Here is a 139160-nt window from a genome sequence, read left to right as displayed (position 1 = left end):
CAAGCTCTGCAATGCAGCATGCCCCTGGGGCTTCCTCAGTATTGTGAAATCTTGGTCGCCCGTTCTCTTAGCTCACATCTATTGCCATTAAGTGCCATGTTGAACACTTCACATGGAAACTCTCACCCTTCCCTCATGACAGCAGATACGGGAAGTGCCTTATTAGAGATTGACAGGTACAGCCAGAGAGTTAGTCTGTTCACATATGGGGAGGTTTGTAGGCTTCAAGGGTGGTGAGAGCAAGGCTCCCCTGTCACCAATTTCCTTTGCATCCCATGTAAGGACCATCTACCTATTAAGGTAGGACTCTGGGGGGAGACCGCAGGCACCAAGGTTTTTAAAAAGCATCCAAGGTATGTCTAGCACATAAGGAAAGCTTTGGGGTTAGAATTTGGGCACCACTTCCAAAAGGGGTCATAGCCCTGGGTTGAGGACCCTGGCCAGAATAAATGGAGACATTGATCAGAAAACATCATACCCATGGCCTGTTGCTAGACCCCACTGCCCAGGGTGTACCAGTAATTAATAATTTTTTAAATCCTGTAATTTTCTTGTGAATAGCATAATTATATTGCTTGGCAATTTGCGTGTGTGCTAAGAGCATTAATTTGCTAAATGTAAACATCTAAATCTATGCCGCAATTATTGTAAACCATGTTAGCATGCCTTGATTTTTAATATCCTGGATGCTTCTCCTATTATAAGGTGTCTAGGAGCTGGGGATGTGGCTCGGCCAACAAAGCAGTTGTCTTGCAATCATGAGGACCTGATTTTCACCCCTAGAACTCACATTAAAAAAAAAAAAAGTACAGGCATGGTGGCACAAACTTGTACTCTTAGTGCTGGGGATGGGGGAGAGGGCATTGAGATAGATGGATCATGGGAGCTTGCTGGCCAGCCAGCCTAGCCTACTCAGTGAGTTCTGAGACACTGCCAAAAACCAAGGTGGATGACATCTGAGGCTCTCCTCTGGCTTGCACGTGCACACAAGCACCACCACCCACCCCCCCACACAGACAGATCCAAGACCTCCTCAGCTTCTTTCACACCTGATGTTCAGCCATAGGCTGAGCTGCACAGCCCTAACCATATCCTTTCTGTGGAAGTTTGCAGAATTGATCCCAATTCTCCATTGCCCTAGAGTGCCATCACCCCTAGTTCCTTTTCCATGGCTTTGTGGTGGGCTGGGTAGTCCCTCAACCCCTTGACCGTAACCTTACTATGCAGTTTGTACTGAGCATCGAGCTAAGAGGTGGACAAAGGCTAAACAGGCCCCATATGGCTGCTGCCCCATCAGCCTGAGCCTGGGATGGTTCATTGTATGGGTGCATTGGACTGGACTAAGGAATGCCCAGATAACTGATTGACACATTGGTGGCTGTGTCTATAAGGGTGTCTCTGGAAGAGATTGGCACTGGACTCTCTAGGTGACCACCCATAGTGCTTACTTTAAAAAAAATTATTTATTTATTGTGTGTACAGTATTCTGTTTACATGTGTGCCTGCATGACAGAAGCGGGCACCAGACCTCATTATAGATGGTTGTGAGCCACCATGTGGTTGACTGGGAAGTGAACTCAGGATCTTTGGAAGAGCAGACAGTGTTCTTAACCCCTAAGCTGTCTCTCCAGCCCCCATAGTGCTTACTTTTGTTGTGGCTTTGAGAAAAGCACCCGAGGAAGGGAAGGGCTTACTCTGGCTCACAGTCTGAGGTGGGGAAATCATGGTGGAAAGAGTGTGAAGTAGGTGACCATCAGGCCACCCTCACCAGCAGGGTGGAAAGCAGCCAGTCCTCCAAGGGCCTGAACTGAAGCCTGGAGGAGAAAGGGTGTGCTCTCTCTTCTTCAGCCAAGCTGACACTCTCCTGCTCTTGGATAGCCATACTTCTAGTCTTGTTCCTTTCCTCTCAGGCTAAAGGACACCCGCCACCCCCTACCCCGCTTCTCTGGCTCAGAAGCTTGCAGGTGGCACACTTGTGGGACCCTTTGGCCTCCAGAGTCATGTGACCTGATTTCCACAATAAGCTCTCAAATGCACGCCTGCACATTATTGGCTGATACAGGGCCACAGGAAGAGACAGAGCTCTGTGCTGTGCCTGCAGCCATGCGGGCCTAGAAGCCCTGGGGAAAGTAGCCCTGTAGCCATGCGGGCCTGGAATAGCCAAGCTCACTTCTGGATGTGTCTGGAAGGACATTTCAGAGTGGATTAACTAAGGGGGATGTGAGTGGTACCCCATGAAAGGCTGGGAAGAAAGAAGGAAGAGGGAAGTTCCCGCCTCAGGCATTTTCTTTTGTCTCCTAGAGGTGAACAGCCATTTTTTTCCTCACTCCCCTGCAGTCATGCTGTTGTCTGTCCCTGTGTCCCCAAAGCAGAAAATCTGGCCAGCAATCTCTGAGACCATGAGCCAAAGAAGCTCTCATCCTCGAACTTATCTCTCAGGTATTTTTTTTTTTTTCCACAGAAAAATCAACTGACGCATCTGCTTCCTGAAGCAGAGCCACACAGCCAAGCAAGACTGCGCTGTAGAGGGCGAAAATACTGGATTGTTGTTTTAAACCACCCAGCTGTGGGATGTCAGTTACGCAGCAACATTACAGCATTAGCTGCCTAATACACGTTTTTAGACTAGGCTGGAGATATTCAGCCTTAGTGAGTTTTTTTCCTCAGAGAGGATTTTCCTGTTGGTACCCCATGATCACTTTTAGCATTTTGAGGGTTGCGGTCAAGTCTCACTCTAAATGGTAGACATTTCCCACCTCGATACTTCAAAATCAAACAACTTAACTCCATAGCATCTTGTATATGGCCTTAGCTAGGCCTCTAAACTTCTCTGGGCCTCAGTTTCCTCATCTGTAGAAGGGGACAATAATAACACAGAATCTTATCGTTCTCAAGAGCTGAAGTAAAGAGAGAGCCACTGGCTAATTTTCTGTCTCCACTACTGTGTTGGATTGAATGAGAAAGGTCTCTCATAGTCTTGAGCATTTGGACACTTGATCCCCAGTTGGTGGTGCTGTTTAGGGAGGTATAGGAGGTGCAGCCTTGCTGGAGGGACCACAATATCTCCAGGGGTGGGTCTTGAGAGTTAAAATCCTACATATGTATAGGGGGTCTAGGTCCAGCCTATGCATGCTCTTTGGTTGGTGGTTCAGTCTCTGTGAGCCTCCATGGGCCCAGGTTTAGTTGACTCTGTAGGTTTTCTTGTGGTGTCCTTGACCCCTCCAGCTCCCTCAATCCTTCCTCCCACTCTTCCACAAAAGTCCCCGAGATCTGCCTACTGTTTGGCTGTGGGTCTCTGCATCTGTTTCCATCAGCTGTTGGATGAAGCCTCTCAGAAGACAGTTATGCCAGGCTCCTGTCTGCAAGCACAGCAGAGTATCATCAATAGTGTCAGGGGTTGGCACCCATTCCCACCCCTGATCTCTCTACATGGGATCCTCACTCCTGTTACCCTCCCTGCCCCCCTCTCCCATCCAGTTCCCATCCTCCATCTACTTCAGATGTCTATTTTATTTCCCCTTCTGAGTGAGATTCAAGCATCCTCCTTTGGGCCCTCCTTGGCTTCTTTGGGTCTATGGATTGGAGCATGGTTATTCTGTATGTTTTGGCTAATATCCACTTATAAGTAAATACATAGCATATGTGTCTTTCTGGGTCTGGGTTATCTCACTCAGAATGATCTTTTCTAGTTCTATCCATTTGCCTGCAAATTGCATGATGTCTTTGTTTGTAATAGCTGAGTAGTATTCTATTGTGCAAATGTACCACAGTTTCTTTATCCGGTCTTCAGTTGAAAGACATCTATCTAGGTTGTTTCCAGATTCTGGCTATTATGAACAAAGCTGCTATGAACATAGTTGAGCAAATGTCCTTGTTGTATGGTGGAGGCATCATTTGGGTATATGCCCAGGAGTGATATAGCTGGGTCTTGAAGTAGAACTATTCCCAATTTTCTGAGAAACCTCCAGATAGATTTCCAAATTTGCATTCCCACCAGCCATGGAGGAGTGTTCCACTTGCTCCACGTCCTCGTCAGCATGTGGTGTCATTTGAATTTTTGATCTTAGCCATTCTGATGGGTATAAGTTGGAATCTTAGTCATTTAGATTTTCATTTCCCTGATGACTAAGGACATTGAACATTTCTTTTTTTATTTTATTTTATTTTTTTATTTTTATTTTATTTTTGAACATTTCTTTAAGTGCTTCTCTGCCATTTAAGATTCCTATGTTGAGAATTCTCTGTTTAGCATCTTGGTCATCATGTGGGTCTCCTAACAATGGGAGTAGAGGCCATCTCTATTGTCTGCCTTTGGATCCCTTTCCCCTAGCTGGGCTGCCTTGTCTGGCCTCAGTGGGCGAGGTTATGCTTAGTCCTGCTGTGACTTGAGGTGCCAGGGTGGATTGGTACCCCTTGGTGGCCTCCTCTTCTCTGAGAAGGAGAGATGAGGAGGGGGCGTGAGGGTGGAACTAGGAGGAGAGGAAGGAGGGGGCTGGGATCAGGAAAGAAAGAAAGAAAGAAAGAAAGAAAGAAAGAAAGAAAGAAAGAAAGAAGTGTCAGAGGACATCATCAGGTGTTGTTCCTTAGGTTCCATGCACCATTTTTTTTCCTGAGTCTCTCAATGGCCTGGACCTCACCCAGTAGGTGAGCCCTAGAGACTTTTCTGTCTCTACCCCTTGCCCCCAATGTTGGGATTACAAGTAAACACTATCATGCCTGGCCTTTTTTATGTAGGTTCTGGGATTTGAACTCAGGTCTTTGTGCTTACACTTTTCCAATTGAACCATGTCTCCAGCGCCTACTAGTGAGTCCTTGGCTCACACCAGGCAACCATGAAGTAGGTGAGTACATGGCAGGGAGGAAGCAGACTAAATTGTGAGCAGAGCTCTCTAGCCAGTTCCCCCTTTGTGTCATGTGGCTTTTAACTGGGTTGAGGATTGGTTGGTCCGCCCTTCCTTAGGTTGGTTGGACAGGGGAGGGGGGCAAGTTCCCTGGTGTGTGTGTGTGTGTGTGTGTGTGTGTGTGTGTGTGTGTGTGTGTGTCTGTCTGTCTAGAAATTGCCTTCCAATCTCTGAGACTCAGTTTACTACAAAGTGAAAAAGGGAGGCTGTTCAGGAGTAGGGTCAGAACCTTCTGTCCAATGTCCTCTGCTGTCCGTAGCAAGGCCCCTCCTTCTCAGGAAGAACCTGAGCCTTGCTGAGCTGGCAGATCCTGGGGCCCTGACAGGTGTGTCCACAACCCCATGCCAATACAAAGCTGGTCTCTCTAAAAAAAAGGGTAGGTGCAGGGCTTTCTGTGGATAAAGTGTGCCTGTGCTTGGGGGCCCTGACTACAGGCTGGGCCCAGAAGTCTCCAGAGCCAGGTGCTCAGGGCTTTCTGCTGATGGAGAAGGTTGGTAGAACCCTGAGTGGGGCAAACAGGATGTCCCAACTCTGGTCACTTTGTTCAGGGAGTCTCAGTTTCCTTGAGATGACACTCATATTCTCGTGTATCTTGACCCTGTACAGATGTTCCAAACAGGTTCCGGGTGGGGGTTGGGGTGGGGAAAAAAAGACCCTTGCTAAACTTCAAGGATTCAAGGGTCTAGAAGCTGCTCCTGAACCCTCAGTTCCTGTGCTGTAAAACCCAAACAAGACTCTTAAAGAGCCCCACAGCTGGGACACGCCTCCACCCAGCCCTGCTGCCTGACACTGTCTCTCCAGCTCTGCCTCACCCAGGAGGGTGACATTTGAGTGGGGGATGCCACCCGCCCTACTGTTATGTATACATGTGTTTGGTGTGTGGGCCTTGTGTCCCCTCCCACCCCGTGTGCCCAGTACTGGGGATGGAAGCTAGGCCTTTGCACTGCTGCCCCAGCCCTTACAAGGTTCTTCACAGACTTTGTTTTTCCATTTTATTTAGAGACAGGGTCTCATTAAGTTGCTCAGGCCAGTCTCGAACCATGAGAAGTCATGTTTAGCCCCGCCAGGTAGCCATAATAACAGGCCTATGTCTGTATTTGAATCGAAAATGCTGCCTTATAGTCTCACGTTTTGAATGGCCAGGCCCTGGCTTGTGGCTCTATTTGAAGGCTGTGAAGTTACTGGCTGACGGAAGTGGGCCATTTGGGGTGGGCTGTTGAAGATTACATGCCCCCCTTCCTCCTCTAGAGGTCTCTGTTTCCTGATCTGTCCCCATCACGTGCTCTGGGTGTCATGAACTTGCCTTGCCTCATGATACACTGGGCCCTCCAAAACCATGAGCCCAAATCAACTTTTCTTCCCTAATTTGTCAGATATGTTGTCACAGTGACCACTGAATGGCTCAGGCCTGTAAATGTAGCAGACAAGGAGTGCAGTGAACAAAATGACACAGTGCCACCAAGATAAGTCAGCCCCAAAGCAAGACTGTCTTGGTTTCATTTCCTGTCACTGATTAAAATACTCTAACAAAAGCAACTTACATGCGAAAGGCTTTACCTTGGCTTACAGTTCCAAGTACAGATCTCAGCGGTGGAGAAATCAAGGCAGGAAGAGCTTGAAACAACCGGTCATGTCACATCCACAATAAGAGACAGAGATGAGTGCTGTTGCTCAGTCCCCTTACTCGTACAGTCTAGGACCCCAGCCTGGGAATCCACAGCAAATTAACAGAATCACAATAATCCTTCACAGGCAAGCCTAGACAGGTGCCTCTAGAGTCTATGACACAGCTGCCTCTGTCCTTCCAGATCTTTATAACACAGGGACAGGTGAAGTCTCAATTTGAGGGCCTTGTGGTGTCAGAAGGACCTACCTGCACTCCTGGCAATCTGCAGGAGGGATAATTGGGGACAATGAAGTAACTTGAGTATGAACTGAGGAGTGGAAAGATGCAGAGGAGGGTTAGAGAAGAGCCTTGCTTGCTTGGCAAGCCCAAAGCCTGAGTTTCCAGCATCCTCAAGTGTCTCACAACTGTCTGCAGCTCCAGACTCAGGGGGTTTTGTAACTTCCAGGGGCTCTGTGAGGCCTCCAGGGGATCTGCCTGGCCTCCGGGGCATCTGCCTGGCCAGCAGAGAATCTGTGTAGCCTCCAGGGGATCTGCCTGGCCTCCAGGAGATCTGTCTGGCCTCCAGGGCATCTGCCTGGCCAGCAGAGAATCTGTGTAGCCTCTAGGAGATCTGTCTGGTCTGTATGAGCACCAGTGGCTTCACATATATGGAGACATGAACCCACAAACACATAAAAAATTAATCAAATAAATAGTTTTTAAGGAAGAGAGATATAGACGGCTTGGCAGGAAGAGGCTGACGCTGTGACTGACAGCAGGACGGTAGGATCTCATGTTGATTAGAACATTCACATTCATAAAAAGGGGCCAAACAATAAGATGTTCACAGCGAGACTCACCAGGAGCACAGAATGACAGCTTTGTTTCCCTTTTTGGTTTTTTTTTTTTTTTTTTTTTTTTTTTTTTTTTTTTTTTTCTCATCTGCATGTTTAACTTCCAGGATGACAAAAGTTTGTTCATTTTATTTTGAAACAAGATCTCAAATGCCTTGGCCTGCTGGATGACTGAGAGCACAGGGCCTGAGAGCCAGATCCTTTTATTTCTTTTTTGTTACAAGAGATGGAATCTATGGCCTTTTATATTTGATGAAAGAGCTCTTCCTCTGAGCTACAGCCTTGGCACATAAAAGGTTATTTTATTTGTGTGTGTGTGTGTGTGTGTGTGTGTGTGTGTGTGTGTGTCTTGATTGGTAGAGTGCTCATCTAGTATGCCCAAAGGCCTGGGTTTGATCCCCAACACTTTCAGTATAAACTGCCTGGCCTTGGGCAAGGAATTGCTTCCCCAGGCTTCAGTTAACCCCACCTCAACAACCAATGCTGTTGCTTTTTTGCTGTGCTGGTGGGAATCAAGCACTGGGCTTTGGACTTGTTAAGCAAGAGCTACAGCCCCAGTCTGTTAATGTCCCCATTATAAATGATGTTGAGTGCAGGCCCTGACTCCCAGGCCTTGTTGAAGGCTATATGAGTTGAAAGTGGGTCCCAGTGCCTGGTGACTAAGAGATATGAGCGTCATTTTTATTGGTCATTCACTATGTGTATAGTTGACTTGTGGATAGTGTGAAGACTGAGAGGGGGGATTATAGCCCAGCTTCCACAACCCTCACAGAACGTGCACTTTGTTCTGTTCAACATTTTTTTTTTGTTGGTCACATCTCAGGGAAGGTCTCAGCAGCCAGATACCTCTAGTTAGCGCTGGTGTGATTCCACTTCCCGGGACCCACTCACAAAGTCTTCCCACTCCCTTTCCAGCCACTAGACATTGGCCTCTACACTCTGCTCTTTGTGGGTGTCACCACACATGTGGCTCAAAGAACAATAGTGCTGAATGAGTCCCGGCCAGCTCCTCAGAGGACTCTGGGAGATCTGCAAGGACATCTTCTTGGTCACAATAGCTGTGCGCATCTGTGTGTGTACATGAGTGTGACCTGTTTATATATAAACACAAAGTAATCTTTCATGTTTCTTATATACACAGAATTTTCTGGGAACGAGTCTATTGTGTATTCGGAGAGAAGATTGTCCTTTGTTTTGTTTGGCATCTTGCCAGGACTCGGTGCCTAATTCATGTCACTGACAACAGGGCGGCTTGTGGTGGCTGAGTCAGCCTTGCAGCCACCTGTGTCCACTGTCTTCATGGCTGCTGTAGCCCTCACGGTCACATCTCTAGGAACAAACATGGGGCCATGAAATCCCATCTACCTATTATAGTCAGTTTGCACCCTGCATCCTGAAATTTGTATTGTGAATTCCTTTTCGTTTTTCCTTCATAATATAGTTAGTATATTACATTGATTTTTCCCCATTTGTTTAAAAGCATATGTGCACACAGGTTAGGTTATTTATGAATTTCATTTCCACTCAGTAAAAGGGGCAGTAGGAAATATTTGTCATCCACATAGGAGCCAGGCACCAGCTTGCAAACCACCACTCCAGAGCCTGCGTCTGTATAATTCAGGAGACCCATTTTCTGAACGCTGGCCTCAGCATCAGCTGTCAGCCAGGAGAAATTTGTTGCTGAGGTGGAGTGCTCAGCTGCTTGCTCGCCATGGGGGTATGGAGCCTACCTCCATTGCTGTTCTGTTAAATGGAGCCTTTCCCTGTTTTCTGAGGAATGCTCTGGATTTGCAATGCCATGACTGGTCTCCTTGCCCACTCCTGTCAGTCAATGTCTTTTCCAAGCTCCTCCAGGTCTGGAAAAAGAAAGCCTATGCTTGACTTGGCCAGCCTGTCACCTCATATGCTGCCACGCAGCCTCCTTGCCTTGGTCTGGAGGCTTCCTCTCTCAGGAATGTTCAGTTGCCACCTCCCCCTCCAGCTCCCACCACCCTCACCTCCACTTGTCTGTACCCATGATTCCCCATTCTATTCTGGCCTCTTGTTAGACACTTCTAGAAAATTGTTCCCACCTAAGCCTACTGGCCAGAGGAAAGGGGCTGTTGGGGAGGGGGCAAGATGTTGGATTTGAGAGGTCCCAGGGGAAAGGGTCTTCCCACCCAGGGCTGAACTGTCATGAAGCAGAGGGTAAGGTGACTCCCTACATCTGGGACTTCATACCCAGGCCAAGTGGGCTTTGGATGTTCCCATCCTTGAACCTGACATCCGTCTAGGAAACTGCTCAGTTTGGCTCAGTGGGAACACCTGAGGCCACTGTCAGACAGATCAGGAGATGCTTTGCCCAAAGGTAGGGCCAGGTGTGCCCAGAAGCTCCTCCCATGACAGCTATCAGCTAAGTCACTTCTCTGCAGAGGAGGAGTGAGGACAGACATGAAGATGAGCATCCCTGGGACTCAGTGGATCCTCAGTGGAGGGAGGACATCGAGGTGGGCCTGGCACTGATGTCCAGGCTAGTGCTGATGGTGGCTGAGATGGCAAGGGAGGCAGAGGCTGAAGGAAACTCAGTTTCCTGTTAGGATCTGTGCAGAGAACTTGCTTGATTCAATATGGCGTTATAGCCTTGTGTGAGAACATATACTTGTAATCCCAGCACTCGGGAGGTAGAGGCAGGAGAGTTGGCAGCTCAAGGCCAGCTTTGACTACACAGTGAACTTAAAATTAGCCCAAACTACATGAAGCCCAGTTTTAAAATAAACAATCATCAATCACATAGCTACCTTCCCCCTTTACTTTTTTTTTTTTTAATAGAGTCTCATGTGGCCCAGGATGGCCTTGAACCTGCTATGTGATTAGGATGACTTGAACTTTGGATCTTCCTCCTAAGAGCTGGTATCACAGGTGCATACCACACTTCTTGATTTATGCTACACTGGGTGGAACATCCTGGAGAGAAATGGGAGAGAAATTTACTTACGTGGCACAGCACCCATATGGAGGTCAGCCTGCAAGAATTGATTCTCTCCTTCTACCATGTAGGTCCCAGAATTGAACTTGGGTCAACAGCCTTGGTGGCAAGTGCTCTTACCCACTGAGCCATCACACCAGACCAGTAGCTGAATTTTGATATATTTGCTGGCTCAGAAAACACAGCACAAAAGATGACTGCGGATTTTGGAATGCTTTTCAGGGAATGGAGGATATTAATCACCAGGGCATACACATACATTTGAGAGCCTTTGTGTGCTGTAGAAGCCAAATGCTTTCCAGTGAGGTTGCCTACAAGGTGCAGATGGGAGGCAGGAAAGGTACAGGGGCGGCAGTTGATGCTTCAGCCCCGCAAATCCTCATTGTGTTAAGAGAACCCTGTCCAAAGGTGGGAGGAGATTAGAGTAAGATAAGGTCATTAGGTGATGACCTCACAGTTGAATCCTACTGGCTTTACAAGGAGAGAGAAGAAAACTCCTCTCTCTCTCTCTCTCTCACCCTCTCTCTCATTCATATCCACACACTCCCATCTCACTATGTGAGGTACAATGTTGCTTAAGGATGCTGCCAGCAAGAAGTTGCAGACCTTTGATCTTGGATGGGCTTTCAGAACTATGAGTCAAAATAAGTCTGCCTGCCTGCCTTCCTTTTTTCCTTACTTAGAATTCCATGTGTCTTTGTGTTTTGCCTGCATGTAGGTATAAACATCATGGCGTGTGGTGCCCAAGAAGACCAGAAGAGAGTATTGGATCTCCTGAACTGGAATTACAGACTGTTGCGAGCTGCCATGTGGATGTTGGGAACTGAACCTGGATCCTCTATAAGAGCAGCAAGTGCTCCGAATTTGCTAATTTCTCTAGCCCTTCAGCCACCTTTATAATTGCCCCCAGTCTATGGCCCTGTGTGACTCAGGCTAATATGGGAGGACTTGACGCCACTCATCAGCTAGCCACTTCACAGGCTTTATGGGCAGGGGTTGATCACCCTCGGAAGAGGTGGACTGTTCAACCCATAGCAAAATGCTTTCAGGTTGGAATCAGGTCAAGACTATCAGCTGTGACCAGTGGAACCATTTCAGCACATGGAAAAAATAAGCAGGTTGGGACCATGTCCCCCAAAGGGTACCTGGAAATTTGACTTAAGACTGAAAAGATTTCTGTCAGGGATATGAAGTGACCAGAATTGTCCTATGTAATTGGTGGGAGTAAGATGAGAAAGCCACCTTGAAAAGTCAGGAAACGTGGATTACAACACACCCCAAACATCCACCCCTAGGAATATACTTGACAAAAATGAATCTGTATCTGAAGAAAAAGAAGAAGGAGGGAGAGGAGGAGGTGGAGAGAAGGGAGGAGGAGGAGGAGACAGAAAAGGGTGAAGGGAAGGAGGAAGAGGAGAAAGATGAAGAGAAAGGGGGGGAAAGGGGGAGGATGGGAGAGAAAGGTGGAGGAAGAGGAGGAGAAAAAGGAAGAAATAGAAGAGGAGGGAAGGAGGAAGCCATAGGAAGGGGGAGAGAGGAGGGTGGGGAGGAGGGAGAGGAGAAGAGAGAGAGAGAAAGAGACCATTTTGAGATAGGAGCCAGTTTCCTGTAAAGGCAGTGCTGTGGTGGGCCATGAACTAGAACATGGTGTACAGGTGCCTCTTTCTCCAGTGGAAAATAAGTCTTGGGTTGGGGGTTTGGGCCAAGGGCATATACATACCAGCTCAGCCTGAAATTTGCTAAAAGAGAAAAACAAAGAAAAAAAGACAAATCCCAATAAAGATGATCTCAGCCTCACCCACTTTCTACCATAAGACCTATAAAAATCTGCCAGGCAGTACAACAAGATGGCTCCTCTCTCAGAGCTCCTCCCTCTCGGAAGCCCTGGCTGGGGTGGCCCTGGTACCATCAGCCCTAGCTTCCTGATGAAGCAGCCATTCAGTGTCAGACATTTGAGCATTGGTGGGCTCTATTGCCTTTTGTGGTCTTGGAACTCATCCTCAAGACACTGAGGGGCTCCCCCCCCCCCCCCCCCCCCGAGGGACAGGTGTCTGAGATCTGAGGCTGGCCCCAAGATCTCCTGGAGCTGTGGACTATTCTGAGAGACCCCGCTGGACACCTGCCTCTTGTGCTGTGGGAGTCAAAGGCATGCTTGTTTCCCTCCTTAACTCTGATATCAAAAGGCAGGAAAGCCGTGTGAAAGACTCCAGGTTGGGATCCATTCCAAAGTCCCATTCTCGTGTTACCTGAAAAGCCACCTCTGGCTGCCATGTCAGTAGAGGATGGATGACAGCTCAGGAGGTCAGGTCTTCATGTGCAGTTGAGAGAGCTCCTAAACCCAGGGCCAGGCCTATCACGGAGCAGCTGCCACGCACCAAGGACCGTGCCTAGACACCATACTGGCACTTGAGGCTGACATTGGTAAACCCATTTTCCTGATTGGGATATGAGGTTCTAAAAGGGTCCCACAACAGTAAAGCAGCAAAGACTTTGAAGCTGCATTCATTTGGCCCTGAGTTGTGGTTGGAGGCCTTCCTGCCTGGAGGAACCCTTTTCTTAGATAGATAAAGAGGCAGGAAAGAGAGACAATGATTATTGGTATGCCCATTTGCTCTCACCCCACACATGGCGGGGGTTCATTAACCAGAGTCAGCTTGGTAGAAGAGGCTCATAGCTGCTTGAGTGACTTCCTGCATTCCCCCTTGACCCCTTCTTTATGAGCCAACCCTTTTCCAGAAAGGAAACTCTGAAATGAGAAACAGGAGGTAGAGGCAGGTGGATTGCTGTGAGTTCAAGGCCAGCCTGGTCTACAAAGTGAGTCCAGGACAGCCAAGGCTAATACAGAGAAACCCTGTCTAAAAAAAAAAAAAAAAAACAGAGAGAGAGGGGGGGGGGGTGGGAGAGAGAGAGAGAGAGAAAGAGAGAGAGACAGAGAGAGGAGAAGAGGAGAGGAGAGGAGAAGAGAAGAAAGGGCTCCTGGTAGAGGGAGTTCATCTTGAATGTGTCGGAGCAGTGCACTGTGGGAAGGGGCAAAGCACCTAGCCGACTAAGTGAATGCTGTAGTGGAAAATCAGCCTTCAGCCTTGGTCCTAGTCCAGCCTCCACCATGCTGTGTAACCTGAGGTGCCTTTCTCTCTTTGGGACTGGACTCAGGGTTACTAAGGGTTCATCCACAGATTACATAAGTACTAACTGATCCCCAACTTCAGTCACTAACCAAGCACCTGGGACAGAGCAATGAACAACTCAGGCCTGGACCTTGCTCCCAGAGTGGAAGCCAGCACCATGAAGACTGCTATGCGGGAGAAGTCTAGGAAACTATAGACCTGCTCCTCAGCTCACAAGTCCAAGCCAGCCTGAGAGTGGCTCAAGGCACAAGCTTGCTCTCGTCTGGACATTACCCTGGAGCCCTCATGTGCTCCTGTTCCCCCGTGTTCCAGGCCCTGCCTTAGATCAGGGCATCAGGAAGCTTCAGCTTTTGGGGAAGCTGCCACCACCATTTCCTGATGTTCTCGAGGAGAGACATAAAGTGTTCTTCTCAAAATCTGGCCAGAAGGGCAGATGACACTGTGGATAAACTCTCAAACAGGTGACCTTGCCAGAGGCTGGGATCTGTGCAGAGGCCAAACAGGTGAGAGGTAGCTTGCTCTGTCCAGGGACAAGCAGACTGCCTTATGGACAGTGTAGGGCCCTGGAGAGGTGTCAGAGCAGAGGTCAACCCCAGCCTTCATGTCAGACCTCTCCATCAACCCTCAGATGAAGTAAAGATGCCTGGTTAAATGGGAACTTCATCTGGATCACAAATAATATTTTAGTATAAATATACCTTGGCAATCTTTGGGCTATACTGAAACAGTTGGTTGCTGTTTATCTGAAATTCAAATTGAATTTTTTTTTCAAGACAGGGTTTCTCTGTGAAGCCTTGGCTGTCCTGGACTTGTTTTGTAGACCAGACTAGCCTCAAACTCACAAGATCTGCCTGTCTCTGCCTCCCAAGTGCTGGGATTAAAGACATGCACCACCATGCCCAATCAAATTGAATATTTTTTAAGAGACAATTTTTTTAATGTAAGGATGATCTTGCGCTACTGGTTTCCTGCCTCAGCTTTCTAATAATGGAATTACAGACTTGAATGACCACGCTGTTGTTGCTGCCACTTTGACCACCTGAATACACACTGAGGTCAGAGACAGGAGTAGCAGGTTTGAGTCCCAGCTCTGACTCCAGCAAGACGGCCTTACCAACTCACTACCCTGGTCTCCTACTTAAAATGTCCTCCCCCCACAGGGGTGGTGTCACACAACTTTAGTCCCAGCACTCAAGAGGCAGAGGCCGGTGGATCTTTATGAGTTCGAGGGCAGCCTGGTCTACAAAGTGAGTCTAAGTCAGCCAAGGCTACACAGAGGAACCCTGTCTTGAAAAACAGCAGCAGCAGCAACAGACCCTCCTCCCTAAGTGTCAAGTGACTGGTTCCAAAGCTAGTGGACAAAAGTCATAGATCCCTGGGATGTGCTAAGCCATCTAGATGGGAACACTAGCATAGCTTATGAAAAGATCATTTCCTCCTGAGTCGAACCAAGGCGCACTCTCTCTCTCTCCCTCCCTCTCTCTCTCCCTCTCTCTCTCTCTCTCTCTCTCTCTTTCTCTCTCTCTCTCTCTGTGTATGTGGATGTCAGAGGACAATTTTCTTTTTTTTCTCTCTCTCTTTTTTTTATTATTAATTTATTCATATTACCTCTCAATTGTTAGCCCTTCCCTTGTTTCCTCCTATTCCTCCCTCCCTCCCACTTCCCCCTTTCTCCCCTTCCCTATGTCTGTGATTGAGGGAGACCTCCTCCCCCTATATATGCTCTTAGAATATAGAGTCTCTTATTGGTAACTTGCTATCATTCCTCTGGGTGCCGCCAGGCGTCCCCATCCAGGGGACATGGTCAGAAAAGGGGCACCAGAGTTCGTGTGAGAGTCAGATCAGAGGACAACTTTCAAGAATCAATTCTTGAGTCAGGTGGTGGTGGCACACGCCTTTAATCCCAGCACTCAGGAGGCAGAGGCAGGTGGATCTCTGTGAGTTTGAGGCCAGCCTGATCTACAAAGCAAGTCCAAGACAGCCAAGACTACACAGAGAAACCCTGTCTCAAAAAAAATTAGTTCTTGGGCTGGAGAGATGACTCATGGTTAAGAGCACTGGCTACTCTTCCAGAGGACCTGGGTTCAATTTCAAGCACCCATATGGCAGCTCACAAATCTGCAACTTCATTTCCAAAGGATCTTGGAAAAAATGGAATAAAAGGAGTTGTGCTTTATGTCAAGACTCCAATCAGCTAAGCCTGACACATGTAAAAGGAAAAGGCCTCCTCTGTCTTAAAAAGCAATTGCAAAGGAAATCTTATGCAAATATAAATCAAGAACGGCAGCAGGCTCCAGCCCAAGCCAGCAGCAGAGTGTGGCGTTTTGGGCCATGTGGTTCTGGCTTTAGGGTTATAAAGAATACAGGAGGAAAGAAGTTGTAGAATCTTCTTCTGAATTTAAGAAAAGCCGCTGAGTCAGAGGTGGTGGTGCACACCTTTAATCCCAGCACTTGGGAGGCAGAGGCAGGTGGATCACTATGAGTTTGAGGCCAATCTGGATTACAAAGTGAGTCCAGGACAGCCAAGGATACACAGAGGAACCTTGTCTTGAAAACAAAACAAAACAAAACAAAACAAAAAAAAGAAGAAGAAAAAGAAAAAGAAGAAGAAGAAGAAAGAAAGAAAAGAAAAGAGAAGAAATAAATAAATAAAGAAAGAAAGCCTTCTGAGGCTAGGTATGTGTCAGAGGAGTCCCTGCACAGAAGCCTTGTGAGGCTAGTGTGTGAAGCTGTGATGGTGAAGCCTGGGCTGTATCGGAGACCCTGGAATGTTGGAGATGCCAGAGACATGGAAAACCTGCCAAGGAGAGCTGCACATAGGGAGTGGAACCAGCCCAAGGGAGAAAAGTGAGCTGCAGTGGGCAAAGCTGGGAAGACAGAGCCATCTAAGTCCTTGGACTTCAGAGATAGAGCTACAGGATTAGGTGTCTGCTCTGCTGGATTTTGGTCTTGCTTTGGTCCAGTATTTCCTTACTACGCACCTATGCCTCCCTTTTGTATCGTCTGTGCCATTGTATGTTGGAAGCACGTAATTAATTTTTTTCTTTTACAGGTTATCATAATTAAGAGATTGCCTTGAGTCACAGAAGAGACTTCGAAGCTTTATCCTGTGTTGAGACTGTGAAAAAACTATGGGGACTTTTGAAGTTGGACTAAGTGTATTTTCCTTATGGTTTGGCTATAAGCCTAAGCGAACTCGAGAGTAAAATGTGGTTTGAATGAGAATGGTTCCCATAGACGCATGTACTTGACTACTTGATCCCAAGTTGATGGAATTGTTTGGGAAGCACTGGGAGGTGTGGCCTTTGAAGGAGATGTTTCATGGGGTGGGGGTGAGGTGGGTAGGTGGAGGAGGTGTTCTTTGTAGTTTCGAAATCCCACACCATTCCTACTTAACTCCCTCAGTCTCTCTCTACCTTATAGTTGCTGTCTCAACATTTAAGCTTTCAGCTACTGTTTCAGTGCTCTGCCTGCCTGCCTGCCTGCTGCTATGTTGCTGCCCACTATATTGGTCATGGAATCTATGGCTCTCTGCAACTATGAACTCCAAATTAAATGCTTTATTTTATAAGTTGCCTTGGCCAAGGTGTTTTGTCATGGCAATATAAAAGTAACTAAACTGGGCGTGATGGCGCACGCCTTTAATCCCAGCATATCCAAGAGGGAAATGGAGTCTATATTTTAAGAGCAATGGGAAACCACTGAAGAGGCTTGACATAATTTGATGCTCATTTATGAAAGGTCACTCAGCTGGGTGGAAATGGATGAGAGGTCAGAGCCACTGCAATTCCCCTCAGTACAGCCGAAGGCACCCACTTGGGAGATGCTGATAAAAATGGGAGAAATGGATTTTTTCAAGGATATTTAGAAGAGGGCTGGAGAGATAGGTTGGGGTGTATGGGTGGTTGCCAACAAACCTGATGACTTGAGTTCAAGTTTTGGAACTCACATGGTAGAAGTTATAACCAGTGAGCACAAGCTGTTCTCCGATCCTCACATATGCATTGTGGGATGTACGCATGGACATGTACACACACACACACACACACACACACACACACACACACACACACATAAAAAAGAAAAAAATTGGGAGGAAAAATTAAAAAGAGATGATTTAAGAAGTAGGAAGATAGATAGGTGAGAGGTGAGAGGGTGAGTAGATGGGAGGGAGAACAGATGGAAAGATGGAGGTATGGGTGGATAGAAGGAAAGATAGATTAAGAGATGGCTGAGTGGATAGATAGTTGCATAGGTTTGTGGAAGGGAAGAGGGAAGAAGGGATGAGTGTATGCGTGGGTTGGCGAATGCAAAGAAGGATGGATGGGCTTGTGGACAGGCAAATGCGTGGGTGGGGGAGGTGGGAAGTGACACACTGGGTGGGCGGCAGATGAATAGGTGTGAGGGTGAGTGGGATCACGAGTGAGTGAACAGGTAGATGGAAGGGCACCCTCAGGTAGCCAGGCTCTCTACTCTGGCTTTTGGTGTCCAGAGAGTACAGATGAATCATAGCAGTCAGTGACTACGCTGACTTTCTCCTGAGACATCTGTGTTTACACTTCCATCATTCCCCAGTGCCCCAAAGGAGAAAAACTAGTTACTATGATGCCCACCAAGGAGCAGAAACTTACAAATAGGCTGTCTTAATGAGATGAAAGGATCTCCCAGTCCTCTGGGCATTTGGGGGAAAGTTCTGGTGATGCCCAAGTGAGCAGGGGTGGGGCTAGAGTGGAGAAACTTTCTAAACCTTCCCCAGGGCGGGCATGCTTGGTCCACTCTATCATTCTCAGCAGCAAAACACCATCAGGGTGGTCCAGTATGTTAACCATTGCCACCCTTGCTAAGACACTCACACAGCTGTTGAGGGACTGTTGGTAAGCTAAGTTAGTTTAGGTGAAAAATATGGGCTTTCGGCTTCTTCCTGGTGGGAGGGAAGAAGCCTCACTCCTTAAGACTGCAAGTCCTTTGGATGCCAGCTAAGTCATGTGGCCCAGGCCCCCACTTTCAGCTAGTTAGCCCACTACCCCATGATCTGTTCCTGTTATTTCATAGCAGCAGGCCAAGGGAAGATGGGAAGGACAAAGGCTTTTGGCACTGCAGAGACAGCAACTGCTTGCAGAGGCAGGAGGGTCTGAAATCCTAACTGGAGATGCTTAAGATGACCAAGACAGATGCTGGCTCCAGGTGCCCCAAACTCCAATTTACACGCATTTCCTAGACTTTGCAAGTGGCTAATCTCTCTCCCTGTGGGAGTCTGACAGCTCAGCCTCCAGAGTTTTGCTCCCCACACTGGCTGAGTTTGTGCTATTTGGATAAACAACATTGCCCTCTTGGGATGCCAGCAGCAGACTTATTTACCTGGTGGTAACCGAGCAATTCCTTCCCACCTACCTCCATCTGGGTGCCTGGATATAGGGGGAGCTGGCACTTTGTAATACTCAGGGGTGGAAGACCTGGGCCTTGGGAGTGGTGAAAGCTCTCATACCAGCTACAGGGATCAAGGACAAAGTCGCCATGCCCTAGACATGTGATTTTGTCCAGTAATTCAATATCTTACACACCAGTGAAGGAGTTGTGGTGGTTCCCCCTTCCCCTAGCCACAAGCAGACACTTTCTACTTTTAAATTCTGTGTGTTTTGAATTCTCCCAACTCTTTGCAGAAGCCAGGAGTCTCTTAGTGGCACTTTCTCCCTTAGGTTGTGTGTGTGTGTGTGTGTGGTATGTGTGTGTGTGGTGTGTGTGTGTGTGTGTGTGTGTGTGTGTGTGTGTGTGTGTGTGCTAGGTGAGGTCATCTAATCCAAGCCTCCAAGAGGCAATACAGTTTAAAAAAAACCACAGGGGTGGTGTCCAGCTCAGGAATTTTGCAGTCACTGGCTGAACCATCCCTGTCTACAGCTGCTGTGAGAGTCTGGGACAGGGAACAGTTGTGCCAGCTGTTGGAGACAAATTATACTATGAAACTCAGGCATGAGTCACATTCCAGCACAGGGGAAATGTGCAAAAGTTATACGCCGTCTTTGGGGGGTGCCAAAAAAAATCATCTTGGTTTTGTCTTGCAAGATGTTCAGCTTGCAGAATGTGGGGCAGACGGAGGAAGGAGGTGGGGGTGGGGGACACAAAGGGGAGCAGATCTGTCTCTAGCCTGTCACACACCCTCCATCGCTTCTAATAACAACACCCAGCATTTAATCAGCCCCTTTGTGGAAACAAGCAATGTCACACTCCTTAATTAGTTAATCCACACAGCCCCCTGGGAGGAGGAGCCTTGTTATTATCCCCACTGGGACCTGGAGGGAAACTGAGGCCAGAATGTGGATTTGGCAAAGAGCTCATGGAACACAGCAGGCAGCTGGACCAGGACTGGTGCCCTCAGTTTGTTTCCCCCAGCTCGTCATCCATGCCCTGCTGACTATCTCCAGTGACACCTGCCTGAATCAGGCCAGAAGGTGCTTTGAGGAAAAGCCAAGCATGGTATAGGAGCCATACCAGAACAGACCCCAGAGTGTGTGTGTTCACAGCCAGCTGCCCTTAGTGGCTGTTCTTTGCCAAGGATCTCAGAAGGAGGGGTAAAAGGCTGGGGAGATGGCTCCTTTGGCAAAGTGCTTGCTGAGTAAGCATGCGGACCTGGTGCTTAGATCCCTAGCACTCACTTAAAAAAGAGGACACAAGTCAGGAGTGGTGGCACATGTCTCCTTCCCCATGTGCTTGGGAAGCAGAGACAGGAAGATTCTTGTGACTTTGATGCCAACTTGGTCTACATAGTTAGTTCCAGGAAAGACAGGACTAAATAGACCCTGACTGGAAAGGGGAAAAATGTGGACATGGCCTGTAACCCAGTGTCAGGGAGACAGAGACAAGAGGATCCCTAATGCTCCAGTCTAGCCAATCAGAGAGTTAGAGAGTTCCTGGTCCAGTGAGAGACAAGAATAAGATAGATAAAATGGACAGTAATAAAGGAGGACATTCAGAATCAACCTCTGGTGTACACAACACACACACACACACACAACACACACACACAAATACACACATACATACACACACACCACACACACATACACATACACAGACACATACACCAGACACATACACATACACACACACAAATACACACATACATACACACACAGCAGACACATACACACATACACACACATACACACATACACACATACATACACACATACCACACACATACATACACATACACACACATATACACACATACCACACACACATACACACTCCACACACACATACACACATACACACATACACACACCACACACATACACACACCACACATATACATACACACATACACACACATATACACACATGCACACACATACATACATACACACACAACACACACATATACACATGCGCATGCTCACACACACACACACACACACACACACACACACACACACGGACAGACAGACAAAGGGGAACTCTAGAGACCCTGTGAATGATCACTGAAGGCCTTGAAGGATAAAGACTTAGGTCAAGCTGCCAGCCAAATGAGACTTCGACAGGAGGCAAGGAAAGATATGGAGTCAGAGGAAGGAAGCCATCAATTCCTTCCAGGAGTTCAAAACCAGTTGCAAAAATATAATGCCTACAGCCTCTACCTGTGTTTCCTTGTTTCTCACTCACGTTGTTAAATCCTAAATAATTAACCAACACCTTTTGTGTGTTTTGGGGCTTGGCGGCTGCAGCCAGGATTTCACGTATGCTAAGTACGGAACATTTTCTGGACCCTGTCCTCTTAAATGGGAGTGATCACACAATTAAAAATGTTTTTCCCCTTCCCTTCCCCTTCCCTCTTTCCCCCAGTTTCACAATGACAGTTTCCCCGAACGGTCACATGCACTCAGATCTCCTGAGAGTTCTGTAATCAGATCTTGGGTTTGAGGTTAGGAATTAGTAGTAAGCATCCTATGGGGTGCCCATGTCACCTACACAGCTGAAAGAGTTCAAAGGCTATGTTAGCAGCAGCGAGCGTACCCTCTAATTCTGTTGTGGAATGCCCTACATGGGAATCCCTGAAGCAGCTGGCCAAGAATAGGACATCACCTTGGGGATCCCCAGTAACATTAGCCTCCCACATGATAGACTGTCAGAACCAGTTTGGTGAGGGCTTCAGGAATGGATAGGACGGAGTGTTTGTGTGTGTGTGTGTGTGTGTGTGTGTGTGTGTGTGTGTGTGTGAGTGTGTGAACATGCGCGCACGCTGGGCAGCTAAGGGGTGGGCTGTAATAGACTATCTTGGGGGAGTGGTCCACACAGCCATGTTTTCTCCTTTGGATATATCTGTGAGTAAGGAAGAAGGCTGATATACTGTATTTTCTGCCTGACAATAGCACAGGGCCAATATAATTCTTCCTTCCAGGGGTCTGGAACTTTGAAGGAAGAGATATTATCTCTGGCTGTGTGATTTGAATGAATCATGACAGTCTAGAGATAAGACCTATGCACTGTCACCAAGGCCTCACCTGATCCCTGTACTTCCTGAGACATGAGGAGGTCCTCTTGAATTCCTTGAGGTGCCCTGTATTTGTTCCCACTTGCTATTTTCTTTACCTAAGCCAGTTTGTCTTTGAAACAACCATAGATGATACTGAACTGCCTGGGGACAGGCCGAACTACTGCAGCAAAGAGAAGTCTGTCCTGGATTCAGGGTTTCACTTTCAGCCAGGTGTCCACCTGTGGCCTCCATGCCTAAGGAACAAGGGTCAACCGTCCTGATCTCTCAGGATGATTTCTGGGCCCAGGAAACATTTTAGAGGCTTTTCTCTGTTACTCTCCTTTTTGACCTCTCATGTCTTTCTGCTGGACTATTGAGACCTGGCTGGTTATATAATCATGACCTTTAAATCCACTCCTAGCCATGACCCTCTGGGCAGCTGTAGCTCCCAGCTAAGCCCCCATGTGAACGTGGATTCTCGCACCCGCCTCCGGCAGCGACCTAAGATCCTTAAGGGCAGGCCTGCACCCACCCACTCCCCAGACTCAACCCAGCACATTAGTATAGCAGTGCCCCTGCTAAAAAGCAGCTTTCAGGAAGGCGTGTTGAGCGACTTGCGCGTGAATGAATGGGCGTGTGTGAAGGAGAACAGGAGGGGCGATTTTCTTCATTTATCAGAAAATCAAGATTGATCATACTCCCCTTTGGCTGTCAGGCAAGATGTTGGGCGTCGAAGAGGGTGGGAGTGGGGGAAAAGGGGAGGACATAGACAACCATGTGTCCCAACTCCTCAAGACACGGCTAAGTCCCCTGCAGGAGGTGGGACCCATCTCTCTCCTTTCCTTCCCCCAGACGAACCAGTTCTCCGGTGATCCCCTCCCACGCTAAACCCTGTCACACGGGGCCTGAAGGAGGGGGAATTCAAGCAGCGCCCGTGCCCCTGTGCTGTGCCTGCCGTCCAACCCTTCTCGTCTGCCCACGGAGCCCCCGCGGAGGCCTCAGCCTCGCGCCCACCGCCCCCACGCGCGGGGAGCCGGGCTCCTGCAAAGGCTCCGCCAGCTCGGGCCTGAGCACCTATTCCCTCCCTAGCGCTAGGGGGCGCTGCCGCCCCACGGCCGTCGCCATGGTCACCGCTGGCGGCGGAGTGGGGTTTACGTAAAGGACGCAGCGTCCCCCGGGGGGCGGAGGCGGCCTTCGCGCCGGCGCCGGCGCCCTGCGGAAGCAACGTTAGTGAATAGGGGCCTTGGGGAGCCCAGGATGGAGGTGGCGGTTGCAGCGGCCGCGGCGGGCCGAGCCCTGCGGCGGGCGGGAGGTAAGGGGGCCCGGGCCGAGCCCTGGGCGCGGGCGCCCTGCGGGCGGCGCGGAGGGCTGGGCAATGTCCACTGCGCGCGGTGGCCGGTCCGACAGGTCCGCGGGCGGAGGTGCGGCTGCCACGCGCGCCCGTGGCAGGTGTGAGGTCCTTGGAGCCTCGGGCCACCGGCGTGGGGATGGTGACACTCGTGGCACGGGCGTGGGCAATGTGGATACAGCACGGGCAGCATGATTTTTCCCAGCGAGGGTGTCAGAAGACTCACCCCCGCCTTGGTGTGGCGGTGGCCGCCCAGGTGTGAGGAGGGTGCACCCTCTGTACAGGAGGGTGGTGCACGCAGCTGGTCAGCTGGTGCGGGTGGGTGGCCAGCTGGTGCTGGGCCATGGTGGTGCGGTGGGCATGGGTGTGAGAAAGTGCTGCCATTGCATGGATGTTGGGATGGTTCCTGGCCTTGGGCTTGACATGGTTTGGAGTGATGGTCCTGAAGGATTGAAGAATCAGTGTCCTGGGCATGACTAGTGGCTCTGGCCCAGCTGTGAAAAATGGCCTTGGATCAGCGCAGTGCCCTGGAGTGACTAGCACTGTGAGGGGAGACTTGGTGGCCCTCAGACCCTGGCAAATACCCACCCTTACAGGGAGATCAGGATGGGCAATGCCTCTGTTATGGGGCCCAGTTTTAATGCCTATTGGGTATGCTGGCCTGGGGGCAGAAGGCCGGAAGAAGGTTGGTGTTCTTTATGATGGATGAGAATGAGAGACACCTTGAGATTTGTCTGCCATGAGGTTCTTGATTGCTGTCCCAGGTAGAGCTCTGCTTGGTTATGAATCTCTACCTGGCTCGTGAATCCTTTCCACTTTGGGGAAGAATAGCAGGAATAGGTCATTCTCGCTGGTGGTCCTTGTTTCTGATGGCATGAGACTCAGAAAGGTGCAGACACTTAAGTGGCCCATGTTTGTAGGTCAAGGGGTCATGTGGCTCACCATCTATCTGTTGCCCCTGGGCTATTCCTTTTCACTTGGGTTGCTAGAGATGCTACTGGGTTTCTGGGAGTTATCTCTTTTGGGTCCAGAGGACCTTTTGAGGACTGAGTGGAAGATGATTCTGTGGCTACTTGGAGTGTTTTGGCTTGCATCTTGTCCTCACCAGTCTTCTGAGAAGCTTTGGGGAAGCGCTCTCTCTCTCTCTCTCTCTTTCTCTCTCTCTCTCCCTCCCTCCCTCCCTCCCTCTCTCCTTCCCTCTTCTCAGTGCTACACGATGTCCTACTTCGCAGAGCATCAGTTTGCAGACCCCTAGAGAAAGTCTTGGAATGTTGGGGAAGACTTCAGGATACTATGGGTTTCTTTGGGGGACGCATAGATAGAAGTAGAATCAAAGAGTTGAGCTCTTCATGACGAGGGTGTTTTCTTTGCAAACATGGGTGCTTAGAGAAGCCTCCCTCACTTGAGGGAACTGAGCTTGAGTCCCCTAAAGCTGGCATATTGTCCCTTGTATTTAGAGCCAGATGACACAAATGCCAGTCTTGGCTCTGTGACCTTGAGCAGGTGGTATTACCTTTAAGAGCCACAGTGGTCCCAGAGAATGGCAGGAGATGTTGCACATGGAGGCTTCTATAAGCAGTGAAAGGCTGTACAAAGGTCAGGGCTTCTCACCAGGTAAAGAGACCGGGCAAGAGACAGGGGGTGTCAGAAATGGAGGCATGGGATGTGATTGGGGAGGAAAGGAGCCATGGGTCCGAGGGCTTGTCATACAGTATTAGAGGCCCAGTGTACATGCTCCTGGTGAGGGGGGTGTGGGCTCTGTTGACACTGTGAGTCAGCTACAGAGCAGGAACCAGGCCCTGGGTCTCCCGAGGACGGTTCTGGTTCTGGACATGGTCATCGCAAGTGTGGACTTCTGTAGGAGTGGCCCACACAGGAGGGAGCCCTTTGCTTGGGCTGCAGCCACACCTCATTAGCTGGGAAGGTCTGGGAGGTGTCTGTGGCTGACAGAACTAGGGTACCTGTGTGGGAGGGAGACTTGGAAAGTGTGTTTTCTCTTGAGAGTTTCCCTCTCAAGAGGGAGTGGCGAGCAGTCATGTCAGCATTCTGGAGGCCATGGCCTAAAGAAAATTAACTGGGTCAGGGCGCCTACCAAGTGGGCTCAGGGCAGGTGGTCCTGTGGGGGAGAGTGAAGCTCTGTGGCAGGAGGATGGGGGAGACAGTGAAGGATGCCCCAGACACATGGAGGAGGAAAAGAGTCAATGAGCATCCCGAAGGGACACTCCAGGGTTGGATAAATATGGTGAGAAGTCCCAAGACATCTGCCCGGATATGATTCCACTTCTGGCGGAACACTCTTTCCAGGTGGGGAAGGTGGGGAAGGTGAGGAAGGTGAGGGGGACTGTAAATTGCTTCATTTTGGGTCTTTTTCTCTAGCATCCCCATGAGTGTCTGCCATGGTTAACAACTCATTGCAAAAGCTTGCTCCTTGAGGCAAAAAGTTTTCCACCTTGTGTCCAGGCTGCAGTGTTTAACCATAGGTAAAAGGTGTGGTGAGATGACTTTTCCATGCAGGGGGATTCACTCTGTCCCAATAGCTGCTACTTAGGCATGGTTAGTGTTTTCTTGGCTGTTCCATGGTTGGCATGAGGGGCCTCTCTGGCTATCTCCATGCTCCCTGCAGCACCTTTCTACCTCCCAGGAGGAAGTGCTTGGCACGGTCACCTCCTGCCTGGAAAGTGCTCTGTAGAACAGATCCATTCAGTGTCTGCTTACATCCCCTCAGCTCACCCTCCACACCTCCGCCTATGTGTTCTGATTTGTGGCTCAGCCTTATGGTTTGGGGCTCCAGGGCCCTTTTCCAGCCACCCTTTGCCATCTGCTTGGTATGCGGGGACTCTGGTGGGGGGAGATGGGAAGATGCTAAGTCAGCCTCTGTTCCCCAAAGCAGAGCTGAGCTTTCTGAGCTGTCCTCAGGGTTTGAGGATAGTAGGGATCCTAGCCAGGGGACCAGCTTGGTCACTGTGCACAGATGCTGGTTTTGACAGGTTCAGCAGAGGCATGGATCTAGTAACAGAAGTGGACGTTGAGGGCAAGCCACTCGTTGGAGTGGAGATTTTCAACTCTAGCCTTCAGTTTTCACTCCCATTTTCTCTGTCCGTGTTTCTCTAAAAAGTTGCTGTACTCAGCTCCTGGCGTTCTTTCCTTCCTTGGCTGCTCCATAAGTCGCAATGCCCAGCCGCTCTGCCTGAAGGGTGCCACGGAATCTGGCATTGCTTACCAGAGGTTATCGATCAGAGGAGGGGACATCTGGTGAGCCTGCTGCAGCTAACGGTGTGGTCGCTCTTCCTCTTGCCTTCTCCCTCTTGGCAGGCCAGAGTGGGGACCTCTGCATCCATCACCTGTTGGGCCAGCACTCCATCTGAGTTCAATTTCTCCCCAGAATAGCATAACATTACACTCTAGCAGACTGAGCAACTAGCGCTTGGGGAAGTATCAATGAGTGTGTGGTCAGGGGAAGATAAATCTTTGAGAACCGCCGAGTCCGGGACATCTGAGGATGTGGTTACCAGCAGGCAGGCCTGGAAATGTTTATCTCGAGTCTCTCTTTCCTTCCTGATACCTCTTTGAGTTGGGGCGAATGGGGACGTGTCTGCATGCATATGGCTTTCCAAGACTCAGGGAGCTGACTTTGCTGCTTAGGGGCCCAGGAGAAGTGATGTGTTGGGGACCAGGGTAGCCAGGGGTGAAGGTGCGGTTTTCATGAGGTTGTGGTTGAGGAAAGCAGGGCGGGGCTGTTTCCACCACAGAGCTGCTCAGAGAGGTACACATGTGTGGAGCCACGTGTGCCTGCAAGTGTGTCTGTGGGAAGTGAGGGCTGAGGGGGTGTGAGCGGCTGGTGGTGTGGGAATTTGTGGGCTCTGGTGTCTGGCTGGTCTGGTGTCAGTGGGTGTGCAGAGAGGGGATTTGCAGCAGGAGGAAGCAGTGGAGCCCGATGGGGGAAGCCTCCTAGGTTGGGCAGGATAGGAGGGTGGGCTTCATGCTTCCTGTGATGGTGTTTGCTGAGGAGCGCTCGTGTTTTCTCGGTGTTCGTTAGAAAGAACCTGGCCCTCAAAGGCCTATATGCACAGGGCCCAGGAATTTGGGGGGTGATTCATGCCTGCCTCCCACCTCTTCCTCCAACACCTGCAAGTCCAATGGGGACAGGCCAGATAGTATCATAGCCTGTGGATATTGTGACTCTAGATGCTGAGGGAGGACAGATCTAGATTTCAGTGCTGGTACTTTTCCACACCTCAGTTTCCTTATCTGTAAGGTAGAGATAGCAATCTTCTTACAAAGCAGAACTGTAAGAATTTCACCCTGTAATAATACCCATGGAGCAGAGATCATGCTAGAAGCCACGGTTTCACCCAGTCAGGGTTTTTGCTCTCTAGTCAGAATCCATTGCACCAAAAAGTGTGGCATCCTGATACAAGTAGATTAAAACCAGGGAGGGATAACAGGTTCCAATACCTGATATGGAGATGGTAGGGCCGTGCTGCCCTGGAGGAGTCTATCTGTCAGTAGCATCACCTCTGCGGATGCCTCTGTTGGATGCTGTGGTAGATGCTTCTTGAGTGCAGGCTGTGGGTTGGAGTCAAAGAGGGTCATGGGTACACTAGAGCAGAAGGTGTAGATTCTTCGCTCAAGAGGCTTGAGTTTCTAAAAGTGGTGCTTCAGGGGGTTAAGTGAGGGTAAGTAATTTGGATGCTGTGATTAAAGAGAACTTGGCTTTTAACCCGGGCCCATTAGGACTGGTGGGAGGATAGATCACAATAGTGGACGTAGCTGGGAAGGCCAGCAGAATGCACAAGCCAGGAGCAATGAAAGCCATGTTTGGAAAGGTAGGGGAACACTAGGTCCCCAGGACCACGAGGGTGGGAACCAGAGGTTGGATTTCTACCTGTGTAAGAATCTGGGTCCTGGGGCCACCACCCTAGAAAAAGGCATTTCTAGAACAGGTACCAGGCCTACTGATGGACACGAACAAAGACGGCCCAGAGCATAGAGCTGGTAGTGTCAACCCTAAGAAGCTAAGGAGAGATGCAAAGCCTGATGGAATATGGAGGGGAGGCAGAAGCCACAACATCTATGGGTTTGGTCTCTAGGAGCTGGGCATGGGAGGGTTAGGAGACAGGAGGACAGCCTGCACAGGGCCTGCCGTCTCTTTCCCTTGTCACTTTCAGATGGTGGTTCCCAGCAGAGAGGCACCAGGCCAGAGTGTAATCTAGAGGCTCTCAAGGCTCTCCATGAGGTTGTTGACAATGTCTTCAAGGCTGTCCTTGCCTCCGAGGCCACTGAGGGCTTCTGCTATTCCTAGCACTTACTTCTAGACATTTAAAAAAAATAATTTTCTCACCAAATTACCCCTTGAAATTTCGCCTGCCTGAGTTCAGCCCAGGAGGTTACTATTCTGGGAAGTTTCATCAAAACCTTTCAGCGTTGTAGAGTTCTCCAGGCTGGGGGCTGGGTGGGGGGAGAACAGGGCCTGTCTGCACTTGTGTTTGAGGCGAGGGGATGTCTCCAAGGGGCATCCAGTCACCTGGAGGCCTTCCTGGCCAAGGAGCTGCTATGTCTCTCTGGGGCCTGAGGAAGATGGCCTTGGCTATAGAAGCTGAGAAAGGACTCCTGTACTAATCCATCCCCAGTAGGCTTTTGTCATGGTTTCTTATGGAGCCATTTAATTAATTTATGATTGATGTTCCTGGACTCACTTGAGCTTAATTCATTATTGATGTTCCTTCATTATGTACCATACACCCTGCACCTCCCACTTCTTGTTGCCCTGGTGGACAGGCCATGTGAGGAGTGGGCACCACGGACTGTACTTTTGTCCCTTTAGGGACAGGGCTCTCCACTTGACTTTTGTCCATCCTTTCGTATTTAGGATTGGAGAGGATATGAATGTGTATGCGCAGGGGGTTTGGCTCTGCCACAGAATAACAGTAAGGAGTGGAATGTGTTGGTACACAGCTGGAATCTCAGCATTCAGGAGGCAGAGGCAGGAGGATCACTGCAAGTTTGAGATCAGCCTGGTCTACACAGCAAGATTTAGGGTAGCTGGAGTTACCTAGATAGACACTACCTCAAAGCAACTGTACCAACAGTAACAATAGCAGCAGCTTTCATCTTGTGAATGACAACTTGAGAGGTAGAAGGTCTTGTTTATGCCTTGTGGCAGGCACCATGTTCAATCCTCTATCCCCGTAAGCTCCATTTCACTGGAGGCTTGAAGAGGTTGAGACACCTGCTCAGGGATACACAGGTAGCCAGGTGGGGAGCCAGGGTTTGAACAGACTAAGTTCACTGTCATGTCCCAGCCCAACCCTGATTTTATTCCAGGCCCCACACAAGCCCCTTCCTACAGGAAGCCTTTCTCCATGCGCCACTGAACTGCACTCTATCTAGACAGCCCTAGAGTGTGTTTGCCTTCTTTTGCTCACCCTTGCTTCCTAAAGCGTGAGGTACTAGTGATGTAACATTTTGCTGAGCAGAGATGCAAGCACCAGGCATCTCTCTGTTCCTTAGTTCATTTCGTCCTCACCAGAGATGCCAGCACCAAGCATCTCTCTGTTCCTTAGTTTATCTCGTCCTCACCACCCCAGGGGCAGGTGGCATGAACCCTTCTGATAGATGATGTTTCAAAACTTGCTAAAGGTCATTCATTTGCCAGAGTTAAGTGTTTAAGTCTCCTTGGGAACAACTACCCCTCCCCCTCATCAGTCAAGAATGCTGTGCTTATCAAATAGCACACCTGTATGTCCTCTCTGTCCTGTGTCAGCACCCCTAACCCCCTTTGCTGTGAGGGCCAGGAGTGCCCACTTCCAAAGGGTGGGTACTTTTGGAGACATGAAATGTGCTGAATTGTTCCTCTCTGCTGGGCATTTATGCATACATTACTTGTGAGTTCTGAGCTTCTGTTTTCCTGTTTGCTGGCTAACAGAGAAGATATCCATTCTGGCCGGCCCACGTTTAAAGATGATGCTGGGAGGGAAAGGGCCCAGGGAAGACAATGTGCTAAGTAAAAGTTAGGATTGCCAGTGAGGTCTCTGGCAGGAGGCCCAAGGGTGCTTAAGGCTGGATACACAAACTCAGGATGAAGCACGTACACCCGCCCTCCAGGTCATCCAGACAGGCTTTGAGGGAGTCCTGTACCTTTCCAGCTGCCAGGAACTTCAGACCCCTGTGGTGCCAGGAAAGGGGCAGGAGGTCCTAAGAAAGGTCATCAGTCCTGGCCTACGTTTAGTAGTTTACTCGTTGGCTGAGAAGCACCTGGGCCTTGGTTATATGAAGTGCAGAGAGGGCTCTCCTGGATTCTGGGCCCTACTTCCCCTGTGTTTCCATGTGCATCCTAACGAGGTCGATTCAGGCTCTGTTTAGTGAGGAAGAGAGAGTTTGCCAAGCAGCCACCTAGATCTCTTCTACCCTACCCCTAAAAACTCACAGAAGCCTGGGAAAGAGGTGAGCCTTGCATCCCGGAAGCAGGACACAGGACACCGCCAGACTCTGCGTGGCTGGGTTCCCCCAGGGCGTCAGCTAGGAATCCTCTGCTTTCTCATCGGCTCTCCCCAGCATCCTTAGCTCAGTGCCTGGCAGGGCCTCTCTCTGGAAGGCCACAGTGCTCTGCATGGTTCTGCACCAATCCTCCCAGGACCCCAGAGTAGAGGGCTTGTGGGTGGGAGCAAGGCAGGCCTGGCACTGCCTGTTGGAAATCTGCGGCCAGGCTGCCGTTAGGTGACGATTCGTTTCACTTCCCAAGTTTCCGCCTTCTGCAGGCTGGGATTACATCAGGCTCCCCTGGCACGCCCTGTAGCCTACTCCCACTTCTCACAGCTCTTTCACTGTCCTGGGACAGCTGCCTTGCTGCAGTTTTTCTGCAGGCTGCAGAATGGCTGGGCAGTCCTAGGTTGGTAGCTGAGGGGACAGTCCCAGCCTTTGCAGCCTCAGCTGCAGGGGCCTGGAACTCCCAGTACCCTGCCTGCTTCACGCTCTTCAGAGACTGCGTGTCTCCAAGAGTATGCCACTCTGCCTACTTCTGACTGTCTGCTTCCGGTTCATCGACTCTGCTTTTAAATAACACAGGCTTTCCAGACACGGGGGCAGAGCTTCACTATAGTACACCGCTGCTTGGGTTTGCTGTTGTTGTTTGTTCCCCCACACCTCCCCTCTCCCAAACCGGGGAAGGGGGCACTGCTGGAATGTGGCACATTGGTATCAAATGACACCCATATAGAAATTCTTGCGCAGAGCCTGGAATGGCAGGTGCTCAGTACTGACTAAGTGCTGTCAGTGACTCTCCATTATGCTGGCAGCCAAGGCCAGTGCTAAGGCTGACGAGACCCTTTTTTCCCCAGTGCTATGCCTCCTCTAGAGCTAGATGGTCCCGAACCCTTCCTCAGTGAAGGCCATGCCCCTTGGGCATCCCTCCCTGCCAGCATCTGGACCTTTTCTCCGAGCTGGCACCGTTTTGCTGGTCCCCCTCCGGCATCTGCTCCGTTCACCTCCCAGCCTGTTCTGGAGCTGGCCTTCCCAACCCCCAGCTCCTTTTGGTTACTCTCCTGTTTTGGTTCACTTCCCTCTGGCACCCCTTCCATCCGGCTCTTGCCTTTGTCTAGTTCCTCTCCTGAGGCCTCTGGGGGAAGCCAGTTTCTCCCAGAACTCCTGTAAGTAAGCAAAGCAATGTGGTCCCTCCAGCCACCCTCGGGCTGTAGGATGATGGATGATGGGCCTGCAAACCAGATCGGGCTTCACAGCGTGACCTGGACATGGCACCCTCTTCAGTGGCTGGAGAATGAAGTGAGGTCACTCTGTGGGTACCACAGCATGCTTCTTGAAGCTTGCAGTCCCTGGCAGGAGTCCCCCCTCAGTTATAAAGATGTGAAGGAGAAGGCCAGGAGAGCAAGTGCACCCAGGAACAGCAGCATGGAGATGCTTCTCTCTTGCTGAGTCAAGGAATTCTTCCCAAGGGTGCATTCAGTTTTGGCCAGGCTGCTGATAATAAGGTCATCATCAAGCCGAGCTCCTACTGTATGCTGGACTTCTGTGTGGAGCTGGGAGGCATAGGAGGAAAGTCACCAGATTCTTCCTGGTTCTGTTAGTGACTGACACATGATACATACTCCCTGGGGTGTCCTTCCAGACCCAGTTCAAAGTACTCCCAGCGCAGGGTCACATTTGCTGCAGAGTATTGGCAGTTTCTGTGTTGTGGACACTTAGCCCCTTTGCACTCAAGACTGTCCCATGACACCTAGAAGGAGCACTGAGTGTTTCATAGCTGAGGAGAATGTGGGACCTCAGCTTCCTTAGAATGTCCAGGAAATCTGTTAGAAGCCACATCTCCGTGGCCACTCTCTGTGTGGCCCTGACTTTCAGGGCCCTAATCTCCCACTGGGGACATTGTGAACCCTGGGATGACTATCTTCCTTTTGGATACCCCCATTGATGAAGACTGATCTCCTGCACTCCCAGGAAGCTCCAGGTCTGGTCCCCAGGAGTCGTCTGAGTTTTCATCTGTGTTGTTTTGCTTCCTGGCCCTGTCCTCCTCAGACCCCACACCTCCCTGGCCTTGGCAACGCCTTTCAGGCTCACACAGGATGGTTCCTCTCACCCCGCATGCCCCCTGCCAGTGCTGTTGAGCTGTTCCAGATTGTTCTCCTTGTTGCCCGCCTGCCATACTATACAGTTTAATAAACAGGCTAATGGAGGCTCTGGGCACCTCAGGAGCCGCCTTCTCTGTTTCTTGGTCCCTTTAGAGAGCCTGCCCCCTCCCTTCCCCAGGTGAACCCCATTCAGCAGGCTTCTGGAAGCGGTAACTAAGCTGGGCGCCCAGCCCACCACCTGCTTGCTACTTTATAAAAGTTTAACCTTAATGGTGTAATGAACTCCCATCATAAAGCAGCTGGAGCGGTGCATCCTGGGATGTATAAATTATAGGAGCCCTCTGAAGTTGTAATTGGAAATGGCAGCAACTGGAATGTTGAAAGAGGCTGGCCTCACTGGGCTGAGCACAGCTATTCTCTACTTCCTTTCAAAAGGCACACAGAACTGGGTCTGGCTGTGAAGAAAGAATGTCCTCAGACCAAACTGAGCTCCTGGTCCCTCCGCCCCAGATCCTACTTCCTGTCCCCAGCTGTGTCTGCAGAGACTGAAAGCTTTGGAGGCTGGAAGTCCACCCTGGCTCTGAGCTGCAGACTGCAGGCACAGTAGGCCAGCAGGGAACAGGGCTCCAGACAGACAGCGGGGTGGGGGTGGGGGGTGTCAGCCACAACGCTGCTGTCCAGGGAAGGCTACAGAGCCCATCGATTTGACTTCCCTTCTGCTGCTCTGATCATGGCTCGTAACTGGGCCTGATCTGTGAAGTGGGACTGGGGCTCTCTAGGGGTAATGAGTGCTCTGCTGTGGGGTTCCTGCTGCAGCCAGGGACCCTTAACCAAGTCATTTAGCCTCGGCTGCAGTTCCTGCCTATAGAATGGGCGTGACTGGGCCTCTGAGAACACCTGGAAAGAGACATGGGGTGCACTGTCTAGTTGCTTGTCCAAGACTAGGTATGGCACTGTGTGACACTCACATATGGGGAGCTTGCTGATGTAGGCTTAGCTCACGCCAGATGGGCCCATCCGTTATTTCTAATAAGCTGAGATTCTAACTATCAGCGGGCTGTGGCTGGTCCATGGACCGTGGTTTGAGTGGCAAAGGCACAGTATGTAAACCTTAATGAGTGTGATGATCTATCTCAACACTGCCAAGTACTTACACAGGTACTTGTGTTGGTACCAGTCAGCATTCCTGTGTGTGGCCTCACCCTGGAACAGGCAGGAGAGTAAACTGTTACTTGGTATCCTCTGCCACCACCATCTGACTTCTCTGAGATGGAACCCAGAATCTAGGAGTGCCAGCGCTGGATGTATAGTCACTGCATGCTTAAATGGCAGGCCTGTTGGGGCCTACTCTCTAAGTCAGGCCTCCTCTTAACACGTTCTTATGCCCCACCTTTGGCTCACTGATTCGGAATTGCTGGGTGGGAAAATGGGAGGTGGCCTGGGAATCTGCATCTATCAGTCAGCACTGCTATCCCCCTTTGCACATCTCTTGGAACCACTACCTGAGAGCTGTGTGAAGAGCAGAATGCCTCAAACTCAAGAGAGCAGAGAAGGCAGGATCTGGCAGGGTCCTAGCCTCAAAGCCTGGAGCCCAGAGGTATGTTCCCTAGGCTTGCTTCAGAGGTTTCCTTTCAGCACGAAGAGGGAAACTGAGGGACTGGGTGGATAAGCTACCACAATTCAGCTGCATTGAGGAGAGGTGGTGAAAAGCCATTTGATGAGCAGAGTTCACTTTCTCAGGTCCCTGAAAAGAAGTGGCAGATACAGAGAAGCCCCATGCAGTAGTTGCTTTTCTCGTTGCCACTTTAAAATCTGGACAAAAACATTTCGGGAGAAGAAGAGTACATTCTGGCTCACAGTTCAAGTCCATCGCGTCGGGTGTCATGACGGCAAGAGCCTGAGGTTACAGTGTATTCAGAGTCCGGAAGCAGGGAGAGACATGCCGGTGTTCCACATACTATCTCTTTTTTATTTAGTCCGTGATTCCAGTCCATGGAATGGCGCCACCCACAGTGACAGTGGGCCTTCCCACGTCAATTAACCCAATCCCCAAACTCTCTCACAGGCAGCCCAGAGGTTTGTCTCCTAGGTGACCCTAGATTCTGTCAACAATAACCATCACACACTATATTTGGACAGAGAAAACAAAGGGCTAGATGGTTGTTCATAGTTAATTTTCCAAGTGGGATCAGGGGCAGCTTCTGGTTCTTTTATTGTCAGTGGTGGTGGTTTCTGTTTTCCATAGAGAACGTAATTTCATAGGAAGGAGGAAAATGTGACATAAACATGTCTGGTCTTGAGTCCCAGGGACACAGAAGACTCATCCAGCAGGAGGCGAGAGGCCTCCTTGGCTAGTGGCAGATTCACCTGCCCTGGACTGTGGCACTCTGGCTGAAGTAACTTTGTCCAGACCCCGGTGCTCCTTGTCCATCATTTTAACTATTGCTTTTTTGCTTCTTTCTCTGTTTCTGTTTCCTCTAGCGATGGTAAGGACACCTGTCTGCCTCACAGAAGGAAAATGTGAGAAGAGACAGCCAAAAGTCCCTTCGCCTCTGGTTTGCAAGGCTCCAGGGCTACAGTTCATTTTCCATCAGGATGTGTCTCCTAGGTGCTCAAAAATAAGCTACAGAGTCGAGCTCATAGAGCATGCTAAGGAAGTGATGAGTGAATAAATGAGGCTTGAGTGGCGTTTCTGACAGAGCAAAACCCAAAGCTGTGTGACCTTGGCCATGGCAATATATTTCCCTGGTCCTTGACTATAGGTTGTGAGGATGGAGCAGCCTGATCTTGAACTCTGATGCCTCTAGCTCTGCTCTGGCCTTCTGGTGACTTGCTTCCTACTATATTACATGGCTTTCTGAGCAGCCTCAGGTGCTGGAGGAGCCCTCTGCCAGGTTTGTATCTCTAAGTGGCTGCTAGCATATGGTTCCCTAGACAAGTCTTGATCATGGCTGTCTGTCTCTGATAGCTAGGCCTCCATGCCTGTGGCCATAGGTATATGGTAGATGGTGGGAGACTTTGTAGACCTACTGACTGCAGAGATCCAGGGAGCCTGAGTGATCTTGGTCCTAAATTGGTCTCTTGGATCATGTGGGTGGGGTCTGCCCTGCCTTCTCTTCTTTGCTGGTCTGAGCTGCCTCAGGAGTGTCCCAGTGCCTGGCTTTGTATCTGCGACCTCCCTTCCAGCAGCCCTAAGACTCAGTGCTTCTAGCTACTCTTTTCCATTGAGCGGCTCAATTCCAGCAGGGGTGCGGATAGGAGAAAGTCATTCAAGAGATTTGTTTGAAAGACATCTAAATAAACCCAGGAGATTTATGTGGCCACATGTTTCCAGGCTTCTTTCAAAGTAGTGGATAGGCTTCTGAATCTCTCCCACCACCCACTTCCCCGTTCCGGAAGTGCAAGAGGCCAGGCTTTAGGAAGAACCAAGAAAGGGGAAGCCCAGCAGGAGCTGAAGATCAAAGCTAGCAGGGGCTGGAGAAGGCCAACCGGAAGCTTTCCCAGCAACCCATCATGCCCATGGGTAGGGTCCCTGATCCCTGCCCAGGCAGCAGCCAGTAGCACGCATGTGATCCCAAGAAGCTGGGAAGCTGCTCCCGAGCCTGTGTCTTCTCCAGTGAGCACCCCCTGGTCCAGGAATCTAGAGGGGCTGCTTTTGCATGTGACCCAGTGAAGGTTGTAGGGAACGTTCTGCTCGGGGGGCCTCTGGGTGGCAGTGCAAGGTGTGTCTCCCTCTTGGTCCTGGGGTGGGAAGAAGGGGGACAACATGATGCAGATAGACACCTTCCCTCCTGGATGCCTCCTCTGTCTCCTGACTGAGCACTGACCCCATTGTAAGGCCCCTTGCGTTGTAGCCTTGTACCCACTGGCCCACCTAGGGTTTCTTTCTCAGTCTGACAAGAGAACTCCTCAAGGTTGGACTGGGGCATCTCCTGAGGTCTTGCAGAGTGTAGCCGTTGCCTCCTGGTCTGGGAGCTCCCAGGCCATAGATCTCTCCTGCCCTGAGCTTTGACACACCCAAGGCTGTGGATGGAGCATGCTCAGAACATCATCCCTACCTTACTTCTCTCACCTAGGCAAGAGGCAGAGGGCCCTCCCTATGTGAATGCCTGACTAGAAAAGGATGGAAGGGTGTGTGTGTGTGTGTGTGTGTCTGTGTCTGTGTCTGTGCCTGTGTGAATGAGGGAAGGGGTCATCCTGAGGCTGGATGTTATAGCTGCAAAGGGTAGCAATCTCTCCTGCATTGTCAGGCAAGCCACAGGAGGTAGCCAGTGACCTCCAGCACCAACCAGTCTGGTGGGTTTACAGGCCTGGCCATTTCTCCTGTTTGATCTAGAACAAGACATCTTGCTGGCTCTGCCTGGTTCCTTCCTAGCTGGCATTGTTTTCTACTTGGCCTTGGTCTGACCTCCTGGAAAAGGGATAGGGTGAACCATTGGCCTCAGCCTCCTCTCCACCTTGGCCTGACAAGTAGGAGGCCCCTCAAGAATGAGGCAGAGTGTCCATGCCTACATCTGGAGTCATGTAGATGGCCGAACCCTGGAAAGCAGGGCACTTGGAGGCTAGGGTGCCTGGCACTGAACAGGAGCCACCAGGGACTCCTCTCCATTAATGTGCTAAGCCTGAGAGGTTGGGGGCTATAGGAGAGTAGCCATATGCCCATGGCCTACCTTTCAGGGCTGTCTGCAGTGTGACTTCTCCCTGTTCCACTTGCCTGGCTCCTATCTCAGGGAGCAGGAAATGGGGGTGAGGGAGCCCGGGTGTTCCTCTCACCCTCTGTGGGAGGGGCTGGATACCCCACTCATAGGTGTCAGCAGAGCCTCTCCAGTGGTGGGTGCTGGTGCTGGGACTTCCCTGGCTGACTCACCCTGGGCCTGGCTGTGCCTCCGCTGAGGCAGGAGTTGTGAAGGTGTCTGGGTGGTGACAGCAACTCACACTCAGTCCCAGGATGGGGTGAGGGGGATAGAGTAAGTTCAACATCCTAGCGCTGCCAAAGAGCCTGCCACCCCTACCTCCCAGCATGAGACGAGTGAGGCTCAGGTCTTGAACATGGCTGCTCCTGAAGAGTCCTGGGCTAAACGCCTTGCTTGCCCTGCCCCTTCCAAGAGACCAGAGAATAGGGAAGCCATTGATTCAGAGGCATTTCCCAGACATAGACAGGGCAGCCAGGCTGAGGACTCTGGAGGCAGGAAGTGGGGTCAGCCCAGTGACCTAGCTAGGGCCAAGGACCCCTGGGAGAAAGGAGAACACTGTTGGCTCCCCACCACCCAGGGGAAAAAAAACCTCACAGGTCCTGTGTACTTGGTTCTCAGACACCCAGAGCCTCCCCCAACAGGCAGTAGGACAGAGGTGTTGCAATCACAGTGTGGGGAGGGGTGGGGGAGAACTGAGCAGACAGCACTGCAGTGCATGGCTTGCTAGCAGGCCTGTGGGGGCGGTGGCAGCAGTGCTGCGTGGGGTGAGCTGAGGGGTGGGTTGGGGGGATGTGCAGTTCTGGGTGACTAGCCCCAGAATCCCTGCCTTCCTGTTACCAGTGGGAGGTGGGTTGCCCTGACTCCCTGGGCTGGAGTAGCAGGAGATGGCTGCTAGGAGTAAGAGCTGGGACCCTGGCATGATTTGGCTATGACACCCGTCTATCTGCCTTGTGAGAAATGTAGCAGTGTTGTCTCTCAGGTGCCACAGCCAGCACCTCTGACAAGCAGGGTATCTGAATTTCTGGGCCAAAGGGTGCTGATTCTTTGTGGACAGGCACATTGGTAAGATGTCTCCGGCGGGAATAAGGCTGGCAAGCCCAGGCTTGAACAGCCGTAAGCCTAACCTGGTACTCAGCTTGGCCCACAACTGGAGAAAGGAGCACCGAGGCAAAACCAGCTGTCACCTGAGCAGGGAATATGCATGGGTGGCATGAAGGAACATCAGGTCCCAGCTGGGATGGTTCTTCCCAATGGGCTAGCACAGTCTTGTCCCTCTAAGCGGGGGCTCTCTCTTAAAAAGAATTGTCAAGCTGCTTGTATGGGGGCAGGGTAGCCCTGTGTGTTAGAGAGGCAGAGCTTCGGACAGGAAGGTGGGGCCAGTCCTGCACCAGGTGGGGCAAGGTTGTAGGAATCTGGGGGAGTAGGGAGGGTTCTGAGGTTTGCTTCCTACCTGCTGCTGAGCTTGCATGGCCTATGACAGATATTTGTATCCTTGGTCCTCAGTAGCCCTGAGGCTCCTCTCCATCAGGGGGCTCTGTTTGTTGTTTCCTGGATTCTAAAGAATAGTCAAGGCTGTGGTGGCACACGCCTTTAACCCCAGCAATCAGGAGGCAGAAGCAGAGGCAGGCAGATCTCTATGAGTTCAAAGCCAGCCTGGTCTACAGAGCGAGTTCCAAGACAGCCAGTGCTACATAGAGAAACCCTGTCTCAACAAACAAACAAACAAACAAACAAACAAACAATAGAAGATCCAAGGGCTCTAGAATGTTGTTGGGTGGGTCCTCGTTAGCCAGCTCCCTCTATAGAGAGGGGCAGGGCCTGGCCATCCCTTCCTGGACCCTCTTTGCCCTTGGCCTGTGGGAATAATGGGGTGAAATGAGGTGATGGCTGGAAGTTGCTTTGATGAGACTCAGGCACCTGGGCTTTCAGTTAACAGTGGCTGATACTGTTTAAGTTATCATTATCATTCAGTTGACAGTGGCTGATACTGTTTAAGTTGTCATTATCATATTGTGGAACCAACTCCCCGAAGCCTGGAGCATCCTGGCCCCCATATGCTCCAGAACCAGAATGTGAGGCAAGCACAGCCACAGGGTTTGGGTGGATAGGACTGGCCCCAGCACTGCCCCCCCCCCCCGTGGCCTCTCAGGTCTTGGCTGAGATGCCTGCTCCCATCTGCAGAGGGGCCACCCCGCCCTCCCAAGTTGGCTGGGAGACCTCAGAGCTGGGAGCGCATGTTCTCCAAGCATCTTGCTCACAGCAGATGGCAACCACAACTGCCTTTCTCCCTGCAGTTCCGGTGCACCTCCCTTGCTCACCCCCTGTTAACTTTGGTTTCTGCTTTTGGAGATGGGGAGGCAGCCTTCATGCCCCCAGAGCTGCCTCTGATTGTGGGTGAGGCCTGGTGCATGCAAGGTGGGCACTTTCTGAAGGGGCGGAAGCCTCCTCGTACTCCCCAGCTCAGGGACGGTCTTGCCCTGGTTCCTGCTATCTTCTTGGCCAAATGTGTTGGCAGTGCGATCTGAGAGGAGCAAGGAGCCGGGCTGGGGCCTTGTTTGACATCTTGAGCAGCTGCTAGGCACCAGGCTCTGTGCTGGATGCCAAGGACATGGAGATGCAGGGTGTGCAGCCCTGCCCCGTAACAGCTCCCAGCATTTGGGGAGCACAGGATGGAGGAGCACCAATTGTCCTACCTAAGGGGTTGGTGGGCCCCAACAGCATCTTGGAGGTTAAACCCGGGAAACCTGAAGAGCTCTGTAAGCGGCAAGATTGGAGAAAGCACTGAGGGCCTGCAGCACACCCTACTGAGGCACTTGGGGCAGGCATGTTGCTTCCACTGGACCCTTAGAATATAGCCTGTCCTCTGTTTGCATCTAGGTTGGGGTTAGCCCAAAGCCAAAGCTCCAAAACAGAGTGGTACGCTTCTCTCTCAGCTCTAGGGGTTCTGCCTGGGGTTGCAGCCCTGACAGTGGGATAGATGTGACCTATCTTTTCCTTCTGCCTAGCCCTGCAGCCACAGGTGTTAGCACTGTTTTCCTTTGCGGGGGTGGGGTATCCAAGAACAACTGGGCAAGCATGGTAAGCCCCCGAAGTACCACCCCTCATTCTGATCCGGCCTCCAGTCCACCCACACCCATTGGCAGCTCTAGGCTGAACACTCACATAGTTGATGGCTTGTGTATGCTGAGCCCTGTGCCTGTTACTGGAGTTGTTAGGGTCAAAGCCTGAGCTCTGGCAGACCCAACAAGCTAGACAGACCATCTGTTCCCTGTTGGCCAGTTAGAGACAAGTAGTGGTGAAAAAGAGAGTGCAGCGTGGCCATGCTGAGGGGGCAGAAGAGCTAGAAGGGTCCAGGGACCCCTCCACGTTGGTCTCCAGGATCCTGACACAGGCCTGGTCAGGATGTGGCCCTGCTGATCGCTGTCTGCTTCAGTCTGGCCTTCAAAGTGGTCAGAATTGCATGAAAACCTCTTCCTAAGAGACCAGTTTCTCCTCTGGCTGGCACCAGGCTTCAGCTTTTCTCTTCCCCCAGCATGAGATTCCTAGGGACATTTTTTTAATTATTTGGAGATTGTTGTTTCTATAGCCTGATAGCCAAAGGGAGGGCACAAGTGTCTGCCTTTAGAGTACCTTATCCCATGGCAGACATATGCAAGGACTCCTACATAGGCCTCATCCAATTAACTTTAAGGTTGTGAATGTTGGGTATCACCAGCCCCAAGGCTCTATGACTTGTTCAGGGTCCTTCAACAGACTCCAAGCCCTCTCCAGGATGTCTCCTGTGGGGTCACTTACCCTGTCCCCTACACAAAGCTTGAGGGAGCATGTGTAGCAGACCTAGGCCAGCGGCAGGCAACTGTCAGAGCTTACTTTGGAGGCCTCAGCTTCATTCTTCCTGCTGCTGCCTCACCTGCTTCATAGTCAGGCCTTCTGGGGGAGTCCATAGCAGGGAGTCAGCTCGTTTGCTCTTCGAGACTCTCCAAATACCACAGGCCAAACGTTGGGCACTAGTGGCTACTACAGGCAGGGCCTTCAGAGCACAGTCCATCAGGCAGCAGGCAGAGCTGAGGCCTTGGTGTTTGCTTTTCCCTGCCCCCTCTTGCACCTGTCTAACTGTTTCTGTTTGCCCAAGGATTTGCCTTCCTGGAAGATGGGCGGGACTGAGCAGGATGCAGGGGCAGGGGCAGGAAGGTGGCAATGCTTTTTGGCACCCAGCTTTCTGCTGGCTCTGTACTGCGCATGAACACATACCTTCCTGTGCTCCCTGACACTCTCCCAGCACTGCATGCCCTCGCCCTCGCAGAGCATGTGACTTCATATTGCCCGGGCTTGGCATGCCTGGCATGCCTGGACAGCAGCAGCGGCAGCAGCAACAGCTGGACTGTCAGCTAGAAGCAGAAGAGGCCCCCAGAGCCCTGTTCTGGGGCACTGGCCCCAGGGCGCGGGGGTGAGGGGCAGCATCAATGGGACTTTTGTGTAGCCGGGGCAGAGGAACACATGGCTAGAGCCAGGGGCCCTGTGCAGACACATCTGCTCCTTTCTGTCCTGGAGTGGCCAGTCTGCAGGCCTCTACCCTCCTCCTAGCAGGGGAGCTTGTCTTGGTTCAAGCCATCCTATCCCTGACCTTAGCTGAATCTGCTTCAGCCACGTGCACTTCTCCAGTACAGCACAGTCTCCTAAGGGTCTGGCCTTTCAGCACCTCTCCCTTGCCTGACAGAGCTTGTCCACAGTGGCCCCTGGAGGCTGTGATCTGGGTCCTCTGGGGCAAAGGGAACAGGTTAAGTAACCACTAGATCGAAGGGTAAGGAACTCCCTTTTTCCCTTAGCTGGCAGCCCCAGGTGGGGCTTGCATTGGCTGGACAAGAAGCCCAACACCTCACTTCCTGTTGTCTTGCCCGTGGCTACCCTTGTGGAGTAGTTTTAGTCTTATAAGAGGGGAACTCTTAAGTGCCATCTTTGTTTCCATTCTGCTTTGTGCAGTCACCTTTAAGAAAGTCAGTGCCATGTATGACCCATGACCTCTGTGTCACTCAGTACCTGTCTATATGGGCCATGAGCAGAAGCAGGCTCAGAGGCCGTATTATACCTCCCGTGGGTGAAGATCTCTGTAAACAGAGGGAAGCTGAGAGGGCACATTTGCTCAGACTTGATATCAACCTCTCCAGGTGGGCACAGCTGCAAGAGGCTGCCTAGCCACTTCAGACTGGCCTGGGAAAGCTCCCCCATGTGCTACGGTGAGAAGGCAGCCTGACCCAACTTTGGCTTCTAGTCATGGGGATCCCAGGGGCCCAAGACTAAGCCGGATGGATGAGAGAGAGTTGTCTTTCTGATTCCAGGATGGGCCTGGGGGTGGGGGAGTTGTCTCAACATTCTGCTGCCTAGCGACAAACATAGTTGACTAGCGTTGGGAAGCACCACAGAGCCCATCCTGGGGGCTTTCTTCCTATGCCTTGTCCTCCAGTGATGGAGGGAACGCTCCACTATTTGCTGTTCCTACACAGCTTGGTACCCAGTGCCTGCCATGACGGCTCCCCATGAGCAGCCCAGTGGACTGTGACTCTTGGCATCCTTATTTACAGGTGAGGGAACCAGCAGCCCACAGTTGTTATTCCTCTTCTCCAGGCGCTGGAGCTCAAAGTGGCTACAACTGGCCTGTTAAGTGGCCAGCCCCTGTTGTAGCCCACACTGACAGACCCCAAGTCCTGTGCGTTCCCCCCTCTGCCCCTGCAGTCAACAGAAGCACTAATGAAATAAACACATTAATACTTAATTAATCCTACCTCTATCCCTCTGACCTTTTCTCTCTGAGCGCTTCCCAGACGTGATCTCATGCATGCTGTCAAAGCCCCAGAAGAGCTATGAGGAGGCTCTGTGCACATGGTGGGGAAGGGCTGGCACCCGTGGACCACAAGGACTTCAAATCAGCCCTTATCCAGCCCTAGGTACAGCACTGACCTATCACCCTTCCTCAGCCCTCAGCCTCTGAGTAAGAGGTAGTAGGTTGAAAACTCATCTGTACCCTTCCTCTGGTCTCTTTGGGATTGTGCTGGGGCAAGCAGGAGGAAGAGAAACTATGTCAGACCCTACAGCCCTGTGGTAGGGTGTATCGCGTGTGTTCACACAGGAGTAGTGGGCATGGCCGCTGCAGTACTTGTAGCAAGCTGGCAGAGAGCTGGTGCGAGGCCCAGGGAGGGAGGGAGAATGAGTAAGCCATCCTGAGAGCAGGCTCATACCCTGGATCGTCCTCCTTTCCCCGGTGGCCAAGGATGCAGTGGCTGCTTCTATCCGAATCACATGAAGAGGAGCCCAGGCTTGGCCTTGCCTGGATTGCATGGACTCTCAGAGGTGCCAGGTTTGAGTAGCTTCATCCTGGCAGACTTCAAAAATGGAGCCCCCTATAGAGTTAGGCCCTGGTAGTAATACCTGTCCCGTGTACAATACCTACGGCGTGGCAGGGTCCCTGAGAAGAGCAACGGCAGGCTTGAGCTCCACGTCTCTCAGGGGCTTTATTCCTAGGCCAGAGGCTGGGAAATTGAGTGTGCCAGTGGGGAAGGGAGCCCTAGAGAATGGGGATAACAAGTCATTGTCCAACTGCTGTGAAGACCCTGGGGTCTGAGAGACAAAGTCTTCCCCATGCCCTGTTCTTTGCTTACAGGAAGGCTGCCACTGCATCCCTGGTCAGACCGAGGCACAGGCCTTGTCACTGGGAGAGGCCTCCATCCCTGGGCTGTGTCCTGAGAACACAGGCCTCAGGACTCTTTCTGAGCGCCTCCTTCCTTCTCTCCTAGACCCCTAACAAAGGTGGCTTAAGTCACACTTGCTTGCTCACATTCCCAGGAAGACCCAGAGCTCAGATCTGGGAGATGAAGGAGAGGCAGACATATCACTGCAGAGGAGCCCCTTAGGTAACAGAACCTCACCACAAGCAGACTAGTCACTCGACCTTCCTTTGCTGCTGAGAGCTTCCCCTATAGGATGAAGATACCACACTTACTCCTGCCCTGCTCAAAGCACGGGTGCCAGTGTGAGCTCCTGCATCGCTCCTGCCACAGGGGCGGGGCGTAAGGGGCTTGAGCTCTGGCTTCCTGGCAAAGAAAGCTTGAGCCAGGCTATCAGAGCCCTGGGCCCTGGCTCAGCTCTGCACTGGCTCCTGTATATTATTTATCTCTGTCTCTTGGTCCTTGCTCAGAAATGGTTCTTCCTTCAGGCAGCTGCCTTCCACCTGCCAGGCCATTTTCTGGGTGCTGAGGACATAGTAGGGAGAACAGGAGAGTCCTTTGCCCCTGGGAAGCTATACTCTAGTGGGGGAGCCACCCAGAAAACTAGAGAGCATTAGGTGTTACACAGTGCTGAGAGGAAAATGCAACTGACTTGTGTGAGGGGGTGGGGTGGGGCTTCAGAGACAGGGCAGCCAGGCCCAGGGAAAGGGTCCCTGAGGCATTCAGAGATGGGGTTGGGGAACAGATGGAGAAGTAAGGACAGGGTTAGAATGACAGAGTAAAGGCTTGTGCTTAGGAAAGAGAAGAGACAGCATGAGAGGAGGCGAGTGGAGGCAGAGACTGGCCCTACAAGCCTAGCATCCCAGTGAGAGAGAGAGAGAGAGAGAGAGAGAGAGAGAGAGAGAGAGAGAGAGAGAGAGAGAGCGCAAGCGAGCACATTCTAGTGTGATGGGCATTGTAAAATGAGTAGAAATGGGAGGGATATAGAGGAAGGAAGGATATATAGATGAATGCTTGAGTTAGTTGATGGGTAGATGGATGGATGGATGAATGGATGTGTGGGTGGGTGGGTGGATGGGTGGATGGATAGGCGGGTGGTGGGTGGGTGGATAGATGCTTGAGTGAAGGGTTGGATGAATACATGGGTAGATGGATGATTGGGTGGGTGGATGGATGCTTAAATGTATGTGTGTATGTGTGTTTATATGTATGCATGCATATATGTGTGCATCCTTGAGTGAATGTGTGTATGCATGCATGGATGGATGGATGCCTGAGTGAATGGATGGGTGGATTAGTGGATAGTTGACTTCACATAGATCTATTATTCATTCCCTTCGCTGAGTAGGTTCACATTAGCTGGGGGACTTTCTCCTGAGTTAAGCCTCCCTGTGTGGCTATTATCATGGTCAGGGCTGGATGACAGGAAGAGTGAAGAGTTCACTGTTCAGGGGAAATGCCTCAGGCTCCAAGCATACTTGGGAAACAGAGCCCAGTGACCACTCTTGAGTGGTACCTGCCATGGGCATGTTTTCTCATACGTGTGACAGGTTCACCTGAGTCAGAACTCTTTAGAAACAGTGCTTTTGTGTGGGGCAAAGTAGCTCCAGGCCTGTAGTTTAAAGCACTCCTCCAGGATCTACTGTCCATTGCACAGGCCAGTGACCTACCTATCACTGCTTTGTACGCTGATTCTCAACCTGGGCCACCCATGTTCTTTCACCTCACATCTGCCCAGGCCAAGGTCCCAGGTCCCAGGATCTGGCCCACAAGGCCCTGGTCTAATGCCCTACCAGTGTTCCTCCCTTCGACCTCCTCTCTGTCCCTGCCTCTGCTAACCTGGTCTTGGCCCCACCCTCTGTATCCTCACATGTAGCCTGTGTAGATGTGTGTGCTATGTGCTTGTCCCCTCTTACCCCCTCCAGTGGTCTCTCTGCCTTGCATGACCCAGTTCTAGTCCCACACCGGGCTGACACACTCAGGTCTATATGGCCTCTCTTGTGATAGAATTTTCCTAGCTATATGTGAGACTGGCTTGGATCCTCTTTTTCCTTCTTGACTGGAGGTGCTGTGGGAATCTGATCTCACATCGTTCCATGTTTTCTCTATTGCCACCCATTAGGTCCTTGGCACTCTGATTGCCCAGGAAGTAGAGAATGGCTACTAAAGAACTGCTTAGCCAGGTCACACCTGTGTTCACACAGCCCTGGACACTCACTCCCCTGTCAGCTGTTCTTGTCTCCCTTGAAGCCTGTCCTGCCCCAAGATAGAAAGCCTGGAACCAAACCCTACCACTGTGAGGACTGCTGTCCTCTCTCTGCCTGGTCTGGGGACTACCTTCTGTCCTGTGCTCCTGGTCAGCCAGGCCTGGGCTTCTAAGAAGGGAGGTCTTCCTGGAAGGCAGGGTGTCTGGTAGGAGGAGGAAGCTGCTGCCCAACCAAACAACTGACACTCCAAAGGCCCCAATCAAAGTGGAGATTGTCCCAAAGAAGCTTCCAGGATGATGACATGTTTGGAATCCAATTTGAACCAAAAATCACATGAGACTGTGGGGCTGCCGAGGTGAAGAAGACGGCTTAGGATCCAGTGGCTTTGGAGCTTTCAGCTCTGAGTGGGGCTCCGGAGAGAGAGCTCAAGGCCGGAGGCTGCAGTAGTGGTACAGATGGAAGCAGGTGTCAGGTGGCTGGTGTCCTTGGGCACTGACTCTTTGGTATCTCTTGGGCTGGTCAGGGCCTGGTGTCCTTAGTACCTAGTCTGTGAAGAGGGTTTGGAGTCAAAGTGCTGACCTTTGGGTGTGGGGATTCCTGAGGCTGGCTGAGGCATTGCTGGGTCTCAGCGCCTACTCTGGGCTCACTCCTTCTTCAGGTGGGAGCTGACTCTCCAGCTGCAAGGATGTTCTGATCAGACAGGCTCCATCTGAAATGAGCCGGGAGGGGGCCCCAGGAGGCCTCCAAGCCTCGATTCTAGGTCATCTCCTGTAACATCCAGAGAATGGAGTGGTATTTATAGCCACCAGCGGCCACTGAGGGTGGAGAAGCCAGCACGAGCTATGACGCAAGCCCGACCCCCCCCCCCCACTGCCATCCCCCACTCCAGAGCCTTCCTGGGATGTGCAGGAAAGGATTGTGCCTGCTGAGGAAGCAGGCTTTGTCACATTGCTGCCCTGAGGCCCCAAGGGGCTGGGGAGAAAGTGGGGGGGGGGGCAGGAGCCTCACCTTTCCTGGGCTCACCAGGACATTGTCTGGCCTAAAGACACTGGATGGGCATCCCATTAGTGCTCACCTGCCCTGCTAGTTTTTCACGCATGTTGCCAGCTGCTCTTTCTTTAAAAGGTCTGCCCCCTGAAGGTAGGACCCACTGACTTTTCTCAGCCAGGTGAGGGCCAGCACAGAGGCTTGTTTCATCCCTCTACAGCAAGCAATAGCCCCAGGCTGATTCAAACAGGACCTGCCAAACCCTTGTCCCTACCCCTGCTCTGGTCTTGCCAAGTGGCAGCAGAGGGCCCCAGCTCCACCTCCTGCTGCACCAAGGGAGTGAAACCACAGAAGTGACAGTATGACAAGGCTGGGCACCTGGCTATCAAGGGCAAGGCCTCTGGGAAGGAAGGTAACACCAAACAGGCTGGGGCCTGCCTCTGCCCCGCCGTAACCTGTCCTGAACAAAGTGGACCATTGGTCCTGTCCAGGTCCCACATGGTGGCTTTGTGCTGGAGGCATGTGCCCTACTCCCAGTGCCTTTTATTTCAGCCTTCTGGCTGCTCAGAGTGCTGGGGCCTATCCCCCAGACCAGCACAGAAGGAGGCAGAAGCCAACGTTTTCTCCCCGGGAATGTGCAGTGTGATAGAGAGGGTGAAGCCGACGCACAGGAAACTTGCAGAAATTGGGCCGCTGGCCAAACTGACTCACCACCAGGGCTGGATCCTGGGGCAGTTGGGGGCGGGCAGGCCCCGAGACAGACCTCCGGAACGTAACAGTAGAAGGATCACATGAAGCAAGGAGGCCAGAAGAAGACAGCCTCTGGCCAGGTGCACAATAACAGCCACGGACAAGAGCAGGCCTGCCACCCAAAAAAGAGTTGTGCTATAGGAGGGTCTTGGTGATCATGGCAGGAGACAAGGTGTCTGGGTGGTTGGTAGAAAACTTTAGAGCCAAGAGTTTAATTTTATTTTATTTAAAGGCCACTTAGCAATCATGATATGCTTTACATTTTTTATTGGTAGTGTATATGATGGGGGACAGATCACGTGCAACCTTGTGGAGTTGGTTCTGCCCATGGGTTCCATCAGACTCAGGTTATCAGGCTTGTGTGGCAAGCACCTTTACCTGTTGAGCCATCTCACTGACTTTGGAAGAAGCAAGTGGCTCCTAAAGCAGTGTGTACATGTATTTCATAGCACTGAGCATCCTGTGTCCAAGCCTGCTCCTGACACTACAGCTTTGTCCTGTCACACCCCAGCCCATAGGGAAGCACTGTCATCAGTGTCAGCTGTTTACTGATGGGGAAATGGTTGTTGAATCATTGTAGGAAGTGGCCAACTCCTCCTGCGTTGCTCTCTGAAATCTTCACCCTGTGGATGGCTGAGAAATAGAGTCCCTGGGGCCAGGGCCAGAGCCAGCCTGTGCTCCACCCAGCAGTAAGCGCCTCCCAGTCACTGCCCCTTCTCGGAGGCCTGTGCAACTTGTGACTAGTCCAGCTTTGTCCTGTTGAGGGGAAGGGTGCAGAGGGAGTATGAGAGTAGAAGAAGCTGTGGCCTGAGGTCAAGGGCTTTCTCCTATGGACCCTTCCGCCCTCCTAGCCCATGCAGGGAGATGTATAACAGTCTCATGAGCCTAGGCACCTGAGCAGTGTCCCAAGGCTCTCCCTAAATGCCAGCGCTGAGCAGAGGGCTCCTCCATCTCACTGCTTTTAGGCATTTTGAGCACTTAGTTCAAAGCCTAGTGATGCATACAGCAGCAAAACCTTGCTCTAAATGACAGAGTGCTAGACACTAGAGGCCTGCCTGCTACGGTCACCTCCCTTCATCTGGGGTCCCCTCAAATGGCACAAAAAGGAGATCCAAGCAAAGGAGAGGCTGGATCATAGCTTGTGCTGTTGGTGGTCCCATATTCCACAGTTGGGGAGTGAGGTTGCGTGCTGGCCTTTCAGAGTCACCAGAGCTCTGTAGAGCAGCTCCCTGGGGAAGGAGCTCTGCTTGCTGTCATTTGATTCCCCGCTGGCTTTGAAGATGACTTGGGAGTGGCTGAAACCCAAGAGCCTGTGCCCCTGGCCTGTGCCCTAGATGGCTGTACTGCCCAGGAGGTGGCCCTCTGAGGCTCACGTGGCTCATCTGGAGGCTTTCTCTCACCTTTGAGCAGCATGCGCCCAAGCAGAGCAGATCCAAGTGCTGGCCCACTGCCTGAGGAGGTGGGGCTGAACGTGGCTCAGGGTAGGCTGGGCCCAGGGGGTGGGGGTCCCCAGAGGGGAGGTGTGACGCTTGGTGTGCCCACTTAACACCTCATTATCGACCTCATTAGGGATCCCCTAGGGAAATGGAAGGTGCTAATTCCTCTTGGGAGGTGTCACCAGCGCCGAGACTGACAGTCTCCTCTGGAGGAAGTTCTAAGGAGCTGGGAATGGGGTACAGCTGAGATCCTCCCTGCAGGGGCCCGTCTGGGAAGCCAAGAGCCCCAGTACAAAGGGAGGCTTTCCAGAAAGAGCAGTGCGGTGGAAGGAATGTGCACTTGGAGTATTCTGCAGCCTTGTGGCCTTGGGCAGGAGGAGCTCAGGAGTCCAAGCTGTCCCCTGTAGAGAGGTGGCATTCCCACATCACTGACTCGTGCAACCCTGGTAGTTTCCACAGAGATACCACCAACCCTACCTGAGAAAGCCACTCAAACAAGGATTGGGAATAGAGGGCTAGGGGCCTTCTGTTGCAGGACAGCAGGCTTGGTGCAGAGGTAAAGATTCTGTACATGCTGCAGGGGAACTGATGAATATGGGAACAGACCCGGCTTCCGTGAACCGCTCACTCTGCATGCTCTCCCCGGCCCCTTGCAGCCCCTCCGAGAAGTGAGTACCCGTCATTATCTCAGTTTGCACACAAGGAAACGGAGGCTCAGCTAAGTGATGGTCACAGACCAGTTGACATGACTGATCCTAGGTCCAGCGCCCTACCAGCCCTAAACCAGAACCAGAGGGAAGATGGGGACTGCTTGGAGCTGCTTTCAGGTTTATGTACTTGAAAGAGGGAGTGGCTGGGAGATCTAGTGGAGTGAGCTGGGCTGCGAGGCCTGGGAGGAGACTGGCTGCCTGCCTGCTGCCACCTGCCTGCTCCAGCCCAACAGCTCCCAGGGGAAGAATCCCACCTGAGGCCAGCACAGCTTGTCTGAATAGGCCCCTCCAGACCACCTCTGTCCAGAGAACTGAAACAAGCACGAGAGGCTTAAGGGGAGGAAAAGAACTGATCTCTAAGGAAGAATTCCGAAGCAGAGCCTGGCATGGCCAGAGCTACAGGGACCCTCCACCTTCAGGAAACCTCCTTGCCCGGGACAGAATGTAGGGAGTCAGGTGCAGGCAGCTAAAGAGAGGGTCCTGCCACTCTCTCCGGCCCTCCCTCCCCCATTCCTCAGCAGCCAGAAGCCTTCCCAGAACAGCCAGCAGGAAGCGAAAGGCCCCAATTGATTCCTGGGGAGTTGGCTGGTGTCAGTGGCAGGGCCCAGTGGCAGATGGCAAATTCTTTTCATTGAAGAGGAGTGGAAAATAATTAGCGTGAGAACTAGAAGTGGAGCCTGGTGATAAATGGAGACTGGTGAGCGTTGGTAGGGGGTTGCGGGGGCTGGGGGGAGGCAACTGGGGCAAGCATGGCCTCTGGAGCCTTATGCTTGGCTCCAACTGTCACTGAACTGAGTGACCTTGGGCAGGTTATGTGAACCTTTCTGAGCCTCCGTTCCCCCCCCTCACCCCCACCTGTAAAATGAGGAGGAAAAATATAGCAGTTCATAGAGTGTTAGAAGTATTAAAAAGGGATTCTGTGACTCCTTGATACCATATCTAGCAGCACTAACTACTACATAAGTAAAAAAAATAAACATGTGGCTGAAATTGTTGGAAGCATGTCTAGTTCAGTGCAGGTGGCCATAGGTACTGTTGGTTTCTGATCGCCCCATTCCCGTAACCCCAAGCCTGACCCCTAGATGGCGCTTTTATAGGCCAAGGTTCCTGATCTCAAGCCCAGCAGAACAACCTAACTGGCTTCACAGCCTGACTCTGCCCCTTGCTATGTTACTCACTTTGTGGAGCCTCAGTCTTCCCACTGTGAGATGCAAGCAGGCAAACTAACCTGGATGAGTTTAGTGACAACCCCTAATGGTGTGGGGCAGAGGAAGTGACACAGCGGTGAGGCTGTGTCAGGTGTCTGTTAGCCTCAAACCCTGGCTGGGGGACAGAAGAATGGCTTTCCTCTCCTGGTCCGGCTGCCCCAGGCACACTGTCTAGCTCCTTGGGGCCAGGCATTTGAGTACCCCTTTCCTGTTGAAGTTCTGCCCCGGCCCTGGGCAAACTCAGCTCTGCCTTCTGCTCCTGCACAGCTGACGTGTGAAAAGCAACAGCTTTTGGGCCCCTAACTTGGGTTGCACACGCCCGGGCACAGGCTGGTGGCGCACGCGGCCCTCAGCCCACGCAACTTTCTGTCACCTTCTTTGCTGCCATCTCCCTTCCTGTGTTTTCAAAGGCCAGCCCCTCGGCCACCCTGCCCAGGTGGGCTGTGGGCCTGATAATGAGAAAGGCAATACTTCTAAAGGATTCTGGAGTAGTGGCCTAGGTATGTGAGTGCCTGAAAATAAGGTGTAAGGCTGACAGATAACACAGGCTACTGTTGGTCCTCACTGTGGAAAATAAAGGTCAAGGACTTCAGTCTGTCCAGGGGACACCCCCTTTGGTTCCTGGCAGTTCTAGGGTGTGAGTAGACCTGAAGGTTCTACTACAGAGACCACCATCAGGGACCTCAGTTATTTATGCTCAAGCCTGTGGCAAGCCCTGTAGGTTGGCATCCATCCATTCTCACTGTAGTTTTGTGAAGGTGGCATCCCATTTTACAGAGGCAAGAACCACCTAACACTGTTCAGATGGTTGGAGAGGGCTCCACTGAGCTATCGAGGGGGGCGGGGGGAGGCATTGGCTGGCAAGCAGCACAGATGTGAGCCAAGAAGGGACTGCTGTTTCCCTCCTGACCAGGACAAGGCTGTTGCTGGCAGCTGACCCTTGGGGATACAGTGGTAGTTTGGGGTGATGATACAGGGTCTTGTATACCTACTGAAGTCCCAACCCCCAAAGCTCTCGGCTGAGCCCAGGCAAAGGCAGCAGCAAGGATTTAGTAAGTTAACTATAAGGCAGTTGTCTGGGGCCAAGTTGGGTTTGAGGACCTGCAGCCCCCATAAGGGTGTGGTCAAGGAAGACGTCAAAGGGGAGGTGACTTCTGGCTGGCCTAGAAAGAAGAGTAGGAGTTTGCATGGCAGAAGTACAGGATAACCAAAACATGGTTTCCAGCGAGGCCTTTGCAGAGATCAGCAAGCTTGGGGCAGGGAGGGGAAGGATGTATTTCAGGAAGTGAATGTGGGGCATGGAGGGGTTGGAGAGCCTCCCTAGCTGGACAGTTTCTCCCAGCTGAGGACACCATGTGCATCCTGAACCCTGCCTGCAATCAGACAAGGTGCCCAGGTTTGATCCCTGGTACCATATAAAACCAGGTGTGGGCACATTACCTGTAATTCTAGCACTCTAGAGGTAGAGGCAGGAGGATCAGAAATTTAAGATCTCAACACAGAGTCTGAGACCAGCCTGAGGTACAGGGACCCTGTAACTAAGTGATGATGATGGTGATGGTGATGATGGTGATGGTGATGGAGGAAATGGAGAAGGCAGCATGTGTAACTTAAGAAGAAGTTTGTAAGGCTGGGCACAGTGGCTCATGCCTGTAATCCCAGCACTTGGGCAGGTAGATCTCTGTGAGTGTGAGGATAGCCCGGCTAAAGTTTGCACTTTTATGGGAGAGGAACTCACAGAATGGGCAATATTTAGTCCAGAGGTCTGAATCATCATCACCAGGATATTTGGCCTTGGTAAGCGTTGGGTCAGAGAAAGAGGCCTCTTAGGGCTACCTACCTAAGCATTCCATCCACACAAAGGGTACTCCTGGTACCCCCTTCATACTTGCCTGGGATCTGGAACCCCTTCACACCTGTCTGGGTCCTAGTACCCCTTTATACCTGCATAGGGCCTGGTACCCCATTTCACACCTGCTGAGTCTTGGTACCCCTTCACATGTGCCTAGGGCCTGGAACCCCTTCACACCTTCCTGGGTCCTAGTACCCCTTCACACCCACCTGGGTCCTGGAACCTGCTTCACATCTATTGGGTCCTGGTACCCTTTCACACTCTCCTGGGTCCTAGTACCCACTTCACACTTGCTGGGTCCTGGTACCCACTTCATACCTGCTGGGTCCTAGTACCCACTTCATACCTGCTGGGTCCTGGTATGCACTTCACACCTGCTGGGTCCTGGTACCCCTTCACACCCTCCTGGGTCCTGGTACCCACTTTACACCTGCTGAGTCCTGATACCTCTTCACACCTGCTGGGTCCTGGTATCCACTTCACACCCCCTGGGTCCTGGTACCCCTTCACACCCCCTCCCCCCATCCAGGGTCCTGGTACCACCTTCACACTTGCCTGTGTAGGGGCAGCAGAACTCTTGCTGGAGTGATTGTGGCCTGCCCTGGAGGTCCTCAGGGTCTGGGAGGCAGAGTACTGACCACACCACAGTTTAGTTCCTAGGGGTCACTCGGGGGGGGGGGGGGACACTGAGGAGGTGTTCTACAGCCGCCTCAGGCCAGGAAATGGCCAGGCCCTCCCCCTCCTAAGACATTTCCTCTAGATGAAATCACAGCCCCAGAAGGGGAACAGGCCCCCATTGTGATGGGCTGGGGTCTCCAAAGAAAGGACGCCTTTCAGGCCCATACAAATAGAAGCCGTAGGATTTATGACTCTGTTGAGGGGATGCCCTCCACACCCCCATCCTGTGACCTGGTGGTGACCAGCTGAAGATTCCACTGCCTGGCCTGGGATGGCGGCAGGGCTGCCAGGGGTTCACACGCACTCCCTCCCTCATCCCTTCCTCCCCAACTCATGTGCTCTGGCATTTGTCCAGCGCTGTGAGGGAGGGTTCTGCAGATCTTCTTTCTTGGGATCCTGGCTGGAATTTAAGAGGGAAGCATACTAGGCATTTCACAGATGAGGAACCTGAGGTACAACTAGTAAGTTACACAGTTGGCTAGTGGGTGCCGGGCTATAGCTCCTGGGCCTGGACTCCCACCTACTGAGTCTAGGACCTTGTTGTGTTAGCTGCCCTGGACAGAAGCTGGAGGGGACGTAGGAGGGGGTATGGAACCCCAGTGCCTGTAACAGGATATATGTGCGGTCAGCCCTCCAAAACTGCCACATCATAGGAAGGCCCTGGTACTTACCACAGCTGTTAGCCATGGACTGGTCATCCTCTCAGCCCCAGGCAGAGCAGAGATGTGATTGACTATCATTTCAGTGTCGTCATGATCCTGTAGTCCTGGCTACAAGACCTGGGGTCAGTCTTGGCTCACTTTTCCAATGTATGGGCTAGAGAAGGCACTGCAGGCAAGATAAGGCCAGGCCAGGGTCCTAAGTGCAAATACCAGGGTGCTGGGCACCTGGTGAGCTACAGTGTTAACCTTTCTAGACTCCTTGAGGAAGAGTGGAGAGAGGAGGTACCCAGTGTGATTGAGAAAGGGGCATATTCTGCTTGAGAAGGAGATGCACTGGGTTGCTGGCAGGGGCAGGACAGATAGTGGTTTGAATGGACAGGGACTTCCTTGACCAGCCTTTCCAGGCACACATGGCACTACATCTCCCCTGGCTGGCCTGATGAGGGTAAAATGCAGGGCCTCAGCAGGCGATGGCTCTGTACCAGCCCCACCTCGCTGAATGCAGTGTGTGTGTGTGTGTGTGTGTGTGTGTGTGTGTGTGTGTGTGTGTGTGTGTCTGTCTGTCTGTCTGTCTGTCTGTCTGTCTCGGGGTCGGGGGGCACACACCTCCAGCGTCCCACTCTGTGAGCCACCTGCAGACAGGGAGGGAACATGTACACCAGCTGTTGGCAGCTCTGCCTGCCCCAGTCTTGATGCCACCCATGATGCCCCGGCTCCCTCCCATCCCATTATTCCAAACTCTAAGTTGTGTCCTAGGCTGCTGGTCCCAGATTTCGCTCAAGGCCTGGGCCCCTGTCCACAGTAGACCTCTCCACCCCCAAGCCTCCCCAGCAGTAGCTGCACCTTCACTCCCCATCCTTCTCCTGCTTCCCACAATCTGCTTGACTCCTTCTTGAGAGTGGGGTGATGTCACTTCCTGAGGTAGGGTAGTAGGCACAACCCCAGCAGGCTAGCCCAGCCGCTGCTCAGGCGGCCATATCTGCTTCTGGGCACCCTATAGCATGGAGTAGCTGCTCCTAGAGGATAAGCCCTTCAGAGCCTGGCCCGACATGACACGCTGCCCAGCTACCTGGCCCCGTGCCCCTCGTCCACTGTCACGGTTGTACTCACCGGTCTAGGAAGGTTTGGCTGGTTCCTTCCCTAGTGAGTCCTGTCTCCACATACACATGTTTTCCTTGGAACTGTCAGTACAGAGAGGAGGACCTGCTGCCCACCACTGGACCAGGTTCCATGTAAACTTCTAGCAGTGTGCCCAGCCCTCTGTGGTAGGGGTTCCTTCTCTGCACAGTGCATGTAGGCCGGCTACCCTGGAGCAAGTCCTGGGTCTCTGCTTAGACCAACCTTCCACCTACGCTACCACTTCTCTCTCCCAGCTCCAAAGTAGGCCCCCAGTTCCTGGCCCTTCCTGAGCTGGTTGGTGGCTGCGTTGTATCCAGCTACCTCAGAGAAGTGGGCATCAAGCAGTGAAAGTTGTCTGGCCAAGGATGAGTGCGTTAGAGTGGCTCCTCTTCTCACCATTCGGGGCTGATGTCCTTAGCCACAATCCTGGCCCATGATGCTTCTGCCATAGCCTTCCTTGCCCAGAACCATGACAGTACCTGAGAGCATTATAAGATGGCACAAAACCAAGTCAAGACATACGTACAGCTCAAAGGGCTCCAGTGAACAAACCAAAGAAATAAAAAATACTCGCTGTGCAAAGACTTACCAAGAGCTACTACATGCTAGGCAACCTCGCCCTTAGACCCAGCCACCACCACTCACATACTCCTCTGCCAGCCTTCCCAGGCCTTCAGTGTTCCTCCTGCTCTATGGGGCTTTGTGCTAAGGGACACTTGTTCTTGGTTTTGAAAGCTTTGGCCCAGAACTGTGAGTACTGGTCAGATTTTCTTGTGGAAAGACTGGCTCCTGGGGCTGAGCATCCATTGATCCCATGTAGGGGGAAAGAGAGTGAGCTTAGGGTCTTTTTATCTCTTTTTTTGAGACTCAGGCTAGCCTCAAAATCTTTTCCTTCTGCCCTGGTCTCCTAAGTGCTGGGAGGCCAACCAGAGCCTAGGTCTTCAGTCGGGCTGAGAAGTTACTATGGGAATATTAGCCAGTGGTGACCTCAGGGGACAGGCTGAGACTGGCGTCCCAAGGCCTTTGCTGTTAGAGGACTTGAGAGGGCAGGGGCAGCTTCTACCTGGGGCAGCATCTCTGGTGCCTGGAGGTCCATTGTCCATGGATGGGGACTGGTGCCAACACCCAAGATGCCTGACCACACTTGATTGTAGCCCAGACTGCTCCAGGATCCTCTGCCTGTTTTCAGGAGGAGAGTACCAGGCCCGCTGAGCCTCCCAGAGTTGCCAGCCATGCCCGGGATCGTGGTGTTCCGGCGGCGCTGGTCTGTGGGCAGCGATGACCTCGTCCTGCCAGCCATCTTCCTCTTCCTCCTGCACACCACCTGGTAAGTCTCAGAGCTGAGGCCACAGCCCTGGGTTTGAGGAGAAAGTCTGGAAGGAGCTTTCCAGCTATTTGTTCTTCTAAACCAGGTCCAAACCTGACCCTGTCCCACTCCCAGGTGCCCCTCCAGGTGTTCCCACAGGATTCAGGACCCTCTGAATTCCCAGCCAGTGGTCTTCCCAACCTTGGCAGTGGGCATATAGCTGTCGCTGCCTCAGGCACCTAAAGCCAAGTGGACAATGTTCTCATTGAGGAGATAACCTGTCTCCCTCCCCTCCTCCTGAGGGGCATCAGGTCTGCCAGCCAGGGGCAGCACAAGGCCCACAGGCAGCCCAGCCCTGTTCACCTCTGCCCTTCTGCAGGTTTGTAATCCTGTCCGTGGTGCTCTTCGGCCTGGTCTATAACCCACACGAGGCCTGCTCCCTGAACCTGGTCGACCACGGCCGCGGCTACCTAGGCATCCTTCTGAGCTGCATGATCGCTGAGATGGCCATCATCTGGCTGAGCATGCGCGGGGGCATCCTCTACACAGAACCCCGGGACTCCATGCAGTACGTGCTCTACGTGCGCCTGGGTAAGGGACCCCTGTTGGGGGCTGGGACTGTTCTAGAACCTCACACCCTTCTTCTGCTCTCACTTACTTCCTCAGGTTTCGGTTACTCACAAGAACTAAGAGCCAGACCCTGAGGAGCACAGGGTACCTCACTGGTCTGGCATTCTAGACCCAAGGGCCCAGCTCACCAGCTGAATCTCTTCATTAGAGAGCACACCCATTTATTTATGTGTTGTTTCTTGGGTTTTGGTACCATAATGGCAGCTGAGAACTTCCTTTTGTGACTGCATGGCCACGGAGTCTACAATGCTTGCTCTTTTGGGCCTCCATAGACGAACTTAGTTGACCCTTATTTGAAACTGTGAGCTTGTCTGCAAACTGATCCTTCTGAAACAGATCAGGAAAATCCTGAGCCCAGGCTGAACCAGCTCCCCAGAGGACCAGCCTATATCTCTTTTGGGCCATATCCCAGCAGCTTCTTGGGTATTCCCAGAGAGCACTTCTCTCAAACTTCTCCACAGCTCTTAGGGAAGAAAGTATTAGCTTTGTTTTATAGATGAGGACACTGGGGCCCAGAAAGACTAATTAGCTCTTTCAAGGTCACATAGCTAAGTTGAGATAGAAGAGTCAGAGCTGGGATTCAAACCTATGCTTCTGTCTAGCTCCATAGTCTAGGCTCTTAGCTGCTATACATTGTTGGCCCTGCCAGGCTGTCATATTTCCTTCCCACTCCCTGGGGCTCTAGGCTTAGTACACTGATGGCCTGAGTGCATGGGCCACCATGGGTTGGCTCCTAGGACTGCTCTTCTCCCCCTACCCCACCAAACTAAGTCCCTAGAGGAGGAAATTGAGGCTCAGAGACATTAGGTAACTTACTTAAAATGAGTCTGATTCCAGAGCTCATGCACGAAACTCTGAAATCCTGAAGAAGCCGGGAAGCACCTCTTCCCTGTTCACCTGTCCAGGCACAGTCTCAGGGAGCCAGTGGGGACTTGGGAGCACAATCCAAGGGACCAGGCTAGGGCTCTGAGCACCGCTGCTTTGAGATGGTTTAGAAGCCTCGGAGCAAGAGCCAGGCTTAGGTTCTTGGGCCCGTTCCCTGGTTGCAAACAGTAGCCTGCAGCCTTTAGTCAGAACCTGCCTCTTCTTGCAGCCATTTTGGTGATCGAGTTCATCTACGCTATCGTGGGCATCGCCTGGCTCACGCAGTACTACACCTCCTGCAATGACCTCACTGCTAAGAATGTCACCCTTGGTATGCACCCTGTCTGCCCTGTCAGCTGAAGCTAGCCCTAGGGGTGGAGGTAATAGGACCCAGCTTGCAGAGGAAGGGGCTCAGGCACCCGTGTAAGGAGACACCCAAGCATGGATGCATCTTTCACCCTGTGCTCTGTCATCTCACTTGGGGCCCTCACCAGCGTGAGCAGCAGCAGACACAGAACTGTCCAGGCAGCATTAAGGCTTCTCATCACCTCCTCAAAGCCCACCCTCTGTTTGCTCTGTGTCATGAGTGGGCTTGGAAGACCACGGACTTCTGAGTCTTGCTCTTGGGTCTTAGAAGCAGCTGGGGACATAGATGCTACAGTGACCTTTGCTCAGAGCTCATGTCCCAAGAAGGTGGAGCCAACACCAGCTCTTTTGCTGCCAACAGGAATGGTTGTCTGCAACTGGGTGGTCATCCTCAGCGTCTGCATCACTGTCCTCTGTGTCTTTGACCCCACGGGCCGCACCTTCGTCAAGCTGAGAGCCACTAAGAGGAGGCAGCGCAACCTGCGGACTTACAACCTGCGGTCAGTTGACTGGGTAGGCGGGTGGTACCCTAGTGAGCTTTGCAGACTGGTGAACAGAGGAGAGTCCTGTCCCCTCCCAAATCACATGCCAACCTCATGTGAGCCACAACTCACTGTGAAAGCCTCACAGTCTCACTGCCTCAATAGTCTGGGTGTGGTGACATACACGCCTTTAATCCCAGCACTCTTACTAGATTCAAGGCCATCGTAGTCTACATAGTGAGTTCAAGGCCAGCCAGAGCTACACAGTTGTCAGTTGCTGGCTCAGGATGTCATTGTGAGATTTAAATGAGATAATATATGCCCAGTGGTTAACACCGTGGGCAAGGGCTGCATTAAGGGAGAGAGAGCCACTGTCTGCAGCAGCAGCAGCAGGATTCATACTCAAGTATAACAGCAGAAGACATGAGCATTGTTCAGAGTGCATTACAACCCATGTCCTCCCTGTACTGGGGGTGGAGAAACCAAGGTACAAAGGTTATGTGGTGAGGCTGGGAACTAGCTCTCAGCCTGACTTTGGAGCCCTTACTTAACCATTAGATGAGGCTGCCTATCAGTCTCAGAAGTTGTAAGAAGTTAATCCAGGAATGGCTTCCTGGAGGAGATCTCACCTGGTGTTTAAAATGAGACACGGAGTCCAGCATGGCTTCTTTATTGAAAGCAAGGACACCCCCATAATGCGAATTCTGCTGGAGGGCAGGCCCCATGTTTATCCCCTTGTGATTAATCCAGTCAGTCCTTTTACTATCCCAGAGCAGCTGTGAGACCCCCTTCTACAGATGAGGGATCTGAGTCACTGCCCCATTCCACAGCGGTGAGGTGTAGAAGTGGCATCTATCTCCAGCCCAGGGGAGCAGGCTGCCAAGACCACTGCCCAGCAGCCTGTCCTCCACCCCCACTCATGCCTCAGACCTTCCAGGTCAGCCCATCAACTTGTCACTGCCTCTAGCACCACACCCATGCCTGGTCTGGCCACGTCCCAGCCTGAAATGTCGGGACTTGGAGCCAGGACTCTAAGAGCCCATTTTTTCCCTCCCAGTGCAGCTGGCCACCGCCCCCTGTCCCACTTTGCCTGTTCTGAGCACATGCCGCTGCACCCGGCCTGCTTCTGGGCTCCTGGGCCCTGGAGAAAATGTCCTTCCTTTCCTGACTCTGGGTGATTGCCTTTGGGGCTCCCGGCAGTAGGAGCCTGTATAGCAGGCCCTGGTCCTCGCTGTCATTTTAATTAGGAAGCTCCCTGTGGTTTCCAGGCCCTGTCAGAGGCTACAGCTCACAGGCCCCTGACCTGTTGTGGTTTCTCCAGGTCTCCTGTGGGGCTGGAAAGCACAGTCTGGCTGCTGGGCTTTGTCATGCTGCCTACCAGCTTGCCTGCCCTCCACTGTTCTGAAACTATCACAGTTTTCGGACCATAAGACGCACCCAGTTTTTAGAGCAGTAAAACAAGAAAAACAGAAAAAAATAGCCATTGGACCATAGGCACACCCTAATCCCCGCTCCCACACACTTCTGTGGGGGAAAGTGCATTTTATGGTCTGAAAACCATGGTGACAGTTTTTCTAACAGGGGCATTGTCCAAGCTGTCAACTCCCGAGGGCAGGGACATGCACACCCCGACTGCCACATGGTTAAGTTATTTTGGTTTCTGAAAGCTGGGAGTGTGTCTTAAATTTTGGTCCTTTCTCTTTCTAGTGAGATCTGGTTGGAGACTGGGGGAGGGTGTTATTCCCGTCTGCTTCCCAGGAGGCTTGACCTTGGGCTCTTGTAGAAGGACTGTCTGCTCCCGTTTCACATAATGAGCCTCCCAACAGAGGGCTGTTGGGGTCCATGAACTTTCTATCCAGACTTGGTATGTGTTTCCCTGGTGTGGTCTGTAGTACTTGACCAAACCTATCAGCTTCTCAGATGTCCCTACGATCATCTGCCCCCTGGTGGCCATGAGAGGTACTCACTGGAGTGAACACTTCATCTAGCCAGAGGCTAGGGAGGACATTTCTCATGCTGCGTTTAAAAGCTCCACCTGCCTCTGCCTCCCAAGTGCTGGGATTAAAGGCGTGGGCCACCACCAACAATATCAGGGCTATTATCTTTGTGCTCAAAATGCACCAGCTTCCTGGGCGCCCAGCATGAAGGTGCCTTTGTGAGAAAGTCGCCTGTTCTCTCTTTGTTCACTGACTCCTGAGCTGAGAAGGGAGAAGGGAAGCGACAGGGGGCAACCATGCAGGCAGTGCACCTGCCCTACCCAGACAGCAGCTGTGAAGAACTGCGAACTACGGGGCCTCATCCAGCCCCCAAATTTCCTCTAAGTACTTAGTACTTGAGGTTATAAAGTCTTTTGCTAGGAAAGGAGAGGACAGCAAGGCCACACTGGCTGACATCTCTACACTGTTTGCTTAAGCCTTTAGACACCTGACTGCAGAGTAGCCCCTACTTTGGATTCTCAGCTCCGAAGTCCCCAGGTCATGCCCATGGGTCATTCTACTAAAAGTCAGGGACCACCTCACCACACAACAGCTCACCAGGTTGGCCAGTAAGAGTCTCTGAGAAATACCCTGGTTGGCTGACAGCTAGGTCACTGGCCACCCAACTGTAGCTAGCCTGCCGCCTGCCCTCCCCAGGTCCAAGGGGGTAGCTCTTTGGTGTGTCCTGGGAACAGGCTGTCCCATTGCCATAACATCTGGCCAGCCCCTTGACCTCACACATGTCAACTGTCCACCTTCACAGGCACCGGTTAGAGGAAGGTCAGGCCACCAGCTGGTCCCGCCGTCTTAAAGTGTTCCTCTGTTGCACCCGGACAAAGGATTCCCAGTCAGTAAGTACCCGGGGTTGCTTGCCTCAGGACCTCTCTCTGGCACGTAGGAGCCTTTCAATCCTCTGCTAACGTTCAGTGGGCACGGCTGGTAGGGGGCGGGGCATTGTGAGCAGATTGACAGCCTGCTTGTGGGACAGTCTGCCCTTTCCCTGACTGCTCCACCCTGCGGAAGCCGACCTGCACCTGTTTTATTGAGGAAGAGAGGCGTGACAACTGACTCTACACCCTTGGAGCACACTTTAGTTTAGAGGAAAAGTAACACGTGGCCAGCAGTGGATGCACCTGGAAGGTCTGGGGTGCTGTGGAGTGCCTAGCCCAGGACTGAGTGGCACACAGTCAGCCTTCATCTCTGCAGCTCTGAGGAGCAGACAGATCCACAGTGTTGAGGAGCAAGCTCAGCAGAAGGTGGCTCTGAGCAGGAGGGGAGTGAGGACCCCTCAGTGTAAGGTAGTCAGGCTCGAGGTCATCCCGCCCTGCCCCTTGTTGTGCATATCACAACACCTTAGATGCAGATCAGGCATCTAAGACCCAGAGAGACAGGTGTCCTGCAGCTGGTCAGCTGCAGAGCTAGAGAAGTCGGGAGACCAACCCTCCCATGGCAGATGGCAAAGTGCCCACCTCAGACATCCAGCGGAAGCCTGGAGTGGCCCCTCCCTAACAGTAGCACAACCCTCCCCCACCCCCTCTGCCAGAACCTTAGAGTAAGTAGAAGGAAGCCTTAATGTTCCCTGGTAGATGGTGAGTACCTCACAGGGCTGTCTAGGAATGCCTGAGAGATCCTGGTCCAGGTGTGCCATGCAGAGGGCAGGGAGTGGAGCCATGGAGGAGGAAACTAGGCTTGCCTGGGCCTGTGAAGGGCATATTCTCCTGCTCACTGCACAGGGTCAGGGCTGCTGAGAGAAGCTAGTGTCATGTGTGGTCATAGAAGGTCGTGTGTGCGCAGAGCATGGTCCTATTAGACACAGACAGGCGAGAGGTAGGTCCTATCAGAGTGATTTTCATCAGCTTGTATGTTATTGCTAAAGAACTATACTTGAATGCCATTCTTTGAAAAAAAAAACTGGCAGTATTTACATAAATTCCTGTATGTCTGAGCCTGGCACTCTAGGCTGGGTAGCTGGAGCTGAGCAGTATTCGGCTTTGTGTGGTGCCTTAGAGGTCTGAGCTTGTAACCTGTGGCTTGTTTCTTCTGACTTGCCAGGCACTCAAGGGTGAGACCCAGGCAGACAGAGCCAGTTGCCATGCATTTGTTCCCATGCCACCCTCTCTTGATAGGTTCAAGGCAGCAAAAGGTGAGGGAGACCCAGGACCCACAGCTAGCCGGGCCTGCTTCTGTCCTTTCCCTTCACCCAAGGCCCTGGGCCAGCTCGAAACCAGAGAGGCCGCCAACTGTGGAATGGTACATCTTCTCAAGCGTATTGCAGGGGCCGCTGAGCTGAGGCCCCTGAGAAGCAGGGACAGCTTGAGACCTGGGAGGTTCACAGAGCTCTTAGCAGGACCTCCAGGGTCACAGCTGGTGGGGCAGGGACAGACAGATGCTTTGTGTGGCCTCTCTGCTGGAGAAGGGCTGCCTGGGCCTTGATTCTGGGTATCTAGAGAAAGAGGAGAGGTAATGGCTCGGGTTGGCACCTGTGAGCAAAGGGTAGCATGTTCTGTAGGAGCTCAGTGGAGAGACGAGGCCTGGGAGGTGGGGAGAGGGTCAACAGCTAAGATGGTAAAGGCCCAGAACCCATAACAGGGCCCCCAGGTTCCTACTGCACAGAGGAGTTGCCTGAGGGCAAAGTTGGCCAGTATTGTGAGGTTTCTGGTGAGCCTGCCCTGGGTATTCATTCATGGTCTCACCTTTCTCCTGTTGCCCTGCCACTGCCTCCTGCCTTCCTGGGCCTCACCTGATAGGATGCCTATTCAGAAATTGCCTACCTCTTTGCTGAATTTTTCCGTGACCTCGACATCGTGCCCTCCGACATCATTGCTGGCCTGGTGCTGCTTAGGCAGCGGCAGCGCGCCAAGCGCAATGCGGTGCTGGATGAGGTGAGCACCCACCCCCCCAGCCCCCCCAGCTCTCCTGCTGCTGATCCTGTGGCATCCTCTCCCCATGGGCCCTCAGGGCACTGGTTACTGCTTATCGCCCTCCACTGTCATAGCTGAAACCTTCAGCCAGCCGTTCCACTGACTCCCTGGACCACAGGTGGTGGCTTCCGAGGCCAGCCTGGGAGGACGTCCTGATCACTGGGGCTAGATGACCAATGTCAGCCTCCCTCTGAAGTTTGCGCTGCCCTCCTCTCCTCATCAACACACCAGTTGTGGTCTCTGTACATCTCTCACAAAATCCCTTCCCCTCTGGGGTAGCTCAGGATCATCCCCTGGGGTGTGAAGAGGGGAAACTAGAAATGCAGGGAAACTGCTAGATATTGCAAGACCTGCAAGGCATGCTCTCCTTCAGACCTCTGAGGCAGGCTGAAACTGAGCTCCCTTCTCATCGTCACATCTGGACCACTGTCCATCTTACTACGCCTGTTTTCCAGGCAAACAATGACATCTTGGCTTTCCTGTCTGGGATGCCAGTGACCAGAAACACCAAGTACCTCGACCTCAAGAACTCGGTGAGTGGCAAGTCTCCTCCTCTCCCTAGTGCCTCTCTCTGCCACCTCCTCACCATTGCACAGTGAGCTGACCCCACCACTCCTGCTCAAGTGTCCTGGGAGTCTCCTCTCAGATGAGGCCCTCAAGACCCCTCACGTCATGCTGCTTCTATAAGCAGGACCCTGAACCTCTTAGCCAAGCTCCAAAAACATGTAACCCTGGCTTCTGGAGATGGCACAGTGCCTCAGGGGGATGAGCTGTGACATTACTGCTGCCGCCGCCCTGATAGGCAGTGGAGTGTGGCATTGCCATTTAAAATTCTTTTTAGCAGTAGAAATTCTCCTCAGGCACCTTTAATAGAAAGCCCATGTGTCACAGAGAAAGTGGGTCCTATGGTATGAAGTCCCAGTCCAGGCCGGCGTGGCCCAGGGTGGAACCACAGCTGGTAGCATGAACAGTCAGCCTGGCCCAGGGAAAGCATTTAGGTACATTCCGGCTCAATTGCCTCTCTCTGCGACCTGGAGCTAGCCTGTTATCCTCAAAGCCTATAGGACAGATGTAAAATGCCCCAGGCACATCTTGTACCTAGAGCTGGAAGCAAGAGGAAGTGACCCATCCTAAATCCAGTCCAGCCAGGTTCTGGAAACTCGGTGCCAATCCAAACAGGTCTGGAGAGGTTTCAGCCCTTGGGGATCTGTGTCTTTAGAAAAGCCCCAGGTGTCTGGCTCTCCAAAGCAGACATCATTTTATGTCACCAGCCACATACATATATAGCAGGTGCTGTTAGCCAGATGCCTGCCACTCACTAGGGCTCTTACCAGGCCCTGGGGGGAGGTGCACAGTCCGCACCTGCCAGTGGATGCCAGTGCCCAGCCTCTCTGTCCTGTCACCCAGGGCAATTGCCTCTGCAGCTATTGACTCCTTCCTGCATTCCTGAAGAGCAGGCAGAGGGTGCTGATTGAGGCCTACCTGTTTTACTTCCCAAGATGACTAATCACTCTCCTTAACTTTTACAAGGTGACTAATGCCCTCTAAGTGCCGCCTGATGCCCAGGGGCTGGGGACTGACTGACAGGCTTTGCTGGGACACTGCCATCTTGCCTCTGGACAGCTTGTAGCACTGACACCAACCATCAAGAGCAGCTGTTGGGCGGCAGACTCCTGAGTTTCAAACTGGCGCCTTTCTCTAGCGTGATCTCAATCTCAGGGAGACAGCCTCCCCCGGCCTCAGGAGCCTGGGACTCCATGAGTCAAGCCTGAGAGGACTGGAAAGCCAGAGACATTTGGTGATGGGTTTTCATGCCCAGTATGGCTCGTCTGGTTGTCCATAGCTAGACTTCTCAGGGTTAAGTTCCCTAGGGCCTGATTGCTGAGATGAGGTGACTATCACTCATACCCCATGCTCCCTTTCTTCTTGGGTAAACAAGTCAGTGCTCTGAGTGACTTTCTGTCCCCCAACTCATGAGTTCTGAGGCTGTGGTGATAGGATAGGTCTCATGAGTATGCCGGCCTGGGCACAGGGAGATAATTGGGCAAATGTAATCAGTGCCTGCAGGGGCCGCCCTTCCTCCACCTTGGGGCCCAGCCGCTGTCCCCCAGTGGAGAAGGTAGGCAGGCTCCCACCTCAGGGACTGGCGGTGGCTGAGGTAGCATCAGAACTGGCAGAGGTCACTGCCCTCTGCATCCTGTCTTCCAGCACGAGATGCTACGCTACAAAGAAGTTTGCTACTACATGCTCTTTGCCCTGGCTGCCTACGGCTGGCCCATGTACCTGATGAGAAAGCCCACCTGTGGCCTCTGCCAGCTGGCTCGGTCCTGCTCGTGAGTACTCAGCCAGTCCCCAGCCATGTGAGCATAGGGTGGAGGGGGTGGAGATGCAGTGATGAGCTTGTCCCCCCTTCCCCCTAGGACTTCGAAGCTGCTGTCCTGCCCTCACCTCCTCTGGGTCCATGCAGCTTCTCTCCCATACTGTCACTGGGCCACTGGCTTCCTCCCTGGACTGGAATTACACAGTTCTGGGTTTGAATACAGACTTTGAGTTGCTGCCTTGGACAAGCCAGAGGATGTCTGTGAGCCCGTTTCTGCATCTGTGAAATGGGACGTTGATGCATCTGTTTTTGAGATGTGATGCTGTCTACGCTGCTGATTGTCCAGTCTTCTTTGGGCCCCTCCTCTGCTACCTGCAGCTATTCCCTTCTGCCGACATCTCCTTTCTCTTGGCTCCCACCTTGTGCGCTGCCTTTTTAGAAGAAAGGACTTTCTTGGGAAGTAGGCCCACTCCATAGAGGTCTCTAGAAATGCACCAAGAAGGCACTTTGGTACAAGGCTCTGAACAAAGAAAGAAAAGTCTAGACCCAGATCTGACCTGTAGCTGGCTCTGCCCTCAGGCCCACCCCTATGGCAAAGGGCGGGGATCTGTGCCTCTTAAGTGGGACAGAGAAGGGCTTTGGAAGGACTCTGTCCTTCTGTAGTGTCTCTGCCCTTAGTCTACGACAGGCAGAAGCAGGACAGTTCCCTGAGCTCCTGTTCCAGAAAAGCTGACCTGATGGGCCAGTGCTTTGTCCTCCATGCCCCCTCCCTGGGGACAACAGCATCCATGCCTGTTCCACAGTGCTTCCACCTTGAGAAAGCTGGTGGCTCTTGGGACCTTGTTCTCACTATCCCCAGCAGCTGATCAGAGAGGACCAGGTCACTGCGTGCTCCTCCCACCTCTGCCATATGTACATGCCTGTCACTTCCCCCTGCACTCCTGGGACACTTAGTCTGGATGGAGAGATTCTCAAGATGAGCTTAGACCAGGAGCCCCTAGACCTGAGCTTAGGTGGGCCCTGCTCCACTTGCCAGGAGCCTGTTTCCCTGGTTCTAGCGTGAGCTATCAGCCCAAAAGACAGCTCAGAATCACAGAGCCACTGACAGTAGGGCTCTGAGTGCTTTGGGGACAGTGGGAATATCAGCGCCTGCAGTACTGAAATGGCAGAAGACAGAGTCCTTAGCCTTGGCACAATCAGGTCCCCTTGTGGAAGAACGAGCTTAGGATTGTGGTGGAGGCAAAGCCCTAAGGCATGGGGATAATTGGAGAGAGGTGGCTGAGCACCGTTGCTAGCATCTGCTGTCTGCCCGCTGCCTGTCACTTGCACTGGCTCCCAGATCCTGAGCTTTGGTGTCTGCCGCAGCAGGTGACACATCACCACTTCGTAAGGGCCTATTTTATGTGGAGAGTGGAGCAGGACAAGGGGTGTGGCATAAGGGACAGGCTGGGGTCTGGGAGCTTTAGGAAGCAGCGGCCAGTGCAGGCTCTGAGAGGAGGAAGCTGAGGCTTAGCTGGACCAAAGCTACAGAATCAGAAAGTGACACATACCAGGAAGGATTTGAACCCAAGTCCTGCCTCTCCTCTACCTCATTAGAGCCTTCTGCTCAGCTGAGAGAAGAGGGGAGCTTCCTGAAGGCTTGAAGGTAGGAGCTCAGACCTTGAACCAAGCCTGACACCACTTGACCTGATAGTGGCTTCGCCAGGCTCAGCTCTGGGATGAGCGTCCTGTGTATTATACCCTGTGTCTGGGGCAGTCCCTGCTCCCAAGTGCAGGCATTTCCAGGTCCTGGCTTGACTCTTGGATTTCTCAATAAGGCCTCTCCCTGTTGGGAAGTCACAGTCCCACAGGCGGTGCTCTAAGAAGAAAACACCTCACACTGAATGTCAATTCAAGACAGCTGGCAGCCTTGTCACTCTTGCTCCCAGCTCCTGGCACCCAATCTGTTGGGTGCTGGCTCCCTCTGGTGGCCTGAGAAGCAGATGCATTTTTCTCCAACCCTTATCCCACGCCATCCTATCCCTGCACACCCCCAGCAGAACAACCAGTTCTGCCCTGGATCACCTGTCCTGGGGAGCCTCCTGTATACCTAACCAACTTGGTACTGGGAAAAACATCTGTGACCAGCACAGAGCAGACCCTGCCCTGTGTAGCTCCTGCCATGGTAGTACACAGATGAGGGGCAGAGCACATGGATGCTTTGGAGGGGCACAGCTAAGTGCTGGGCCAGGGGTCAGCTCAGGACTGGCCCTGTCAGAGAGATAGCTGGGACAGATCACATTTGGATGGAGACTAAAGGGTATGGGAGATAAACGTGCATAGAATCTGCTGAGGGAGCTGTTGAGGCTGAGGAAGAAAAGGCAAGAGTAGTGTAATTGAGGGGAGTACATGGAAGTCAGTCATATGGGGCAGAGCCTGGAAAGGACTCAGACCTTTGTGCTGGAAAGGAGGGGACCCCTGTGGGATTCTATGAGGAAACGTGATAGTGGCTTGGTGTACCATCAAAAGGTTCCCTCCCTGTGCTACTGAGTTGGTAGTGAAGGGCCGAGGGTGGACAGGGGAGAGGAGGCCAGTCTGCAGACAGAGAGCATGGAAGAGGACAGTGGGTGGGCCTGGTTTTAAATGTGAAGACGAAGTGGACTGGTCTGGAGCTGCTGTTGACGGGGTCCCCGAGGCTTGTCAATAGATGCCATGTAGGAGTTTAGGAAGGTGCTTTTGGGGGTCTACAGTGGCTCTACTGGGGTCCTGAGTGAACGTATGGCAAATACATGCAATAGGCTTCTAGAGGGGAGGGAGGTTGAGGATCCCGGAAGCAGAGGACAAGCCGGAGAGGAGGCTAGGCCTGCGAAGAGAGAACAGTGCTGAGGTCTCCAGCCAAGTAGGGAGGATTCATGGGTCACGTGATGCCTGTAGACCATGTGACGAACTGCTCCATGGTTTGACCACACAGAGGTCATCAGGGCCTAGCAAGGGTGATTCAGGAGACAGAGGCAGTGTGGGGCTGAAGCCACTTCCAGAAAGGTGCTGACCCAGCCTGAGCTTCTTGCCACTCCACCTCAGGTGCTGCCTCTGCCCTGCTCGACCCCGATTCGCCCCTGGGGTCACCATTGAGGAAGACAACTGTTGTGGGTGCAACGCAATCGCTATCCGCCGTCACTTCCTGGATGAGAACATGACTGCGGTAGACATTGTCTACACCTCCTGTCATGATGCGGTGAGGGACTGGGCTGGGGCCAGGCAGAGCTGGGACCCAAGCTGTTCTGGAAGCCACTGGGGACCCCGGCAACTCCTCAAGCCAGTGTCCCTGTTGTAGTTTCCAAATCCCTTCCAGAGATGGCCTCCTTCATTTGGGTGCCCAAGACCCACACTGTCTCAAGCTGGGTGGGGAATGGATGCCGGTCTCCTCCAGTATTAGGGCTCCCAGCCCAGCCTTAAGGAGATCGAAGAAACAGGGGGCACTGGAGAATGGCAGTGAGCCATTTTGACTAAGTACAGGGCTGTCTGAGGCAGAGTGGAGTGAGAGGACTGGGGACCAGTGAATCCTCGGAGCCCCCCAGGAGCCCTGCCTTTGGCAGGTGTTAGGCACCCTGAGTAGTTTCACTGACATTTCCTAAGTCTGGCCTCATTCGTGAGTCACTTAGGCTCACAAGCTCATTACTCCTAGGTCTATGAAACTCCCTTCTACGTAGCCGTAGACCATGACAAGAAGAAAGTGGTGATCAGTATCAGGGGAACCCTATCCCCCAAGGTAAGCGGCCCATGGCTCCTCCACAGGCCCTTGCCTGTCTTCCTCAGCCAACCCTTACCTGCTTTTCCCCCCATCCCCCAGGATGCCCTGACTGACTTGACAGGTGATGCTGAGCGCCTCCCTGTGGAGGGACACCGAGGCACCTGGCTGGGCCACAAGGTATCGACCTCAACATCCTGAGGTCCCCTCACCCTTACTCTCCAACCCCGGACCCTGACAGCACTCAGGTGCCTGCAGTTGGCAGTATGATCTCCCCTTAGCACAGATCAGCCAGAAGGGTCTGGTTTGGTCTGCCTGCCCACTAGGGCCTGGGGGTCTCCAGCTGTCCCTAGAAGCATCTGGGCAGGCAGCTGGGGAGATGTCACACCTGTTTCTATCAGACAGACTTACTTCCCCCTGAACCTCCGTTTTCTTACTTGGAAAAATACAATTGAAAATGCAGCCGAAGAAGTACCCACAGCCTGTTTGTTGAGGGATGGGAGGGGGCTCTGGCTGAGATCACTGAATGTTCTGGTCCCTGAGGCTTCCCACAGCCCTGCTCTGTTCCTCCCACTCAGGGCATGGTACTCTCAGCTGAGTACATCAAGAAGAAGCTGGAGCAGGAGATGGTCCTGTCCCAAGCCTTTGGGCGAGACCTGGTGAGGAGTTTTCCATGACATCCCATGCTGGAGAGGAGGGATGGATGATGGGACCCCCTTCCCCAAACACTAGCTCCTGTCCCTCCCTCCCACATCCTCAGCTCCTTCTAGCTGGCTCCACACTGCCCTACCTGACCTCCCAGGCCCTCTCCTCTCTGAGTCTCCTTTCTTGGTACCCCGCACCCCAGTTACCAAATGTGTGCTCTGCCAGCCTCGTAGTCAGGAGCACTTGTTGCAAGAACTTTTATAGGCTAGTGACAAAACCAGCTACAAGCAGGGAGACTTGAGCTGGATGGTAGCCCGAGTCAGCCCGGCCACTACTCCCTGTATGGGTAGCTCCTGTGGGTGCTGCCAGCTGCCATTCCCAGATCTCACAGAATCTAGGCTAGTGGATAGAGCAGAGTGATGAAGACAGGTAACCAAATGATTGTAAGTATAATCACTAGAGTAGCCATAGGGCAAGTGCAATGCCTAGGAGGGAGGGAGCTGTTTCTGAAAAATCAGGGAGGGCTTCCTCAAGGAGGGAATTTCTGAGCAGGGCTTCAGAGGATGAGTAGGAGTTTGTGAAAACAGTGTCACTAAGCCTTTGCTCCGTAAGGACCTAGCTTGGCTCTTCCTCAGCCCTAGCGTCCATGCAGGACAACATGATCCCAGGACTCCTCCCAGTATCGGCTGGGAAACTGAGGCAGGGCTCTCAGGCATCTCTTGGTCCCCAGGGCCGTGGAACCAAACACTATGGCCTGATTGTGGTAGGCCACTCCTTGGGCGCTGGCACAGCTGCCATCCTCTCCTTCCTCCTGCGCCCCCAGTACCCGACCCTCAAGTGCTTTGCCTACTCCCCACCAGGAGGCCTGCTGAGGTAAGCAACTTGGGGGCCTCAGAGCTGCCTGGAGCAACTGGGACCCTTGAAAGCCAAGGGCTGACTTGGGCTGGGTGGGACTTGGAGCTGGTGGCTGGGCTGGGTAGCCCAGCTTCTGATCAGGGGTCACCTGGAAATGGCATAGGACAGGACTGTGGTAGTGGGATGGGGGCTTTCTAACATGCCAAATAGAACCCCCCAAAGTCTTGTGGTAAAACACAGGCAGGAAGGGCAAAAGTAGAAGCGCAGAGTGGGGCCACTCCTGCCAAGGCCCTGCTCTGGTCCTGAGCCCCTTTCTTTGACTTCTCTTGTAGTGAGGATGCTATGGAGTACTCCAAAGAGTTTGTGACTGCTGTGGTTCTGGGCAAAGACCTTGTTCCCAGGTAAGTCCATCTCTCTTGCTACAGTCCCCTAGCAGGACCTCACCCCACACCTCAGTGCTCACATGTCTCCTTCAGTCCCTTCACCCTCTCCCTACGGATTCCAGTGCCCCCCTTCCTGCTTTTAGTGTGAGAAGACAGACAGTTGTAGGTACCTTACCTTCCTGAGTGGCCCCTCTGAGCTGCATGCTTGCCTGCCCATCATGACCCAGGTGGATCTGTCCTCTTGTTCCCAGGGGCCAGGTGCCCACACTGCCTCTTCTCCTTCCCCCGTCACTGCCCCTGACTGCCCCAAGCTGATGCTCATCCCCTTCCACAGGATTGGCCTTTCCCAGCTGGAAGGTTTCCGTCGGCAGCTTCTGGATGTCCTACAGCGAAGCACCAAGCCCAAAGTGAGCTCCCACCAGCTCCCCGACCACTTGGGAGTCCTGGCTGTCCCTCGGGTTGTTCCCCACTGATCCCAGGGACAAAGTGCAAGAGGCCACAGCTGTGTCATGGGTCATTCCAGCTGTCAGACCCTCAGTGTCCAAGCTTAGCCCATCCAGCCCTTGCCATTGTGAGGAGACTAAGGCCCAGGGTAGAAGGGGCTTTGCTCACATACTAAGCTGTCATGGGGAACTGAGGTGCTTCTCCTACATGGAACTGACATGAAAAAGGCAATCCTTGAGGCGTGGTGCTTTGAGCAGACAGAGAAAAGACGTGTTGAGGTGGCCCAGGCACAATGAAGGCTGTTGCCCCACGTGGAGGGTTTGTGTTCGCGTGTTCAGCTTGTTCTGCTCTTCTGCTGGGGCCAGGAGAGAGCCAGCTTGTTCTAACACATACCAGGTCTTTTATTTATTTATTTATTTATTTATTTTGGTCTTTTGAGACTGGGTTTCTCTGTGTTATCTTGGACGTCCTGAACTCACTTTGTAGACCAGGCTGTCCTTGAACTCAGTAATCCGCCTGCCTCTGTCTCCCAAGTGCTGAGATTAAAGGTGTGCGACACCACGCCTGGTGTATTGGGGGGAGGGCCTTTCTATGCAGAGACCTTCATTGCCAGGCAGGTGGGATGAGGCAAAGTTTTGTGGCCAAGCATCCTGGGATAGGCCAAAAGTAGGAGGCCTTCTGTAACTGACTGCCTTGTGAGATAGCTGGCCTCCCCGAGGTGGATCCTTACCTAGTCTTTCTGCGGCCTATCTGCAGTCTTCCTAGCCTTGGTAACTGTGACTATCTGGCAGAAAGGACCTTGGGTCAGGTGTCAGGTAGTGGGTCAACACAGCTTTATGAGACTGTCTCCATGAAAGTCTAGTCCTCGGAAGCAGCACTTGTTTCTCACTGGGCCAGGCCCAGGCATTCATCCGATCCAGGACCTGACCCAGTAGGTCCAGCTGGGTCACACTAAAGCCTGTCATACCTCTGCCTTGCACAGTGACCCAGAGCAGATCCCTCTCCTCACCGGGTGTGTCTCCTACCCACTAGATGAGGGCTTGACTAGTCTTCCAGTGCCTTACCGGCTCTGAAATGCAACAGTTTGGTGTCATCTGTCTTTGGCATCTTATTGGCCACCTGGCCACCATACACCTCAGCCACTGCCTCTTCAGGTGGGCACACACCTTTAATGCTCCAGCCACTGCCCCCATCATAAGCCCTCTCCTCTCATCTGTTAAGCCCTTCCTTGCAAGCACCCCTGATCCTACCCATCCAGCCAGAGCTGCTCAACTCTGCTCCCTTTCTCCCTGGCCCTATACAGTGGCGGATCATCGTTGGGGCCACCAAGTGTATCCCCAAGTCAGAGCTGCCTGAGGATCAGGTGGAGGTGACCACCCTGGCCAGCACACGGCTCTGGACCCACCCCAGTGATTTAACCATTGCCCTTTCGGCTAGCACCCCACTCTACCCACCTGGCCGCATCATCCACGTGGTCCATAACCATCCTGCAGAACAGTGCTGGTAGGTGCTGTGGAGGTCTGGGCCACACCCGCAGGTGTGGGTCAAGGGAAGGCGTTGCTGGGGGCTGGAGCACCCTTTGCTCAGATAATCACCCACAACAGGGGCAGAGATAGAGATCACAATGCAGGACCCACATAGAGGGGTTCCCTCAGCTGCTAGCCATAGAAAGGGGACCAAAGATCCAGTCCACAGCTGTCTCCAGCAGGACTTTATGATGCTGTGTCTCCCTGAAGGAGCCTAGTCCTTAGAAGCAGCATCTGTCCCTCACAGGGCCAGGCCAGGGAATTCAACAGATCCAGAAGCAGATATCAGGGACCTGACCCAAAGGTGGCCAGGCCTGGCAGGTCCAGCTGGGTCAAATGGAGGCCTGTTCAACCTCTGACTTGCACCCCACTGCCAGCCTTTTACTGGTGCCTCCCAAAGCAGCTCTCCCTATTCTTGATGCATTTAGTAGTAGCAGACCTGTTACAGCCACCTGACTCTGAGCCAGCCCATACCTTGGTGTCCCTGCAGACCCGTGTGGCCAAGACTGGGGCCACGGCAAGAGCAAGAACACTGCTAGAAAGTAGAGCTCCTGCTTCATACGCTTAGAGCCCTGGGTCCTGGGCCCCCTTTCTTAATGGAGGCTGCCCTCCTGATAGCAAGTTAGGGAGCTAAGCCCCGCCCAGGGGTAGCTAAGCCCCGCCCAGGGGTAGCAGCTGTAGCATAGACCAAAAGCAGATGGGAGGCCTTGCAGGGACGGAAGCTAAGGCTCCAGTGAGCCTTTCACAGGCTATGAGCAAAGCAGCCAGACCTGGGAACACGCACCTGCTGTCTGGGGTAGACTGGGGCCTCCAGATCAGCCTCTAGACCCCTCCACAAGTGTACAGAGCAGAGTCCCCTGACCCCCTTCTTCCTACCGGTGTCCTTCTCAGCTGCTGTGAGCAGGAGGAGCCCACATACTTCGCCATCTGGGGGGATAACAAAGCCTTTAATGAGGTGATCATCTCACCAGCCATGCTCCATGAGCACCTGCCCTACGTGGTCATGGAGGGGCTCAACAAGGTGAGTGCCGGCAGGGCCCGTGAGTGCCCTGTAGATCGTGTCCCTTCTGAAAGCCAGGGACCTGAGACTCAGATGCTAGCCAATCCAGCCACAGTCCCCAGTCCCCAGCTGGGCTCTGGTGGTCAGAAAGACCTGCAATCTTTCCACTCCACACTCTTGGCTCTTTTCCCATGCCACATTTGCCCCATGGTAGGAAGGAGGGAATTTAGAAGACTTCTAGGGGCCTGTCCCTGAGAAAGGCTGAACAGAGAGGCCATGACCAGATATGGAGTCAAGAAGGGATAGCATCTACCTTCGTGAGCCACTGAAGGCCTGAAAAGAAAAGAATGCTCTAACGTGCCTGCTCTAGAGACAAGCATCCCATGGCAAGCCCCCATCCTTCCACAAGGAGGAAAGAGGACCCACTGAACCCTCTCAGGCTGTCGTTGACTCTGGGAAGCCACAGGCCCGGGCTGGCCACCCCTCTACCACCAGGCCCCTCCATCCTGTCCCCAGGTGCTGGAGAATTACAACAAGGGAAAGACAGCACTGCTCTCTGCTGCAAAGGTCATGGTGAGCCCCACTGAGGTAGACCTCACTCCCGAGCTCATCTTCCAGCAGCAGCCGCTGCCCACAGGGCCTCCTCTGCCCACCGGCCTGGCCCTGGAGCTGCCTGCCACAGACCATCGCAACAGCAGTGTCAGGTGAGGCTTGCATCCCCACTCTGCCCCAAGGGAGCGTGGGTCCAGCATCTGCGTAGTCGCATGTATGTACATCCACATGTTCTGCGCGCCTGTCGGGCCCATGCGTAGTTCCAAAGCTGTGTCCACGTGCGCAGTGTGGGAGTCAAACTCTGCTCAGGGTCTCACTTGACGGTAGCTATCTCCCCACCTTACCATCAGTTCTCAGGATTTCCCAAGTAGGATAAGAGGTTTCAGAACACACAAAGACCTACACACACCGGACCCAAGCACCAATCGCCCATTCCCACTTAGATCCAAACAGATATTACACCCAGGTGCTCACACAACTGTGCATATATATTGGAGCTTATGACAAACCTTACTCATAAGAACACAGGACACTCCACACAGGACACACACCAAGGCAAGCAGTGGGCACACTTGGAGAAGTAGACATGTAAACGAATGGCCGTACCTGTGCCAGGCCCACCATACACAGGTGCATGTGGTCCAGCTGCACACTCGTACCAAGGCATACACCTGCACTCACAGAAGCGTGCACACATCAGCATAGGTTCTAGAGCAGTGGTTCTTACAGGGGAAGGTTGTCCTGCCCTTTTGGGACCCTGACTCCCTGGCCTTGTGTTCTTGCTTATAAATCTGGCTGTTGGGAAGAAGGGATCCCCTAGGCACCTCTCCTTTTGTGTTGGCTGTGGCAGCCTCATGTCTGCCCTTGGCTACTGTGCATGAGGCTACCACACATTCCCAACCCCCCTTCCTTCCCCACAGAGCCAGGGGCTCCAGAGTTTGCTGCCACTGCCAGCACAGGGCTGTATCATGTGAAATGTGGGGGAGCCCTGGGATGAAGAAGGGATAGACGAGGCACTGGAATGCACTGGGCTGCCTGAGAGTGGGGTTGGGGTGGGGTGGGGGGGCAGAATCCTTCTTTCCTTCCTCCCTGCCCTTTCCTTCCCTGTCTCTCTGTCCTTCCCGCTGTGGCCTCTTGGGTGAGCCAGAGCAGCCAATCTCTCGATGCCTAAATCTCTTGTTAGCTGGTGGGTATGGATGCAGAGGGCCAGAGTCCTCGGGAATCTTAATGCTATTGGTGGGGTCTTAAGCCTTTTGGGGGACTCCATTTCTGTCAACCTAGCATCAGCCTTTTGTTTTCTATCTTAGCTTCTTATGAGTTGGTTTTATTTCATCTTATTTTAGATGCATTTTATTATGTGCATGTGTGTATGGGTCTATGTGAGTGTCTGTACACATACGTGTGGGTGCCCATGGAGTCCAGAAGAGGGCATTGAGTCCCCTGGGGCTAGAATTACTGGGGATTATGAGCTGTCTGATGTGGGTGGTAGGATCTGAACTTATGTCCCCTTCACTTCACAGGAAGCACTTATAACTTCTGGGCTGTGTCTCCAGCCCTGTGGGTTAGATTTTATTTTCACTTATTTTTAATTTTATTTTTTATGTGTATGAGTGTTTTGCCTGCATGCATGCCTGTGCTCTGAGTTAGAATAGGATGTTGGATCTTCTGGAACTGGAGTTACAGACAGTTGTGAGCTACCATGTAGGTGCTGGGAATGGAACTCAAGTCCTCTGGCAGCACTGCGAGTGCTTTTTATAGCACTGAGCCATCCCTCCAGACTCTGAGTTGGTTTTCAAAAGTCTGGATTCCCTACCCCAAACCACTCAACAAGGACTGAATTGATTGTGTCCCTGTCCCCACTTCCTTCTAGCCTGGGGAGTAGGGGCTGGTCTCTTTTGCCTTCTGAGTCTTATCCTTTTCTTACGCCGCCCTTCCTCTGTAGGAGCAAGTGTCAGTCTGAGATGAGCCTGGAGGGCTTCTCTGAGGGGCGACTGCTGTCCCCAGTGGCTGCTGCATCAGCAGCCCGCCAAGATCCTGTAGAGCTGTTACTGCTGTCCACCCAGGAGCGGCTGGCAGCAGAGCTGCAATCCCGGCGGGCACCACTGGCCACCATGGAGAGCCTCTCAGACACGGAATCGCTGTACAGCTTTGACTCTCGTCGCTCCTCGGGCTTCCGCAGTATCCGAGGCTCGCCCAGCCTCCACGCAGTACTGGAGCGTGATGAGGGCCACCTCTTCTACATCGATCCGGCCATTCCAGAGGAGAACCCATCCCTCAGCTCACGCACAGAGCTGCTGGCAGCCGACAGCCTGTCCAAGCACTCGCAGGACACCCAGCCCCTGGAGGCAGCTCTGGGCAGCGGGGGTGTCACTCCCGAGCGACCACCAAGTACAACCAACGAGGAAGAGGAGGCAGCAGGTGGCGAGGGTAGTGGGGTGGCCCCGAGGGGAGAGCTAGCACTGCACAATGGGCGCCTGGGGGATTCACCCAGCCCTCAAGTGCTAGAATTCGCCGAGTTCATCGACAGCCTCTTCAACCTGGACAGCAAGAGCAGCTCCTTCCAGGACCTCTACTGCATGGTGGTGTCGGAAAGCCCCACTAGTGACTATGCTGAGGGCCCCAAGTCCCCCAGCCAACAGGAAATCTTGCTTCGGGCTCAGTTTGAGCCCAATCTGGTACCCAAGCCCCCACGCCTCTTCGCAGGATCTGCTGAGCCCTCCTCTGGCATCTCACTCTCGCCCTCCTTCCCACTCAGCTCCTCAGGGGAGCTCATGGACCTGACACCCACAGGCCTCAGCAGCCAGGAGTGTCTGGCCACAGACAAGATCCGGACTTCCACCCCGACAGACCACGGGGCCAGCCCTGCCAAGCAGGATGATCTGGTCATCTCAGCACGCTAGCAACTGGCAGTGGCTGCTGCCTCCTCCCTGACCAGAACTCAAGGCCCCGTGGGTACCTAGTGCCATTCGGGGGCCCAGTAGCTTTGAGGAGAGCCTCCCAGAGGCCAAGTGGTCTCAGGCCCTGGAGCACTGCTGCTGAGCAGGGGGTCTGCATCCCTACCTCAGCCTAGGACACCCAGAACCAAGATGTCTGGGGGAAAGCAGGGGTGGCTTTGGTACAGGGAGGAGCTTTCAGGTTGGATGGTTAATCCTCAGCCCTCAGCCTGACTCCTCTGTGTGGGCAGCCTGGTATCTCTGTTCTGGGACTGGCACTAGGCAAGCTAAGTTCCCGTCACTGCCCTCCAGCTACTCTCCCAGAGCCGAGGCAGAACGCAGCCCCCTCTCCACATAGTCTCATATGTCGTTCAAATTGGCACCCACCCTGGCCACTATCCCCCAGATCTGGTGCCTGCTGGCCAGCCCCCTGGGGTGATCCCCACCAAGGTGGCCCACAGTGCTGTGTATGTTTACAGAATCTGCTGGGCTTGGCTCAGGTTTATCCTGGGCTCGCAAGCCCCCATTCCCAATCATGTGTTGAATTGTCCCCTCTGAGTGGGACCTAAAGACCAGAGGGGCCCAAAGGAGGGTGGGGCCAGGGCTGCCCCTTCTCTGCCTGGTGCCCCTTGTCTTCATGGGTCATGGCCACTGGGCCTGCCTGCCCACCTGCCACTCCCTGGCTTCCTGGCTCACCTTCTATCCCCAGGATTCTGGCCATTCAAAGGGTGGTGGACACTCCTATGACATCGCCCCTGGCTGCAGAGCCAGGGCCCTGGGGAAAAACAAGGTATCCAAAGCCCTGTCTCCTTGGTGTCCTGCCTGACCCCTTTATGTAACCCCACCATGCCTAGGCAGCTCTGGGCCCTGGGGTCTGAAACCAAACATGCCTCTGCCCAATTGCTTTCTAGGTCTGGGCTCCACCTCCCACTGTGTCCTGCCCATAAGAAGAGGGCCAAGAGCAGGGTATTGTGGGACCTGGCTGGAAACCCCTGCCCACTGCCAAGGCGAGGGGCCAGGGACTCAGGGGCTCTTCCAGGTTAGCCTGAGGCCTTCCTAGGTTTTCCTATGGTTTGGAGAAGCAGTCCAGGAGGTGGGAACCCAGCCCTTTACCCAGGCTGGGGGGTTGGGGGAGGTTGTGCATGGTAGTGTCAGGTGTGTGTGTGTGCATGTGCATGAATGTGCACCACTCCTGAGGAAAGGGGCTGCAGAGGGCTGCCCGCCTTCCCCACCTTGCCTGCCTTCTGCTTCTCCTAACCTGCCAAGAATATAGCCTGTGAAGTAAAGCTTTGGGACAAGCCGGTCACTGGGGCGTGCAGGCAAGCAGCTGCCCACTCTTGTGCCCTTGTCACCTTGGAAGCATGGTCCCTTCCACTTTAGCCCCACTCACAGCCTCTCTGGGATACTTAGGCTCCCCTGACCACCTCATGATCACAGGTACCTGGGCCTGAGCCCTGACTCTAACCCCCACAGCTGGGGTGGCCTGACTAGTTAGCCACCCTAACAGATGAAGACAGAGATGTGGGGGCTGGGCCTCCCCCTTACTCTGTGATTTCCCCCCTCAACAGAATCCTGGCCACCCCACCTCCTACCAAGGCACTGCCTCAGTCTAGCACAGAAGTAAGATAAAAATCAGTGGTTCTTAGAATTCAAACCTTAGACAAAAATCTTAAATCAGAGGAATAATCCAACAAGAAGAGTTGTGGATCTGGCCTTTTAACTCTTCTTCTGCCAGGGCAGGTATGGGGGTCCCCTTTAAGGCATGCCCCTATGCCCAGGACTGAGCCTTCAGGGACATACCCCCCACCCCCAAGGCTGCAGCCATACTGTGTTACAGACTTGGGCCTGGGGCAGGCTTGGTCTCAGCCCTAGACACCCAGGGCCAGCCCACCCCACCCCCGTTCCCTCCTCGCCTGACTCCAGAAGGGTGGGCCTGCTGCACGTTCCCTTCACGCCACATTTTGGGGGGTCTGAGCCACCCCCTTCATTCCAGTTCAGATGGACCCCCCACACTGTCCCCCAGGCCCGCAGCACAAGCTCTCCCAGCCATGCGCTGGCCTGTCCTCCCAGGGATCTGGGTGACTTCCATATGCAACTAGTAGCGAACAGCCAGGCCCCCATAAACCCTCTGCACTCCACGTGCCATTCTCCCATGACCTTTTTGTACTTAATGTATGAAAGATCCACACTAATATTGCTGTAAAAAGGAGAGACAAATTAATATAGCTTATTCTATAAATATATCTGTATATAAAGTTTTCTGTATATTGTATAGAGCTGTGTATAAACTGGATGTAGAAGCACACCTCTGCAACATGTGGTATCTTTTCATCAGGTGGGGATAATGGAGGCAAGATGGGGACCTGCTGCCAAGTTCACAGCAGGGTAAGAGAATGAGGACCTCTGAGACCATTTCCTAGACCAGCCAGAAAACTAGAGGCACCTTGGGATCAAGCCTTTTGTGCCCACTAAAGACAGAAGGCATGTAGGTCCGAGTAAGAACACTCATTCGGTTAGAACTGTGTGGCTCAAAGTTGGCACAAACATGTAAATGCTAGGCCAGGAAGATATCTTAGCAGGTAAGTCAAGGCACTTGTCACTAAACTGGACCACCTGAGTTTGATTCCCAGAAATCATATGGTAGATGAGAAATGACTTCCATGAAACTGTCCTTTGATCTTCACATGCATGCACTGTGGCACATGCACCACCTCCCCACGAATAAATACATAAACAATACAAATTTAAAAATAAAACACAGATGTGGTTCACTAGGTTAGGGAGGGCCCTGTGTTTTTCCTTGGCTTCCTGCCGTTGTCAGTGCCCAGGCTCAAGACAGTACTGAGTTACGTCAAGCGGGCAGAAGTCCTCATGTATGTGAGTCCTGCCCATGTGAGGTATTCTGGGAAAATGTTTGTGTTTATCACAGTGCCCTTGACACATGGGAGCCCCCGTTTCCCTTCTGGAGAGCTCTGAGACTCAAGAGTAGGTAACCTAGACAGGCGTGGTGGCACATGCCCTTAATCCCAGTGCAGGAGGCAGAGGCAGGCAGATCGCTGTGAGTTGAAGACCAGCATGGTCTACAAAGCAAGTTCAGGACAACCAGGACTACAAGTGAAACTGTCTTGAAAAACAAAAACAAACAAAGAAAAGAGTGGGTAACCTGGCCTAGATGTAGAACTAGCAACTGGAAGACCAGGCTGGCTTTATGTCCACCCACCCCTTGGCTTCCCACTCATGCTGTGAGGTAGGGCAAGAATGAGATCCCAGAGGGGTAGCCACAGGAAGCTTTGTTGAGGGCTTCTCTGAGGGTGTGTAAAAAACGCCTGAGCAGCCACAGAGATCCCAGCCTAGACTGGATCCAGAGCACTAAGTCTGAGGAACGGCAGGAGAGCCCAGGTAAACCGGCAGTGCTGAGCATCCTGCCAGCCTCAGGTCCTGAATCTTCCACCCAGCAGGGGGTGCTGTTTCCCCAACTAGTCTCACTGTGCCTGCAGAGCCTGGTGTAGATGCCCTGGCCCAGCTAAGCCTTGACTCCTTCCTACTCTGACTGCCCCAAAATCAGTTTGAGCCCACTTGATGAGGAGCTAGGGCTCTTGGCCTTGAATGCTGTCTCCCCATGATGCCTCTGAACAGAACAAGAAACAGCCTGCTCAGGGTCATACAAGAGGTACCAAACACAGAGGTTTGTCCTCCTAGCCTGGGGTCCTCTCATCAGTCTGCAAATGATCCTGGCCCTAAAAGAGCAGAAGCAGAGCAAATGGCCAGAGAGGTAATGTGGCTTGCTCAGGGTCGTACAGCAGATGGCAACTGTCTCCACAGATGACAAAGTCTGGTACAGACAGAGGTCCCCCTGGCTCCTTTACCAGCCCCAGCACCACCTCCCCTTGCTGTAAGGTAGACTTGGGTCCCAACTTCATCATGGTGCCTAAGCCTCCTCCTTCACCCCAGCCCAGATATGAGAAGCTCTGGGCTGTTCTTTGGCTCTTGTGACCTAGTGGAATAGGAGGGTGACAGGGCCTTAGTCCCCCCTCTCCCCCCCCAAGTTGGGCCAGCTCCTGTGAGATTAAAAGGGGCCTGTATCCTGCCTGGTCTAACCTCAGGGTTACCCTGAGCGTGAGGGAGATCATTGTCTTGATAATGTGGTGGGTTTTCCATCCTCAGCCCTTGATGACCTGACAAGACCAACACTGGGGTCTCCAGCCCACCCTTAGTAGACATTTAGGCGTGTGGAGTATGGAGGAACGATCTTGGGGGGGGGTGGAGGTCTCAAAGGGATGTTATTTCTCTAGTATCCCAGGCAACTCTGGCAACTCATCTTTGAAAGTTGCATGGCCTGACTAGAGTTTGCTTTGTAGGCAGGCCTGACCCTGGTTGGAGGAGGGGCTGGAGTGCAGAATAGCAATTGTCTTAGGGGAGTCTGCAGAGGAGACAAACCTCTGGGTGCATGAGCTGGAAAAGAATGGGCCACTCAGTCCGGCCTCCTCTCCCCCCCCTCCGTGGGCCCCCCAGGCTGGAAAGAGGGAACTGTGGTCAGTGCCCACAGCTGGGCCTCCAGCAAAATCCCACTCTATATACCTAAGAGAGGCAGCTCTGAGAACCGCCCCCCAGAGGGACAAAACCTCATTGTGAGGCACCCGCCAGCCTGGGCATCCCCTCCCCCAAGCCCTCCTCGGAGGGCCACTACAAGCCTGCTGACTGGGCCACATCTGGAGTGCAGGCTCTGGCTGCCCTTCCCCCATGCTGGCCACTGAGAAGGAGGGAGGCAGGCGGGGCAACAGGAGAGCTCATGGGCTCTCACCAGACTACCTGCAAAGCTGGGCTTGTTTTCTACCTTAGTCTGATGTCCACTGCCAGGGAGAGCCAAAAGTCCTAGGTTGGCTAGGTTAGTATCTTGACTTGCTAGCACCCTTCTGGGCTGTTGTTACTGGTGTGTGTGTGTGTGTGTGTGTGTGTGTGTGTGTGTGTGTGTGTGTGCGTGCGTGTTGGTTTCACTTTGTAGCCCCCATTGGTTTTGCACTTGCAATCTTCCTGTCTCAGCCTCCTAGGTACTTTGATTACAGGTGTGTATCTCTGTGCTTGGGAGGAAGGCCTTAATATCATTTTTCCCAAGAGATCCCAGCCCAGGGCTCTCTGGGGAACGGCAGGGGAGCCCAGGCATAGACAGGCAGTGCTGAGCATCCTGCCAGCCTCAGGTCCTGAATCTTCCACCCAGCAGGGGTCGCTGTTTCCCCAACTAGTCTCACTGTGTCTGCAGAGCCTGGTGTAGATGCCCTGGCCACTACAGTGGTGTAGTGGTACAGTGGTACAGTGGTGCAGTGGTGCAGTAGTGCAGTGGCACAGTGGTGTAGTGGTACAGTGGTGCAGTGGTGCAGCGGTTGCAGTGAATTAGTGGTACAGTGGTGCAGTGGTTGCAGTGGTGCAGTAGTGTAGTGATACAGTGGTGCAGTGGTGTGGTGGTGCAGTGGTGCAATGGTTGCAGTGATGTAGTGGTACAGTGGTACGGTGGTGTAGTGGTACAGTGGTGCGGTGGCGTAGTGGTGCAGTGGTGCAGTGGTTGCAGTGATGTGGTGGTACAGTGGTGTAGTGGTACAATGGTGCAGTGGTGCAGTAGTGTAATGATACAGTGGTGTAGTGGTACAGTAGTGTACAGGTGCAGTGGTGTAGTGGTACAGTGGTGCAGTGGTGCAGTAGTGTAATGATACAGTGGTGCAGTGCTGTAGCGGTAGAGTGGTGTAGAGGTGCAGTGGTGCAGTGGTACAGTAGTGTAATGATACAGTGGTGCAGTGCTGTAGCGGTAGAGTGGTGTAGTGGTGCAGTGGTACAGTAGTGTAGTGGTTCAGTAGTGTAGAGGTGCAGTGGTGTAGTGGTGCAGTGGTGCAGTGGTACAGTAGTGTAGAGGTGCAGTGATACAGTAGTGTAGTGGTACAGGTCTTTCTGGTTCTGACTTGCTGTGCTGAAGGGTCCTCTGAGATTGGGCACCGAGCCACTCTATAGTGGGATTTGCTGGGTGTGGGATCCCAGAATTCTCTGCCTCTAGATCTACGGTTCTGAAGTTTGCAGATGCCTTCGTTCACACATTCAGCTCGTACTTTTTGGGCACCTCCTCTGTGTCAGTTGGTACATTTTTGGTATTGAAGTTATAGAAGTGAGCTCGCTCCCTTTCACAAGGAGGAGGATAAAGGAGACTAAGTCGAAAGGTACAGCCGGATGAAGATGAGAAAGGCTGACGTGGAGGGCACTGCTTGGATACGATACTGATGTGTGCACTGAGGCCTGGTGGCCGAGAAGAACTAGCCTTTTGGGAACAAGCATCATAGATGAACTAACATGTGCCATGGCTCTGTGGCAGATATGGGCCTGGCATATGTGGGTGATGGCAGAAGCGCTTGGTAGCAATGGTTTAGTGAGCAGTGGAGAAAGCAGTTGACGCTGAGGTCATTGCGTCAAGGAGAGAGAGGTGATGCAAGGCCCGAGGAACCAGGGCAAGAGGCTCAGATATTGGAGTGGAAGGGCAAAGCACTGGCTTTTAAATGTCAAACCAGTGTTTGGTGTGATCTAATTTCTGATTTATGAAGAATTATTGAAAAGGATTGCAGAGAAATCATGTAGCAGAGATGCTGTGTAGTGGGGCAAGATGGAGGTAAGAGTTAAAACAGGAGATGATTTCAGATTAAATATCAGGCCAGGCAGCAGGGAATGAGAGTGTTTCTCTTGGCCGGGCAGTGTTGGTGCATGCCTGTAATCCCAGCACTCAGGAAGCAGGGGCAGGCGGATCACTGTGAGTTTGGGGTAAGCCTGGTCTACAAATTGAATCCAGGACAGTCAAGGCTACACAGAGAAATCCTGTCTCGAAAAACCAAACCAAACCAACCAACCAAACAAACAAAAAAGAGTGTGTCTCTTGCTGGGCAGTTGTAGTGCAAGCTTTAATCCCAGCACTCAGGAGATAGAGGCAGGTGGATCTCTTTGAGCTTAAGACCAGCCTGGTCTACTGAATGAGCCCAGAACAGCCAAAGCTACACAGAGAAACCCTATCTCGGATTATGTGTGTATGTGGAGTAGGGGGATGACTCATTAAAATTGGAACCCTGCTGACCTTGAACTCTTCACCTGTATTGTCCAATACTGCCATTGTCGTACACTAACTAAGCTCAAGCTAGTTTTAAAATATCAAACAGAAAATTCGGGTGTTCAGTCACCAGAGCCACATTTCAGGTGTTCAGCGGCCTCTGTGGCTAATGACAACACCTAGAGTTATTTCTGTCAGTCCTGAAAGTTCTATGGAGAAGCACTTCCTTAGGCAGGCCCTCCTCATTAAGTCTCAGTTTCCTCATCACTAAATGCAAATTATAATAGTTCCTTCTACTTGGGCGTGATGGCAAATGCCTTTAATCCCAGCACTCGGGAGGCAGAAGAAGGCTGATCTCTCAGAGTTCCAGGCCAACTAGTGAATTCCAGAACAGCTAGATCTTCATAGTGAGACCCTGTCTTGAGAGAGGGAGTAGGGAGTTCCTCCTTAGTGTAGACCTGCCTAGATTAACTGGGGTAACACCTATAGGCTGCTCTGTGCAGGCCCAGCACATTACAAACCTATCTTTGGTGCACGCACATTGCTCTCTGGGATAGAGTAAGTCCCAAAAGGAGTAGGAACCATCGCTGAGATCTGGTTCTGAAAACCCTCAGATTCATAATCTGGAACCTTACCTATCCAAGGAAAGAGTGAACCGCGGCTGATCTTGAATCACTTCCCAGAGACTTCAAGGCAAGGCAGAAGCCAGGACACCAATGCCACGTCGAGCGCCCCATGCAGGCGACGCGGCGTCCCGCTACCCGAGGTTGCGGCTCCGGGCATACCGCCAGAGGGCGCTGCGGACGGCGGGCGGGGCGCGGGGCAGGCGGAGGCTGGGCTTGGGCTGCGGGTAGCGAGCGTAAGGCGAGCCTGGCGGGACTGTAGCGGGAGTCCAGCCGGGACTGTCGCGCGGGCCGCCCGGGCGATGCCGCGCCCCCGGGCCAGGCTGTAGCAGGGCTGCGGCCGGAGCGCACGCGCCGGGCAGGCGGGCCATGGAGGTGGTGGACGAAACCGAAGCGCTGCAGCGCTTCTTCGAAGGTGAGAGATCGCGGGGCCGGTTGGGCGGCTAACGTTCTGCGCTGGGATAGGCAAGCCTATCTTCCTGAAGACAGGACTCCCATAGGATTTCCATCGTGTAAGGACCCCCACAAAGTCTCCTTTGGGCAGGAACTCTACTCCAGACTGGCAACAGCAAGGTGATTGGCTTCGAGATTAGAAGTCTCCAGGAGGTGTCTGCCCACGCCCTTTGGATTTGGACTTTCCATCTGTCTCCAACACTCAGCTTCCTTGGGGATGGGTTCCTTCCGTACTCAGTCCTCCTTGGAGCCTTTCGGGTCCCTCGGTCCCTCTAGATGGTGACACTCTAATCCTCAGCACACTTCTCTAGTCTGGGGACTGTATTCCACTTCTTGGCACTCCATCCTCGCCAGGCTCCTACTCCATTCTATTCTGGGACTTCCCATATCCCTTAAGACTGGGACCCCAAAGCCTAGCCAACCTCTTAGGAGCAAGGACCTCTTGACTGCGTCCTGGAGGTTGAGACACCCTTGGAGACTGCGTTGCCCTTTGAGACTGTCACCTGCTTCGTCCGCTAAGGCTGAAATTCTTGAAGCTATTGCTTCCCTGCCTGGGGGCAAACCCCTCACTTTAGTACGCCTCCTACAGATAGAACTCCCTCCCTGCCTCGAAGCTAGTATCTCTGCCACCAGCTGCCTCTGCCCTTGGAGACCTTCACAATACTGTAAATGGCATCCAACCAGCCCCATGTGGCTCGTCCGGGCTGGGTCCCTCACATCTGACCAAAAAGCTGTCTCTCCCTGCACCAGGAGTGACCTGGCCCCCTCACCTTGACCTGAAAAAAACCTTCTCCAGTGGGATCTATGAATGACTAAAAATTTTCCCTTACCCCGCTTCCCCAGCGCCCCCCAGCCCCCACCCCGCATTGATTTTAGAGTCTGTTCCTAATCTAAATACCACCTCATCTTTTCCGGAGCTGCCCCTGCCCCTCTTCCAGGACTGCCCCTCCCCCCTGAGCGCTGGGTTCAGGAGGGAAGGGACTGGGGAGGGGGAGGGGAGGTGCAGGCTGACATCTCCCAGCCTGCTGGGTTTCTCAGACCCTCACTGTAGTGTGAGGCCAGGCTCTTGAGCCCCTTTTGTATCCATCCCCGCTATGTTGGGAGCCTGACCCCTGTCTTACCATCTTCCTGGTCCCTAAGCTAACATCTTGCACCTACGTGTGAGAAAGGGCTTCCATGAGCAGAACCTGTTGCTATAGGCATACCAGGCTGGGAGTGCGAGTTGCAGGATAGAAATCAAGGCCCAAGTCTAAAGCCCAGTGCCAAGGTCCTGAGAGATTTCTCCAGGGCAAGAGGAGGACTTTTTTCTGTCTCTGTCTCCCTTTCTGTGACTTGGGCAACCACAGAATGGACTTTTGTCCACTTCTACTTGCTGAGCAACCCAAGGAGAGGACAGCCCTAAGTCTCTGCCATCTTCACTCCAGGATGCTGAGCACCCTGGCAGAACAAGTCCCAAGGCCCCAAAATGCTAGGCTTGGACTAGATTTGACGATCAATTCTGAGGCAGCTATACTATTTGAGGGGTGCTAAACAGCATCCCTCAGTCCCAGGAGCTCACTTCCCGAGACTGAGCCTAGGTTAGGGGTATTCAGGGACCTTGTGAGAAGTAAGGACCTTAGGAGAGGAGTCAGCTGTCCTTGTGGGGTACAAGTACTGATTAAGGGGTGCCTTATGGCTGCTCAGTGCCCTAATGACCCATGAGCCAGGGCCCCTTGATTTCTGAAGGTATTCTTAAGTTTCCTCTCCCACCCCCACCTGGGCTCCAGGCACAGGGGTGGGCCTAATTGGCCTGGGCTCCTCACTTCTGAGCCAAACTTTCCTTCCTGGCCTGGGGGGCGGGGGGGGCTGGGAGGCTGACGCCACAGCTTAGCCATGCGGCTGCCCGGCAGGGAGGTTGTGCTGCTCCCTCCAGAAAGATAAGAGGAGAGTCAAGAATGTCTGTGGGAAGCAGGCGGGGTGTGGGGCCTGCTCAGGAGGGCCAGGCTTCAGCAGTCTCCTAGAGCCTGGGGATATGGGCAGGGTGGGTAGGCACCTGGTTGAGTCCTCTAAGTCTGTCTGAGAGGCACTGGCTTTGGCAGGGAATCTGCTGGGCAGTGAGGTGGGGGTTCTCCCTGTGAGGTGAAGGGGCCTGAGGGAGCAGCCATAGACCTGTGGTGTGCTCATAAGTGTGAGGCCTTGTTTTATGGGTGCTGATGAGTCACCAGCTCCTGGTGACAGTGTATGCTCTCACACTCAAATGGGGACCCTTGGGTCCTCATCCAGATTCCCACATGGCCTCAGTCATTCCCTCTAGATAGTGGGCTGAGAGCTCCGTGGTTTGGGTTCTGGGCTGGACGACAAAATGACCCTTGCTGAAGGAGCGATCTTGAAGAGTCCTTTCTCCCGCCGTGTCTCCCACTAGCTCAGCACACAGGGGCATGCCCTACCCTGCTCTGAGTGAGACTGGGGGCTAAGGCGCTTTAGAGCCTTTGGTGGGAGGCTGGGACAGGGCGTCCCCCTCGAGGCTGGTACAGCTGGGTCCCCGTGACTGCCCAGTTAATCCCCTGGCGATAGGAACCAGCAGTCCAGAGCTGAGGGCACAAGGCCTGTAGAGAGTGGACCTCGGGGCAGGATGCATTGGCTCCCAGCAGGTAACCGGGTATAGGGGATGATGTATTTCTCTTCATCTGGTTGGTGGGGGGCCTGACTTCTTATCCAGATCAGTGATGGAGCAGGACCATGTTGAGAGGGCATGTTGAGAGCTGTGTGGCCCTACGCAGAGCCTCTCTGGGGTCTTTTTCCTCACCTGGAACACAGGTGGCAGAGGTCTCCATGTGCCCTCAGCTCTGATGAACCTTCTGTCACAATCCTGGGAAGGAGGGACATTTTAGAATATGGACAAAAGATTCTGGGTAGAGGCTGTGCCGATGGTGATGTGAGGGGCTCTTGTCCTAGCAAGTGTTTCCCAAAGCAGGTTTGTGTAGGGGTCGGTTTGGATACTGAAGGGAACTGGGTCTCCAGCAAGTGTCAAATAGGCCACTGAGGTTTGGGGGCTTTGGGGTCTCCAGGGTTGCAGGAACAGGCCTGGGTCTTACCCTTTCTGAACCTGAGGGTCTGACCAATACTTTCCTCTCTGGTTTGTTTTCCAGGTAGGGTAAGTCAGTTGGACCAGCGTAGGTGCTCTTTCTTTCTTTCTTTCTTTCTTTCTTTCTTTCTTTCTTTCTTTCTTTCTTTCTTTCTCTCTTTCTTTCCCAAGATAGGGTTTCCCTGTGTAGCCCTGACTGTCCTGGAACTCCCTCTGTAGACTAGGATGGCCTTGAACTCACAGAGATCCACCTGCCCCTGCTCCCTGGTGCTGGGAGTAAAGGAATGCGCTGCCACCGCCTAGCTTTAAGTAGGAGCTTCTAGTTGATCATTTTTAGACAAACAGACACTGTGGCCTCTGATGGGCTGCACAAGGTAGACAACAGAGTTCTGGATGGGAGGAGGGTGGGAGGGAGGACCAGAATGGACCCATGTCTCAGGGGCCAAAACTGAGACTCTGAGAGACAAGGTTAGCTAGGTGGTAGTGTAGGCTGACTTCAGTCGGCCAGCTTTCTCCTCTGCCATCAACGCCTTGTGGGAGGGGCTGCCAGTTGAGGGCAGCATCTTTCCAACCCCTCCAGAAGGCAAGAGTCTCAGGTGGAGACTATCTGGTAACTCGGGAGGGAGGACACCACCCATCATCTACATAGCCGGGGGCTGTGAAATGGGAGGTGGCTCTATGGCCTCTGTCACCTATCTGTCTTTGGAGATTCACCCTGGAGCAGGTGGGTAGGGAGACACTGGATCCAAGCTTTTCTTAATCCCTCAGATTCTCCTGGGTCCGTCCAGGACCCACCCCCAACTCCGCCGAGGACTCAGATACCTACCCCTAGTCCCACAAGACTTCTATCCCAACCCCAATCTATAGTGAGCTGATGGCTAGGCCCACCCTTTGGGCCCTGAGCCAGGTAGGAGGGGATGGATAATACAGGGGGTCTGACTCATCCCTAGGTCCCCACATGTGTCACAGAGCCACACAACACAGGGCAGGCAGGAAATGCTCCCTGCCAGTGGAGACCATGATCGATCGATCGGTCCATCTATATGTAAAGGAGCCCTGGGGTGTGTGTGTGTCATGGAAAGCCACTCTTTGGGAGTGGCTGCAGTCATATCAGTATTCAGGAGAGTTGGTTACCAGCCCCTTGACCTTATGCCTTTCCTCAGTCTGGGGGTGGGGGTGCTAAATAATGTACCCCTTGAGGTTTAGGCAGAGCCAAGAAGGCTATTTGGGGACAGAGCACTCTGGGTAGAATGGCATCTCCCTGGGAGACCTGCCCAGACAACACCCAAAGGGCTCTGGGGGGCCCTGGCAGCAGAGGCTAATGGGTAACCACCAAGCTAGGTTGCTGATTGGCTATTCCCGATGGACTTTGCCCTCCCTGATAAGAACAAAGCAGAAATCATTAACTGGATTATTAACTGGAGTGGCCCCGCCCTGAGTAGGCAGCCTGCCTTCCCTTCCTCCTCCTCATGGCCTAGGCCTCACAAACTCCTCAGCACCTCAGTTTCCCTCAGTTCGGATGACAATTCTCCCACGTCAAGGTCTCCAGCCATTACCACTGGGTGTGGGTGGCCCACTGATCAGGGGCTGGGATAGTTGATGCAAGGATTCTGTGCAACCTCTAGCAGGCAGTGGGGCCTGCAGCTAGCCCTGTTAGCTACATGGCCCTCTTCTTGGCTTTGTCACAGCTGGTTGGGCTCTATTGTCTCAGCCGTCAAAAGCGAGCACAGCTGGACTAGTTAGTGACCTTCAGAGCTGTTGTGGGATTGGGGAAGTAGCCCCCATAGAGGATCTAAGGACCCTGCCCTGCCTGTAGACCACTCCATGAATATCAGCCCTATTTAACCTACATCCCATGGACGTGCACAGCCCCTTTGCATGGCCTGGGACAGGTGGCATGCACTCACCTTTAGGGTTGTTGACCCACTCACACAGTAGGTTGATGCCTCGGACTTGGGCACATGTTTGACAGCTGGTGCTATGTGCTTTGAGAAAGACCCTCACCCTCGCTGAGATCTTTACTCCAGGCTGGGGGGCAGTCTTAGTCTGCTGAGTGTCTCCTGTCTGTAAGCAACTGTGTGACAGGCCTGGTTGCTTCATCTGGTGTCAAGTTTTGGGTCCTGTCCCACCAGTTAAGTCGGCTTCCTCTTCCATCACAGAGATGTAGAACTTGTTCCCTGGAACAAAAAGAGCTTAACCACCCTTGCTCTTTGCCCGCGGTACAGCTGGGCTAGAGCACTCTGCAGTGGTGCAGTCCTTGGCACAGGGGGGAAAGATAATTCATACAGCCTCTTTCTGAGAGGGAGGAGCTGAAAGGTAATACACCATGTTCATGCAGGTAGCCACAGAAGCGGGAATGCGATTCTGGACTACAGTGGAGCCCTCTTAGGGGAGGTAGGGAAGAGGATCTCATTGCATACTGAGGGGTCTGGCATGCCGATAGCCATTGTAGATGTCCACCCAGCCCTTGGTCTTTCTGGAGCACACAGCACTCACCCATATGGTCAAGGCTGCCAGGGTGTCATCAGGAAGACCCAAAGAGTACTGAGGTCAGAGTGTAAGGGAGAAGGGGCAGGGAACAGAAGAGGAAAGCACGTGAGTGGGAAGCCAGAGAGCCACTGGCTTGTATGGTGCTTGGCCTGTCTTTGTCCCTGTTGTTCTGCCTTCCGTTTACCTCTAGGCAGGGTTTGTAGCCTCTAAACTACCCACCAAGTGAGGCAAGGAGCTGCCTTTCTGGGGGAATTGGGCCAGAGACATGAATTTATTTGTTTAGTCCCATTGGACCTGCAGCTGCAGCTGATGCAAGCGCCTGACTTTGCACTGTGCAGAGAGGATGGGAGAAAAGAAAAGAGGAGATGCTTATGCTGGGGGACCCTGACCCAGCAATATGAACCTCTGTCTTGGGAGGGGTGGTAGTGGGGCCTGCCTTATTTGTGTGCATGAGCACTTGAGGACATGCCTGGGAAACAAGCTTGCGCCCAAGGCTTTATCACTACCACCTTGCACCCTTGAAACTGCAACAAACAGGCTGGGAATGTAGCTTACTTGGTAGAGTGCTTACCTAGCATGCGTGAACTGTCCCACCAAATCCTTAAGTCTGAGCCACAGTTGCCTGTGTTCCCTCCTGATTCCACACCAGAAACAGAAGAATCCCTCACCCCCACCCCTAGCCTGCCTTCAGACACTCTGCTCTTCCAGGGCATCCAGAGTCTCAGCTACCCTCGGACTACAGCCTTCCCTGGTCCCCACAAACCATCACCTTGTACTCAGGATAGCACAATCTGAACTCGGCAGCAAGATGTTCAGCCACGCTGGTTCTTAGGAAACCCACAGTGTTCTTAGTGACTTGCACTCACTTCAGGGGCACAAGGCTCTAACTCCAGGGGCGAAGAGAGGCCCACCCTCCAGTACCTTTGACCCTTTCTCACTGGAACCAGAGTGGACCTACCGTATGGACCTACAGCATGGAGGGCTTGGGTCTCTATCAGGTACTCCAGTTGGTTTGTGTTAACACACCAGCATGACCCCTAGGGGTACACTCCAACAGCAACACACACTGCATGTTTTACATGGGCCCCTTCACTTGTTCAGGAAGCTTTCCTCAAGCCTCCACAGTGCTAGCCTTTGGCGACAAAAGAGACAGATTCCCGCTGCCATGTGCATTTGACAGTTCTAAGTGACAAAGTCAATTGACAAGGTAAACCAGTCACACCCCCCCCCCCCTTTGTTACAGGGTCTCATGCACCTCAGGCTGGTCTTGAATTTAGTATGTACCTGAGGATGAACTTGAACTTGTGACTCTCCTGCCCTACTTCTGGGGGCTAGATTGACAGGCACACTCCACCACACCCAGTTATTTTGGTTCTGAGGATCAGGCCATGGTGCCTCTTCTGGGTCTCTGGTGAGGAGTTGAGAGGGACGCAGCCAGCTGTGACTTTGGCTTGAGGATCTTTGCTGTTAGGTGTGGCTGCCCGGGCCCAAACCGACTGAGAATCTGATGCATCAGTGTGCAGAGGTGCTTGTACAGCTAAGTATCCGGGTTGCAGGCCTGTGATTGATTGAGAAGGCCCTAGTGGCAACTGCAAGCTTGAACAGGCCGGCAAGCGGTTCTGGCTATTGATGAGGATAGAATGTCTAGGTCAGAGAATTGTGACCACCCACTGTGCCTTGCCATCATGTGGACTGATTGGAGCCTGTAGCTTAGTTCACATTGGGAGACAGGCTGTGGCATTGGGGGTCCTCTGTGGCTAGGTGACTTGGAAAGGACCTCCTGGGTAGGCTGGGAGGAAGACACAGAAAGCATCCCTACCGGGGTATGCGGGAGAAGCAGTATACTGGTTACATACCTGGATGGACTTACAGACAGACAAGGGCCCTCAGAAACTCAAAGCCACAAGAGAGCTCAAAGGCTGCACTTCCTGTGCAAGAGGGCAGGAACAGAGCAGGGATGCTTGAAAGGGAAGAACAGGATGGCTATGTTGACTGAAGGATAGCTTTCTGGGGTGCCTGTCCACCAGGTGGAGAAGTTATGTTGAGGCTCAGAGAGAGAGAGAGAGGAGAGAGGTCAGGAAGTCACTCTGCAATAACGCTGAGGCCCACATTGGCAGCCAGGCCTCTCAGAGGATCATAAGGATGCCAAGGTAGCAAGCATCTGACAGACATCGAGCCGCTGCTAGAGCCAAGGTACCCTCAGATTCAGATACTTGAGGTTGACACTCAAGGGCTTGAGCTCTGGTGGTGCCCTGACCACCCTGAGTTCGGATCAGCCCACCCTGCCCATGGCCACGTGGCTGACGGGATTTCCGCCATGTTTGGGGCATGAATTGACAAGTGCTCCATTGACGGGGTAAGGGAGGGGGTAGGCAGGGCACAAGACTCCCACTGTGCTGTGTCCCCACCCTCCCCACCCGACAGGACAATGGCAGAGACTCAGCCAGCGGCCACAGCTGGTTGGGGGGGGGGGGGATGAGAAAGGGGATAGAGACAGGGAGAGGTCCAGGGTGGAGGGACCACCTGGGTCCCTGCCTGCTGCCTCCTGCACCTGGCTTGGGTGTTCTTGTCCCCTTGATGAGTGGTCTTAAAAGGAAGGGAAAGGGGGAAATGAAGTTTTCCCACAGCCTGGCCCCCTGGCCTGCCTGCGAAGAAACAGCCTCTGGGTCTGGCTCTTGTTTCAGGCAGGTAATAAAGGCCCTAATTAGTGTGGAGCCCCTGGGCACAGCTCTGCAGGATACCGTGGGACCTGGATAGGCTACTGTCCTCTAGGTCTTTCACGGTCTGCTCAAGGTCTCCAGACCTGACAAGGCCACCTCTTGTCCCTGCCTCATCATCTTGTTCATTCATTCATTCTGTGACTATGGGATACTGGGATTCTTAACATTGCAAGGAGCCACAGCCGCCCAGTCCCTGCTCTGTAACTATAGGCAGGATGTCCACAGTCTCTTGATCAGTACAGCAGAGGAAGGACGGCTGCCCCACAGGAGAGCTGTTCTTTAGAATGTGGAAGTCAGACTGTGGGGCCACTCACTCGCCTTCCCCAGGGAGGTGTGAGGCAGCCAGGTGAGCAAGCAGACAGCCTGATGAGAAAGTAGAAGGAAAGAGTCAATGGGGGCCACTTGAGTTGGGGTTTTGGATAATAGAAATCTGCAAATGAATGGAAACTGGCTTTCTCTGGTAGAGGCAACATCATATGCAAAGTCCCTGTGGGTGGCATGTTTGTCCCTGACAGGAAGGAAACAGGAGCTGGGCTCCATAGTCTGACAGAAGAGGCTGAGAAGCCAAAGGCAGTGTCGAATTTGTTGGAAGGTTTGAGGAGGACAGATACTGATGGGTGATACTGGGGTACCACTTTTTGGATGGGTGGGGCCTTCAGCGGCTTGTGGCAGGCCGAGGCTCACTTTCCAGGTGGTTTTGAGGATTGGTGGTAACAGGGGTAGACAGTATCCTGTCTTGAGTCTGCAGCCTTGCAGGCACTCCTCACTGGGATCCAGTGTTCCATGTTTTTTTGTTTTTGTTTTGTTTTGGCAATGGGGAAGCGCTCCTAGAGTGTACCTTAAGGATTGTGCCCTCTCCTGGGCCCTTGGGGAGGTGGGGGTAGAGGGGGTGGAGGGACTGTTCCAGCCTCAAGATCCCTAGGCCCCTGCAAACCTCTGTGGCTCTTCTCTCTATTGTGGGGTTGCTGGCTAGGCTGTGGCCCTGTGTGATGTCTGGACCGTATGGGAAGAAGGAAGACAAGGCTTGTAGGGAGAAGGAGCTGTGGGGGGCGAGGGTGGGGGGAGGCCTGCATGCCTCAGGAAACCTCAGCTTCCCTGGCTCCAGAGCTCTAGACCCACCTCACTCTGCCATCAGCCTCCTCCTCCCCCCTCAGTCCTCCCGGACCCTGGCACGAGAGGGTCCCTCCTCCCCTAACCACATCTGGTTCTTGTTAGGGTCTCCCAGGATGCCTGGGCCTGAGGGCCCCATTCCCCCACCCCCACCCCCAGGGGAGGTGGACAGGAGGATTAGGGGCGATTAGGAATGCTCCTGGCCAAGGAAGGAGGAGCCCATGACCGCCGTCAGCCCATCACTCACCCAAGGTGCCAAGTTCAGTCTCAAAATCCTGCAGCTTCAGCAGCTGGGGCAGTGTGGGGGTGGGGCTCTAGGTTCTCCTCCTCCTTTCCTCAGAAACCTTTAGCAATGCTGTGGAGTAGGGACCAGGCTGAAGGAAGACACAGAAACATCCGCTGCACCTTTCTCCCTGGGGTCAGACTGGCTAGTTTTCTTCTGTGTGGCTTTGGGGTGAGAAGTGACGTCACCGAACAATGGAGACAGAGATGGTAGCATCAAGTTCCGTGGGAGTGGTTGAGGGGTGCAGTTCCTGACCTGGGCAGGAGTCCGCATCATTGTCATCAGCCCAGTATGGATTCGGAAGGACTGGCAGGCTCTTCATCATGGCCTGCCATCACTGACCGACGTCCCTTTGCTCGTTGTTACGATTTGGTGACGCCTGAAGGTGCCCTAATGCCCCATAAATAATAAACTCAGTGATGAGTGTGGCACACAGTAGGTGCTCTGTGGTTCTCAGAAATGGGTGAGGCGGGATTGGAACTTGGACAGACAGACTGAACATGAACAACACCACAAAAGCATGGCTGGAAAAACTCTGCATGGTGGGTGGGTGCCCTCTGTTCCCAGCTGGGGTGAGCCCCCCCCCCCGTGGGGGTCAGCGAGAGGCCCTGGCCTGTCGCAGGCAGCGTGTGACTCCTAGGAAGGCTTAGCTGCTCATGCTCATTAATTCATTAATCACCTAAGCGGGAGTTCAGCATTCTTCAAATGCCAACTGGGGCCATGGGGGGCCTGGGCTGGGGGCTCAGAGACCCCAGGGTGCTGGGGTTTGGGAGGTGAAGACAGCCCCACCATGTGCAGGGCTCCTGTTGTGCGCCTGACACTTTATAATCCATATCTTTGCAGCTTTACAACCATCACAATTGCCCCCAAGAAGCCTCTGTTCACCCCCATTTTCCTAAGAAGGATATACCTAGGCCCAAAGAGGATATGGCCTGCTTTGGGTTACACAGCAGGCAATGGCTGAGTTGGATGGGGTTTGTCCCTGACCAATCTGAGCTCTGTCCCCCGGGACTCCCCAGAGGAAGGACTGAAGGTACCAACCCAAGAGTTGAGCCCTTAGACTCTAGAGGGTCGTTTTTTCCTCGGTGGAGCTGGCCAGACTCAGTCAGCAGTGTGGGTGGGGTGTCCTTCGTTATCAGGGTTGACGCATCTCTCACGTCACCCCCCTTATCACTCCTCCCTCTCGCTACCCCCCTTCTTGCCCCGCAAGGTGACCCTGGGAAAGGAAAAGCCATCACCACCCCTCTCCTTTGCCATGCCCAGGAGCCCTGGACTACACTTTCTTTGTCCTTTCTCTTTAGGGGTCTGAGGCCATGGGGGAGGACCCAAAAGAGGATAGCAAGCAGAGGGTGGAGGGGCAGAGTTTGGCCACTGTTCCTCCCTGTATGAGGCCTGGACAAACTGCCTTCCTCATCCTCTGTCTCCTTTGGAGGGTCAGGGCTAAGCAAGCTCCCCATCTACAGCCCAGAGGCAGTGGACCTAGCCACCAGAAATGGGCCTTGCTGGCACTAACTGATCTTGGTCTCAGGCTCTTCCTGGAGCTGGAGCCTGGGGTGCAGTGAATGATTCCTTGAGTTCCTGAGCCCCAGGATGTGTTTTGCGCCCCCAGGCTTCAGGCTTCCAGGAGCTCAAGGCTGAGTCTCCTGGAAGGACCTGGCAGGAAAGTCATTCTGGGCCTGAGCTACTGGGGCGATAGGACCTGCCTTGCTCCTTAGAGCATTCTTTAAGACAGGGGGCTAGGTGAGGGGGAGGGAGATGATTCTGTCACATAGCTAGAGAAAGGACAAGAGTGGCTTCTCTATCCCCAAACCCATGCATTGGATTGTTGACCTCCTTGAGGGTTGTGGGCAGGCATTATTCTTGGAAGGGCATCAGGGGTGGACAGTGAAGTGCCATGCATCGAGCGGAGCTAGGTCATAGCTTTTAGAGAGCCTAGCCTGAGGAGGGCTGGTGGGTCCTAGGCCTGAGGTCTTCAGGGACCAGTTCAAATCCAGTTGCCCTGCTTTTCAGGCCATGACATCAGTGGTGCCCTGGAGCCTTCCAATATCGACACCAGTATCCTGGAGGAGTACATTGGCAAAGAGGACGCCTCTGACCTGTGAGTCACCTCAGCTGAGACCTCTGGGCAGTTCCCTGTGGGAGGGGACATGGAAGTTCCCCTCAGGCCTGGGAACCTGGGGGCTGAGCCTCCTCCCTTCCCCACAGCTGCTTCCCTGACATCTCTGCACCAGCCAGCACAGCCTCCTTCCCCCACGGGCCACCGGCCATTCCCGGCTCCAGCGGGCTCCACCATCTGAGCCCCCCTGGGAGTGGACCATCCCCTGGGCGCCATGGCCCTCTCCCACCCCCGACCTACGGCACCCCACTCAACTGCAACAACAACAACGGCATGGGCACCACCCCTAAGCCCTTCTTGGGGGGCTCTGGGCCTCCCATCAAGGCAGAGCCCAAGGCTCCCTATGCCCCAGGGTGAGTGGGGGCCAGGGAGTGGGTGGGGACAGGATACAGGGGCACAGTGGCCACTGTCCAGCAGATTCAGTGGGAAGGGCTTAAATGACAGGCCCCCTTATGGGTAGGTTTGGATAGGGGTGACACCAGGCTGGCAGGAGACTCACATGCTTTGTCCCGAGGCGATGAGCAGCCACCAGGGTTCAGAGAAGGTCCTAAAAGTGCTAGAAAAATCTCAAAGCAATGTAGGGACAGAAGAGAGACTCGGGACCCCAATGGACACTTACAGGAACCCCGTGCCATGTTTGTACGCACACCCATAGAGCACCCGTGCCCCATCTGCCCATGGAGTATTTAGCTGGCATTTTTCTCTGTCCTGGGAGTTGCTTGTACCTTAAGCGTGGCCTCTCAAGCTGTCCTGCCTTGTGGAGCCAAAGTCAGTTACATCTTGAGGGGGCTTTTTCCTGCCAGCCTCCCACACCTCCGTGACCACACTAATGTCCTGACCTAGTGATGATCCTGTGCCTGGCTTTGAGTGCCTGCAACCATAGCCCAGTCAGCCCCTGGACTCTGTGGTTCTCAACCTTCCTAAGCTCCGACCCTTTAATACAGTTCCTCATGTTGTGGTGATCCCCAACCATAACATTATTTTTGTTGCTACTTCATAACTGTAATTTTACTACTGTTATGAATTTTAATGTAAAAATATAGGATATGCAGGATATCTGATATGTGACCCCTGTGAAAGGGTCGTTTGACCCCCTCCAAAGGGGTCACAACCTACAGGTTGAGAACCATTGCTCCAGAACATGCTCAAGGGGAAATGGCCAGAGCCAAGGTCCACCAGGCTCTCCACAGATCTCAGTGAAGACGGCACAGGGCTTGTCTTTAGGTAGAATAAGGTTCCAGGGTGCATAGGTGCTGTGTCCAGCAGCCTGGCACCAGCCTGGTCTTCTTCCCATTTGTCAGCCTCTGGGCTTGGTGACCTATGACCTCTGCCAGAGGCTGGGTTTCATCACCTGTAGCATGAGCTCCACGTCCATGGTGGAAACTTAGTGGGAGAAAGCAGAGAGGAGGTATTGGGTAGATACCCAACATACTGTGAGCAGGGGCTCCTCAGTAGCCAGCTTAGGGTGACCATAGTGGAGGACAGGCACACAGTGCCAGTGGCAAACCTGGGTTGCCTGAGGGTGTCTCTAAGCCCAAGCTACCTGAGAGCGGAAAGAGAGAAGGTTTAGCAGGCACAAACGAGTCCCTTGGGCGTCCCTGAACCATCTCCAGGTGGCCCTGGCAGGGCTTGTCCAGAGCCACTTTGGCATCCTGGTCTAGGCCTAGGCTTTGTTTGAAGTGAAAACAAGACAGACCCAGGCCCATTGTGGGTGATGAGAGAAGACCGCTGTGTCAGCACTGAGGGTGCTGCTTGGTGTGTAAAGCACTTTCTAGAATGTGTGAGGACCTGGATTCTCTCTCCAGCACTATAAAAAGTAAAACAATTCACCATCAGACAGGAAATAACCAGTGAGAAGATGAAAGAATGCAGGGTCACGTGGACTGGGATGTTTGATGGTGGGGACTAGGGGGTGTGAAAGACCTTGACTATTGGAGGAACCCAAGAACACTGTTATGAAGTGTAGGGGGCAGGGGGGAGCTGGACGTGGAGAGGACAGAGCTGGGTCAGCCCAGGGATTGAGGCCATGGTGACAGGGTGCAAAGCCCTACCCTGTCCACTGTGTTATCCTTAGGAAACATTGTTTTAGGGTCCACTTTTTTTTTTTCTGTGTAGCCTTGGCTGTCCTGAAACTCACTCTGTAGACCAGAGTGGTCTCAGTCAGAGGTCTGCCTGCTTCTACCTCCCAAGTGCTGGGATTAAAGGCTGTGCCACCAGTGCCTGGCTTAGGATCTACTTTTTTTTTTTTTTTTTCCGAGACAGGGTTTCTCTGTGTAGCCTTGACTGTCCTGGACTCGCTTTGTAGACCAGGCTGGCCTCGAACTCACAGCCATCCGCCTGCCTCTGCCTCCCGAGTACTGGGATTAAAGGCTGCACCACCACGCCCAGTTTAGGGTCTACATTTTTTATTTGGGGTCTTAAGGATTGATTCCCAAGAGCTTGTCATGCGTGCTGGGCGAGAGTTCAACCACCAAGCTACGCCAGGGTCTCACTATGTTATTCACGTTGGCCTTAAACTCACTCTGCAGCCCAGGGCAGACTTTGAAGTTGTGATCCTCTGTCTTCAGCCTCCTGAGTAGCTTGGGATACACGTCCACACCAGATTCAGGGTCCTTATTCTTGGATCAGTTTCAAAGATGTAATGAGACCTCCACAAGCAGGGATGGGGATAGGGAAGAAACGGCCATGGCTTGTTCAGGGATGTAGTAAAATTCTGAAGTCACCACAGGAATGTGTCCACTGTGACCCTGAAGCTTTTCTGGTGGTCTCTGGGCATGGTAGAGGGGAGCCTCTCTAGATGTGGAGAGGAGAAATGACCAACAGTTGGGTCCCTGTATAGCCACAGTCTCTCTCTAGGCGAGTACATGTTTTGTACAGGACGTGTTGACCTCTGGGCTTAAGTTTGTTCTTTTGCCTGAACCACTGATAAAATAAAACTTGGAAGAAAAAAAAAAGAGCTCAGGCCCAGAAAAGCTGGCTTCCTGCCTGGTCCACACCTGCCTCTTGCCAGGCAGCTTGTGGTGACCTACTGAACCTCCTCAGACCAAGCCCCAGGTCCTAGGATTTCCAGGAAGCTGGAGGTTTCAGGGGGTGCCCAAGAGAGGCAGATGCCTGGCCCCTTGTTCTGGGGACGGGGAGGGCAGGGCCTTCAATCCCTGTGCCACCACCAACGACCTGGCCACTGGCCCACAAATAACCATTATTAGGGCTGGAGATCCAGGGCAGGATTCTAAAGTCTTTCACCCACAATTAAGCCCCAGACCCTGCTAGGGCTTTCAGATAGGTGGACAGAGATAACCTTGGGTAGATGTGAGGAGATCTCAATGGCATGGGATGGGGGCAGGGGTCTTTGTAACCGTGCCCACCAGAGGGGCTGCTTGTCTGAGGGTTGGGTCCTGGGGGGGGCGTACAGCTGCTGGCCCAACAGTTTCCTTCCTCCGGCCCCCTGCAGCACACTGCCAGACTCGCCCCCAGACTCAGGCTCTGAGGCCTACTCCCCTCAGCAGGTGAATGGTGAGTCCAGCGGGCAGCGCCACCCTCCCCCTCTGGGTTTGGGCAAGTGGTTGGTGCAGCCTTATCAGGGAGAGAGGGAGGAGGGAGGGAGGGGGCAAGCGGCTGCCCAACGGGCCAGATTATCGCTGGTCAAATACTCCTCGGCACTGGCTATTGTTCCCCTATGGGCGGGTGGGGAGCCTGGTCCTGCCTCAGAGCAAGCGTCCCTGCCGGTGATGCCACCGTCTGGCCCCCTGCGCCATCATGGACGCGCCCTTTGGCGGTAAGTGGACATCTGAGGAAGGCCGCTGCTACTGGCCCACCTTTACAGGGTGCTGAGGGGTACAACAGCCCCCACGTGGCCAAGAGTAGAATGGTCATGGGCAGACTGAAGAGGGGTCAAGAGTTCTGTTTATCCTACCAAAACATCCCTGGAATGCTTCCCCCTCAGGCTGGGGAACTGGCCCCTGGTACTTGGAGTGGGGCAGCTGGAGGGAGGAGGGGGACCAGGATGGAGTCTCCTCTGGGAGACTCTTCCTTCAGGCTTCAAAGGAGTTAGAGGCTGGGGACCTTCCAGCAGCTTAGCCCAGACAGCCTACTGGAGAGAGCTGGCTAGATTGGGTTGCCACCCTTGCAGAGTTCTGTTTCCCTGCCCAGGCTCTAGCTGGCTGCCCAGTCTCCCCACCTAGCCTCTGGCATGACTCAGGAAGCAGGAGACCATGCCTAGGGGAAATGGGTGAGGCAGGCATCTGACTCCTGTCCCCCATCTCTTCCTCAGACCCCCATCTTCTGCGCACCATAACCCCGGACACTCTGTGCCACGTGGGAGTCCCTTCCCGGCTAGAGCACCCGCCCCCACCTCCAGCCCACTTGCCAGGTCCCCCACCACCCCCGCCTCCCCCGCCTCACTACCCTGTCCTTCAACGAGACCTCTACATGAAGGCTGAGCCCCCTGTACCCCCCTATGCTGCCATGGGGCCTGGTCTGGTGCCCCCTGAGCTCCACCACACCCAGCAGACCCAAGTGCTACACCAGCTGCTGCAACAGCATGGAGCTGAGTAAGGCTTGGGCAGAGCCTCCTTGGCAAGAAGGTGGGGTGGGAGTCAGGGCATCAGGAGTGGTGGGGACAGGGTGACCCTAGGGAAAAACAGAGGCCCTGTGGAAACTATACTTTGAGGGCCTCTAGCCATTGCTGATTGGTAACAGCTACCTCATTCACAGATGGGCAAACTGCTGTTCTCAGAAAGGAAAACAGTTTTCCCAGGTCATGGATTAGGAAAAGGCAGGGGACCAGGACTTGAACCTGGAACTGAGTTCCTAACTCAGACCCCAATGCCTTTGTGCCCATTAACTGGAAGACTCGGGCTTCTAAGAGTGACAATTGCAAGATGCTCTGTGTAACACAGCTGCTCTGTGGAGCCACACATAATCAAGTGTGACCCCTGCCTACCTCTCCACAGGAGTTGTAATACAACTGTGGTAAAAGCGAAGAGTGGGAACATGAGTGACAGGCTAGAGTACTGGGGATGTACCTGAGGGCTTCCTGTAGGAAGTGTCCTCCTGACTGGGCATTGTCTGCTGATGCCTAAGGGAGAGGGGTAGGCACTGCACAGGAGGAGAGGGCTCAGGGACAGAGAGCCAGCCCCCATGGCACTCACCTCTGCCCCCAGGCTCCCTCCACACCCCTCCAAGAAGAGGAAGCACTCGGAATCGCCCCCCAACACCCTCAATGCCCAAATGCTGAACGGAATGATCAAGCAGGAACCTGGGACTGTGACAGCCTTGCCCCCGCACCCTGCCAGAGCCCCATCCCCACCATGGCCTCCCCAGGGCCCACTCTCACCTGGCGCTGGCTCTTTGCCCCTCAGCATTGCCCGAGTCCAGACTCCACCTTGGCACCCACCAGGTGCATCCTCCCCAGGTAGGTGACTGGCTGGCCACTAATGCTGGGGAGTGAGTGAGTGTCTGCCCTGGGCCTAGATCTCACCAGTGTCCCCTCCCTCCAGGCCTCCTGCAGGACAGCGATAGCCTCAGTGGCTCCTACCTGGACCCCAACTACCAATCCATCAAGTGGCAGCCGCATCAGCAGAACAAATGGGCGACCCTTTATGATGCTAACTACAAGGAGCTGTGAGTGACCTGTGTCACCTGTCTTGGGGACAGTTCAAGACTCCATTGAGGTCCTAGGTCAGGGCTTGAAAGCATTTTGGGTATAAAAAAAAATCACATTTGACAGGAGAGCCAGCAAGCTCAGGGAAGAATTAGGCACAGGGCTCAGGCTCCAGAGCCTCTTGTCAGCCTATCTCTCTAAAGGTAATGGTATCTGCCAAGGAGGGGCGTGGGAGCCAAGTCAGGAAGAAGTGGGCGGAAACATGTTTTCTGGCCCCTCCTCTATGTTCTCCTGCATTCCAGGAAGGTAGCCTTAAGCCCTTCAGCAGCCCCCTCCCTGTGGATGGAGGAGGGGTAGGGGGACATGGGAGTGCGGCTGCACCCAGCATTCCTGGTCCTTCCTTAACACCGCATGGATATAGCTTCCCAGGCCCCAAGATCCCAGGAGGGACTACTCCCTTTTCTCCCACAGAAGGTCAGGGTGTGTTAGAAGGTAACTCCCCTCAGTGTACTTCAGCCTTAGCCAAGCCTGAGCAGGTGACTGGGGCAGGGGCCCTCTCACCAGAACAGTGGCTGAGATGGGCATCTTGAATGGGTGCCCTGAGCTGTGGTAGAATAGGAGGTGTCCTGGTATGGGTGCCCTGAGCTGAGAGACAGGTTTGCTGGAGTGTGCACCCTGAGCTGTGGAAGTTCTATACAGTAGTTTCCAGGGTTGGGTGGGGTGGAGGGTGTCCAGTTGTGATGGCAGCTAAAGTGCTATAGAGGGCATTCCAGTCCCTGTGGTCGGGAGAGAAATCCCTCCTACAATCCTTGGGCACCTTGCTGTCTCATCACTTAGGCCCCAAGGCCAGAGAGCTACCAGCAGAGGTCCACAAGTGTGACCCAGGAATTTTCGGACACTTTCTTAGGTCAGACAGATGGGTGAGCCCTGTAAGGGAAGAAAGGCCTTCCCTTGGAATGTGCTCATGAGTAGAGAAGCAGTCTCTCTGTCCAGCTTCCTGTGGGTGGGCGCTAACACTCCTGTGTCCAGCGGGGTACCTCTACTGCATGGTGACCCAGGGGAGGATGACTCAAGTCCTAAGTCAACAAGTGCTCTCTTAACTGCCCCTGGAGGTGCCCTAAAGGCTCCAGACACTGTCTCGGTGACAGATGGCACCCTTCAGTTGTTCCTGAGGGGAGGTCCGAAACCAGAAGTACTCCCCTCTCTCTGGGGGGCAGTTGAGGGAGTCAGAATGAGGGCACTAGGGGCCTTGAGCAAAACGGTGGGCTGGGGTGGGCCCAAGGCAGAGCTGGCTCCTGGTTCCACCGTTTCCACGGCAACCAGCTGTCAGGCACAGTTGAGACTCTGCAGATGCAGCCCATCTCATTCCATCTCCCACAAGGGAGGGGGCTTCAGGCAATGTGTGGGAAATGGTTGAGTGTGCTGAAGGGTGCCAAAGGCTCTCCTATGCCCTCACTTCTGGTGTGCCCCTTTAGAGCCTTATCTTGCTTCCTTCATCCTAGCGCAGAATAGCGGGTGGCCCCAGGCACGTAACGAAAAACCTGTACAGCTCCTCTTGTGGGCTTAGTGTCCATACCTGGAGTGGAGACTGACCCCGTTGGTAGTTTGAGGGATCTTGGGGGATGCAGAATAAGTAAATGGGATTGGAGCGTGGGCCTGTAGAAGGAAGCCGTGTTGCATCTTCAGCCTGGGGTTCTAATGGTGAACCTCCCTCTCTTCCTTCCCACCTCCCACTTTCAGGCCTATGCTCACCTATCGTGTGGACGCTGACAAGGGCTTCAACTTTTCGGTGGGCGACGATGCTTTTGTGTGCCAGAAGAAGAACCACTTCCAGGTGACCGTGTATATCGGCATGTTGGGTGAGCCCAAGTACGTCAAGACACCGGAAGGCCTCAAGCCCCTGGACTGCTTCTATCTGAAGCTGCATGGAGTGAAGGCAGGTTTGGGCTTAGGCTTGGAAGGGAGCGCACCGAGGGCCAGGAAGCAACAAGGTGCAAGTGATGAGGAAATGCCTCACAGCTGTATTCCACGGCTGCCCCACCCCTCCTCCTCTTCTAGTACCTGTCACCCGGATGTGGGGCTGCTCAGCCCCTCACCATCTCCCTTGCTGCCTGTTTCCTTCTCCAACCCATACCCCAAGTCTTCTCCAAGCCAAGACCCATCTCCTGGCCTTCGCTGATGCCTCAGCTCTCAGATGCCAACCAAACTCTCTTGCCACTTGTCTCTCTCCCTTGCTCCACCTCAGGTCCATGTATCTAAGGACCCTCCCACCCCCAGCTTGCCATACACTTGGCTCTGTTCGGAGGCTTTGGAGTAGCCTTTGCCTCCGAGGGTCCCATCCCAGCACCTTACCCAATTCCTCTTAGGCAACTTCATTCAGATGCTCTTCTGGGAAACCTGTCTTGAGCCCTTTGTGACTGAGGGGTTCCATGGCCCAGTCAACTGGAGCTCATGAGCTCCCTGGGGGCAAGACCAGGTCTGTCTGATTCTGTAATCGGCTGGGCCTGGCATGTTGGCATGGCTCAGCCAGTGTTGCTGAAGAGATGAGAGGCTGTGGGTATGTGAGAGTGACTGGGGTGCACTGTGTAAGGGTGTATGTGTGTCTCTCTGTGTATGAGTGTCTCTGTGTGTGTGAGTGTGTGTGTCTGTGTTGTGTGTTTGTGTATGTGTGTCTCTTTATGTGTGTGTGTGTCTGGGCCACTGTGTGTGTGTCTGTATGTTTCTATGTATGGTATGTGTCTCAATGTATGTGTCTGTGTATGTGTGTGTGTGTCTGTGTCTCTGTGTGCGTCTGTGTATGTGAGTGTATGTGTGTTTGTGTATGTGTGTGTCTCTGTGTGAGTATATCTGTGTTTGTGTATGTGTGTGTCTCTGTATGTGTGTTTGTGTATGTGTGTGTCTCTCTATGTGTGTTTGTGTATGTGTGTGTCTCTATGTATGGTGTATGTCTCTATGTATTTGTGTGTGTGTGTCTCTGAATGTGTCTGTGTGTGTATGTGTATATGTGTGTGTGTCTCTGAGTGTGTCTGTGTGTGTGTTTGTATATGTGTGTGTGTCTGTGTATATGTGTGTGTGTGCGTTAGTGTGGGTGTCTTTGTGTGTGTATGTGTGTGTGTCTGTCTCTATGTGTGAGTGTATGTGTGTTTGTGTCTGTGTGTGTCTGTGTGTGTGTTTGTGTATGTGTTATGTTTGTGTTTGTGTATGTGTGTGTGTAAATGTGTCTCTCTTTGTGTATGACTGTCTCTGTGTGTGTGTGTACGTGTAAGCTGGTGGCAGCTGGGAAGAGTGTACAGGTTGGGGATGGGTCATAAGGCTAACTGAAAAGCATGGGCATGCATGGAGAAGTCAGGGAGTCAGACGATACTGTGATGTGAGGCCATCATGGAGGTGACTGTGATCACCATGCAGAAGTAGGGGAAGTGAGGAACTGTGAGCTGACATGAAGGCTGTGTGCGTGCCCTTGAAATGGCTTGGGAGAGTGGGGTGTGGATGTGGAGGCCCCTGAGTTTGTGAGAAAGAGTGGTGGAGGCAGAGTTATATTGCAGACCAGGTGAGGGGGTGAAGGAAGAAGACCAGGTGGGGAACCCTGTCCTGAGGTGCCCTTGGCCCATTCCTCTCTAGCTAGAGGCCCTGAACCAGTCTATCAACATTGAGCAGTCACAGTCAGACAGAAGCAAGAGGCCCTTCAACCCGGTCACGTGAGTATCCAGCCCTGTGGGGGTGGTGCCTGGGAGGGCCCATCTTAGACCTGGCTTGGGAGCTAGGGAGGCAAGCAGGCACCCACGGTGCCCTGTGCCTGCAATTGCTCTGCGGCAAGGCTCCTGGCAGCTTCCTTTTCCGCTCCCTGAGCACTCTGTCCATCCTCTACAGGGTGAATCTTCCCCCTGAGCAGGTCACAAAGGTGACCGTGGGGCGGCTCCACTTCAGTGAGACCACTGCCAACAACATGCGCAAGAAGGGCAAGCCCAACCCTGACCAGAGGTGAGCAGGCCAACCTGGCCGCAGGAGCCCCCCACCCCCAGCCCTACCCCCAGCCCCAACCCCTGCCCTACCACTCTTCTGAGGAGCAGGGTCAAAAAGGAGCCTCCGAGCATGAGAGGCCCAGGCTCTACAGATGGCCTGTTTCCTGGAGGAGGAACCTGAGGTTCAAAATATTTGGCAGATTTAGGGACTAGGACTTTTGAGTTTCAGAAACAGTTCCGGGCTTCTAGTGGTGGACCCAGGGAGGAATTCTGCCCCCTAGTGGAGGCTCATGTTTCTCCCCCTGTGGGATCCTTTGATAACTTCACCTCCTGGGGTTATGCTGACAGTAGAGCTATGTACCCAGACATCTGACCCAGGGAGGATGGCTAGAGGCACCCCTGAGTGTTACTGGATCCCCGGTGTATCCCAGGTATTTCATGCTGGTGGTGGCCCTCCAGGCGCATGCACAGAACCAGAACTACACCCTGGCAGCCCAGATCTCAGAGCGTATCATTGTGCGGGTGAGTATCATCTCCTCTCCCCCGCCCCCAGGGGCAGTGTCCTCCCCTGAGCTGGAAGAAATAGCATCAGAAAAAAAAAAAAAAAAAAAATACTGTGGAATGGGGTTGGGTTGACGTTCAGCTCTTGTTGGGTGCTGGCTGTGTGGCCTTTGGCTCTGTCACCCTGTCTAGGCCTCAGGGCTTTTCTTCATTGTAAAGCAAGAAGGCGGATCACATCTAGTAGCCTCTTGGGTCCCACAAGTGACTCAGTGTTGTCACATGGACAGGGTAGTTTCTTGCATGGCGGGGTAAGGAGATTTGACTGGCCTAGGAGTTCCTGGGGTTTCCCCTTTTCTCAGAGCCCTAAAGTTCCCCCCACCCCCCACCGAGACTGATCCAGACCCAACTTGCCGTAGGCCTCTAACCCAGGCCAGTTTGAGAGTGACAGTGATGTGCTGTGGCAGCGGGCACAGCTGCCAGACACCGTCTTCCACCATGGCCGTGTGGGCATCAACACGGACCGGCCAGATGAGGCACTGGTTGTCCACGGCAACGTTAAGGTCATGGGGTCTCTCATGCACCCTTCAGATCTGCGGGCCAAGGAGCAGGTGCAGGAGGTAGGGATGAGGCCGTGGCTGAGGGTCAATGCTGTGGGGATGCCAAGGTAGGGGTGGGGAGGCTGGCTTTGTACCTCTGTGCCAGGGTCTCCCTTCCACGCTGTAGCCCCCAGCTGCCACCCAACTGCACTTGAGGCCCTGCTCTGGAAGGCTGCGGGAGGGGAGGAGGGCTCAGTCTTGGCTCTGCCCCCTGGTAGGTGGACACCACTGAGCAGCTGAAGAGGATCTCTCGCATGCGCCTGGTGCACTACAGATACAAGCCCGAGTTCGCTGCTAGTGTGGGCATTGAAGCCATTGCACCAGAGACAGGTAGTGCAGTACCTATGTCCCCAAGCTCTGGCAAGTCTGTCCCGTCTCCTGGAACCTGTTCCCAGAAACCCCTGCATTGACATTTGGAGCTCCACTCTCTGAACTATTGACCCGTAGGGGTCCCGGCCATCCACTACTGGAATATGCCTCCCAGGTCCTCAGGGCCCTGCCCCTGGATTCATCATCCTAAGAGTTACTTGGATGACGTCTTTGTCACACAGCACCCAGATTCTGCAATCTCTCAGAACCCCACCTCCCTCCCCTGAGATGCCCCTAGGATCCCACATCTTGAGTCTGTGAACAGTTGTCTGAAGGAGCCTCTGTTTCTGGGTCCCTCAAAACTCCATGCTTAGGTACTTCGCCAGAGGTCTATGAGTGAGACACCCGCCCAACCACACATGGGGGCTTGTTGTTCCCCAGGTGTCATCGCCCAGGAAGTGAAGGAGATCCTGCCCGAGGCTGTGAAAGACACCGGGGATGTAGTCTTTGCCAATGGGAAAACCATAGAGAACTTCCTGGTCGTGAACAAGGTCAGTCATGTCATAGGGAACTAGATGTGGCTCTGGGGCAGAGGGGCTGGCCAGCTGGGGCCCCTGGCTGGGGCAGCTTTTCTCCTAGTCCCTCTTGACTCCCTCCGCACCACACAGGGAGGGGGCCAGTGTTCCAGACAGAGGGCCAAGTGAACCACTGGAGGTTGTCTAGTACAGGGCAATACAAATCTCACTGAGGTTTCACTGCCTCCACCCCCATCAGTTAAAAGAGGCAGCAAGACGTGCCACCTACTTGCCTCAAAGGCTCGAAGATGTGGTTTATTATGAAGGTGACGTTCGTACTCAGTGACATGAACCTTAGAGACAGACACATGACATGTTTTTACCCTCCTGAAGGAGTAGGTCCAAGGGCTGGAGGTCTGACTTGAGAGAGGCAAGGCGGTAGACATTTAGCCTAGGCAGCGGGCAGCAGGCATGCTGTAGGAGCAGTGAGTGGCTTGGCTGGAGCAGAGGCCACGCAAAGGCAGGTGGGCGTTGGCTGTGGAGAGTGGGGGTCCTGCTCCTGCCCCTATCTAGGCCACAGCTTGGGGGCTTCTTGGGCCTATGGTGCCCTCAAGGCTGTTGTTGCCCGGGGCAGGAGCGAATCTTCATGGAGAATGTGGGCGCTGTGAAGGAGCTGTGCAAACTGACAGACAACCTGGAGACCCGCATTGACGAGCTGGAGCGCTGGAGCCACAAGCTGGCCAAACTGCGCCGCCTGGACAGCCTCAAGTCAACTGTCAGCTCCGGCGCCTTCAGGTGCGGGGGCCGAGGGGGGCAGGCAGATTGGGGTGGCGGTTGGTTGAGGGGCAGGAGAGACTTCCTTCGGGAAAGCATCCTGACCCTTGTTTTCTTACTACAGCCATGCAGGGAGCCAGTTTAGCCGGGCAGGCAGTGTCCCCCACAAAAAGAGGCCTCCTAAAGTGGCCAGTAAGGTGAGGCTGCTCAGAGTTGGGAGGCTCCTGGGGTCAGGGCTTCCTCATCGCTCATGGCCTCCCCTTTCCACCATGCAGCACTCCAACCTCACAGACTTCAGCTCCCTTCTCCCCTCTTGCCCTTCTAGCCCCTTCCCCTCTGACCATGAAGGATGGGGGTGGCGAGGGTTGGGCAAGGAAGTAGGCTTCGCAAGTGCACCATCTGCTGTGTTCTTTCCTCTTGGTCCCCAGTCATCACCAGTGGTCCCAGACCAGGCCTGCATCAGTCAGCGCTTCCTGCAAGGAACTATCATTGCTCTGGTGGTGGTCATGGCCTTCAGGTGACTTGTCTCTTAGGTTCTGGGGAGGCAGACTTGGAGAGTAGAGTCCTGGGATCCAGGACCTGGAGTTGGAAAGGAAACTGGACTGAGAACTAAGCAGTTGAGGTCAGGAAAGGTGGGCTGCCTAGTCTGTCTCCTCCTCCAGGGTCTGGGAAAGCCTGGGAAGACCTCAGAACCTACCATAGAGAGACAGTGTTGGGTGGTGGCTTGCATTCAGATAGTGACCTTTTTCTGTGTCTCTCAGCGTGGTGTCCATGTCCACACTATATGTGCTGAGCCTGCGCTCCGAAGAGGACCTGGTGGATGCTGATGGGTATGTCCCTGGAGATCGGGCTGCTGCCCTCAGGCCAGGTGGGACTAATGGGGGGTGGCCTGGGTCAGAGGTGCCACAGAAGCGCTCTCTATATGATGGAGTTCAGCCTTAGGCTTAGAGCCTACTAGAGCCTGTTCGGATGGGGGTGATGGGTCTCGTGGATAGTGGATGCTTTCTGTAGGCCCTCTCTGGGCTGCTTATACTCCTTCAGTAGGCCATTGGGGGAACACTTGCAGAAAGAGAGGGCGCAGGAAAGGTGAGCCAGAGCAGGACCTTGGGTTCTGTCTGTCACTGTCATGTCCCAGCTCTGGGGGGTTACCTCTGACTATGTCTTTTTCTTTCTCCTCCCATGCCGTTTCCCTCCTGGTCTCTGTGTTGTCTCTTAGCTCTCTTGCCGTGTCCACTTCCTGTCTTCTGGCCCTGCTCCGGCCCCAGCATCCTGGGGGGAGTGAGGCCATGTGCCCATGGTATGTGTCCGACCAAGCACCCCTCCCTTCTCTGGCTCCTACTACCCTTCTTCCTGCCTTTGTTCCTCCTCTGAACCACCTCCTGCCCCACCCCTGCCTCTCTGAGACTCCCAGGCCCACCTCAGGCTTCCCCAGTGCCTCTGAGCTCAGCCCACCCTTCCTTAGCAGGTCCAGCCAGAGCTTTGGGACCACGCAGCTCCGACAGTCCTCTATGACCACTGGACTGCCAGGCACACAGCCCTCTTTGCTGCTGGGTGCGTGACTGGAGGGATGAGGTGGGGCGTGGGGCTGGGTGTGGGGCTCTAGTGTCTCCCTCCAGCTCATATAGCTTCTGGCTTCCTCAGTCACCAATTCAGCCTCAGGTCCGGCTCTCCGTACCTTGGACCTGTGCTCCAGCCAGCCCTGCCCCGTCGTCTGCTGCTCTACTCCCACCTCCAGTCCTGTTACAGATCCTAGCTTTGGCCCCACTGTTAAGCCTGCTCCAAGCCCTAGCCCCAGCTCTAGCCCCAACTCCAAGCCCTCAGGTATGGATGTTTTGGGGTTAGAACCAGGCTTGGCAGGGATGTTTGGTAGTATTTGCATCCAGAGAAAGACCCTAGAGGGAAGGTGGGAAGAATTCCTGGTTTGGAGGTTTGGGGAGTCACCCCCAAAGGAACCAGAAAACACATGAAGGTTCACAGAAAGCCAGGACAGGAGGAAGCTGGCTCCATTTTCCTCAGCCTACCTTTGCTTCTGTCCATAGGTCCCAGCCAGATGGCCCTACTGCCAGTCACTAACATCAGAGCCAAATCCTGGGGCATTTCAGCGAATGGCATCAGCTATTCCAAGCACCCCAAGAACCTGGAACCTCTAGCCAGTCCTGTGGTCCCCTTTCCTGGAGGGCAGAGCAAGACCAAGAACAGTCCCAGCTTTGGTCTCCACAGTCGTGCTCGCAGAGAAGCTCTGCAACCCAGCCCAAGCCCTGCTCAACTCTCTCAGACCCAGGGCCAGCTAGGTACTTGCCTCTTTCAACACTTCATAGCCACTGGCTAAGGCCCATTTCAGCCCAGTCACATGGCTGTCTGAGCACAGAATTGTCACTCAAGCAGACATTAGGAATCAGACCACAAGCCCCATGTACATCATGTCACGTGCTCCTTATATTGTCGGGGTGGGGGTAGAGGTAACCCAGTAGGTAAAGCACTTGCTTTGAAAACATGAAGACCAGAGGTTGATGCCCAGAACGTACCAGGTATGGTGACACACACCTGCAATCCCAGCGATGGCAAGATGGGGGTGCCAGGGTAGGGAAGGTGACATGCTGGGACCTCAACCTCAAATCTTTGGTTTCAACCAAGGTAGAACTTGTATAGTGTGTTTTGTTTTGTTTTGTTTTGTTTCCAGGCTGCTTGTTGTGTTCTCTGGCCTCCTAGTAGCCTTAACCAGTGTCTCTGTGCTGAGCTGGGGGGCCTCAGCCACTTTGACTTTGTGGCTTAGCAAACAAAACAAAACAAAAACAAAAACCCTAGGTGTGGTTTGTGCAGACAGATGTTCAAGGTGGTGGGGCAACCCCAGGGGATGGGAGCTCCCCTCAGCTCTGTTGGTGCTCAAGATATGAGAGATACACTCTGAGTGTGTAGAGGTGATGACATCTCAGAGTGATGGGTCCCCAGGAGTAAGGAGGGAACAGGTGTAGGAGGACCAAGGACGGAGGCCACTAGGGAAGGCTTCCCTGGAGGAGGTGACATTGAGCCATCTTTGAAAGACATCTGGAGGTTTGCCCTAAGGGGAAAGCCATCCTGTCTATAACAGGTTGCTTCACAGGGTCTTCTGGGTACTGCTGGAAACCTCGGGTTTGTACCTTAAAGAGCTAAAAATGTACCAGGTCAAGTAAATGTGCAGAGGCTAGTGACCATAGCCTCTTACTTCTGGGGTGAAGGTCTAGGCAGCAGCAAGCCTGAGATAGTGAGATGACACACAGCCTCACTTCCCTGCTGATACCTGGCTCAATAACAATCACAGCAGTTGTGTGTATTGGTCTTCTGCCCTTTCATGGCTGGTTTCTGGCTGCCAGGGTGACCACTGCTGAGCCTGGGCCTGGGTAGAAATGGGCGTGGTCAGGAACAGAGGCCCGAGAGAGGGTTCCTGTACATTGCTGGCCGGAGAAAGGCCTCCACCTGCTTCTGGGTATCTTGGTTCTGTTACCACGGCAGACCTTAGGCTCTGCCGGTGGCTCATGGGAACTAGCTGGTTCTAGGGCTGCCGCGGGAGTTGGGGAAAGGGTGTGGTATAATCCTGTTGTCACAGTCTGGAAAGAAGAATTCTTGCTTCCACTGAGGTGTGAGTGGAAGTCCAAGTGTGATGTTTGCATTCCACCTTGTCCATTTCCTCATGGGCCCAACAGCCTCTCTTCTTACAGACCCAGCGCCATCCCTGACCTCCATCTTGCTGCTGGAGAATTCCATGCCTATCACCTCCCAGTATTGTGAGCCTGAAGATGCCTGCAGGTATGGGGGTGGGGGTAGGGCAGGGGGTGAAGCTGCCTCTTGTCACTCCAAGAAGTTTGGGTGCTCAGTTCTTGGCCCTTTGGGGAGGAATTTCCCCCACAAATTTGGGCAGCCTCTTTCCAGGTTCCTGAGGGCTTTAAATACAAGAGGCTGGGGAGGAGAGAGGGACCTGGCAAAGTGGCCTTGCTCAGGCACCATCTCTGCCCCTCTAGGCTTGGAAACTTCACCTACCACATCCCTGTCAGCAGCAGCACCCCACTGCACCTCAGCCTGACCTTGCAGATGAAGTGAGTGCTGGTGTCGGGGAGGGAGGGAGCCCTTGTGGAAGCCTCCAGAGCCTCAGAAAATCTGATTCCTTACTACATTTCTTACATGGGGGACCCAGCCGCTTGGGGAAGGGCTGCAGAGGGACGCTGCTGCATGGGGTTTCCAAGGGCCTCCCTGGGACCGCATGGGATGTGGGAGACGTTTCCTCCATTCCACACCTTGGACTATTCTGTGTGGTTCTCAGGCTGTGTGACGATATGGCTCATCTCTGGTGGAACTGGGCTGGATGGGAGATGGGGATGGGGGTAGCTCCTGCTACTTGCCTGGGAACCCCATTCCCTGTTAACCCACCTCTTCCCTAGTTCTTCCACTCCTGTGTCCGTGGTACTGTGCAGCCTGGCGTCAAAGGAGGAGCCCTGTGAGGAGGGGGGCCTTTTACAGAGGCTCCACCCCCATCAGGAGACACAGGTAGGGACAGACGGGAATCTGAGGCAAGGGTGGGCGACGCTAGGTCTCAGACCTTCCTCTTCTCTGGATAGTGATCTCCAAATGAAGGGAAACAGAGTGCAGAGTGCAAGTGTGTCTACTGGGTCACATACAGTTGGCCCCTGTCAGATTTCACTCATCCATTCTCTGATGGGCATCTGCATCCCTGGTGACAGTGCCCAGCAGAGGAGAGTTTATAAGGACCAATCTCAGATGAGCATAGTGCCACAGCAGGCGGAGCTGAGCACCCGCCCTTACTCCCCAGAAGGCAAGTGTGGAGCCCACAGCCCTCACACTCAGGGCCAGGCATTGATTGATAGGCAGCCCTGGGCTACAGGTGGAAGGCTGCCTCAGGGTCCTGTTGCAGCCCAGCTCATGGGGACTTTTGCTCACTTGTGTTTGACAAATATTTGTTGAGACCTCTCTTGTCTCCTCTCCTGTGCTTCCAAGAACCTGGTCTCTAGAGAGGGAGAGAAGACATGCATGAAATCCAATCACATACAGAGGAGGAAGTAGATGAGGGTACCGAGGGAGGAGATCCATGGCCTTACAGAGAGGGGCGCTAAAGAATAGAGGGACAGCCAGTGAGTCACTTTTAGCTGTGGGGCTATGGCCTAACCCACACAACAGAGGCTAAGTCAAAGCCTCAGGTAAGACAGGTGAGCTGTTCATAGCTGCCCATCCTGTGCCATACTGTAAAAGGAAGCCACAAAGACCTGGGTTTGAACACAGCTCTGCCATATGTCTTGGAGGCAAGTGACTCAAGTTTCCTGTTTGTGAGCTGCAGATGGTAGCAGCACCACTGCATGTGTGGCACTGCAGTTGTGGGCAGGGTTAACAAAACACCTGCACAGCCCAGAGCACAAAGAGCTACAAGACAGAGGGAGGCCGGGGGCTAGGGAAGGCAGTCTGCAGAGGGTGGTTATCCTTGCTCTCAAAGTGGGGTGTGATCACCCCTCAGCTGTGATGACCATGGTGAGAGGAGTGCAGGCTAGGACAAGGCTGCCCTGACCTCTCTCCTTTCTCTCTAGGGCACCTCTCATCAGTGGCCAGTAACCATCCTGTCCTTCCGTGAATTCACATACCACTTCCGGGTGGCATTGCTGGTGAGCACACCTGCCCACAGAGGCTGAGGGCACTTCTACACAGCAACACGGGGCTTGGGAGAAGAATAAGGGTTTTGTACAGCATGGTAGGGCTTGGGGCAACCACCTCACCCACCCTTGCTTCCCTTCCACACAGGGTCAGGCCAACTGCAGCTCCGAGGCCATCATCCAGCCGGCCACAGACTACTACTTCCACTTCTACCGCCTCTGTGACTGAGCTGCTTCCTGAGGCAGTGCCACAGCTGGGATTGGGGTCCCCGGGCCCTCAACACTGGATGTAAATGTGTTACACTGGAGCCTGCTGCAGGCCAGTTCTCTGCTCTTCACTGCCTCCCCTTGACTGGGGAGATTGGAAGTCTTCACACTGGAGCTGCTGGGCCAGCTGGTCACCCTCGCTCAACAGAGGGGGCTAGAGCGAGCAGCCTCCTGGGCCTTCCTCCTGACCACCTCCTTGGAGCAGCTCAGGACCAATTCATGGCTGTCTAGATATGGTTGCTGGAGGGCTGACTGCAGGGGCCCTGCAGGCAAGGGGATGCTGTGGCCCTGACTTGTCCACTCCCACTTTCCCTGCCTTCCCTTCTGAGCTTTGGTGGAGAGAAGACCCATGGGGGTTGGACCCAGCCCTGTAACTCCATGAGTCCATGGAGAGCCAATAGCCCTCACCCTTCATGCTGTTCCCAGGAGGGACAGCTTGGTAGTAACTCTGAGGTTTGACTGTTACACTAGACCTGGATTCTTTTTTTTTTTTTTAAAGACAGGGTTTCTCTGTGTAGCCCTGGCTGTCCTGGACTCGCTTTGTAGACCAGGCTGGTCTTGAACTCACAGAGATCCACCTGAGTGCTGGGATTACAGGCGCACACCACCACGCCCAGCTGCTAGACCTGGATTTGTAAGCTTTAAGTGTGGCTGGTTCAGGAGAGTTCTCCCTGGGAGAGCTTAGCCCCTAAGAATTCCTGAGCCAGTTGGGGCCAGCCCTGGATGGCTGGAGAAGCTAACCTACCAGTGCCTGACAGAGCCGCTCTTCACAGGCCTGAACCAGTGGGGCCAACAGACCAGGTCAGCTTTGGACCCTTGAACCTGGAGTACCCTGGAAGGGAAGGTTCCCTGTGAGCTCCCAAGATCTGTGTTCCTGGGAGTTTCCCAAGCTCACGATGGAGTTGGTGACATGATCATTTTCTCTGAGCAGAGGAGCAGGAATCCCTGCAAGCAGTAGGCGGTTTCCACCGGAGGGTGGACGCACATAACTTTTATTAATGATGTAATTACTACATGCACTGAAGCTGGGGCAGCAAGGTGTAGGTCAGAGCTGGAAAGCTGAGTGGGCCTCAGCCTAGAGGGACACTAGTAGACAGGAAGACTCTGGTGCCCCCAAATAAAAGTTCCTCTCTTGGGGCTTGGATCTGTGCTCAGAGGGTACCATCTGTGACTCTTCCACCCCCAGGAGAGGAGCAGTGGGTTTGGGGTTTTACTTCAGCGTTTCGTGGTAGCACCAGCAGAATGCCGATGACATGCAGACTGCTGGAAGGAGTGTGGCAATCATTTAGCCACAGGCCATGGGTTCAGCAGTGGGAAAGGGAACTGCTCTTTCTTTGTGGTACTGACCCTTTGGAAACCAGGCCTTGCTTTTTCCAGACTCCCATTCCGAACTCTAAATGGAAGGCCTTTCTACAGGGGAGCTGAGTTTGAGAAACCTGTGAACTGTGGGTCCTGCTAGGAGTCTCAAAGCACTTATCTTCAGGATAGGGAAAAGCAGAAACACCTTGCCCCAAGCTCTCCCACCTTGGCTTCACTCCTCCATTCTGCCACAGGAATCATGACTCCACAGCAGGCCATGCCTGCCCTAAGACCTTGTTCTGTCCTTCCCGCAGTGCCTTTTTTTTTTTTTTTTTTTTAAAGGGTGTTTCAAGACAGGGTTTCTCTGTGTAGACTTGGCTGTCCTGGAACTCACTGTGTAGACCAGGCTGGCCTCGAACTCACAGAGATCCGCCTGCCTCTGCTGGGATTACAGGTGCGCACCACCACCATCCAGCTTTCCACCGTGCCTTAAGACTGCCAGCCCCACTGTTTTTAGTAGCATGCTGGGGCTCCTTCACAAGAGGGGCAAGTGTTCTTAGACTGTGGCCCCTCAGTCCTTAACTGGAAGTGACCCTCTACTATCCCCTGGAGTCCATCTGGACACAGCCAGCCCTAGGCCCATTGGCAACTGTCTGTTTGCATGCCTGGGGAATGGTCCTCAGTGTGAGTTGGGGCCAAACTTGGGCTCCAAGCTGCTTGAGGGGGTCAACCTTGGACCAAAGCTGCCTTAAGCCCCAAGTATAAATGGGCTTAGGGGAAGGTGTTAAGGGCCATGGACTGATGCTCACAGCCTGGCTGGTACTCTGTTCCTCTCCTTTCTGGTATTCCTATAGCCACTGGGCTAATTTCCTCCTTGCTTTGAGCTGTACATTGGGCCCCCAGCACAGATCCCTGCCCATGCTGTACCCTTAGCAGCCTGCATGTTCATAGGGCATCTCCCTTCCCGTTAACTTCCCATTTCCCCCTGAGCTCTGACTCCTATTTATCATGTACTCACCCTGACTCTGAGGAAGGCAGAGGGAAGCCACTGGGCCTACTTGCTTCCTGTCCCCAAAACTGGCCTTTTCTTCTGAAAGTAAATATACATATATAAATAAATGTATAAATACTGCTTTGTATCTGAACTCACCTCTGGCGTCTTCTTGAGATTGTTCTGGTGGAAGTGGGGGTGGGGGGTGGGAAGCTTTCTAGAAGCTTAGTTTCTGAGGGGCCTACAATTCCTGGCCCTCACACAAAAGGGCGAGAAAGCTACTTCTTATCTTTATGCCCCTCATCCCTGGATTTGGGGTTTAGGTTGGCCACCCCCGACCCCCCAACAAACCTTCCCCATGTACGTGCCACTGCCCACCTAGAAAGAATCCATCTAAAGGAAAAGCTGAGCCTAGAGGCCCACAGCCCAAAGAAGCGGGGACTGTGTTCAGAGAAGACTGGCCCAGGGTAAAACTGACTGCTGCTGGGCCCCGGAGAAGTTTGTTCTAAAACAGCATAGAAGTAGGCCTGGACATTTCCTGTCCATAGGTAAGCTTTACACCAAAGACAAGATGGCACTTACCCAGCCCTTGCCCACATGGAGAGAACACAAATTTCTAGCATCAACTACTAGAAAAGGCAGTTAAGAAGCAGAAAAGGTGGGACTTCAACAGTCAAGGAGACCCTGGGACCCTCACTTCAGAACAGACAGGAGGCAGGCTTGTCATACATCTGCCTTTATTGGAAACAGCAGGCGGACAAGTGTGGCAATGGTAAAAAAATTAATTTACAAAAGCAAGGACTTTGTGAGCTTCCTGGTGTGTACCTGGAAGAAGAGAGCACAATTAAGAATGAGACCAATGACCTCTATGTACATCCCCTCCCTGTAATCCTATGGGCCTTGAGCACGGGCTGTAAAAGGGCTGAAAGGAACAGCCACTGAGGACGGGTCACCAGAACTGACTTTCAGTGACCTGTTGGGGTGTTACTTGTTGTAACTCCCAGATCCTTCCCAAGTCATCGGTGTATGACTTGTAAGAATGCAGATGTAAAGCTGTACGCAGCCCTTACTCCATCCCTACCAAGTACACCCCAAAGCTTGAGTGAGGCCTTGAGGATGGGGAGAGCTAAGAACTGACACATCAGGTCACACTTGGCTCAAATACTCATGCGGTCAGGGAGAGGGGGTCTTGATCCACCCCAGTGTTTCTGTCCCCATGAACCAGAGTCTTGCATGGGAGAGAGGGCCCACAGATACGGCTGTAGGCAGCTTCTTCAGGCATGTACTAACTTGTCACAGCTCTTACCCTTGGGGACTCAGACATAGATGCCGACCCAGAGCAGGAGGAACAGGACTCCAAAGCCCATGAAGAGTGAGGCCACCAAGGAGATGAGGAGCTCTTTGTAGATGTCGCGTGTGTACTTGGTGGAGGTGACCTCGTAACTAGGCAGGACTGTTAAGAAGCAAAGATGCACTACAGTGCAGGATTACTCAACATGGGGAAACACAGGCTAAGGGCTTCCTGGGAGGCTTTTTCTGGCTTGGTACAGCCAGGCAGAGGATCCCAAGAGATGACATGGGCTCTGATGTCCCACACCACACCTCTAACATTCATGAGAAGAAGCGGCCAATGGTAGCTAGGCCGATCGCCTCTAGTCACGGTACAGCTAGGACTAGGCGCCAGACTTCCTGACACCTGAGCACCCCTCTGCCTAAATCACCTCTCTGCTGGGTATAATGGTGCATGGCTGGGATCCCAGCACTCTGCAGAGGCAGGTGGACCCCCATGAGTTTCAGGCCAGCCACGTCTGTACAGTGAGACCTTGTCTCAAAGCAAAACCATCAAACAGCAACAAGCCACCTTTCAAACCTCAGTTCTGTCTCAAGAGCAGACTGAACTACCTTGGAAAACAAGGTCATGGCCTGCCCTTGGGCAGTGCCAGCCTCCTCCTATATGCACCTTGTCTCAATCCCACCTCGAAGGAAAAAAAGTGGCAGGGGTGCAGGTACCTAGTGTGGTTTCTTCCTCCGCCCCCAGGTCATTAACTCTGGCCCCACTGGCTGTCAGTAAAAGGATACACGAAAAACCAGGCGGTAAAGAACATGCCGATGGCCAGAAGCACCACAGTCAGGTGTGGGAAGACAGCCGGGTTCACCGGGCTGGTGTACCTACTCATGGCCTCGAGCTCCTAGAGAAGAAAAGAGATCAATCATGCTTTCAGTCTGGGAAGATCTTGGAGCAGCTGTGCACTGCTGAGGCTTTTAGAAGTGCATATCATCTGGAAAATGCAGAACCCTTTCAAGTGATTGATTCATTATAGAAAGGAAATTATCATTTGTGTGTGTGTGTGTGTCTGTGCGCGCGCGCGCACGCCTGTGTACACATATGTACACACACATTTTAAAATTTTATTACCTTTATCTACTCTGTGTATGTGTGTGAGTTCAGGTACCACTGAGTGCACAGGGAGGTCAGAGTTCAACTTGAAGAACTGGTTTTCTCCTTCTGCCATGTGGGTCCTGAGGACTGACCTCAAGTAACTAGGCTTGAAAGTAGGTGGATTTACCTGCTGAGCCATTTTGCAGGTCAGCTCCCTTACCCCCTTTCTCTTTAAATCCGTGTGGAGGTTAAAGGACAACTGAGAGTCGTCTTCTGCCACGTTTGAGGCAGGGTCTCTCTTGGTTCTTTGGTCACTGTGGCATGCACTGCAGGTTAGCTGGCCCTCAGGCTCCCGGGCGGCTCCCCTGCTTCCATTTTCTATCCTGCTGTGTGAGTTCTGGGCTTACCACATCTGGCTTTTAAAAAGTACTGTAGGCTCTAGGATCCAACTCAGGCTATCGGGCGTGCACACCAAATTCTTTGCCCACTGAGCCACCTCCCCAGCCCTACAATCACATCTTAAAGTAGGGACGTGGCAGGCTTTGTGGCAGAGCATTTGACTAGCATGAATAAAGTCTTGGGTGTGATCCCCAGCACCTGGGAACAAACAAAATGTAACATAACAAAACCAATTACAACAAAGAAGCTTGGAGGTGGCAGCTTTTCTGTTGGTGAGATAAGAAAAGCAGCTAAGTGTCAGAAGTTCAGGAATAGAGACAAATGGCTCTTAGGGTTTTCCAGCCAATGATCACTATGAAAGGGGTGGGGTGGGGTGGGGTGGGAGATGCATAGAGAAAAAGCTTGCTCACAGTTTACACTGCTTTTGGTCCTGTGTCCAAACTCTATAAGCTACTAATCTGTGCAGGAAGTCAGAGCTTAGACTAGTACACAGACCTCGTTATTACTTGGGAGTACTCTTTTCCACTGCATTAGGAGGGAGCCACGGGATCTCCTGGCAGAAGACAGCTGATAATTCTGGCTTTACTGACACATTGGTGTCTGAGTAAAGTAGTTATAACAGTATTTGTCACAGGGCTGATGCCTGATTGGAGATGATGAATGTTGACAGACATAGTTTACTGTCCAGCATAGAATAACTGCTCAATAGGTATTTGTTTCCTTCCTGAGGCTGCAGAGAAGACTATGAGATAATGCCTGTGAAAGGACCATAAACGTAAAGTTCTGTACAAACGTTAACCTCCATTGTCACTCTCCAGCCAATGCTTCTAAAGTCCAGAACATAACAACTCCAGAGAAGTAAACTGAGCCCATTGTTCTAAGAGACACAGGAATTCAATTCAGTAAACAATTATGTCCCCCTTCCCCCACTAAAAGAGCCAAGGACAATTGCTGCCATTTATGGAGCCTCCAAATGCAGGCCCAGTGTTTGGCAACAGGAATACAAAGATGAATAGACATCATCCCAGAACTAGAAGCACGTCAGATGGCAGTCACTAGGAGGCGTGGAAGATTCAAGAGAAGTCCATGAAACGTGGCAAGAGGTGTGCACGGACTGTGAGAGCTCCCAGAAGAAAGAAAAGTGCCTAACAGAGTTGCAAATGTTTCACCAGGAAATGACATTTATACAAGGGCCTTGCGGGATGAGTACAATGTCAGCCAGGGAAGCCTTCCAGATAGAGATAATTGATCACAGGAAAGAGAAATAAAAGCGCGACGGTATGCAAAGTGCACCCCATGCCTTATAACCAACGACATCATAAGCCCATTGTGATGGAAACCTCAACCTGAGGAATCCATGGAAAGAGGCTTGCTTCCCCCGTCACCAATTCAAACGGGTTCCAGTGGAGTCCCACCCTCGGGACACGGCATGCTGAGGCCTCCGCGGAAGAACACGGTGTGGACCCAGCACCCAGGATCCCTGGCCCACAGCCCTGTGTGCAGCTCCCCTCATCTCACCATTTTGCCCCGCACTGGATAAACCACCGGTCCGCCACCGGAAGAACACGTCGGCAGGAGCAGGCGCGTTGAGCAACAGGAAAAGGATATGGTCCCTTGCGCGCCGCATTGTAGGACTTGTAGTCCTATGTTTTCGGGTGTAGAGGAAACTAGGACTATGGGGACCTTGTGTGAATGGCATATGGTCTAACTGTGGGAAAGAGTGGTGCAAGGCCTCTGTTTTAATCCGTTTTTTCCTGGAAAGAGTGACCAGTATGGAAGCCGCTATCTGAAGTGGCGGGACGTGCACTACAGTTCCCAGGAGGCTGTTCGCGGCGGGTGGCTCACGTGACGGGAGCGCGGGCTTTGGAAGGCAGCGAAGCTGCAAACAACCTCGGAAGAGCGGGCTCGGGGGCTGTCCAGAGACCGCTGAGGACGCTAGACCACCCCTAGCTGCTGAGGCCTCGTGCTGTTGAGGCGTGGTGAGATCTCGCGGAAGCGCCTGTGAGGGCAGCGGGAGCAGCACCAGGAGGCCCGGGGCTTGGGCCTTTCGCGCTGCTCGGAGCTTCTCTCTTCACCGGTAGGAGGAGGGTAATAACTAAAGCGTGTTGTCCGAGGGCCCTTGTGTGGAGTATGGAGCGGGGAGGCTTTGTACCTCTAAGGAAATGGCTTCAAGGTCTGCTGGCGGCAAGAGACACTGTACTTTCTTGTATTTCTGGATGAGGCCGGTGTTGGAAAAGTCCCGAGGACATTTCTGGATCAGGGGAATCTGGGGAGATTCCGCAGGACAGTGGGGCCCAGTGAATAGGGTGGTTGATCAGTTTGCCTTCGAGCCGGGGGAGAGGTGTCGCAGGGGAGCCGAGCATGTTTTGATCCTGCCTTCGAGCCATTTCGTTTAGAGCTTTGCTATCCGGGAGGTCCTATGCAGGCGGGACTGAAACAGTATCGGGACAGAGCAGGTTCCCGTCTGTGGGACTTGACGGGTGGGACTATCTCGTATTCATTCTAGCAAAGCAGTAAGTGAGGCGTGAACCAGAGAATTGACTGCGGGAACATCTGCACAGCATCTGGCGATGCGGGTTTCTGGTGCTGGGGATTCAACATGGGACATCATCGATGCTAGACAACGTCTGAAGCAGCGAGCTACCTCAGCCCTAAAGGCCGAGCTTTCGCTGCTTGTTTTCATCGAAGCACCACAATTATCCAGATCAGAAGACAGAGGCGGGCCTTTTCGTTAGGCTTCCATACTGTACAGATAGATTGTGGCGCCAGGCATGCTCAAGTGTTTGGACTCAGGAGGGAAACTATATAACGGTGTCACATGGGCTTCAGAAAAGACGCAGTGACGTAAGATTGGGAACAATTAGAAGAATTGGCAGGATTTTCTTGCCGTGTGGATACACCAACATTGGGCAAGCGGGATGACCTTAATAAATTGCATATTAGAAAATCCTTTTCTACATTTAACACATTACAATATGACTGCTAGAAGGCAGGTGTTTTTGTTAAAGGTGGATTCTCTTTCCCAACTTAGTTTTTTGTTTTGCTTTTTTGAGACTGGCTTTCTCTGTGTAACATGCCCTGGCTGGCCTGTACTCACTCACTTTGTAGGCCTCAGATTCACAGAGATCCACCTGCTTCTGTTTCCCCAGTGCTGGGATTATTTTTGAGACAGGTATTGTAATAATGATTAAGATGCCATGCATGCAACAGATCTGGTAAAGAAGGTTTCTTGTGGGAAAGGAGGGCAAGGAGGAGGAGGGCACCCATGACACACACACACAGAGGGAGAGGGAGGGAGGAGGCTGGCAGGATCCTTTTTATCTGGCTCATACCTGGTGTGTCAAGTGATGATATCAGAGGTTGCCAGGATACTGTAGGCAGGACAGCTGAGTTGCCAGGTACACCAACAAGGTTTCACTGTGTAACTCTGGCTGGCCTGGGACTTGATATGTAGAGTAGGCTGGCCTTGAACTCAGAGATCCACTTGCCTGTGCCTTCCAAGATTAAAGGCATGGGCTACCACTCATAATTAGTTTTTCCTCCCCCCCCTTTTTTTCTTCTCCCCTTAAATAAAAATATTAGATGAAGGAAAATTCATGTTTCAGTTGGAAAGGGCAAAAATTGTGAGGCTAGTTTTGGAAATGCTGCCCTAAGAACAATTTGATGGAAGTCTGGAACTGCGGAAGTGCAGTATGGCCTGTGTGATTATTCCAGCATGCCCGCCCTTAATTTACATCTGTAGCAGGAGTCATGGGTGTGGGTTTCAGACTTGGTGGTAGGGAGAGAGTACAAAGAGTAGGACTTTAAAACGTCCTCATCATCCTGATAAAAACAGAAACCCGTGGGCGCTCAGGAATAGCGGGGCTGTGAGATGGCTCCCTGGTCCTCATTCAGAAGTGTACCCTCAGGCCTGCCGCAACAGCTGACATCTGTAGAGAAGCAATAAGTCAGACAGCCACGTTTGCATAGCTGGTACTTACCTGCTCCTGAGGGTTCATTTCTTCCTTTATGACCCCAGGAGCCCTGAAGGTGAGCCAAGCACACTTGTCTTCCCTGATCCTTGATACAGATGAAAGTTGAAGTCATTCTTTGTGCAACAGATGTACTTTAAGTTACTCAGGAACATCCAGGGTCTCTTGCTTGCTCGTTAGTTGGATGTACTGTAGATGTCTGTTTGTCTGTCTGTGTTCGTTTGTTTGAAGACAGTTTCTTTGTATAGCTTCAGTGAACCTGGACTTGCTTTGTAGACCAGGCTGTCCTCGAACTTACAGCTGGCAATCCTGCCTCTTCCCCCCCCCACCACCCCGAGTGCTGGGAGTACAGGGGTGCGCCACCTCGCCCAGCTGTAGCTGTCTTAAGAGTCTTGTTCAACTTTGCATCTTCTTCTGCTTTGCAGCAGGACTTGGAGTCCTGTTGTGTTTCATGTTAAGTTTAATTAAACGTGAAATTGGTGAATGCTGCCACTTACGACCTTTGTTCCTTTTGTATCCTCCAAGTTCTTCTTCTTACTTGTCTTTTTTTTGTTTTAGCCATTGTTCCTGTGTAGTTACCATGGGAATTCAAGGCCTTGCCAAGCTAATTGCTGATGTGGCCCCCAGTGCCATCCGGGAGAATGACATCAAGAGTTACTTTGGCCGCAAAGTGGCCATTGACGCCTCCATGAGCATTTACCAGTTCCTGATTGCCGTCCGCCAGGGTGGTGATGTGCTGCAGAATGAGGAGGGAGAGACTACCAGCCACCTGATGGGCATGTTCTACCGGACCATCCGCATGATGGAGAACGGCATCAAGCCTGTGTATGTCTTTGATGGCAAACCACCACAGCTGAAGTCAGGAGAGCTGGCCAAGCGCAGCGAGAGGCGCGCCGAGGCCGAGAAGCAGCTGCAGCAGGCGCAGGAGGCTGGGATAGAAGAGGAGGTGGAAAAGTTCACAAAGCGGCTCGTGAAGGTCACCAAGCAACACAACGATGAGTGCAAACACCTGCTGAGTCTCATGGGCATCCCATACCTCGATGCCCCCAGTGAGGCGGAGGCCAGCTGCGCTGCCCTGGTGAAGGCTGGCAAAGTCTATGCCGCAGCCACTGAGGACATGGACTGCCTCACTTTTGGCAGCCCGGTGCTAATGCGACACCTGACTGCCAGTGAGGCCAAGAAGCTGCCCATCCAGGAGTTCCACCTGAGCCGGGTCCTGCAGGAGCTGGGTCTGAACCAGGAGCAGTTTGTGGATCTGTGCATCCTGTTGGGTAGCGACTACTGTGAGAGTATCCGTGGCATTGGGCCCAAGCGGGCCGTGGACCTCATCCAGAAGCATAAGAGCATTGAGGAGATCGTGCGGCGGCTGGATCCCAGCAAGTACCCTGTTCCAGAAAACTGGCTCCACAAGGAAGCCCAGCAACTCTTCCTGGAGCCCGAGGTGCTGGACCCAGAGTCTGTGGAGCTGAAGTGGAGCGAGCCAAATGAAGAAGAGTTGGTCAAATTTATGTGTGGTGAAAAGCAGTTTTCTGAGGAGCGAATTCGCAGTGGGGTCAAGCGGCTGAGTAAGAGCCGCCAGGGCAGCACCCAGGGCCGCCTAGATGATTTCTTCAAGGTGACAGGCTCACTGTCCTCAGCTAAGCGCAAGGAGCCAGAACCCAAGGGGCCTGCTAAGAAGAAAACAAAGACTGGGGGAGCGGGGAAGTTCAAAAGGGGAAAATAAACATGTCCTCCCCCACCACTGTCCCTTGACCCCAGGATATCTGCTTTGTACCCTCACCGAGAGCACTTTCCCTGGGTTCCTGTCTGGAGGAGAGTCCAGTGCTTCCCAGTGCTGCCCGCTTTCCCTTTCTCATTTGATCCTGTGGCAAAAAGGCCACAGTTTGGCTTTTCCTCTTTTCTAGCTCAGGAAAAATATCAGGCGCAAACCACTCCTCAGGTTGATGGGCTCTGTGTCCATTGTTCTGTGAAACTGACAGCAACATTCTAAAGCAGACAAAGCTGGGAGAGAGTGTAAGGAGAGTTTCCTGGCTGGCCAGCTGGTGAGGAGTGACTATAGAACCTGACTGCACTCTCTGCGTTCACTGTGCCCTGAAAGACCAGCTTAGCTGATGAGAGCTGCGAAGACAGAGCAGAGCGCAGTCTGGCTGGCAACAAAGGGCTTGATTACTAACTGGCTGTGTTTTGTGGGCAGAAACTTGAACTTGGTGTCTGGTGAGTCTATAGTAGTTTTTCTGGGGAGTGAAGTGGCAGTGTTTTAGGTTTTGATTTGTAGTTTTGGTTTGTTCTTGTTCCTCCTCCACTGTCTCCAGTGCTGGGAATTGAACCCAACGGCTGCTCTGGCCTTTTCTTAGCGATCAATTGAATTGAGGTTGGGGGGAGGGGGCGACTCTTGTTCATGTGCTATTTCTATTTTTTAAAATGTGAAGAAAAAAAAAATCAATAAAACTATAAAAATGACCAGAATGTGGTGTACTTTGATGATGTTTGAAAACACCCTTAGTGCTTTAGGTTCCTGTAAAATATGATCTTTTCCCTCTAAAAATAGATGACAGACAGGCTGGGATTGCCCTGGTAGCAAGTGATTTAAAAATGGCCACGAGGTGGCACCATACCCCATGTAATGCCACAGCAGCTGAAGTGGCTCTAGCCTTTTGTACTTCAGTACTTTGAATAGCTTGACCGGATTCACATGTTCCACACAGTCTGTGAGGTAAAGGAGTCCCCTCAAACAGTCTTGTAATTTAGATCAACTATAGCATAACATCCAGGCAGTTTTGCCACTTGGCTAAACAACTGCTGTTCAGAAACCTTGTTCCACTAGGGGATAGTGGCGCATGCTTTTAAACCCAGCACAAGGGTGGCAGAAGCAGGTCGATCTCTGCTGAGTACAAGGTCAGCTTGGTTTATAGAGCTAGTTTCAGGACAGCCAAAAATCCTATCTTGAAACCCCAATAAATAAATGAATGAATAAATAAAAGAAACCCTGTTCCTCTTGGGATTTCAGGGTCTCAGGATGAATGTTTGATAGTTTGAAAGCACTGGTGCATTAGGGTTCTCTAGAGGAACAGGATGGATGGGATGTCAGAGTGGTGTACAGGCTCTGGTTCAGCTTGTCTAATGATGCTCTGCATGAAGTGTCCCAGAGAAGGAATGCCTCAGCAACAGTGAGGATGAGCTGGCGAGAAGCAGCAGCTTCCACGTCCTTTTGCGTGGGCTGCCACTAGAAAGTGCGGTCCAGATTTAGGGTGAGTCTTCCCACCTCAAAGGAACTGGTGAAGAAACCCCTCCACACAGCTTCGCCCAGCTGCTTGAGTGGGAGTTGATTCCAGATGTCAGGTTGATAGCTAAGAAGCCATTACAACTGGTAAAGCTGAGTGGGGAGCTAGCCTGTTTGAGTTCTGATCCCACAGTTCTGGCAACAGTACATGACTCCATGTTGACAATGCCTTGACAAATTGAGTAGAAGACTAATCCTATGGGTTTTCAAATCCTTTAAATTTTATTATATGGTGGTGGGCAGGTGTGCATGTGTGGAAGCACTGTGGAGGTCAAAGGGCAGCTTTTGGGGATCTTCACATTATGGAGGTTGAACTCAAGTTGTCAGGGCTTTTACCTGCTGTGCCTTTGCATGGTTGTTTTCAATCTCCTCCCTGGCTCCCAACACAACATACTCGCACCATGAACACTTAGATGCACACGTGTGCGCACGCACACACACACACACACCACGTGGTCTCACTATGTGGTGCTGCTTGGCCTGGAACTCAGTAGGCCAGGCAAGCCTTGAGTTCATACTATTTTCCAAATGACGTCTTAGGCGAACATAGACACTATTTTATCCTCAGGGCGGAGCACTTAGTTTGTTCTCTGCTCTTAGCAGTTGAAAAGTGGAACTGACTTTTCCAGATTAAAGCAAGCTGTGCTTATTTGAGGGTTTTTTTTCCTGATTCCATTAATTTGATTCTAAATCTACAGTGGCAGTGAGCTCAGTGCCAGGACTGTACTGCTTCAATGCAGTGGCTTTCAGCGGCTTGCGCCCTGTGGTCAGTGGCATTTAGAGTTCCGGCTTACTGCTTTTACATTCGAACTGCTGAGCCTTTTCTCTGAGTTGGCTGGTGTATGTGTGGCCCTGTGAATGTCCTGCTGTCTCTCTGAGAGCTGTTCAAGTGTGATGAACAGCTAAGAGGCCTTGGTTCTGCAGTCTGCCTAAGGACGTGTGGGCAAAGAAACAGGCCAACAGGACTTCTGGGTATAACCATGACGAAATTCAAAACCGGCCTAAAGGGAGAAATGACTCAAAATGGAAAGCTAAGGGACCAGAGAGTGAAGACACTGAACCAGCAGTGCCGGAGCAGTACAGCGTCTCCACAGATGGGTGTCCTCGGAAGGGTCCTGGCTTGGTCAGGCCAGCCTTGCATGTTGAGGTCAGACAAGGGAACCGAAGGGAGCCGAGCACACAGGTGGGAGGGGACTTGCAGCAGCAGCAGCACCACCACCACCACTAGGGAATCTTGTGTATGTTCATGTGTGTACATGGTCCTGAAAGCAGTAGCAGGGATTTGCTGTAGTCACTCCACAAGGCAAAGTCTTACTGAACCCGAAGCTTACTGGTTTGCCTAGAGTGGTTGGCCAGCGAGCTCCGAGGATACACCTCCCCCTGTGCTGGGTTACAGACCTCTACACCTGCCTTTTACACGGGCCCTGGGGATCTGAACTTGGGGCTTCATGCTTGGACAGAAAGTGCTTTACCAGCTGAGCTGCTCCCCTGCCCTGCACCAGGGAATCTGGTAGACATGTGCAGACACGCTGCACGGATTTCAAATAAATAACATTTTTTTTTTTTTTTGGTCCAAATTAATTTTTATTCTTTAGCTTCATCAGGATGTGGTAATGACATTGGCACACACAGATACTGATACTAAGCCCAATTAAAGGAAATGCCTTTAGCCAGGAAGTAAAAAGATGATGGTACTAAAGATAGACACAGAAGTTAGAGTTTCAACAAGGTTATGTTCAGATGGTCTGCCACTATCTACATGAGCAGAGGTGACTTTCCCTCTAACCCTGTTTTTTCATCTGTCAGTGGATTCGAGATACCTCACTTTACCACTGTAACATTCTGAGTCTTGTCTCCATGTCCCCTGCAGCTATGCACAAGCCACAGGGAAGGCTGAGGAGAGAAGGCCACAGTGGCTCAGATGCTCTGAAGCCCTGGTCTTGGGACAACAGAGATCACTGGTATTTGCTCAGACTGGCAGCTGAAGGCTCAAAGCCAGTGAGCTTGACAGACTGGGAGCGCCACACCCTTACCCGTGGTGGTAGGGGACAGGCACGGGAGGGATCAGCACCTATTCTGGAGGGAAGGAGTTAATACAGGCAGCACTGTTTAATTCTGATTTCTATCCAGCCTGCTTCAGATGGGTTTTCTAGCAAGGCCAGTCACTGGGCTCTTCTGCAACCTGCTTTCTCTGGGGATTGTCCTAGAAAACTCAAGGAATCCTGCCTGTCGCTATGCCATACCCAACATCCTTTAACACCCTCATCTTGACTGCTTGCCATTCCTCCACAAACATGCGCTGTACTTTGCCTTCTGTTTCGAAGTTCTCTAATTCCAGACAGATGGTCAGTACGATGCAAGGAGACTCTGTTGAGCAGGCAACAGACTAATGCCCTTGGGTCTGGGGAACAAGAGAGCGTGGGTGTGCGGGTTAGGACTCTCCGGGCATGTTCCTATGTTCTCTGGAAGAGTGAGTTAGACCATTCTTACTTTTTACAATCCAGAAGATTACAAAACCCTATTTTAATGTTAGGCTGTCATGCTTTGTCAGAACTTATCCTAAATTCCTATCTGGCCTCCAGGAGAAAAAGACGCTTGAACAAGTAGACAGAGGAGCTGCCTTGCTGCAGCAGTGACGTTCACAGACCTCAGTGTTACTACCCTTCCTATTTGTAGCAAGTGGAACCATGTTATACAATGTCATATACATGACATAGGGAAAAGGGACTCTGCATCTCTTGGATCCCTGACACACTGACAGACACCTGTCTCTGCTGTTTTGTTGAACTTACAATTACAGGCAAAAGGAACCTACAGGAGCCTCATGGTTCAGTAGGAGGAAAGACCTCATTCCTTGTCTATTCCTTGGGGACTGATGAGAAGAAGTGGACCAACAGTTACAGGCCAGTAACTCTGCCATCCATTTTGTCAAGACCTAGAATCTAATGCTTTCTCAGGAACCTGGATGGAATGGGAGATGAGAAGTATGTGTGCCAGCATCCTCCAGGGCCAAATGCCTCCCAAACCACAGTCCTGGCCTTTGCCCTGCCTGCTTCTGAAACTGAAAAATAGCTTCTCGCAGCAGCCGGAGGCAGACATAGGTCACACCCAGCCCTCGGCAGCAAGCTGAACTCCTGGGCAGGAAGCTGTGCCAGGCCTCAGGATTCTATGCATGAATGCTCCCTTTCTAAATCTTGTTCAAAGGGGTCACACGCCCTCAGAGACTAACAAGGAGGGTGGAGAGTCAGATAGCCCAGTGAGATGGGCTCACTGTTTACAAGTGGGGGATATCTAGTGGGGGGGGGCTTCCTACTTCATGCTGGGCTCCCTAGGGCTCACCATTTGCCTCTGCCAAAGTAGAAGAAACAACAAAACAGCTTTGCATTCCTACCCCAACAGTTCACCCTTCCCTCCAGTTTGGTACCTAGAAGGCAAAGGGGCAGGTGTGAGCACAAACATCTATGTTTCCTAACCCTTTAAACATCTGGCTCATAGTGGCATTGTCCCTCAACCTTCCCCTGCTTTGGCTCCAGTTGTCCTTTTCCTCCCACAGATGGAGGGCAGCTGCTGTTATTGGTGAAGGTAGGCATCCAGCCAGAGCTGCCCTGACTCCTTCAGTGAGCTGTAGGGACAACAGGAAAAGACAGACAGTGAGGGAGGTATGGGCGGAGGCACCCACCTGCCACAGGTCCCCTTCTCCTCAGAGGCTTTACCCCCTTTGCTTAGCAGAAGCCAGCAAGGACACAGACCAACACCACCCTGCCGTTGCCATGGTGATGCCATTGCTGACGACCAGGAACCCTTCCTGTGGCTCCCCACCCCATTCTGTGCCACATGCCCACCATCCTGCCTCTCCTCCCTGCTGCCAACTCCCCAGGTTCATACTCACTAAACAATGTCGGCGAAGGCTGAGAACAGGGGCTTGGACTCATACTTGATGCCGTACTTGGCACACAGGGATTGCACCAGGGGTGCCACTTTGTGGTAGTTGTGTCGGGGCATGGTGGGGAAGAGGCTTTAGGGACAGCAGAGTAGTTAGTGGCTTCTGCTCCTCTGTCCCAACCACACCCCCTGCTTCCTAGATCTTCCCCTACTCACTGGTGTTCAATCTGGAAGTTGAGGTGGCCACTGAACCAGTCGTTGAAGGCTGACTGATGAACGTTGCAGGTCGCCTGTAGCTGAGGGAGAGAAAGTCCGGGGAAGGCAGGTCTCCATGTCAGAGCACACACTCTTTCCTGGGGAGGCTGTGTGGAACTATCTCCTATCTCTGGTCACCCCCTTCAGTGGGAGAAGTCTCAAGCTAACGAGGCTTGTTTGAAGAGACAATTTCGGCTACTACCGTCCTCCAGCCACCCTTCTCAGTAGTTGTGACATGTCCAGGCCTTCCGAGTGACTGTCCCTTACCTGAGTGGAGACCCAGTCCACATTCCGGTCATGATCGATGTGCATGGGGATATGGTTCATCTGTGTCACCCACACAAACCAGTTGCTCTCCAGGAACCTGTTGAATATGGTGACGTATGGCCACAGCCAGTACAAGCAGAGCACGGGGTACCTATTCTCCAGTAGCAACAACTGGCCCGTGACTCTCCCAAGCCAACTCCCCAAAGGACCCCCAAGGCCACAGCATGGCCCTCAGACCCATCCCCTACCCCCCCCCCCCCTTTCGCTGCTAACTGCTACATTTCTTCAGACACTACCTGACAATGAAGAAAAGACCCAGGAAGCCTTTCAGCCCCAGCAGGGGCACGTAAGTGAAGTAGACTCGGGCATAGAAGCTGAGCATCCAGGCTAAGTCCTGCAGTGGGAACAAGGGAGTGGCACTGTCCCAGCAGCTCTGGCTCCTTTCCTTCCCTGTCTCTGTCTATGGCAGTCTCCACCTCCTCCCCGCTGTGGGTGTCTGGCACTCAGTGGTCCTCAGCTCCTCTTAGCTACCTGCCCTGCAACATCTAAGGGCACGGCTTCTGTTCCTGGTGGCACCCCAGCCCCTGCCTGTCCCTTCACAGGAGTCCCCCGGTCTCCCTGGCTACAGCATCCCCCATCCTGCCTGAACACTGCCAGATGAACGTTCCAGGACCAAGTCTCTCGTCTATGGCACTGATTGAAGCTCGGGTCCTTTTCTGCAGTGAGCCAAGCCCTATACTCTCCCCGCAACACTGAGCCCTCTGCACTGACACCAGCATCCAAGCTCATACCTCGGTTCCAAGCTTGTCTGCTCAGAGACCGTCTTCTCCATACCCTGCATCTGAGGCCAGCTGGAGCAGACCCAGCCAGACCCCTTTTGAGGATCCCTAAAGCCTCTAATGCCTACATGTCTTCTCTTGAGTCTATCACTTTGAGCTTCATCCTGCATTCCCTGAGAGCAGGGACCATCTCTCATATCTTTCCTCCATTGCTCTCTGTATGGTTCCTGGAGTGCTGTGCAGCTTGGGAACCCTAGGAGATGGGCAGCATGTAGCCTGGCATGGGGATGCAGGGCAAAAGTTAGCCCGAGCCATTTCATCTCATCTAGAGAGGAGCATCTCTCCCTGGCTCTATTCTGCTCTGTCGGCCTTAGAGTCAGTCTCTGTGCCCCACAGAGCACACGTTTCCCTGTGCAGGGTACTGGAGAAATCTGGCACATGGGCCTTGCGGACCAAGGATACTCACCACCCATTTCTTCCGCTGAACAACAAAATAGAAAATATACCACTGGAAATAGAGAGGCAGCAAGGCTGGGGGTCCAACTGGGGAGGAAAAGGAGATGGCAAAGGCATGAGCAGCCAGCAGTTATGCTATGATAGGATGGCCCTCCAGCATAAGACTGCCTCCTGTGGCCCCTCCTAGCTGCCTTAGTGCAAGCTGAGGGCACTTGGGCAGGAACACAAGCCTAGAAGGCCAACTCTGCAAGAGGATGCCAGAGGCTGAGGGCCGGGGACAGTATCCCTTCCTGTGGAGGAGGGCATGGGAGAGCTTAAGCCTCAAGCATGAAATGTACTCTACTCCCAGGCAGAATTCAGGTCCTAGAGCTTGTCTTTTGCCATGAACCATGTCCCCAGGCCTACAATTATTTTTTATGGTAGTCTTTGCTCACCCCTCCTACCATGTCCAGCTCTCTCTAGAAGGGACAATTGGTACCATGCAGTTAGGTAAATCCCTTCAGTTCTTCCCCTGTCTTCCTTTAAAAACCTGAAATCAATGCAGGTGTGGTGGCTTGTGCCTACAGAGCCAGTCCGAAGCCAACCCGAGCTAAGAGACCCTCTTAAACAAAGCCAAGCCGAAACAACAGCAAGACTCATTCAAATATCCCCATCCCCGAAACTTGAAGTCTTAAAGGAGTTTTAAGGCCTGAATTTGGGCAGTGTGCAGCAGGCTTTCAAAGCAGGGAGTATATAGCCAAAATGTCTTCTGCTCAGTGGCCACATTTCTTCTTAGGCCCCACTGAGAAATCCTAGCTGAACCTCCGCTGTGTGACTAGGTTCAAGACAAGGCTTAGAGATAAACCAGGAAGCCCCTGATGACCACTCAGTTTCTTCCTGGAAGAAGGGTGAGACTGGAGGATTCGGTTTGTCCCCCAACAGAAATGGCTGCCCAAGTGTTAGCCCATTGACTTCACTCAGTGGGAAAGGCCATCGGCTCCCAGGCGGGCAGTACCAGCAGACAGTACTCCCTCCTAGGCCTCTCTGAGGGGAGTTTCTTTCTCCCATGGCCCCCATCCCTGTGGCTGACACTCACTCAGGAAGAAGTACTTGTGCTGATGGTTGTACGGCATGTGCTTCTTCTTTTGTTTCCCAAGCTGTGAAGAAACAAACCTGAGTCAGCAACAGAGACCAGACACCCATTTCCCCTCACCGAGCCACCAGCTGTCACTGCTCGGACACTAAGGCCTACTTCCGGAACCTTTAACTTTCTGCAGTCATTGGAAGGCTCTGGCAGGCCCAGTGTCTGGAGCAAGCAGCCCTGGATGGTGACCTGTGAATGTACCATGATAAGGGACACACAAGAGTGTACACAGTGCAGTCTACAGGACGCGTGATGGCTATCTAAAGTCTCTTGTCACATGTTGCCAGAGCCAACCTCTCCTGCTTCTGGTACTCTCTGGAACTCAGAGTCTCACAGAAAATTATTTTTGCCCCCGAACAGATAACTCGAGTCTTTCCATCAATCTGTTGGACTCTGGTGTGTAATGGTGTTTTGCCTGCATGTATATGTCTGTGCAGCAAGTGCATGTAATGCCTGTAGAGGCCAGAAGAGGGCAGCAGACCAACTGGAGTTGCAGATGGTTGTGTGCTCTCAAGCGGGTCCTGGAAATTAACCCAGGTCCTTTGGAAGAGCAGTCTGTCCTCTTAACCATCGAGCCATCTCAGCCTCTCTTTTGGACTCTTGACTTCAACATAACCACACCCCTTGAGAGTTTAGTAATATATGTATTAAGAATACCAAGAAAAAGCTGGCAATCTGAGGGTTTTGGCAAAGCTTTGCCCACTGGGTGGGTTTTTTTGTTTGTTTTGTTTTGTTTTTTAAGCCAAGCTACTGAACAGCCTGGCTGAGAGTCACAACCAGCCTAGAGCCCCTCACCCAGGCTCATATCTGTCTGCAGCCTCACTCCATGGCTCTGGCAGTTCTTGCCCCAATTAGTTTTAATGACTTCAACCTAGAGCACAATCCAGCTAATCTCCTCACACCCACAGCCATGTCCGCAAGCAAATCATCCAGACTATGTTCTGTGCAAGCCACTTTGGCTTGAAGGGACAATCTTTCTACATTCATGGAATCACGCAACAAGCGCTGGGGCAAGGGAGAGGGGACACCACTCTTCCCGTCATTGTTTGAGGTGCTGAGAGCAGAGATGAATGAAACTCTCGCCGAGGAGGTGGATCTTGTAATCTGAGGAGATGAAGCGGTTAATACATTTGTAAATAGAGTTCAAGGTCATTTGCAGATTACAGACAGGAGAGCAGGACAGACAAACAGACAGCAGCTTGGCAGAGATAAGTCAGGCCTGACCTCCCTTAGGCCCTGATAACTGAATGATGAGAAGTGCCAGGAGTGCAAAAATCCAAAGAAAAGTGCTCAAAGCACAGGGCACCGACAGAACCAACGCTCTTGAGACTTGCCACACCAGAACCAGGGAAGGCCAGGTTACCCAGCACCCCACCCCCCAGCCCCCCAAGCCATGACAAAGTCAAGGGTGTGCCACGATCTACTCTGTAGTTCCGGCAGGCCTTGAACTCACTTATATATGGTCTGCGCTGTGTGGTAGCTTTGTCCAGAGGTGGAGAAGCGAACTGAAGGTACAGTTACAGGGGCAAACAGAGCAGAGATGGGGCAGGCAGGGTGCAGTGTGGGGCACTGCGGTGTGGTGTGGTGTGGTGCGGTGTGGTGTGGTTGGTTCCCTCAGGGGTTTACATGGTGCATGCTTGGTCCCTAATGCAGGGATGCCAGGAGGTACAGCTTGCTAGGAGTCAATGAAATCACCTTCTGAAGAGATTCCTGCGATTCCAGTGGGACCTTAGTGAGTTCTCCCTTGAGATGAATTGTTTTACGGGCTAGTCTGGTGTCTCTCATCTCACCCCAGTTGCTTTCACAGTCACTCCCACCAAAGCCTGGCATCTCTCACAAGGCTCTTCCTAGAGGCCAAACGGATGGGACTGCTCCATCTTGAAACGTTCACTCTCTGCAAACAGTGAACTGAACAGATTTCTTTATAAAGTACCCAACCTCAGAAAGTGGGCAATTTACTAGATAGAGAAGTCAACGGCGCTGTAGAATTTGATGGAGTTAGCATGTAGTCTGGAGACAGGTAAAGAAGCCACACAACACTAACCAAGGAGATTCCATAGAAGAAAAGCACCCCTCTTGGCTTGTGGGGTGAGTGGGGAACGGCTATGGGAAGGAGCCCTGTCCACTGCTGCCTCCTTGGCCAGCGATCAAGTACATTATGACCTGCCTCACTGTGCTTAGGCTCTTAGAGGTCAGAGGTCAGAGGGCAAAGTGTCCCCTGTACCTCCTCGTTCTCCAGGAACGTTCAGAGGAGGCATTGGGCAGATGCCACTAAGCCAGGGCATGGCTAGTTAAGCTGTCCCCCAGAGACCAAGCCACGCCCACATTCATTCATTTTCATTGTCTCTCAGTGTGGTTAAGGGAGAGGTGTGTGCAGCAGGTACACTTGCCCGTGCATGTGGAGACCAGAGGTTAGCTTTGGATGTCTCTATTGCTCTCGAGTCTATTTCTTGAGCTGGAATCTCTCACCGAAACTGGAGCTCACTGTGCTTGCAAGACTGGCTGGCCAGCGAATACCCAGGATGTGTCTGTCTTCACACTCTTCTTCTATACCTGGTGTTGGGGTTAGGCACAGCTGCTGGGCCCAGCTTACCCAGGGGCTTGCACTTTACCGCCTGAGCCATCTCTCCAGCCCCTACACTCTCTGACGTTTGCAGACTAGAGTTTCTTGAAAACCACAGTACCAGGAACCAGCAAGGGCCTACCCTTTTCTTAAACCAGCTGTGGAACAAGAGAAGTGTTCTGAGCCCGGTGTTCTTCCTGATGAGCAGTCTGCCCTGTTTCAGAATGACACGGGCCATTTCCTCCGCTGTGCATGGCAGACGGGGCAAAACACACGTAACAAACCAGCCGAGGCCAATGCTTGGGAAGTGAGAAAATGGGAGCATTAGGGACAAATGGAGCCCAAGTCTCTAGCTAGCAGTGCCCTGGGCCAGCACAGCCAGAGCTGCCAAGGCTCTTCCACAGTGAGTCTCGGCCACAGAGGACAGGGTAGCCAGACTCCCTTGAACTCATGCCTGAAAATAAACTGTGTTCAACAAGCTTAATTCAAACAGCTGCCATTAAGAGGGGGAGGGGAGCTGGCAGAGCTCTGGAAGGGTTTTTAATTAACTTTTCAAGGAATTCTGTTGGGCATTTGGAACTTTCTGTTGCTTATTCCAGGCCAGTTCTCCAGCTCTCCACCCT

The 139160-nt window shown here is 52.9% G+C and overlaps 5 protein-coding genes across 6 annotated transcripts in view; 3 read left to right on the top strand and 2 right to left on the bottom strand.

The window, feature by feature from the left end:
- Window positions 1–18371: 18371 nt before the first annotated feature.
- Window positions 18372–123613, bottom strand: Tmem258 (transmembrane protein 258). 2 transcript variants are annotated; one of them, XM_051146117.1, is made up of 4 exons: window positions 123480–123613; window positions 121262–121371; window positions 120486–120625; window positions 18372–18383 (listed from the first exon to the last, which is right to left on the bottom strand). In XM_051146117.1, the coding sequence occupies exons 1-3, from the start codon at window positions 123480–123482 to the stop codon at window positions 120499–120501; spliced, it is 240 nt and encodes a 79-aa protein (XP_051002074.1). In that variant the 5' UTR covers window positions 123483–123613; the 3' UTR covers window positions 18372–18383; window positions 120486–120498. The 2 variants fall into 2 exon arrangements, with proteins under 2 accessions (XP_051002074.1, XP_051002073.1); XM_051146116.1 differs by lacking the exon at window positions 18372–18383 and adding an exon at window positions 119899–120007 and having other exon boundaries at window positions 120489–120625.
- Dagla (diacylglycerol lipase alpha) lies at window positions 23117–81130 on the top strand. Its single transcript, XM_051146113.1, has 20 exons — window positions 23117–23236; window positions 57065–57202; window positions 57561–57772; window positions 58905–59006; window positions 59403–59541; window positions 62263–62350; window positions 64247–64381; window positions 64876–64953; window positions 66629–66753; window positions 69801–69954; window positions 70405–70488; window positions 70570–70647; window positions 71046–71126; window positions 71843–71985; window positions 72300–72368; window positions 72685–72757; window positions 74098–74297; window positions 75212–75341; window positions 75837–76024; window positions 77815–81130. The coding sequence occupies exons 2-20, from the start codon at window positions 57108–57110 to the stop codon at window positions 78770–78772; spliced, it is 3132 nt and encodes a 1043-aa protein (XP_051002070.1). The 5' UTR covers window positions 23117–23236; window positions 57065–57107; the 3' UTR covers window positions 78773–81130.
- Myrf (myelin regulatory factor) lies at window positions 86803–118519 on the top strand. The gene is made up of 27 exons (XM_051146114.1): window positions 86803–86915; window positions 98631–98718; window positions 98826–99089; window positions 102188–102249; window positions 103007–103286; window positions 103899–104149; window positions 104235–104358; window positions 106079–106274; window positions 107960–108036; window positions 108209–108319; window positions 108732–108822; window positions 109218–109418; window positions 109616–109727; window positions 110148–110257; window positions 110856–111016; window positions 111120–111192; window positions 111424–111512; window positions 111757–111825; window positions 112212–112292; window positions 112461–112546; window positions 112637–112816; window positions 113035–113286; window positions 114691–114778; window positions 114991–115065; window positions 115408–115513; window positions 116563–116637; window positions 116774–118519. The coding sequence occupies exons 1-27, from the start codon at window positions 86870–86872 to the stop codon at window positions 116852–116854; spliced, it is 3429 nt and encodes a 1142-aa protein (XP_051002071.1). The 5' UTR covers window positions 86803–86869; the 3' UTR covers window positions 116855–118519.
- A 50-nt stretch (window positions 123614–123663) lies between the features above and the next one.
- On the top strand, window positions 123664–128257 carry Fen1 (flap structure-specific endonuclease 1). The gene is made up of 2 exons (XM_051146115.1): window positions 123664–124038; window positions 126491–128257. The coding sequence occupies exon 2, from the start codon at window positions 126513–126515 to the stop codon at window positions 127653–127655; it is 1143 nt and encodes a 380-aa protein (XP_051002072.1). The 5' UTR covers window positions 123664–124038; window positions 126491–126512; the 3' UTR covers window positions 127656–128257.
- A 3617-nt stretch (window positions 128258–131874) lies between these two features.
- Fads1 (fatty acid desaturase 1) overlaps window positions 131875–139160 on the bottom strand; it is a 12320-nt gene continuing 5034 nt past the window's right edge. Inside the window, exons 6-12 of the mRNA XM_051146111.1 lie at window positions 135927–135987; window positions 134862–134938; window positions 133913–134010; window positions 133617–133713; window positions 133311–133390; window positions 133102–133227; window positions 131875–132834 (exon numbers count right to left, since the gene is read on the bottom strand). Coding sequence (XP_051002068.1) covers window positions 132783–132834; window positions 133102–133227; window positions 133311–133390; window positions 133617–133713; window positions 133913–134010; window positions 134862–134938; window positions 135927–135987 — 591 coding nt within the window. The 3' untranslated portion in view covers window positions 131875–132782. The remainder of the gene's footprint in view (window positions 132835–133101; window positions 133228–133310; window positions 133391–133616; window positions 133714–133912; window positions 134011–134861; window positions 134939–135926; window positions 135988–139160) is intronic.

Source organism: Acomys russatus, chromosome 5 (genome assembly GCF_903995435.1).
Source record: "Acomys russatus chromosome 5, mAcoRus1.1, whole genome shotgun sequence".
NCBI lineage: Eukaryota > Metazoa > Chordata > Mammalia > Rodentia > Muridae > Acomys > Acomys russatus.
This window is presented reverse-complemented; position numbering and strand designations above follow the sequence as displayed.

What these genes read in the sequence shown, in the direction of transcription:
- Dagla (XM_051146113.1), top strand. Translation starts at nt 57,108, where the DNA reads ATGCCCGGGATCGTGGTGTTCCGGCGGCGCTGGTCTGTGGGCAGCGAT. An exon ending in GCAATGCGGTGCTGGATGAG is followed by an intron (nt 64,382 to 64,875) that starts GTGAGCACCCAC and finishes CCTGTTTTCCAG; the next exon opens with GCAAACAATGACATCTTGGC. An exon ending in GGGGAACCCTATCCCCCAAG is followed by an intron (nt 70,489 to 70,569) that starts GTAAGCGGCCCA and finishes CCCATCCCCCAG; the next exon opens with GATGCCCTGACTGACTTGAC.
- Myrf (XM_051146114.1), top strand. Translation starts at nt 86,870, where the DNA reads ATGGAGGTGGTGGACGAAACCGAAGCGCTGCAGCGCTTCTTCGAAG. An exon ending in AAAGAGGACGCCTCTGACCT is followed by an intron (nt 98,719 to 98,825) that starts GTGAGTCACCTC and finishes CCTTCCCCACAG; the next exon opens with CTGCTTCCCTGACATCTCTG. An exon ending in CTGCAACAGCATGGAGCTGA is followed by an intron (nt 103,287 to 103,898) that starts GTAAGGCTTGGG and finishes CTCTGCCCCCAG; the next exon opens with GCTCCCTCCACACCCCTCCA.
- Tmem258 (XM_051146117.1), bottom strand. An exon ending in TTTACCGCCTGGTTTTTCGT is followed by an intron (nt 120,626 to 121,261) that starts GTATCCTTTTAC and finishes AGTCCTGCCTAG; the next exon opens with TTACGAGGTCACCTCCACCA.
- Fen1 (XM_051146115.1), top strand. Translation starts at nt 126,513, where the DNA reads ATGGGAATTCAAGGCCTTGCCAAGCTAATTGCTGATGTGGCCCCCAGT.